Consider the following 121,896-nt stretch of genomic DNA (forward strand, 5'->3'; position numbering starts at 1 on the left):
TTAGCTTACTAAAGAGGAACGAACATTTATTTACGCAAGGCGCAGTCTTACGAGAGGCTAAATTTTTAATAAATGCTCTCCCATCGTTGAGAGAATGTCCGCTGAGCTCTCGTAAAGCTTTAAAAAATGGTCGATGAGCATTATTAAATGTATACGCTACCCTTTGTCAACCGTTTGATGATTGTTTTTAAATGTCCGACACTTTTTTGAACGAAAATATTTTACCGCCGAAGTGAACACAGCAAACATTCATTCTAGTCCTTATAATAGCGGAGTGTCACAGTTGTGTCGAACTATTTTCTGTGTTTTTGTCGCGACAATACAAAAAACAAAATTTTGTTTTTGCATCGAGTAGAAAGTGTTTTAGTGTTTAAATATGCCTTGGGGACCTAAAGAGACGGTGCACGAATACAATGGAAACCATCATGGGCGAGTTTCTTTGAATCTTTTCGGTGAATTTTTGTGATAAAATTTTCCATACATTTTCGGGAAACTGTCCTGTCATTTCCCAATGCCTTAACAACAATTTTATTAATATTTCGAAGTTCAACATCTTGGCAAATTTTGAAGCTGCAGTAACGTGTGATAGCTCGTTGAACTCGTATGGATACCTAGATTCCAAATTTCTATGTTTGAGGGCCGTTGGAGTTAAGGGGGAGAATTCAAAAAGTTGCTGTAAATATGCTCCGCCGTCCTCAAAATTTTTTTAAAAACATTTTTGGTAGGGGACTTGCGTCACGCCCGCTTACTAACGTGCGGGCATGATAGTTATTTGTGTATCTGTTTTGGACGATTGTTTTTAGGCAATTTCGCGAGCTGTTACATGCGAAAGTGCCTAAAATCAATCGTCCAAAACAGATACTCAAAAAAAATTTCATGTTAGGGGTCGAAAACCAGAGAAAAATCTCAAAACTCCCTCATTTTCGGCCCCGATACATGAAAATAACTATTATATGCTTCCTACTGCGGGACGAAAGAAAAAAATGTAGACCCACGGGCCGAGAGTGACAGAAAAATGTAGGCCAAAAGGGGTTGAAGCGAAGCCGTGTGAGCTTACATATCTGTCACTTTCGTTCGGCCCATGGGTTTACATTTTTTTCTTATATATTTTCCGATATGTAACTTAATACGTAACTCTTTCGGCCTCCTCAATCGAGGTTCTAAGTTGTGTATTTGATAAGTGAGGTGTTACTGTATTCCCCACTTGTCAAATAACAACTTGGAACCTCGTAAGTACAATGCTTTACGTGATTAGGCAATGTAAATGAAAATGATGAAACATGCCGTAACACGTAAATAACTATTAAACATGGTTGTTGCAGCTGCTGAAAAAAAACTCTGTTCGACTCAAAATACATATTTTCACACGTAGTCATTTTCTCACCTCAGCTAAAAGCTCGAGGATCTTTGTTGTGAAAAACGTTGTGTTGACCTATGGAAAATAGTAGGAAATTTCATTTTATCCGATGACTCGTGACTTTCGGTACGCTCTGGCGACAACACCCTCGAAATAAAATTTCCAACTTTTGTTTCCTCGATGAACAAATAACTATTAAATGAGAAATTTTATGATTTTTTGTGGATTAGCTCTCAAATATTAGTCCATGTGTGCATATTTAAGAAGATAGTGAACCAAAACCTATCGATGCTTTGCCTGATGACTGAATTTTAGTTTACTTTTGATGATATCTATCCGCCAGAATTCATTTTCAACAGAAAATAGATTTGGTTGTAGCAGTATGACCAGCTCTGAGATCGTCAAAAGACTGCAACCAAAACTAATTTTTATTTAAAGCTAACACATTAGTCGTTATTGCGGTCTTACATTTTTCGAAAATGATTCTGATGAAAACATATCATCAAAAATGAAGATCGAGACACGTAAATGTAGGCTACAATTTTCAGGCCTCTCACACCTCCTTATTTCCTGATTTTTCCTTATTTTTATAAAAACCTCCTTATTCCGCCTTATTTTATTAAAAAATCCTTCTTTTCCTTATTTTTCGCAAATTTCATCGACGGAAATTAAAATTGAATACTATGTGTAACATGCAAATATGGTCACGATCGTAGTTAATTTATTTAACACAGATACCAAATGTCATGTGGAATGCGTGGAACGCGAGTGCTTGGAGAAACAGCGACTGCTACGCAATTGACATCTGATTGATTTTTTTGTTGATTTGTTGGTTTTGTCGAGTGCTTTTCAATTTTAACATTTTCTTTCGGTTTGGTGTAACAAGGACTGAAACAGCTTCTACTTTTGTGGTAAAATTGTTTCAAAATATTCTAAATTTTATAGGTTTCAGATGTGTTCGTATATAATAAGCCCTAATTAGGCCGTTAAATCGTGAATTTTGCTTTGTGTTTGAGTGATTTGTTTCCGTACAGAACTCATTCTGTTCTTGTCTTTTTTTAAAGAAAAATTTAATTAATTTGATAATACAGTAGGCAAAGTATCTAAATTAATAATTTTCCATTAATTCGTCAGAACTTTTAATTCATAATTCAATCCTGAAAATTCGTCAATCTAAAAATACACTGCTCGTACGCATTCACATCCGCAATCAACAAACGTCAAACGGTTTTCATTATCTCATTAGATTTTTTTGTGAAAATGTTTTTTGAGTACCTATTAAACCAGAGCTCTCAATATTTCCGAAATTGTTTCATTTATTCGATTCAATAAATTGTTTACAAGATGCTTCAATTGATAATTTTTATAAATTTCGAATAAGGAAAGTGCTCTTAAAATCAACAAATCGAAAACAAAAAATAATGTTTTTATTCTTGGAGTTATTTTCAGGAAATTTATGCTACGCAAGCCTTTGAATCGTCAATTCAATCGACTGTTGTATTTAATCGATGATGCGAAGATCTTTACAGCAAATTGGAATGCATTTTGGGATCGGCAAAAGATTTAGGCAAAGTTTCAGAAAACTATGTAGTTTATGTGGAAAATCAAATAGGAAAAGATTTCTTTTGAAGGTTGTTTTGAAGATTGTACTTAAAAAGGAGAGACAACCATGCTGTTTTCGGTCAGTGAATTAGCTTGGCCACACTACAAACCACTTATGCCTCGGAATAGGTAGGTTTTTGACATGAAAATCAAAAACCTGATCTGACCTGACATGTTTTAAATTTAACCTGAAATAACCTGATTCATTTGCATATTTCTTGTTAGTTTCCTTTGCCGCTGAGTTCTAAAATCGTAATTTTCGTTTCGTAGTTTCACGGAGGATATTTGCATAATAGAAGTAACAAATTTCTCAAGATATTGTTAAAATAATTTGCGAAATAGGTCTGATAGAATTCACTTCAGGTCAGTGTCTGTATTTTCAGGTTCAACTCAAATCAGGTCAAGTCAAAATCTATCAGATCTGATCCAGATCATATCAGGTTTAAGGCTATTCCTATTTCAATGATTTTCGATTACACTCGTGGTGTCCTTCAAATTACTAACGAAAATACAATGAAGATGCGTCTGATGTTTATTGACACATGTTGGATTTTGTTTCTTCGCCGTTGGCTAAATTAAAGTCAAAGCTACAAAACATTTGTAATATGCATGTGGAGAGGAGTTAGTAGTCTTAGCTTCATATTTTTGTTGATTTTCAGTAATGTAATTAGTAGTCTGATGAAGAGCAAAGCCGAAGCTCGAAATATTGCGTAAACTAACGTCTTTTATTTACAAACCACCGCTATAGTCCAAGAAATCAACCAACTTTAGTTTATTGTCACATAGCACATCCTTCTGACAGAAAAACCAAAGAATATATTTAAAACGAAAAAAAGTTGAGCTACGGTTAGAGCTTAGAATTTTATTAAGATTTGAGATAAGCCTACGAGGTGTAGTAGTCAAGCCATTTTCTACACTCACATTTTCTGATATTTTTCAATTGTCCAAATTTGTTAATGTTCGACATTTACGCAGCATTTCGGAGATAGAAATATGAGATTTATTACATAATGCCATAGGTGAGGGATATTATTCCCCACTGGATTAATAAATTATCAAGCAGCACTGCAAGGTATTTTTCTAAAAAAAGCAACGAAAAACCAAATGAAGAATGAATTAACTGAAGTAACGTACTTATTTCAAGAAGTTCAATACAAAAACCAGCGCTAAGAGTGCAATAAATTTATCAGATTTATCTTTTCGACTAATGGATTTTTTAAATCTTATTAAGAAGGGGTTGCTGAAATAATTCCTCCAAAGTGACTTGATAAGAATTTCTGTAGATACTTAAAAAGAGATTAGGTCAAAATTCAAAGATATTCAGTGAGCCCGGCTAATAGAACCCTTCTATTATTCAATATTAAAATAAAGATCCATTGAAATAGAGGAAAAAAACTTTTGAATCGAAAACATCTGCTACTTATTAGGAATTCCTGATATTTCTTTATTTTCGAGTAGATAAGTAGTGAAAACACATTTTAAATGAGAATGAATTAAAAACAGTATCGAACAAGCGAAGAACAATTTATATAAGTTCTTTAACTGTTTTTGATCAATAAATCTAAGTTTTATTAAAAAAAATCGATATCCGACACTTGCGGAGCATAACTTTTCTGAAAATAACTCCAAGAATAAAAAACATTGTTTTTTGTTTTCGATTTGTTGATTTTAAGAGCACTTTCCTTATTCGAAATGAAACAATTTCGGAAATATTGAGAGCTCTGGTTTAATAGGTACTCAAAAAACATTTTCACAAAAAAATCTAATGAGACAATGAGAACCATTTGACGTTTGTTGATTGCGGATGTGAATGCGAACGAGCAGTGTATTTTTAGATTGACGAATTTTCAGGATTGAATTATGAATTAAAAGTTGTGACGAATTAATGGAAAATTATTAATTTAGATACTTTGCCTACTGTATTATCAAATTAATTAAATTTTTCTTTTAAAAAAGAAAAGAACAGAATGAGTTCTGTACGGAAACAAATCACTCAAACACAAAGCAAAATTCACGATTTAACGGCCTAATTAGGGCTTATTATATACGAACACATCTGAAACCTATAAAATTTAGAAGACTTTGAAACAATTTTAACACAAAACTAGAAGCTGTTTCAGTCCTTGTTACACCAAACCGAAAGAAAATGTTAAAATTGAAAAGCACTCGACAAAACCAACAAATCAACAAAAAAATCAATCAGATGTCAATTGCGTAGCAGTCGCTGTTTCTCCAAGCACTCGCGTTCCACGCATTCCACATGACATTTGGTATCTGTGTTAAATAAATTAACTACGATCGTGACCATATTTGCATATTACACATAGTAGCTAAATGGTGTAGTTGTTGATAAGGACCAATTTTAGCAGAATAGGGCTACCTCCCTAAAGTTTAATTTTCAGGCTTTTTTTGGTCACAGACTTTCAAACAAAAGTCTAAAGAATGATTTTAGGATTGTTTTACTGTCCAAAATATATTCTGGGGAACGAGAAAATTTTCTTTTCTAAAGGTTCTCAAAAAAATGGTCCTTATCAACTAAAACGAAATTTTTAACGAGTTTCTTTTTTATGCTGAAACTTTGAAAAACCTGTGAATCCATCCACCACACCAAAATTAAATTGAGTCTCTGTTTCAATGGTTGTTCTCTTTGCTCAAAAGTTTTACATACACACAACCTCTAAAACAAGACAGTACTTTCTTAGAGTTTGTATAAATAAGATTTAAACTAAGAATCAACGAAAATTTAACCGCTTTCCACTATATCAGTATAAGTATATCAGAGTAATTATATAATACCACAAATTTCCATTCTACGTATAATTACTCTTAGACATAAACTATCACTTTTTTATTATATAAAATTTTCGTAAAGCACCAGTGAACCTTATAGAACTTTCAACACTTTCAGAATTAAATTTTGCGTTAACTTACTTGTCTGTGAAATATTGGATCCAGTAACAAAGAAATTTAAAAGTAGCAAGTAGAATATACGAAATAGATCCATATTGTTGGCCTGAGGCAGACGATGATCAACTAAATTCTTTTAAGATTTTTCAACCTCTTAAATAATATTTTGCAATAAGTGACAAGATATCCGATGACTTAATTAATTTGCGTCCGATGACTTAATTAATTTGCGATAGCCCTATGACATTGTCGCTGGGAAACCACAGACATCAATGATTACTTTTACGATCTACGTTATCTTTACCAAAAGAAACCACGAGAAAAACAGCGCTCCTAAATGATATGCCTCAAACAAAATTTCTTTTGAGTTCTTAAAATTGGGAATTTTGTCAACTTATTTTGAAGTCTCAGACGTTTGAGTTGCCTCTTCCATTTTTCTATTTAATATTTAATAAATAAGAGACAGTTTTTTCTCACGTTGTTTCCTATTCAATAAAAAAAAGTGTGGGCGATAACAGTACCATAATGTCATCAAAGTTATACAATGTCTGCCGAATATTTTGCATTCTAAACTAAACCACTGGCATCACGCGAAAAAATCGCTTATTTCAAAGAGATATGACTCATCTTCATCAACAAATTTCTGACCTCTTTCCTGTTAGAAAGATAATTTTATGTTGACTTCTTTTGATCGTGTGTCAAAGGTATCATAAACTTTGCGATTAGAATGGATTTCTGAAAAATTATTAATTTTGGCGTGGTAAAGATTGTATGTTTGGGAAAGTATGGATATATATAATAAGCCAAAGTTAAAATAAAATTAGAATCGAAAATTCCTTATTTGCAAATTTTTTTCAGCTTCCTATAGAAGACAACTATTCATCCATTAGCGACAGAAACTAAATAATATATTTTGCATCTTCTGTCTCATTGCAAATACCTCACTTTCGTAACTTATTCCGAGGGAAAACAACTATAGAGGAAATGATGGGAGATGGGACAGTCTGTAGATATAAATAGGTCCCTTCATTTGGTCAAATAGCAAACAGATTTGAATAAAATTCGTCGATAATAGATTACGTATCTATGGGAGATTATTATTTTTTCTGCTGCTTCCTCTTGCGGTACTCCTATGTTATAATCATTGATGTTGTACAACAGCTGTAGTTATCAAGAAGACTTCGAAATTTCATTCCGTTTATTATATTCAAAACCTCCCGCTTCGAACGTAATAAAAATGACTCATTTCAACGACATGACTTATCTGTTATTTAGAAAAAGCATTTAACAAAAACAAATTCACGTATCAGTATTAGTCTCACGATATTGGGTCTCGGATTTGTTACTGCGGATAATTTTTAACAAATTTCAAGTATATCGCTAAAAGACTAAGCGACGGTATATGGTTGATAAGGTCTTTTTAAACATTTGTTTAAACCACAAAGTAACAGATTTTGCATCAATCCCTTTAAATCATAAATAGATTTCTAACTTATCATACTGATGAGTATAGACTCCTTCTCATCTGTTACACAATAGGAAACTTGAACGTAGAGGGAGACAGAATATTCCTAGGATTGTAATTACCCAATGGAATATCCTGAGGTGTAACTTAATTTAACTTTAACTTAAAGGTGAACTGTGTCACCTTATGACCGCATATTGCTTTTACAAAAAACAACTTAAATACGAATTCTCATAAATCGTGTGTGCACCAAGTGAACTTTTGTTTATTAAAATATGGTACCATTTTGGAGTTCTTTGGAGTAGACACATCTTTTACTATTTGAACGCTCAAGGTGTCACCATTCGTAACAATTCTGTTCGTAAACAAGGATGCAGCGAGAATTAGTAAAATGATAACTCTGCCAAATTTCAATCATTTATGTACAATGTGTATACTCAATACTTGTTGCAATATTTCATGGCAAATTGACCATTGAATTGCAATTAATTTAACCAAAAAAAAATCAAAAGTATTTCTTAAAGACACAGTATATATACGGCCGAAAACTGTGTATGCATTTTTCCACTTTTCTTTAATTTATTTCGTTTTGCTATAATTTGCAAATGCTTAACGTATATCAAACCATTGAAATTGTTTTTTTTTCTTTTATACAAAAGAGAGCGATTTCTTATTGTGTTTATAAAGCATAATATTACGCTTAAAGGTAAGTTATAGTTGAAAATAGAGAGCATAAACAACTTAAAACTAAAAGTTAATATTCTTTTCTTATTATGATTTTTAGATACAAAAACGATTTTTTTTGTTCGTTCGTTGTTATATAATCCGAGAAGTAGGTCTATCAACATATTGTTGGCTAATAATTTCATGTTTTTATCTTTTCAAAAGATTTTTAGAGCATATTGTAAAAAAGTGACGAAATACACCACACATATTATACATCAAGCAATGAACTGAAGTAGTTTTCCGGATTGGTATGAGCTTTTTGAGTTGCACTAAGAAAGCTATATGGGATTACAGATGCATGTAAATTGCCGCAAATTGATTGTATAGTTGATGATTCATTTGTTATGTGGATGACCGGTTTTTCGTTTCTTTAATTCAATTTAATTTTAGCAGAACAACCAGACCTTCAGGCATGTTATCAGTCATTTTTCAAATTTACCTAGGAATGATAGAATTTTTTCATACCTAGGACCCGAAAAGTGCGACTTCGTCACACATTTTCTCCGTCCAATATGAAAAATACTATTCATGCCTCGGACTAAAAGTCTTTTTTAGCGAATTCGATTCCAAACCTCGTCTTCGGCTCTGTCTGGAAACTTCTCACACTCAAAAAAAGATTTTTAGTCCTAGGTACGCAATGTAACATTTCTCGCTACTTTTCTTTTTTACGATTTTTTTTCCATTTCTGAGACAATTATTGCATCTGAAGATGAAATGAAAAAGTAAAATTACCTTAGTTCAGAAAGGATTTTGCTTCCAAAGAGGGTGATTTGACTGTTTGTTGAAGTCGATTGATGGTGGTGTTTGTTGAGTCTTACTGGTGACGTTTCAGTAATTCATAATGGGATCTTCCCGCGTATGATTTACGATTCGGTCTTTGAATCGTCTTCCAAATTGATCTGGCTGACACACAGTCTTACAATATACCTCGGTTGAAACAACACATTACTGGTTATGAAGAAGAATTCACTGTTTATTCAACCTTTTAAATCTGTTGTGTCTATTGTTTAACGAACGCTTGTTGTTGGATGGGAAATATTTTACTTTTGTTTACTATAAATTTTGCTATATGGGTCATTCCAGCTAATTTCAGACTTTTCGAAATATTTTCACCGAATGAAATCCGATTTCAGTAAACTTTTTTCTTGAAAGCTGTTGACCAGACACCAATGTGAGGTCATTGGCATAACGTCTCAGGAAGATATGACCAAAAAGTGTTTGTTTGTATTCGACTTTCCAATATATTTTCAATAAATCTCAAATGATTTCTGTAAACTTGTTTCCCTGTAGAAACGAACGCTATAATTCCACAACTGCACCAAATGACACGAAAATAAATTTTTACAATATTTTTGGTTCATTCTGCTTCGACGTAAGGTGAAATCACCTCGTTGCTAAAATTACATTTTTTCATATAAAACTGAAGATCGGTGTCACTCGAATTTTGACCATTTTTTGAAACGGTTTTGAGCCAAAGGAACATTTTCTGTGGGGCAACAACCACCAATTTCGAAAAAATATATTTCTGGCTATTAATGACCACCGAAAAATATCACTTTTATAGACATACCTCCCACAAATTTTGGGCTACCAACCTCATATTGGACTTAAACTGCGCGTTTTGACCATATCTTTCAGGAAAAGAAAAGTTTACAGAAATCAGTTTACATTTGGTGAACATATTTCGAAAAGTCACAAACATGTAAGGCAACTAATCGCCGACTTTTTCGATCACACAAGTCACACTTCGCAGGCTAAAAATTCCAATTCTTGTTGGCATGAAAGCACTGAGTATAAGAAAATTTATTGACTGATTTGTTACCGCAAAACATAGCCAACACAGCTCACTTTATGCCTCAGAAATGACGAAATTTGTAACACAACTAACCCTGGAGTTACCCATATAGAGAACACTATCGCGAACTAATCTGTGTTCTCAAAATTAACAGCAAGCAGATCAGATCTATGCTGATTATGTTCCTCGGAGATATAGACAGTAAAGCCATCTGTTATTCATAGCAGCGACAAATCGTCTCATATAGTAAAATATGAAAATTATTCACAAATTCCGAATGCCTAAAATCAGTTTAAAATCTGGAAAGCTAAGTTATAGGGTTTATGAATTTATACGCAAAATAAATCACCTACAATTAAAATATTGATTTACAATTACAACAACGTGGGATTATACAATCAAATTCTGTTTGTTTACTTGATTTGTCGCTAACAACATCAATAAATATGCACATACTTACCTGCCTCCTTATTTTAATTAGTCGCACGATTCATTCATTCACTCGAGAAACTAACATTTTTCATCAATTTTCAATTTTCATTAGAGAACCAATTAAATACCTTGCAAAAGAAATGAGCGTATTGTAGGTGGTATACCAATAAATGTTGGTTTGAGTGTCATCTGTGTTCAAATAGTGCAACTGAACTGAACTTATGTATATCACCGCTTTTCTGTTTTCGTATGCTCTGAATGAGCTTTCATACAATTTCGTAAGCATCAATGATACAGTAGAACTATCGGCATAATGGTAAAATTACATTAGAAAGTTTCCGATCTCCGACGTGATATTTAAGTAAAAAGGTTCTCATTTGGCTTGTATTTTCATCCAATTTGCTGTGTTTTCTGTCTCGATTTGTCATAGTTGTGTGTTATGAGTGTTTCTTAAGTCAGTTGCTAATTCTCAACTTTACAGATATGTCCTATGTCCTATACAATCACGGCATAGTCAAGTCGCATCAGTAAAATTATTTCTTGACTATTTTATCTGTTATCAACAGTGATGACAAAAGTAAGATCCAGATATTGAGCTCTTTTAGCAAAATTGATGTTAAAACAGTACATGAAGTGAAGTATAAGTAGCGAGTGGGTAACCACTGTGGAATTCTTGGGACTGGCCAATGGAATTTTTAGAATTAAATGGAAATTTTGTGGAAAAATTGCATTTTAAATGGAAATTAAATTGGAAATTAATGAAATTTATGGAATTAAACTGGAACGTTGCTAGTGGTTGTACCCTCGATAATATGTTTCATAAAACGCCATTTCAAACAAAACTGAATGAGACTAATTTTGTTTTTAAAAAAACGTTCATTCCTACTGTATGAAGTAAGAGATTTCGCAGCTGATAATTACTCAAAATTAGTATTTTAAGGCAGATATGCAAACGGTCATTACGGTAGTCTATGGGGGAGATTGAGGCACAGGTTTTTGTAGAGAACAAAATAAATTGATGGATCAATAAAACGTATGGAAAGCAGTGCCAAGTAAGAGGAAAATCTATTTGTTAAACTGTTACAGGCGGCAAGCATTTGACCAGTATTGTTATCGGGTATATTACTTCCGTCGATCAAAGTATTTTTAATGGGTTGATTTCAAATTTTGTACTTCAATTTTTTTAACATGCATTTTACTATATGAAGGGCCATATTACCCAGAGCTTGTCATTATTTTTGTCGTCATTATCGAAAACAGATGAATAGCTGTATGTGACAGGTTTATTATATTCATTTTTGAAATAATTGGATACGTGGTTTATATTTTAGAAATTTTAATTTCCAAGCTTTCAATTACAAACAGTAATCTTCTTCAGGGAATAGATTGTGGATTTGAGCACTATTTCACAGGAATCTCAATGATTGACGCTGTCGGCAAGTCGGTCACTTCTGTCACTTCATCGAACAATATTTTCATGGACAATGTGATCGAAAATTTAATTTCCTAACAAATGACTTTGATTTTTAAATTTCGTATCTCAAAAGACCGACTCGAAGGCAGTGCCATCGCTGATTTTTGCGGTAGTGACGATAACAATTTCCACAATCTATTTAATTTGTGATATAATTATGTATCGTTTGCTATGTTTGTGTTTGTTTTATTTGTATGTGTGCGTGTTACTTTGTTTATTGTAATATTTGTATTGGTTTTTGTTTAAATTCTGATATTTATGGTATTATTGACCAATTGACCAGGATGTTGTTGAATCGTCAAACCTTCTTTTATTTTCCGTAGATGGTGATTATTTTCTCTCATGATTAATTTCGAATTATTCCAATTGATCATATGTCCTTTATTAGGATCTAATAAGTTATTAAATCTTTTGTATTGCTTCGATTAGACCAAAATGCGTTGAAAAATTCCTTTTCAACATGAAAAATGAAACGTTTAACAGTTTACATTTATAACGACGAATACAAGAACGACGCGAGACATGCTGATTTCGGCGCATCACGCTTCATCAGTACACCTATGTCTTGCCAGGACCGTGTGTATATCAGCACAACACAAACTTGAGTGAGCAATCACATCAAATGGAATGGCTTATGTACACTTTTTCGTCAACTGTTTTGAATTTGTTTTAGTTTTTTGTGTCGCTATATCTCTCACATTTAGCAAACATTGTTGGATCTCTCACATCCGAACAATTGTGAAGTTTTTTAACGGTGAACTGTATAGATTTCGGGTTACAATGGACTAGCATTGACCATTTTTTGCTTTATCTCTCACATAAAGCATTTTGTTGGATCTCTCACTTCCAACACGTGTTCCGTCTAACTGTTTACTGTTTCGGACTTCGGGTTACAATAAACGAATATTATAACTAAAAGAGTTTTGCAGCTATTATTAAAAATGATAGCTGCGGTGTTTTATTTCGAAAAACACCAGTACAATTTATTGGAATTGTTGGCAACAATTTGTTGTATTGCTTGGCCTGTAATAATAAATTATTAGGATCTAATAAGTTATTAAATCTTTTGTATTGCTTCGATTAGACCAAAATGCGTTGAAAAATTCCTTTTCAACATGAAAAATGAAACGTTTAACAGTTTACATTTATAACGACGAATACAAGAACGACGCGAGACATGCTGATTTCGGCGCATCACGCTTCATCAGTACACCTATGTCTTGCCAGGACCGTGTGTATATCAGCACAACACAAACTTGAGTGAGCAATCACATCAAATGGAATGGCTTATGTACACTTTTTCGTCAACTGTTTTGAATTTGTTTTAGTTTTTTGTGTCGCTATATCTCTCACATTTAGCAAACATTGTTGGATCTCTCACATCCGAACAATTGTGAAGTTTTTTAACGGTGAACTGTATAGATTTCGGGTTACAATGGACTAGCATTGACCATTTTTTGCTTTATCTCTCACATAAAGCATTTTGTTGGATCTCTCACTTCCAACACGTGTTCCGTCTAACTGTTTACTGTTTCGGACTTCGGGTTACAATAAACGAATATTATAACTAAAAGAGTTTTGCAGCTATTATTAAAAATGATAGCTGCGGTGTTTTATTTCGAAAAACACCAGTACAATTTATTGGAATTGTTGGCAACAATTTGTTGTATTGCTTGGCCTGTAATAATAAATTATTAGGATCTAATAAGTTATTAAATCTTTTGTATTGCTTCGATTAGACCAAAATGCGTTGAAAAATTCCTTTTCAACATGAAAAATGAAACGTTTAACAGTTTACATTTATAACGACGAATACAAGAACGACGCGAGACATGCTGATTTCGGCGCATCACGCTTCATCAGTACACCTATGTCTTGCCAGGACCGTGTGTATATCAGCACAACACAAACTTGAGTGAGCAATCACATCAAATGGAATGGCTTATGTACACTTTTTCGTCAACTGTTTTGAATTTGTTTTAGTTTTTTGTGTCGCTATATCTCTCACATTTAGCAAACATTGTTGGATCTCTCACATCCGAACAATTGTGAAGTTTTTTAACGGTGAACTGTATAGATTTCGGGTTACAATGGACTAGCATTGACCATTTTTTGCTTTATCTCTCACATAAAGCATTTTGTTGGATCTCTCACTTCCAACACGTGTTCCGTCTAACTGTTTACTGTTTCGGACTTCGGGTTACAATAAACGAATATTATAACTAAAAGAGTTTTGCAGCTATTATTAAAAATGATAGCTGCGGTGTTTTATTTCGAAAAACACCAGTACAATTTATTGGAATTGTTGGCAACAATTTGTTGTATTGCTTGGCCTGTAATAATAAATTATTAGGATCTAATAAGTTATTAAATCTTTTGTATTGCTTCGATTAGACCAAAATGCGTTGAAAAATTCCTTTTCAACATGAAAAATGAAACGTTTAACAGTTTACATTTATAACGACGAATACAAGAACGACGCGAGACATGCTGATTTCGGCGCATCACGCTTCATCAGTACACCTATGTCTTGCCAGGACCGTGTGTATATCAGCACAACACAAACTTGAGTGAGCAATCACATCAAATGGAATGGCTTATGTACACTTTTTCGTCAACTGTTTTGAATTTGTTTTAGTTTTTTGTGTCGCTATATCTCTCACATTTAGCAAACATTGTTGGATCTCTCACATCCGAACAATTGTGAAGTTTTTTAACGGTGAACTGTATAGATTTCGGGTTACAATGGACTAGCATTGACCATTTTTTTGCTTTATCTCTCACATAAAGCATTTTGTTGGATCTCTCACTTCCAACACGTGTTCCGTCTAACTGTTTACTGTTTCGGACTTCGGGTTACAATAAACGAATATTATAACTAAAAGAGTTTTGCAGCTATTATTAAAAATGATAGCTGCGGTGTTTTATTTCGAAAAACACCAGTACAATTTATTGGAATTGTTGGCAACAATTTGTTGTATTGCTTGGCCTGTAATAATAAATTATTAGGATCTAATAAGTTATTAAATCTTTTGTATTGCTTCGATTAGACCAAAATGCGTTGAAAAATTCCTTTTCAACATGAAAAATGAAACGTTTAACAGTTTACATTTATAACGACGAATACAAGAACGACGCGAGACATGCTGATTTCGGCGCATCACGCTTCATCAGTACACCTATGTCTTGCCAGGACCGTGTGTATATCAGCACAACACAAACTTGAGTGAGCAATCACATCAAATGGAATGGCTTATGTACACTTTTTCGTCAACTGTTTTGAATTTGTTTTAGTTTTTTGTGTCGCTATATCTCTCACATTTAGCAAACATTGTTGGATCTCTCACATCCGAACAATTGTGAAGTTTTTTAACGGTGAACTGTATAGATTTCGGGTTACAATGGACTAGCATTGACCATTTTTTGCTTTATCTCTCACATAAAGCATTTTGTTGGATCTCTCACTTCCAACACGTGTTCCGTCTAACTGTTTACTGTTTCGGACTTCGGGTTACAATAAACGAATATTATAACTAAAAGAGTTTTGCAGCTATTATTAAAAATGATAGCTGCGGTGTTTTATTTCGAAAAACACCAGTACAATTTATTGGAATTGTTGGCAACAATTTGTTGTATTGCTTGGCCTGTAATAATAAATTATTAGGATCTAATAAGTTATTAAATCTTTTGTATTGCTTCGATTAGACCAAAATGCGTTGAAAAATTCCTTTTCAACATGAAAAATGAAACGTTTAACAGTTTACATTTATAACGACGAATACAAGAACGACGCGAGACATGCTGATTTCGGCGCATCACGCTTCATCAGTACACCTATGTCTTGCCAGGACCGTGTGTATATCAGCACAACACAAACTTGAGTGAGCAATCACATCAAATGGAATGGCTTATGTACACTTTTTCGTCAACTGTTTTGAATTTGTTTTAGTTTTTTGTGTCGCTATATCTCTCACATTTAGCAAACATTGTTGGATCTCTCACATCCGAACAATTGTGAAGTTTTTTAACGGTGAACTGTATAGATTTCGGGTTACAATGGACTAGCATTGACCATTTTTTGCTTTATCTCTCACATAAAGCATTTTGTTGGATCTCTCACTTCCAACACGTGTTCCGTCTAACTGTTTACTGTTTCGGACTTCGGGTTACAATAAACGAATATTATAACTAAAAGAGTTTTGCAGCTATTATTAAAAATGATGTGTTGTGCTGATATACACACGGTCCTGGCAAGACATAGGTGTACTGATGAAGCGTGATGCGCCGAAATCAGCATGTCTCGCGTCGTTCTTGTATTCGTCGTTATAAATGTAAACTGTTAAACGTTTCATTTTTCATGTTGAAAAGGAATTTTTCAACGCATTTTGGTCTAATCGAAGCAATACAAAAGATTTAATAACTTATTAGATCCTAATAATTTATTATTACAGGCCAAGCAATACAACAAATTGTTGCCAACAATTCCAATAAATTGTACTGGTGTTTTTCGAAATAAAACACCGCAGCTATCATTTTTAATAATAGCTGCAAAACTCTTTTAGTTATAATATTCGTTTATTGTAACCCGAAGTCCGAAACAGTAAACAGTTAGACGGAACACGTGTTGGAAGTGAGAGATCCAACAAAATGCTTTATGTGAGAGATAAAGCAAAAAATGGTCAATGCTAGTCCATTGTAACCCGAAATCTATACAGTTCACCGTTAAAAAACTTCACAATTGTTCGGATGTGAGAGATCCAACAATGTTTGCTAAATGTGAGAGATATAGCGACACAAAAAACTAAAACAAATTCAAAACAGTTGACGAAAAAGTGTACATAAGCCATTCCATTTGATGTGATTGCTCACTCAAGTTTGTGTTGTGCTGATATACACACGGTCCTGGCAAGACATAGGTGTACTGATGAAGCGTGATGCGCCGAAATCAGCATGTCTCGCGTCGTTCTTGTATTCGTCGTTATAAATGTAAACTGTTAAACGTTTCATTTTTCATGTTGAAAAGGAATTTTTCAACGCATTTTGGTCTAATCGAAGCAATACAAAAGATTTAATAACTTATTAGATCCTAATAATTTATTATTACAGGCCAAGCAATACAACAAATTGTTGCCAACAATTCCAATAAATATGTCCTTTGTTCCGTATGGTGTGTCTTGCTACAGCCGATTTATTCTATTCGCGTCTTCTAACATTGCCTTCGTGGTCTTCTAGTCTTTCTGTGACTCTCTTTGTTTCTCCAATGCAATTTTGGTTGCATGAATTACATGGTATGTTGTATATGCCAGCAAGTTCGTTGACCTCTTTGTCTTTTATACCATTTAGTATATTTTGAATTTTGATACCAGGTGTAAATGTCACTTTCCATTTCAATTTGTTTCTTAGGAACCCTCCTACTTTATTCGAAATATTTCCTATGTATGGTAAGGGAACCCAATGTTCTTTTCCTTCATCTTCATCGTCTTCTTTGGGATCATTGATTGTTAAATTTTGGTTTAGATTTAGATTCATATCATTGTTCAAAAAGTTTCTGTTTTCTTCATTAATTTGTTCTAGAATTGTTACGGAAGTAACCGACGTGTTATTTTGGAATTTTGTTGTCATTCTGGACATTCGTTTGTTAATGAAATCCAGCGGGTAATTAGTTTGCATCAATATGTTCGTAATGTGTTTTAATTCTTCTTCGAGATGGATTTGACTGCAAATTTTGAAAGCTCGAAATACCAGGGAATCAACAACTGAAATTTTTTGTGATTTATGATGGAATGAATTGTAATTTAAATATCTGTTTGTATGAGTGTCTTTTCGGTGGACTTTTGTTTCAATATTTCCCATTGAGTTTCGTTTGATGAGAATGTCTAAGAATGGTATTTCTTCATTAATCTCTTTCTATATTGTAAATTGAATTTCGTTGTGGTATGTGTTGAGCGTTTGTCTGATTTCTTCTGCATCATTTTTGTCACCATTGATTATAGCAAAAACGCCATCGACATATCATTTCCAAAAGATAATTTTTGGACATTTTGGTAATATTGCTTTTTCTAGTTTCTGCAGATATATGTCAGCCACCGTTCCAGATATTATTGTGGTGCATACCTCAATCTTTCTGCTGTATAATATTGGTTCGTAGTGTTGAAAAGAATTGTGACACTTATCATGGCCCTACGTTAGTGAAGGGCCGTGACGCAAGTCCGTTCACACTGAAAAATTTGGCAAAATTTTTTTCCGGAGGACTGAGGAACATATGCACTAATTTTTTGACTTTTACCCCTTCACCCCTACTACTCCCCACTTAATTTATTCGTAATCTAGGAGTCCATACGAGTTCAACGAGCTATCACACGCTTAATAATGTTTTGATTTGGCCGATATATTAATTTTCAAAACTTGGACTTTTGTATGAAAAAATGTTTTTAAATGCGTTTTGAAATTGATGAATTTTACCAACCTTTGTCCCTTTGTCACTGTGTTATACTTTGTTACAACGAAACATTTTAATTTACCGGTGGATTTGGCTGAAATTTTCAGGGTATGTTAAGGACGTAATTCTAAGAAACTAATTTGAAGGAATTTTTTTAAAAGCTTATAATTTCGGAGCTATGAGCGTTTTGAGCCATTGAGCTATGAGACCTATAACTCGGAAAATACTGCAGATAGAAAGTTCGTTTGAAGGACAAAGTTTACTGCAGATAGAAAGTTCGTTTGAAGGACAAAGTTTTAGAGTTTCAAATTCTAGTCGACACGTGTTTCATGGTTTTCCCGAAAAATCTCCCATTTGGAAGCTATGAGCATTTTAAGTGCGAGCTATGTCAGTCATAACTCGGAAAATACGGCAGATAGAAACTTCGTTTAAAGACAAATTTTTCTATTCGACAGGTGTTTCATGGTTTTCCTAAAAAGTCTCGTATTTGGGAGCTATGAGCGTTTTAGGAGATAGCATATAGAAAGTTCGTTCAAAAGACAAATTTATAGAGTTTGAGATTCTATTCGATATGTGTTTCAGGGTTTTACCCAAAAATCACCTATTTGGGAGCTACGAACGTTTTATTTGTTTATAAGACAAAGTTACAGAGTTTTCTATATATGCTATTTGTCTCACAAATTTTTGTAAAAACTATCAAATATATCAAATGTACATAAACAAAATATATGAAGCAAACATTTTGTTTGATAAGAAACCGTAAGATGACCAATTGTAGTTACATAGTTACATACAGCTGTATGTAGATGGTACTGGTACAGTCATTTATGACATTCGACTTCGTCAAAATTGCTTAAAGTAATGTTATCGAGCGATACATAGTATAAAGAGTAGAAACATAAAGATTATATGTATCGATATGAAACGCATCCTAGCCAAAAAAATGCGTAAGTAGTACATTGATAAGAAGCATAAGTTGCACGCACATATAAATAATATGACAACAGCCGCATTCATATGTTGCGTTTTTCCACGGCAGAGTAAAAGTAAACCTGGCAGGAGCGGTTCATTATGGAAACGTCAAATGAGGGACCTAATCCTTTGTATGAAAATGAACTCAAATGAACACTGACATAAGTTGAAAAATTTAATTCGCAAAAAACATAGGCCTACTAGATTATTCAGGTCCCTAGTCAAACAAGCGCTCCTGCCTGGGTTACTTTTACTCTGCCGTGGTTTTTCATTAAATGTTATTCATACGACAAACCTTAAGATGGGACAAACGAAGAAAGGTTTATGCACATCACTGTATAGACACAGTCATCATTTTTACATTAGAATATTAGAAAATGCTATATCGTACAACAATGTTTTGGGTCATCTCTTACTATAACGAAAAGGGGGAACTTATTGCTGTCTTATCAAAATAAACAATTGTAGATGGAATGTACCAAAACTATTCATGAATGGGCTGACCTTTCTTAGAATATTTTTTCTTATTGTACGTATTAGTCTTTCAATGAAAATTGTTGAATGAATGCGAAATATCCAAATTGATCATGGCCCTACGTCAGTGAAGGGCCGTGACGCAAGTCCGTTCACACTGAAAAATTTGTCAAAAAAAATTTTCCGTAGGACTGAGGAACATATACACAACTTTTTTGACTTTTCCCCTCCGCTCCTACTTCCCCCACTTATTTTATTCGTAATCTAGGCGTCCATACGAGTTCAACGAGCTATCACACGCCTCATAAGGTTAAGATTTGGCCGAGATATTAATTTTCAAAAGTTGAAAATTTGTATGAAGAAATTGATTTCCGTACATTTTGAAAGAGATGAATTTTGCCAACCTTTGTCCCTTTGTCACTTTGTTACAACGAAACTTTTGAATTTACCGGTGGATTTGGCTGAAATTTTCATGGTATGTCAAGGACGTAATTCTAAGAAACTAATTTGAAGGAATTTTCATAAAAGCTTATAATTTCGGAGCTATGAGCGTTTTAAGCTATTGAGCTATAGGACCCATAACTCAGAAAATATGACAGATAGAAAGTTCGTTTAAAAGACAAATTTATAGAGTTTTAAATTTCAGTTGACACGTGTTTCAGTGTTTTCAACAAAAATCTACCATTTGAGAGCTATAGAGTTATAATTTTCTTTCTAAAATTTTTCGGGTAAAATTTTGGTTGATCAAACTTTCACTTGCTTTCCCCATCAGCTGCCATTTGTGACGCATATCTTTTTGCGTGTCGAATCTGTAAGCGTCACCTACACCGATATCAGTTCTTTTGTAAGTGGCTAACAGGACTTTCGTCACACCTCCACTGTAAGTGGTTTTGGGCGATAAAATATATCATACTGTATACCAGTGTTCTGACCAATACGAAATAGTAATTTATGCAACTAGTTGCGAAAAGTTGTAGTTTCTGTCACTAAATGTGATATGATGTGATGTGAGCGAAGCGAGTTTGATAATTACATCTTATGACAAAAACTACCACTTTTCGCAACGTGTTGCATACAACGTTTTCTGCAACCAGCTGCGAAAAATGAACTTTTGAAATGCGAAACATAACTCTACCCCTTTAACATACATTCTACTGTATGAACTAAATATGGTATGAACGATCAAGTAGACTGCATTTATGCACGCTTCAAAAATTGGTTCACTGCGATTATATATCTCAATAGCCGAATGGGTAGAGGTAGAGGTGCTCGATGTGGTTCAGATGTTGCTCGATATGGTTCAGATGTCCAGAAGGAGTGGTGAAAAGTAAATCCATTTCACCACTAGTGACGAAAAGCATATATGAAAATCCATTTCACTAGTGGTGAAAAGTAAAACATAGAAAACCAGAGAAAAAAAGACCCTTCGATCGCATCAATTTCGCATCAACCGTACCAAATGAAGACGAGGAAGTCAACGAAGAATTCTGGGTACCCCTTCCTTATGTTGGAAATGCTTCCAATGAAGTTGCGGGATATCTACGGAATCAGCTCAATGGGAGAGTAACATAAAAGTACAAAATTATTTAAACATCAAAGACAAAGAAGAGAGAGAACCAGCAGGAATCACTACGTTTCGCTGAAAGAATAAATGATCACAAAGGAAATGTAAGGCGACGCGAATACAAGAAATCTGCCGTAGCGAGATATGTGATACGGAACGGAAATCACAAAATCAATTGAGAAAATTCAAAAATAATAATAAAAGAAAGTAATTACCACCTACGAAGCATTAAAGAAGGTTTGGCAATTCAGCAATACAACGGCAATTTAATGAACGTGGACAAAGGTTTAGTTTTGGGTCGAGCATGGGCTCCAATAATTCCAAAAATATCAGATTTCACTGATTACACTTAGCAAGCTTTTCATTCGTATTTCATTCCCTGACGACGAAAACTGTTTGTTTTGCGAAAGCTCGGAAAAAATAAAAAATATTTCAAACAATAACCACAACCACGCATCCAATTATTAACAATGAATACTTCGATCGCCACCCAAATCACACATGAAAAAGTTCAGTTTTCGCAGCGCAGTTGCAGAAATCATTTGTTCTACGACTTTCATGTTTAAGCCATAGAAGAACGCTATCGATATTAATTCTAGTATAAATCTCTGCCTCCACCTTCCCGAAGAAAACTCAAATCGGTGTCAAAATAAGCGTACTGGTAACGTCATCTAGGACAAATACAATTTGAATTAAAAATGTTTATGTAAATCGGCCGGTCGTGCAAGCCCTTCTAGGGCTTAAACATGACATTCGTGCAACAACTATTTTTTTGTGTTTCGTAATAATATGATTCATATGGCATACTATACAAGGCATAGATTTGAAACCTTGGTCTTATGAGAAACCCAACATACGCGTGGCACTCGCAAACAACGTATTGTATTGTGAACTTTACATGAAGATAAGCAAATTTCTGGAGTTATAAAAAAATTTGTGAAGGGTTGTAGGCAGTCGCAAACCCATTTTAGGATTTCTGTACCTTCCAGATATTTTGTGACGTCCGTAAAATTCCTCTGCAAACTTTTTTTTCGATAATTTTAGTGCATAGTGTAGCACTGGTGGTGCGAACCGTATCCCATTGTGATCCGGCAAAGTGATGGGTGTTAGCGAGAGTACAAAGAAAAACGATTTCGGTTAACTTTTTTTAATTAAACATTTTTTTTTATTCTTGGCAAATTTCAATAAAAAAAAATTTATGCAAAAAAACTTTTCTTTTTTCAATAAGCCTAGATAAGCAAATTACAACACATTTTAATGCAGAGCAAATTGGTCCGAATTCCACTCGATTTATGAAAAATATTTGAAAATATATTTCCCTTTCGTCGACAACAATATCCCATAAATATGAGTTTAAGCTAAGAGCCCTTCCTCTTTTCTACATACAGAAAACACATTTTTGTTTTTCTCTTCTTCGTTTTAGATATTTTGTTTCTTTTAAAAAATAAATTATTGAGAACGAGAAATTATATTATTCGATTGGCGTTCTTATAGAACTGATACGAACGTTACACATAAAAATGGAATTTTATTGCAGACAAACTTTTTTTTTTTGGTTAAAATTATATCTTATTTCCTTGGTAGTTAACTGCTATTGTATCAAAATAGTCTGAGCGGCAGTGAAAATGAATAAAAAAAGAAAGTTTTTTTTAGTGTTCGAGATGTTGACGTGTGCAATTTAGTTTTCGTCGACTTCAGCTTCCTGTTCTTCATCGAATTCGGCGTCTTCGTCGGCGGTGGCATCTTGATATTGTTGATATTCGGACACCAAATCGTTCATGTTGCTTTCGGCTTCAGTGAATTCCATTTCGTCCATACCCTCACCAGTGTACCAATGCAAGAAAGCCTTGCGACGGAACATAGCGGTAAATTGTTCAGAGATTCGTTTGAATAGTTCTTGGATGGCGGTCGAATTGCCGATGAATGTGGCGGACATTTTCAAGCCTCTTGGTGGAATGTCACAGACGGCTGTTTTAACATTGTTCGGGATCCATTCGACGAAGTAGCTGCTGTTCTTATTTTGAATGTTCAGCATCTGTTCGTCCACTTCCTTCATGGACATACGGCCACGGAAAATGGCAGCAACTGTCAAGTAGCGTCCATGTCGTGGATCACAAGCAGCCATCATGTTCTTGGCATCGAACATTTGTTGGGTCAATTCTGGTACGGTGAGTGCTCTGTATTGTTGAGATCCACGGGACGTGAGTGGGGCGAAACCAGGCATGAAGAAATGTAGACGCGGGAATGGGACCATGTTGACGGCCAATTTACGAAGATCGGCATTCAATTGACCGGGGAAACGTAGACAGGTTGTGACTCCAGACATTGTAAGTGATACCAAATGGTTCAAATCACCATAAGTTGGTGTCGTCAATTTCAATGTGCGGAAACAGATGTCGTACAGAGCCTCGTTATCAATGCAGTACGTTTCGTCTGTGTTTTCGACCAGTTGATGAACCGACACTAAGAAAACGAAAAAGAAAGGTTCAGTTAGCAGCTGGCAACGAGGACGAGAATTAATTTCACTTACGTGTGGCATTGTACGGTTCGACAACGGTGTCGGATACTTTTGGTGATGGTACAACCGAGTATGTGTTCATGATTCTGTCGGGATATTCTTCACGGATCTTTGAGATGAGTAGTGTTCCCATACCGGATCCAGTACCGCCACCAAGTGAATGAGTTAGTTGAAAACCTTGCAGACAATCGCACGATTCGGCTTCTTTGCGCACCACATCCAATACCGAATCGACCAATTCAGCGCCTTCGGTGTAATGTCCCTTGGCCCAGTTGTTACCGGCACCAGATTGACCGAAAACAAAGTTATCGGGTCGGAAAATTTGACCGAATGGTCCCGATCGAACGGAATCCATGGTTCCCGGTTCCAAATCGACCAAAACGGCACGGGGGACATACTTTCCACCGGATGCCTCATTGTAGTAAACGTTGATGCGTTCCAATTGGAGATCGCTGTCGCCGTGATAGGCACCAGTAGCATCGATACCATGCTCATCGGAAATGATTTCCCAGAACTGGAAAAAATGAAAGAAAATTTGTTATCTTTTGTTGATTCGGTATTGGTATGGATGAAAAGTGACATTAATATCGATTTAACTAAACAAAATTGCAGTGTGTTGCATGAATACGAATGCTCTAAATTTTTTCTCTATCTATCTCTCCCTTCTCTGAAGCTTAACGTCTTAGACATCGTAGATCCATTAATTTCTATTGTAATATCGTCGAATAATCAAAATAATCAGTTCGCATCGCAACAGACGATTCGTTACAGTTCAATAACTTTTTTCATTCGCATTAGCCTCTATCATGAAACATTGTAAGCTTCTGTTAATGATCAAGATCAATCATCAACCGTGAGCAGTTTGAAAACGATTTTTACTGTTAACTCTTCTCTCTCGCACAGAGTATATAATAGCCAAACGAAGCTGAATACTTCATTAAATTAAATTTCAAACCAACCAAGCATTAATAATTTGTAATTTTCATTCCGAACTAATGTACTTAGACGAAAAATCGGATGGTTAAATACAGATAATGTATTTTGCTTCCTTTTCCACTTTACGGTTGCGACAATGGAACCGATTTTTATACGACAAAAAAATATGCCGTTTAATAGTTTCGGCATGAAGGAGAAAAGGAGAGTTTCTCAATTACGAAAGACTTTTTTTTACACAATCCAAGAATGGATAACAGGGTCGGTTGTCGATGCTTAATAGGGTTGAGATGGTCACAGAAAGAACAACTCAAGAGTGGAATTAGAAAGTCAGACATGCGAGATTAGTAAACACGAATCATTCTACATTCAACTAGAATCTTTAAAGAATAGGAACTACTTCGAGTATTACTCTTGTGGTGTTTTTTTCTGAAAGATTGAGACTTATGTAATCCATGGAGGAAGAATCAAAGATTGCAATGCTATACAAAAAATTTAATAAATTACTAAATTACTTAGTTTTCAAATGAAAACCCTGAACTTACAACACAAGATCAATTTCTTCAAATGGTAAATTATCATTCCTGACTAGAAAGATACTTCTCTCGAACACATTCATTAAATAACAACAAATTTAAACCGCATACACATCTCACAGAATGTTTACATGCAAGGTATGAGAGGTAGGGTATGACTGTTGTTTACGTTAGAAAGCAATTCGTCTCAATTAACGTTCCGTTTGTGCCGTTAAAGAATGCACTTGATGTACCTACCGTCTGTGTACTTCTTTTTGGATTAACAATTTAATGAACTGAAGTTCGGAATTGTATGAACAGCTTGGGGCTTATTGTAAATAATCCCAGAGTTCTTCAAATTTATACAATTTTAACATCAAGATCCAACTTTCATGATCCATAAACAATACGTACAGACTCTCAATAGGAAAACATCGATTTTATTTTTGGTAAAAGATCTTCGTTCATATATCAACATCAGTGAGATTATGAAAGTTTTTTTTTGTGTTACTCGCTTCGAACAAACAACAATATTTAAGCCTTCTCGGATAAATTATATTGAGTTGTTCATGGTGTACATAGCAGAGAATTTTTGGTTGGTTATATACACATTTTCAAGTATATTATTCCCAAAATAGGTAAGTTAATATCGATCAAACGAGTTTTTGACTTTCGGTTATTTATTTAAAACAAAAAAACAAAAAGAAATATGAACCGATGATGACGTCGAAGCCATTCACAATATTTATGTGTACCGTTTATAGAAAAATGTAAGCCAGAAAAGGAAATGGAAATGTCGATTGATCATGTTACCAACAGGTACAACATGCAAAACTTCGACAAGTTAATTCAATATTTGTTTGATCATCTGAATCGACGAACAGCTGAACATTATACACACACCGATTTTCCGACCCCAAATTAGCATGTTTTTTGATCAAATGTAACTAACCGGTGAGTGCATTAAATTATCCAATTTTTACCCCCTGCACGACTAGCCATCAAGGGAAATGAAGGAAGAAAAAAGAATCATGTGAAACCCTAATTATTTCTGGCATAAACGGCGTGTGTGCCAGCTCTTTCGTTTTTTGTTGATGTATATTTGTAGCATGACTCATCGTGTCACATAAAAACGCTAAGGAAACATTATCCTTACATTGCCTATAAGTATACACAACGGCATGAGTCATATGATAGTCCTGTTTTTATTCAAAACATATTCGCTTGCGATGCGCATGATCGCATTTTTTCTATATCGATTTATGTAATGGGGAGGGCGTTAGGTGTGACTGGCAATATCCCAAAACAACCTCTAAACGCTCTAAATGACACGACATGTTGTACAATTTTTTTTATAATAATTTAAAATTCACGCAAAATGTCTATTTTTGGACTTGGTTGTTTCGTTCAGCATGAAACACTATTAACAAACTGAACGACTTGGTTAATTAAATTACGAATTGACGGGAATATGTCTTACAATGAAGCCAATTGTCTGGGTCTCATAAGTATATTGCTTTGTCACTTTTTTTGTGCTTAAATGAAATTATGTCATCAGAAGCGAAATTGTGCCAAAAATAGAGCGGAGCCAAATGACTTTGATAATAATGTAATTTAAGATAACAAAGACTAATGCATCCGAAATTTGAATTGAACTGAAGTCAGGGCTGGACTATTTGTTAGATTTTAAAGAAAATCTCTTCACGATATTCGGTGTGGATTAAACTTATCGAAATATATCGATGTCATCATATAGCTCGCTTGTATTTATCGATGTTAGATTAACACAAAGCTGATACCTGCCTATTTCGAAGAGAATTGAAAGAGATTCTGGGTATGTGCAAGATGTCGTTGGAAATATTGATCATCATTGAACCATGGACAAAATTAAATCAAAAAATCATGCTGGCAATCAGATATTTAATTTTCTAATTTAAAAGGAAGGATTTAAGGGCAGCTGCTAGGTATAGATATCAAACAAATGAAATGAAAGACTGTCAGATAATCGCAATTAAAGTCTTTATCCACTAGAATTGAAATCTTTACTGTTGCATAATTTGATTCAACTTTTTTTTAGATAACCCTTGATGGTAAATACGATGGTTTAACAGCCATAAACAATACAACAATCAATTTCAATAAATAAAATGAAAAATATGTTGTAGCCGCACACCATATGGTTGCGGAAAATTAAACATTTGTGGAGTAATAAATTCACGACCTGACGTCAGTGTGTATCGAATTTATTAAAGACTTGTACACTTCATTAAAACTGTACAATTCCGACAGTGTAGTGGGTTGACAATACTCCTTTTATGGCGAACACTTTTAATTGGATGGAATAAATGCTCTGAAAGTCCACCGAAAAATGACATAATTGCACAATTAAACAATAAAAAGAAGTTTCTTTGGTAAACGAGAAAATGTTTTTTCTTTAATTTGGCTCTGCAAATAATTTTTCTTCTTCATCTTTGTCAGTAAACATCTGAGATCTCTTGAAAACATTTTTTTTTCTTATTTATTTAAATGAGTCACGTATACTGAAACGACTATTATGCGAATGTGATCTGCTTATTAAACCGAACAGGTATAATACCTATTAAGATCCATAGTGAAAAATTTGTGAATTTTTTTCGACCAAAAATAGCAATTTTTTCACCGAAAATCGCTTAAATGCTAATCGATCACCGAATGGATGGATAGTTTTTGTGCTAGTTGAAAATTTGCTACCATTTGCGATCACCATTTAAGTCAATGACATCATTTCTTTTCGTTTCATTGCACAATCCATGCCCGCATCGACATTTTCTTGAAGAACAACATCAAATACGAATTTGTTGTGTATTTTGCGTGTGGTGGTAAGTACATAATATTTCCAAGGTATTTAATAAATCGTTCAATTAAATTTCAATTTCTGAGAAAGAGACAGAGAGAGAAAAAAAGACTCAACTCACGACAAGTCATAGGGACGAATGAACATAACATTTATATATTATGTGGATGTGCGTAGGATTGAATTTTTGATTCCGACTTAACTTGAAAGTTTAACCCACGTAATCGTTCCGCTTAAATTCAATGTCTTTCGGTTTCTCATTTATTTGTTTGTGGTGCAACGGAAATGAAACATAATTTCTGATTTTATTCCGAACCAATCAAACCGTTTTCGATAAACCAACAAGATTTATTTCGAACAGAGCTAAAAGACAGGAGCCAAGAAAACAAAAATCTCATCGATTAATCTTCCAGTTCATGTTTATTTGTACAGTTAATTACTCCATAACATACCGCAAGATACCTTCATTGCACCTCTTGACTTTTCGAATTAAAACTTGAACGAAAATAGCAGTCGAAAAATGTGAAAGAAGGGACCACAGATGGTAAATTTTTGGTCGTTCTTGGGCTATAATGTTTAATCATTCACTTGGTCTAATTACGCATCGGATTGAACATTTTAACGCTATACCAATTTACAGACACACTCGGCCTGTTATTGCCTCCATTTGAATCTAATAGTATCTGGCGGTAATTTATTTAATGGAAGTAACTGTACAATTGAATATGTACCGCCGAAGATATTATATACAATACACGTAGCACACATCAATAATATTGATTTGATTCATACGATAGGCATACATACACGACACACCCATTTAACAAACTCCATAAATAAATGATCCTAGACCATCGATTCAATGACTTCTCCCACGGTTGAAGGTCCCGTAGTTAAAGAGGACATACAAATTGTATGTGGAAGTATTTAACCGACAAATTGCTGGATTGTGCAATATTCCATCAAACTTAACGAAAGTTGGCCATCTGCTGATTCAATTTCAACTATGACTGCCATCTTTTTATGGTATAACAGTCGGTTTATGGAACGAATGAAATTAATGGAAAATTGTATCACACAAATGTGAAACTTTAATCGGACTTTTTATTTAATTAATTAGATTTGGCTGGGCAAACCATTCATCCGAAGAAATGGTTCGGAAAATTTCTAAATATAAAAATTTTCTTTGTTTTCGTTCATATTTTCAACTAGCCGGTAAATGGTTGAGTACACAGATATTTTTTCGTTTAATACAATTCGAACACTTAATATATTCAGAGTAAAAATTTTCTTAAAGTGAGGCTCACCTTGGCTCCAATTTGGTTACCGCATTGGCCAGCTTGAATATGTACGATTTCTCTCATTTTTATGTTTTTTTAAAAAAAGAATTTTCTTCACAAATTTATTCAAAGAACACTGAACACTGAACACGACTGTATTCAACGAATGATGCAAGTGAATTGTACAATTGAAAAGCGTATTCGAATTATGAAGAGCTCGGATAGGTATATAACAACACCGACGAATAGGTACCGACAATTTGTTCGGCAGACGAATGGGATCGTTCTGTTGTTTTTTTTTCTGTTCGTAAAAATGACGATATGTTTTCGTGCTGCAGGATGTCCAACATTACAATAAAATTGTTATACGAGTTTTCAGTTTGTTTATGGGATTTGAATAAAATGTCGTTATCTTACACCTAAATCTTAATTAAATTGTCCAATAAGAGTTTATATGAAAGAAGCGTTATGTACAACCGTACATACCTTTCCTTGTTATGTTATCTATTGATAACATTTATTGGCTAGGTAAATAATTGATTTATAGCAGAGGAATGGTTTGATTTTATTTGTAGGACGCCACAGTTCAAAGAGCTAGTAAAGTTAGGAATATGAAAAATGTTCTTGAAATCCCACTAGCTCTGTTACCTCTAAAGGCAATTTAAGAAACCACGCAAAATGATTCATATAAATATTATAAAATAGGGTGAATCGATCCGATAAATTTCTGCATAACCTAGGCCACCGGCTCTTCATAAAACAAAATAGAATTATTTGTACCAAGCACAGAAACGAAGTAATTTATTCTAACTTATATAGCCGCGCTGGTAACGGCAGGTGATTCACCTCATATATTTCGGTTGCACACAAATCGCCTTCTATAGATATATTTCCCATTAAACTCATTCGTGACGCTACCTAAATAAATGCACCAAAAACAAGCAGCGGGTTTTCCTTTTGTGTTGGTTCTCTTAAAAATCCATGACAACGGTTAATTTGAATTGCAGTGGGTATTATACTACAAAAAATGACTACAATCGAATTGGCTACATGCTGAAAACTATATGGGACGTAAAATTAATAGGTCTGCAAAAAGACCGGTAGTTGTAGCCACTTTCCTTTTAAACACCTTTATGGGGTTTTATGCTTTAATTCTGAAACAGTAATAGCTTTACGTATTCTGAAACATCCAAAATGAAATTCATTTCCTTTTATGAACGTAACCGCTGCAATGCAACGAGAAATTTGTTAATTTGCAGTTTTCTACTTCATTTTTCATTTAATGATCCATTCTCTACACCCTGAATTCGATTATCGAGTAGCTATAGCTACACATAAATAAAGTCTGGCGAAGTAACAAATCGATTTCCTGTCGAGATAATTTTTCTTTTTTCTATATTTTGTGAGAAAATCGTGGTCGAAAGGTGCAAATGTGGTGCCACTAATTTGAACGAGAAATTAGTGATCTCTTGTTTACGTTTGGTCCTTAAATATTTTGACGAAGATTTAAACCGAAGAGCGATCATTGTGATTTTTGCAGTTGTTCAGATCCTTAAATACAACTCGATAAGACGGAGCTTTTGATATGGCGGTGAAATGCCACCCATTTCTCTTCGACCAGAAAACCAGAAATCAAAATGCCAGAATTCATTCAACTTGAATGTTTGATTTTATTTTTCGGAATGTTCTTCAATGAACGAGATTTTCAGTAAAAAAAATTTACAAAACGGACAATTAGTCCAAAGCTGCTAAAAACTACCTGCTGCCTTAGAGAACATTAACAATTAAAACGTAAATTTTATTAGGCAGACTATTCATTGAAACATATGAGTGGAAATGTTCTTTTCTGATGCATTCCAAAAATTAAACATTCAAAGGATCTAGTTTTCGTCGACCTCAGCCTCCTGTTCTTCGTCGAATTCGGCGTCCTCATCGGCGGTGGCATCTTGATATTGTTGATATTCGGACACCAAATCGTTCATGTTGCTTTCGGCTTCAGTGAATTCCATTTCGTCCATACCCTCGCCAGTGTACCAATGCAAGAAAGCCTTGCGACGGAACATAGCGGTAAATTGTTCAGAGATTCGTTTGAATAGTTCTTGGATGGCGGTCGAATTGCCGATGAATGTGGCGGACATTTTCAAGCCTCTTGGTGGAATGTCACAGACGGCTGTTTTAACATTGTTCGGGATCCATTCGACGAAGTAGCTGCTGTTCTTATTTTGAATGTTCAGCATCTGTTCGTCCACTTCCTTCATGGACATACGGCCACGGAAAATGGCAGCAACTGTCAAGTAGCGTCCATGTCGTGGATCACAGGCAGCCATCATGTTCTTGGCATCGAACATTTGTTGGGTCAATTCTGGTACGGTGAGTGCTCTGTATTGTTGAGATCCACGGGACGTGAGTGGGGCGAAACCAGGCATGAAGAAATGTAGACGCGGGAATGGGACCATGTTGACGGCCAATTTACGAAGATCGGCATTCAATTGACCGGGGAAACGTAGACAGGTTGTGACTCCAGACATTGTTAGTGATACCAAATGGTTCAAATCACCATAAGTTGGTGTTGTCAATTTCAATGTGCGGAAACAGATGTCGTACAGAGCCTCGTTATCAATGCAGTACGTTTCGTCTGTGTTTTCGACCAGTTGATGAACCGACACTAAGAAAACGAAAAAGAAAGGTTCAGTTAGCAGCTGGCAACGAGGACGAGAATTAATTTTACTTACGTGTGGCATTGTACGGTTCGACAACGGTGTCGGATACTTTTGGTGATGGTACAACCGAGTATGTGTTCATGATTCTGTCGGGGTATTCTTCCCGGATCTTTGAGATGAGTAGTGTTCCCATACCGGATCCAGTACCGCCACCAAGTGAATGAGTTAGTTGAAAACCTTGCAGACAATCGCACGATTCGGCTTCTTTGCGCACCACATCCAATACCGAATCGACCAATTCAGCGCCTTCGGTGTAATGTCCCTTGGCCCAGTTGTTACCGGCACCAGATTGACCGAAAACAAAGTTATCGGGTCGGAAAATTTGACCGAATGGTCCCGATCGAACGGAATCCATGGTTCCCGGTTCCAAATCGACCAAAACGGCACGGGGAACATACTTTCCACCGGATGCCTCATTGTAGTAAACGTTGATGCGTTCCAATTGGAGATCGCTGTCGCCGTGATAGGCACCAGTAGCATCGATACCATGCTCATCGGAAATGATTTCCCAGAACTGGAAAAAATGAAAGAAAATTTGTTATTTTCTATGTGGATCGATATGAAAAGAGAGGTACAGTCAAATATTTTTCAATTCAATTAAGTTTACTAAAATTTAAAATGCAACAACGATTGGTTCAACGACTGGAACCAGTCGCTGGCGCTGGTACGTTGCCTCAGAACCTACACAAAATATTTAGTTACAAAAAGTTGTACATTTCTTCGCATCATAATTTGATGACATCACTCTAAAGTTGATGCTTAACCAACCCGACCGTGAGAATCGCCATCATACTTTCTCTTTGATGGTCATTCAGTGCCAAAAACTTTTCTCATTTTTTTCCTTTGCCAAAAAATGCTCAAGAAATCCATTAATGTTCCAAGGTGTGTATTGTACGTACAAGAACATAAATGAGACCATATGGTGCATTGCAGAAAAACAATGCAAAAAAATATAAATTTGTGCGCTGACATCATAACTACAAAAAAATCAGTGGGCTGATCAACTTCCTTTATATGGGTATATGAATACTATACGCGGCGCTGAAAAAACAAATTTACATTCGGTTGGATAAGCTGCTCAAGCTCATAAAACTATTCATATTCATATGGATGGAATATATGGAGGTAGTTGTAAGAAACAAATAGCCGTCGTGTAGTATCAGAAATTCTTAGAACTATATCGCGGTTGCGACAAAACGAAAAACGAGTTTTTACGTAAGAAATATTAAATATTCTAATTGAAGAGAGGCAGGCAGGCAGGTTGTTGGCTTAATATACCTCATATGAAACCTCGCGACGAGCTAAGAAAATTGAGAGCAAAAAAGTCTCAATTTTGAATTTTTATTTTGTGTCGAGTGTCAGTTAGAAATAGGAATAGGAATGACTAATTATTTGAATCGAAATGTACCGATGTGTGATGTGATGCGTTACGTGTGTGTGAGCGCTTTTGTCGGTTTTCTAAGGTAAAAAAATTATAAAAACAAAAACAATTTTTATATAGCGACAATTTAGTCATTCGCTGTCTGAATAATTAACAATATTCATACTATATGCAGTATGATGATACAATGACTGTTGTAGTGTAGAGTTAGAGAAGGAAATACGGTTAAGAGAATAAAAGGAAATAATTCCCGACGATTTATTCTATTACTCATACTCAAGATCTCAACATTTTCAGTAGCAATCAAATGAAGTGAAAAAAAAAAACGAAAATAATTGAAGAAAAAAAATGCATGGCACACGAACTCAGGGACCAAATAATGGAAACACTGACCATACAAGGTTTTAATGCGTAGGATTGATTGAAATAACACAAAAATGATTTAACTTTGAATGAGACCCACGTTCAATATTATTGCGTTCAATGTCTATTTTATTGGTAAATTTTGTGCAACGGAAATGAATAACAAAATTTCCGATCTATTGAGTCGGAGAAAACGACAAAAAAACCTACAGACCAAATTCATAAAATATCACGGTCTACAGTCGACGCGCCGGACTATTTCTTGTATCGAAATACAGTTCGACTGTCATATGGTATACGAGAAAATGGAATAGCCCCGGCTGCCGTATGCCACAATGGATAATAGTCAAACAATACAAAAAGAGCAAGGAACGACAAGCGAAAATTTATTCCATTCAGAGGCGATTTTTCTACATTTTCTAATCAAACCAATTCAATAAAAAATAAAGTCATTCCTACCAAGATCAGTTAACGCTGCCGGTTAACTTTGGCATCGTTTTTCGTTCGAACAGTGCAAATGCACTGAAGATATTCTGGGTTATCGCCCATCAGTACAACACTACTAAAATGCAATGGAAAGTTGGTTAAAATAAGAAGAAATAAAACCAGTCCGGTATGTGTACCATCTTCTCTCTGCTGGTCTTATTTTGTATTTTACGTTTAAATATATTTAAACCCGAGATGCATTTACTGTTGGAAATGATGTTATGCGGCGACGTATGTTAATCGTTAATCGTATAGTTAAAATGATGAGTTGCATACACCCATAAAAATATACAATGTCTTTTTATAGACACAAAAAGACGAACAATCCGGCGATATTGATTCAGAATTAATGTAGAAAAACGAATATAACAGTAAAATCATGCTATCCAACCAAATGGTTTTTGTGTGCCACAGACACGTAGCACAATTTTAATGAGTAGATTTTTCTTTTTCTTCTTTTTATTATGTTCCAAGCTATAAATGGCATCATATTCGACACACCCCGTTTAATAATAAATAAAATAGTTTATAGGAGACCTCAATAAACCAAAATGTACTTGAACATTTAAATTTCGTTCCTACCACTACCATCAACGGATATTTCCTTACATAGGCAATTTTGTAATAAGGACATACACACTGTAGACTGTTAAACCATCCGGCCAACCGACAAAATTTTTTGTGTTGTGCAACTTTCCAACAAATGAACGAACGTTATATATACTATAATATATGTGTATCTAACGATCTACCGATCAAAGAGCTGCCATTTTTTCTGATTTTATTTCCGAATGCGAATAGAAAATTCATCACAACTTTCCCAAGAAATTGGAAAGATAAAACTACTCATTTCAATGTGTTACAATAGTGACGAAATGTGAATGATAAATTGAGAAGGTGCCGGACATATTTTCCTATTAAAATTGTAATTTTTCGCTTCAATTACACTGCCAACCGGCACTTATTCGTCGGGAACAATAATGTCATTCAACCTAATTATTTCACTTCTTAATTATTTAAATGGAATGGAAAGAGGCTCACCTTAGCTCCGATTTGGTTACCACATTGGCCAGCTTGAATATGTACGATTTCTCTCATTTTGATATTTTTTTTCTAAATCAAACAACGTTTCCACAAAATATTTAAAAAATTAACTTATTGCGCAACACAATGGTCCACACTCAACGAAGTCTGCAAGCAAATTGAATCCGAACTGGATCGAAATGAAATTTAAATTGAAAGTGACGCCCAGCAATCGGGTGGTAATCGGATAATTTCCCGAAGCAATTTCATTGGACAAGATGACGATTTTTTTTGTGTGTTAAATCATCTGCAGGTTAAAAAACACTGCAGAGAGAAAAGCGGTAGCAACACTTTTTTATACCAGTTACGACGTGATTTTAGCTGCATAAAGTAGCGGTCTTTTTTGAAAAACAATTCATTCGATTAACAAGGGCTACATTAAACATTTTTTCGTTATTCAAATTCATCGTAGATTCATCTTAGACCTCGTAGACATGTCCATGGATAAAAATGTATCTCGGGCCATATCATCTCTCTTATATGTTACGAGGGCTTAAACATTCGATTCTAGGACGAAATTGACGATGTCTATATTGCCTGTCCCATGTGAAAACTGTTCATTAATTACATAACAGCTAATGCGAAAATGATCTATAACGTGAAGAATATTTTCGGTTAAATTTACGTACATTTCTTTATGATGATCAACTTTCGCATGAAGCAGGCAATAAATCAGATGCTGTTACGTAATTCATTAACTCGGAAACAACCTTGTGATAGAGGCAAACTCGCAAGTGTGGTTTTTGAGCAACAAGATTCGATAGTTGTTTTTCGACAGCGTATACACTTGCTTTTATCACAAAATTATTGCCTAATGTAATGAACTACTTTCGCAGCATCCAAAATGTAATGTACTCTATTACGCAGTGTTCAAGATTAGTCGCTAGTTTGTTATTAGTCGCTCGTACAAAATCTGCAGTTGTATGCATCGTGAAAGCGTTTTTGCAAATCTTCATGAATATTCGTAAATTTGTTCACGACCGGCTAGTCTTCATGAATTTTTGATTTTTAATTTCTCCAAGCCTTTCAAGCTTAAAATGACTGTGGTACCAATATATGTTACATGCATTGTAAACCGCCCAATTTCGATTTTATGACTTCAAAGGGATCATTCAATTCAAATTTCATAATCGTAATCCGTGATTGGTTGCGAGCAACGTGTTCTGTATTTTCTATCGAATTCTATTTGTTCTTTTCGTTTTTTTCAATTGTTAAGTTTTTGCATTAAAAATGCCACCAAAAAAAGCTGCGCCTCTGCCAAAACCGAATGAAAAGAAGAAAAGAGGTAGGCAATTCAAAATCAACTAAAATTATTCGGTTCGCAATTTAGCAAATTTTCGATGGTTGATTGATTCACACAAAAGTGGGTATTCTACGGAACAATAACATACTTTGTGTCATATCAACGCACTTCAAGCAAAAGTGCTTCGAGTGACAGCTACCAAATAGAATACTATTTTGTATGAAAATTTTATTCAGATTTTTTACAGTGCAAAAATTTGTTTGATACACTGTCCAGTTTCAATACTCTATTTAGAGTAGCTCTCATGCGTGAAGTGCGTTGGTCATTTTTAAATTATCGAAATTGTTATTTGAGAAGTGGTGTAGCTTTTGTTTGAAGTTTTTTTTTGAAATTTAAATTCGGTAATTCAATGAGGGATGTGACCTTAGGGGTGTTTAAATGTGTTATTATAAAGCTCATGAAAAATAACCCGACTACACAACTCTCAACCAATTTCTCTTCTTCTCATTTTTCAGTTACCAAGTCGTCGAAGGCGGGCCTCTTGATGCCGGTAACGCGCATCCGAAATAAAATGAAGGAAGGACGATACGCTAAAATCATCGGTACCGGCGGTGCCGTTTTCATGGCAGGTGTATTGGAATACGTAGCAGCGGAAATCCTGGAATGTGCCGGTACTGTCGCTCGCGACAATCAAAAACAACGAATCAATCCGCGCCATATCAATGTGGCGGTTCGAAGCGATTCCGAATTGGACAAATTGTTCAAGGATATAACGATTCCAGGAGGAGGAGTCTTACCCTTCATTCATGAGGTATTGTTGCCGAAGGCTAAAACTGCGAATACAGAAATGGAAGCGGAAACGGATGACGGCGATTAATTATAAGCTTTCGACTGCATTTTATTGAATGCAGTAAACGAAAAGCTGAATGATTTAGCTTATTAAGGAAAATATTCTAGGAAAAATGTTTTTGCCTCTTTTGTACAAAGAGAACTTTTGCTGACATTAAATGTAATTATTTTCTTTTGCTTGAATAAAATATCGAGCATGGAAATGATGGAAGCCGCTGAACCTTTTTTGATCTATCTTGGTTATTTGATTAGCCTACCCTATGTGACGCGTCCAGCATTAATCTTTTTTTCTATTTGACATCTGGAGATTTGACTAGATTCACATAACTCTAAATTATCAAAAACCTAATCGTCTCTGCTAGTTCAACTATAGCTATCGCACGTCCCAATCGATGATCATTTGGCCGTCTCTGAATTTAGTGAATTTACATGAGAATTGGAAACTCTTATACAAGTGAAATGTGACGCAAGTCCTTGTGCATACTTCCAACTATGTTTCAAGCCGAAATTATTTTCTTGATAAAAGTTTTAGCAATGATCGTTTCAGATAATACCTAACGGGAGTTATCCGAAAGGTACTGCCGTAATTTGCATGAGGGACTTGGTGAAACATTTAAACATAAGGATTCGTCTGTGTAAAATTTTCAATAAGTCTCTTATGCAAATTACGGCGAAGGAAGAAGGCCGAATCATGTGCCACTTTTTGACGAGAATTTTTTGTAGTCACTCGACTCAGTTGTTCTGGAAGTATGCATGGGAACTCCAAATATTTTGTTGAGTTGAGTCAGTTTCAATGGTACCTCTATAGTGGAATCTTTACTTGGTAAAGGCCGTCTAGAAATCGGGATTTTATCTATTTTGGGTTATAAAGACATAACAGAAAACTAAGTTGAAGTGTGAAAGATAGAACCTAGTTATGCAGCCAAGTAACAGTTTCTTTCGAACAAGTGTAAACCATGTAAAATCTCATGAATTGAAGTAAAAAAAGAAGTATAGAAAATGTCTTTTGTGCATAAGTAACCCTTTATCATACTGAATAACTGAATTAAAACATAGCTAACGCCGACCCGTACGAAACACCTATTCGTGTCAAAAGCCTTTAAAATCACTTACATTATCCACTCTTTGCCTTGTTATCATATACAAATAAATTGCCGGAGGCAATATAGACAGCCCCGTACGAAGTCAAATTTCATAAATTCCAATTTAAACAGCTATATACCGCTATATTTACCTATATTTCACTGTAAATAAACATTTCACAGAGGAATATGCTATTATATAGCTCTATATGCCTGTATATAGCTCAATATAGCTGTATATAGGTATATATAGATGTCCATATATGGAATCCCTGAAACCCCACACACATAACAAATTATTTCCATGTTAACAGAAACTCTCTAAGTACCATTTTTCCCAATATATATCACTTTTAATAAAATCCAATATGGCCGCCGGTAGCCATTTTGTTAGGAGACCGGAAATAGTACCGATGCTTTACATTCGTTAATACCTTTCAAACAAAAAAAAATTCATGAAATTCGGTCAAAATTTACTCGAGATATTGTCAAAATACACCACGTTCACTGTACTTCCGAGTAGCCAGATAAGAGCTCACTTCAAGAGACCTAGCTCACGCTCCGGAGAACATAATTTCATGAACTTTTTTTTCCCTGATTGGTTCGGTCAATACCTATCTAATAAAGCTAAAACAGACGAAATATGTTCAAATGTGGCCGACCTACAAGCAAAAACTGCTTGCCGCCCTGTGCCTGTTTCACACCAAGGGGTCTAACTCACGAGTCGGTCATCCGATTTCCATAAACTTTTTTTTTGTCGATCGGTATTGTAAGTACCTTTTATTTGACGTATCACTTACAAGTTTAACGTTTAAATGTCCGGAGATATCTTCGAAAAACCGTAAAGCACTTATTGGGCCACAGCTCGGGAGGGGTCGATCCAAAATCACTCATCTTCGAACTTAGCCTGTCTTTTGACATTACCAAACGGGAAAAAAAAGAATTTTCAAAATCGGATGCGTTTTACTCAAGTTATCGTGCAGACAGACAGACGGACAGACGGACAGACAGACGGACATTTTTTTTTTTCGCGGATTTGGCATCTCTAGACAACCACAATAGGTTTCCCCTTACTCAGGGAGTCCAATTCGACGTGTTACAAACGTATGCGTAAACCTATAAGACCCCAGTACTTCGTACGGGTCTAAAAACACTTTCCGAAAAGCCATAAAATCGAAAGTGGTCAAATACAGTGCCAAAATCCCCGATCCGTAGAATACGTTTGACGAAAACACGAGCAGGTAGAAAACACGCCGACATTTAATCAAACCCGCCCACTAGGGGGGTCCAAAAAATCAAAGTGTCGAGGAAGTTGTCGGACCCCGAGGAAAACAAACCTTTATGGCCTCCTGATAAAAATTGTATATGGGGCCGATGCGATCCGAGTTGGTTTATGGGTAGCTCAAGGACGAAATATGTGAAAAAACGCTGTGATTTTCCATACATTTTTTCCATTACTTTCTATGGAAAAATTTTTTTAGCGACAATATCAAACTTTTTTGGTCCAGACAACTTAGATTAGATGCAAGAGCAACAAAAATGCGTTGTTTTCATTTTTTGGAATTTTTATATCGTCTGGGCACACCTAACAATATTGATATATACAAAAATCGACAGATAATTTCCAAGTAATACAAAGTCAAGCGAAGTCACTCTGAAAACTAAGTGTTAGGTGTCGTTGTAAAGGTAATGACAGTGGCTTTCTAACGAGCCCACACACAATAATTTTTGCACCAAAATCGATTTCTATATAGCTTCAAAAAATTGTTTTCAAAAAAATTTCTTTTTGCGATGAAAGCTTATGCCATAAGCTCTCGTTAGATATGAATATATCCGATGCACATCCCATAAATGTTTTGGAAGAACCCAAAGACTGGGTGAACAGATTGGGAAACTTTGACTGACTTGGGAGATGCGAATGCACTTACAAATCATTAAATCGGTCTCTTTGGATTATTCTGAAGTGAAACAATCCAACTCACCTTAAGAAGTGACCTCAGCATCTGTTAGTTACGTTCAATTTTTCTTTAACCCTCATTTTCGTGGTTTTTCACATATTTCGTCCTTGAGCGACCCATAAATCAACTCGGATCACATCGGCCCCATATACATTTTTTATCAGTGGGTCATATAGGTTCGTTTTCCCCGGGGTCCGCCAACTTTCTCGAAACTTTTATTTTCCCATACGATTCTGGACCCCCCTACCGCCCACCTTCAAATATGCTAATTTATGTGATCGGAAATTTTCAAGAACATTTTTTCACTGGATTTGGATTATCTAAACATATTCTGCGAGAAGCCTGTTTTCAATATTCAATGCATTTCTTAAGAATGCTCGCTGAATTACAAACGAGCAACAATTGCAAACTATTTTTAGACCGACTTCGTATAAGTTCGTATATAAGATGTTCAACACTCAAATATACGCATCAATGCGAATCGAATAAAATTCAACCAAACATTCATCGTTCAGCAGCGTATCGCAAACGGAGAGTTCGGTGAGTAACAACTTGGTTCATTTATCAAAAAACAAACGGGAAGTCATTTGAAATGATTAAATTAAGTTTCGCATTCGAATATCGTTAGCGTAGAAGTTTCTACAGTTTATTGATCCTTATCCGTTCAATGCAATATTTACTTTTCCTTATTTTTGTTCTCATTTCTACTTGTAGCGATAGGAATTGAATTGCAAAAGGAAAAACAAAACGCTTGCGCATTGTCACCAGAATCAAACAACCCTAATAAATATAAAGGCAAAACGAAAGGTGATAGGGTAGTCAATCATCAGTGAAAAACAAGTGTTGAAAAAGTGAAAACGACGAATCGATATCGCTCGCAAACAAACAAAAGAAAGCAAAGAAAAGATAACAAAAAATTTAAGAAAAATGGGTGGCTTCAAGGATTTCTTATTCCGCGGAAATTTGATTCAACTTGCCGTTGCTGTTATCATCGGAGCGTCGTTCGCTAATTTAGTAACCGCATTTACAAGCGGTTTGATCACTCCATTACTGGGAATATTCGGTAGTCAACCAACGTTCAAAGAATCAACATTCACAGTGAATGGAAGCGAATTCCGATACGGTGCTGTTGTGGACGCCTGTATAACCTTTTTCATCACGGCTTGTGTATTATACTACATCGTTGTGGTACCATCAACATGGGTTATGGACAAATTCAAGAAAGTAGAAGAGTCCAGTCTAACTACGTGCGCCTATTGTTGCAGTAAAATTGATAAAAAAGCGACTAAATGTGCCTACTGTACGTCCGATGTGGAACCGGTGCCTGAAGTCGAAGTTGTAGCCGAACCGGAAGTGGTTAACGGCGACGCCAAAGGGAAGAAAGTGGATAAAAATCATGTTACGCCAGAGGAAGTTTAGAAAATTTTCTGTCCGAACGGAAAACGTTTTATGGCAGTTTGTTGTTTGCAGCGGGCTTTTGGCGTGATATGATTCACGAAATTTAAGTATTTGAATGCTTTAAATGTGCAGGACCTATAAACATTCTTATATGTGTATGTGGAACGCTTGACAAAGTTTTTTGTTTTATTTATGTAAAGATACAACTAATTGACTAAACCATTTAACAAAGAGCAACGGAAGCATCCTTCATTGATTTTACCTGATGATTAACTGTAACGTACAAAATCGTTTTCTTTTTAAATGAAATATTTTATCTCAAAGATCAAAAGCCGGATTTTTATAGCTTTTAAGTATTTAAGGTGCGCAGTAATGTTAAGTAGAGTTTAAAAATTTAAATTGTTAATTGATGTGTGTAGTAGAGGCCAAAATGTAATGACCGAAAAGCTATTGAAACATTGCACTGAATGAATTATGTGGAAGTATCTCATGTGGTCACAATTTTCGTGCACAGTAGAATGGAGCGACAAATCAAATTGCAATTTTTGATCATATTGATACAGGGAAGAACAACAAAATTTCAGACGAAATTCGGTTGCCCTTTCTTAAGATTTGAAGAAATTTTCTTTTTTACGCTTCTCGAAGATTGTTTTGTAACTATGGCAAAGTACCAAGCATAGTAATGGAATAGTAGAGTAGTAAGTCACAACAGTGTAATTTCGGTAATTTCACATTTTTACACTGTAATCAAGGTCATGTGAGGAACTACTATATTTGACATAGGCAATATTCTACCGCTATGCTAATGCTTTGGCCTTGTGAGTTTACCTTCGGACGGGAAGTGAGCTGTCGATATTATATACAACAAAAATATTTTTTACCATTTTTTAATGATAAGCATACCATCAGCTGTAGATATTCTTAAAAATTGTGACCATTTTCATTTTAAATATTTTTCTATTCACCACAAATGTTCAGAACCGAAACAGAAATATATTTCAATGACAAAGACCAAAATCGAATCGAAGAATTTAACTAACTTTTTAGAATATTTTCAACTGACTATTATACAAAATGATTTTATATAAATACATTCATGCATAAAATACATATCTTTTGATAAGGAATAAGTTTTACGAAAATAGAACGAAAATGAAAAGATTGTCTTAAAAAATGGGCGAGACAAGTTTTACCTAAACAGAAATTTTTAATGAAAGAAAAACTTTTTATTCACTCCTTTGGGTGATATTTACACTATAATGTACCTACCATTTACCATTATACTAACATGTAATTATTTACATTGAATAAAGCCATCCGTACGTCGCTAAATTGCTTTGTGGTTTTAATATTGTACGTGACATCCTCTGTTGCCATTATTCATAGAGGTTAATTGACTGGACAATCGAGTAAATACTTCTTATTGGCCAATCAGTTTGAAATTTTCGTAGATTATGTCCTTGAGTGGACATTTTTATATTGATGAGTTGGATGGCGGCTCAAAAGCTCTAATCAACGGATCTCAAGCATGATGGTGCTCTAAATAGAGTACAAAAACTGTTAAATATATTGTACAAATTAGCAATCTATTTGTCAGCCACGATCACACACGCTTGCAGTACGTAACTTCGACATTAGAATGTCCAAACAATAAGGGAGGGACTTATCGATTTTATTCGCGATTTCTTGTCAAATATCAATAGAAATACGAAAAATAAGAAACTCGTACATCGGGCATCCTCAAAATATTGTCTCATTTAAAAGATTTTACAAAAAGAAAATCTATGAAAATAGCACTTCCCACTCAATTTCACACCCAAATCACATCCACCTTGAACTTAGTCAAATATGGTTTAACGAAGAAAATCATCGTAAAAGTCGTTCATCGGAACATGATTATAGTTTTTCAAACGTCAAATCGCCAACACAAAAATGTAGTGTTTGTTGTGAAAATGTCATAATTTCGGTGATTTCGGTGTGATTTAATTCAGATTTTGTGAGGAAATGTGCTTCTTGTGTTGTTTTTAACAGTTCACTTATCGGTTGACTTAAAATATTCGTCGAAGCAACCAAAATTATGAAAAAAAATTTATGACCAATCATGTAAACAAACAACAATATTGTCGTTTGGTGGGACGTGAGTTGCAGAAGAGATGACCCAGTAGAAATAAAATGACGGCGGTAATCTTAAAAATTACGTTTTAGCGGAAACGTTTTGCTTTAAATGTGTATCCGTTTCCGGTAAAATAAATTAGTGCGAAAGCAACTACTTTTCATGAGCTTTATAATAACACCTTTAGTTAGGGGTGGGTCACATCCCTTATTACGTAAGTTGTTTTATACCCAACAACCTGATTAAATCTGAAGTTTCGATATCATAGGAATCAAGGATGTTACTTAAAGAAAATCTGAATTACTCAACACAGAATTATCGTTGAAAGACTCATTCGTCATAGAGCCGTATAGTCATCAAATATCGAGTCTGTTACTTCTGTTGATCTAAGTGTTTTCAACAAACTGTGTAACATTGCATTTTCAAATTGGGAAAATTGTAGCAAGAAAATGTCTTGGTTTACCAATGCAATTTTTCCTTTTAGAAGTATTGAGCACTTTACCGTTATTTAACTCAATTTTGATCAATATCGGGAAAATATAACTACATTTCAAATGCGGCACTATTTATTGCGGTAGCGCGACACCTTCGATATTTATATTTTGTTCACTCTGAAAGGTAATACAATATATAGATTTGAGTTCCTTAATAACGGTGAAGTTTGAACTAAAAAACAAAACGATCAAAAATCTGTTCCATGTACAAAATATTACTTTCGGTTGAATCCTAGTTTCGATGCATTTTGTGTAAGGTAATGGTTATTTGTATACCTGTTTTGGACGATTGATTTTAGGCAATTTCGCGGATTGTAGGCCGAACGAAGTGAGGCTTACAAGCGAAAGTGCCTTAAATCAACCGTCCCAAACAGGTGCACATGTAAGTTTTCATGCAGAGGGCTGGAAACCCGAGAAAATTCGAAAAATTGCCCTCATTTTCGGCCCCGAAACATGAAAATACACTTTTGTGTAAGGAAAATATTTTTGGTCGTTATGTTTTTAGTAGTTGCTTTTCAACTTTCTGTGTTATCTTTCAAATATACATGGACATTTACATGGACGTTAATTACATGGGCTATTCTCAATCGTCTGCTTATTTGAAGCATAGCACTAAACCAAACGCGAGATTAGAATCTTCAAGACGAGCCTGCTCGACGCAGTAATCAAAATTTCAAATCCGTGCCATTAGTCATATACGTCAGAGAGAGTTTTTTTTCCTTTGTTACGATCTGTCATTTTTTTTATTTTGCAATTTAGTATGGAAATGAAAACTAAAATTGAGATATCTTTGCTATTTCAAGTGGTTTTTCATATTTTTTTGGACCAAAATATTTTAAAATGTGTTTGGAATCGATTGACATTAACAAAATAATAAAATAAAAAAATATTTTGACACAATCTGTTAATGCCAATCGATTCCAAACACATTTTAAAATATATTGGTTCAAAAAAATATGAAAAACCACTTGAAACAGCAAAGATATCTAAATTTTAGTTTTCATTTTCATACTAAATTGCAAAATAAAAAAACTGACAGATCGTAACAAAGGAAAAAAATCTCTCTCTGACGTATAAATTTATACGACTAATGGCGTGGATTCTTGATGTGCTGAATGGGGGATTGAAGTTTTGACCAATTCGACGCAGAACGTTATTCTAAGCAAAAAATTGTTTTACGGTGTGCCTCTAAAATGCACAGATTTTTTTATAAAATTAATTTTGTTATCAAAGTACGACCCTAAATCGACCCAATTTTGTCAGCCGCCTAAAATGTGCCAGCCGTTTCCGGTCTCGATAAAAATAAGTATATGTAAGGTGTTCTGCAGCAAGAACTAAATGGGTATTGACGATTCTGATAAAAAAAATTGCTAGAAACAGTGTAAAATCAAAAATATAGGGCCGCCATTTTGTAATTCTCTTACAGGCGGCTGTAAGTTTCGAAGTTTAGACGAACTTATAAAAAGAGCAGTGCATTTTAGAGACATACCTTTGAACAATTTTTTGTTGATAATAATGTTTTACGTCAATTAAAAATAACTTTTCAAAACTTCAATCTCCAATTTCTGAATTGATGCGAAAGTGACAACTCAACTGATTTTATGAATGAAATTAGAGTTGCCATAACAGAAAAATTTGGCATTTTATGTTGTTGTGACGAATATTTTCACGTACATCGTTGTTTGTAGGCACAGTTGTACAGAAAGAGGGGGCGAGATTCTGTTAGAAAGATCTGTTCTAGTTCTTGCTTCAGTCAATGCACCTCAAACAGGTGCCAGAACATATTAGATTGGCAATAAGGGGCCTACTCAACGCAGTAGTCAGAATCTTTCTTACAAATCTAGTTTTTGATGTTGGTATAATACCACTGTGGGGTCCAAAATAGACTGTTTTTTGACCGTTAAAAAAATTGGTTTGGGTGCCTGTTTACAGTACCTTGGTTCAGTGCTTTGCTTGATATGCAATTCGAGATTTTATATGACAAAAACATACATTTTGAGGTGGACTATGAAAGTGGAAGATAAAGAAAACTGATTTTATTCACCACGAAATCAAACAACCATTTTTCTTCCTCTCTTTATTGACAAAAAGCACCATTTTATTCATAAGGATTTGGTTTGTGTATTTAAACTAAAAACATTTTTGAATTTCAATAAAAATTTGTGACAATTCCGTCATTTGATTTAACTTCTCAAGTTAATGAATCAAAAAAACAGCAAGAATTTTCTTGCAAAAACTTGGAAACTTTGATCTGGTTTTGATTATCTTTTTTGAACTCCGAAAACTTACAAAATTGAACAGAAAACTTTTTTTTTAAATAAATTCACAGTAACAAGATGTTTTTCCTAGTTATTCCGTTCACGTAGTGACACACATTCCATCATTTCGTTAGTTTGAGAAGGGAATGATAAAAGACTTTTTGTTAGATTTTACTCTGGCAGCAAAGCAAAACAGCCATTAAACCGGGAAATTATGAGATTCTTCACAATTCATTTACAGCATCAATCGTTTTCTTGATACTTTGCGGCTGTAATTGCGTGCGTTATTGCCAGGGCACCTGTAATCGACATGAGCATTAGAAAAACCACAAAAAAAACGAAATTCATTATCAACTTACCGCCCGGTATGAATCGCACAAAATTATCTCCAACTAATGGTCCGACACAATAAAGTCCCTTCGGTGCACGCACGGCTTCGTTGGTAAATTTATTGATGTAAATGGGATTCGATTTGCAATTGACCGGCTTGGTTGGATCTTCCCCAAGACCCATTGTTTTCTCGCTCAACAAATTCGTTTGTTTGATCGTCGAACCATTATTATTCTCAAATTGAGCAAAATTTGTCCACTTTTTCACTGTGTTTTGACCGCATACACTTTTGTACTCCTTTTGTCGTCCCCATTGGCACAGATTCAAGTGACGACACTTTTCACTTATATTCTTCAGCCAATTGATTTGTCGGGCCGCCAACTTTCCACTATCGTTCAACGGATAATCATCACAATACGTTTCACAGCTGCTTTGCATTGATATGTTGGACAGCAGTCGAAGATCGGGACGAGATCCAATTAGGACGGTACAGAATGAAACTGTGGAGTGTAAAGTGAACGGTTGACAACTTCGATCGTGTGTGACATAAACATTTTCTCACCTTCGATCTGACGTGTTTCGCCAGTTTTCAAGTGTTGTACTGTTACCAGAGGTTCGCCGTGTGTACTAACATCAACTATTGTATGTTCGGGCAACGGGGTGTAGTTATCGTACGTTCCACTTTTATCTTTCATCATCTTGTGCACCTGGAATTTCGAAACGGAAAACTTTATTGAACGAGGTCTACAGTCTTCATTGACAATAATGTCAGTGTCTCCAAGACTAACAGTTGATTGACTTTACTTTAAGTTACTGTCGGTAAGTCCAGGCTGCAAATTGCACTTACCGAATGATACTCAGGATACACTTTTTCGGGTAACATTTTGTCCAGACCAGCCGTCCTGTTACGATAAACATGAATGACTGGAATGTTTAACGATCTACAAATTGTCACACAATCGGCGGCGCTTAGACCGGCTCCGACTATTATCACTGGTTTAAGATCTGATGGTAAGGGAAATGTGTGTAAGTTAAATTATCTTCGATTGTAATGGCGACATCTCTTACTTGCTCGCTCTTGAGCAGTCAACTCTTCCAAAGACTTTTCAAGTTGTGGAAGTTCGTGTTTGATCCATGGAATTTCCATATTTTCTGCCCGTAAGCCAAGTCGATTGGGTAGGTCAGAAACGCCATTCGCAAGTACCACATTCTTGCAACAGTAGGAAAATGTCTTTCCGGATGAAACTTTTTTGCTAAAAGAGAAATTTTATGAGCTAAGCTGTAAAATTGTGATATCAACAAGGCAAAATGTACCCGATAACTATCCATCTGGCTCCTTTGCACTTTGGATCCTTCCAATGTACTGGCACGATACTCGTTACGATGACATCATTCACAAAATATTTTTGCAAATTCATGCGGGTAACGTAGTTCTCGTAATACTTTGCCACCTTTGACACCAACGCTCTGGATTGCGTCTCCTTCTGTCTTCCGCGACTTTGAGCAACTGAATTCCTATTTGTTCCCTTCGACTTAACCTCGTTTACCGTTAACCGTTTGTCGTCTGTTAAATTGAATTTAAGTGAAACATTGGTGCAATTACAGACGCTCGGACTAACTTCGTTATTATTAATAATATTTCTAGGCAAAACGGTGCTACTACGATCACTCAGCGTAAATCGACCGAAACTCTTCTCCCTCACATTCTGACATTTTGTACACGATTTTTTTGACTTTTTGCTGCTATTAATACTCGACGCTTGTTGGATCAATCCAACCTGATGGACCGGATGATTTTCGTCCAATGATTCGTCTTTGTTCAGAGATTCCCATGCTGCGAAATCGAAATTCGGTAGCGACATCCAGGCGGCTAGTGATAAGGTTTTTAGATTGGGATCCATACGATGCCATGAACCTCCCGGTTTTCCTTTGCCGAGGACAACATGATCGATCTACGGGAGAAAAAAAATTTGTTAAAAAACATAATTTGAATTGACTGCTAAAGGAGCTTGAAAGTAAACTGAATAAAAACTGGGGACTCATTCTTAACATTAGTTTAATCTTTGCAAGTCATCTAAAGATATGGAAGTGATAAACCACTCTTTTAACTAAACGACAATGACGTCATCAACCAAAAATCAAACTAAATTGGAGAGTAAAATTCTCACCTGATTTTCCGGATTATATTCGTATCGCAACATTGACGGCAGATCCATTCCAAGGTCGGCACATGGATTCTGTAAACTATCCAGTAATAACGACACCGGATTTGTACAACCTGAAGACGATAAGCACAGATTTATAACGTAAAGAAATTCTACTTTTTTTTCGTTAAATAGAAAAATTACTCACGCCCTTCTAATCCATCGGCCAATACTTTCAGCTCTTGTTCCACAAGACTCTTTGTATGGTCAGCATAGCTGAGTCGAGCCCTTAGCAGTTCGTCCGGATGATATGTTATCTTTTCCGGATCCCAATATGGCCAATTGCCCGATAGCATGTAAGATAATGTAATGCCGCTGGGACCATTACCTGATAATGGAGTGAAAAGGAAAGAAATAATTATCAATTTTGATAAAATATTTATTAACGATTTGTGTGTACTTAGCAAATGACGTGTCTTTAATCTTATCAGCAAGTGATAAGAGTTTGCTGGATTTTTGAATTAATTTTATGGAATGATGACTCGGAGAAAAATGGAACAATTCTAATTTTTTTTTCCTTCTTTCTAACTGATAATGAACTGTGGCTTATTGCATAAAAATAAATCGCAATATTCAAATGAAATGTTCCAGAAGTTGTACACACACATAAGTTTTTCGATGATAAGAAGTGAGTATGACTGATGTGATGTGACTGAGGCTAAAAGCATTTTTCGATTATGAAAGGTATTATACTATTTCGAAACAAGTGGCAACTCAACCAATTATTTTTACTGCGTTAATTTCTTGGTTAAACAAATTACACAAATTCTAAGTGACAACGATGAATATTTCGTCTTTCTATTCAATCATTCTTTTTCAATGAACCTGACCGTATCTACTGAGTCTAATTTAATCACGAACTTCGTTCAGTTACTCATAGCAACTCACCTGTTTAAACATTTAAAAAAAAAACTTCAGATTAATCTACTCGCTAGTATATGAAGATGAGTCGTTTGCTTACTTAAGAGGCATGCTTCGAAAAATTAATATTGGCGCAACCCGCCACACACATCTATTAACACATTCGTGGTCGTTTTTGCGGTCGTACATTTTTGAAAAAGAATTATTGTGAAAACGTATTTATAATCAAAAATAAAATACGAATACACTAAGCTAAGCTTCCATGACCTTAAGAGGTTCCGAGCGTACGCTGAAATTGTAGCCTACATTTCTGCGTTTCGAAATTTTTGATCGCTGATATCTTTTTACGAGAGCCCTTTTTGAAAAATGTACGACCACATTTTCGAGTAAAAATCAGCTTTGAATAAAAAATAAAATTGTCTGTGAAAGTTTCATATGCTTTGAGAAAACTGTACCGATGCCCCAAATTTGCATCAAAGGTACACTTTTGTCAAAGCACATGGAACTTTCACAGACAATTTTATTTTTTATTCAAAGCTGACATATTTTTACTCGAAAATGTGGTCGTACATTTTTCAAAAAGGGCTCTCGTAAAAAGATATCAGCGATCAAAAATTTCGAAACGCAGAAATGTAGGCTACAATTTCAGCGTACGCTTGGAAGCTCTTAACATGCTTAAAAGCATTGGACCATTTAAAAATTCGCAGCCTACATTTAGGCGGAAAATATTCTTTTTTTGAGTACAATTTTTTTTTTTCAAAGTAAAACCATTACAGCACGCAAAAATGTGTTAATTTCAAAGGAAAATTGGTTTGTGAGTCATAACTTCGTACTCAAGTCCTTTCTGGAAAAGTGGGAATATCGTTTCATGTCAAGAAGTGCTGGCTTTCAGTAACAATGATAAAGTGGTAGGCCTACTATGAGAAAACTCAGAATTTGGGCCAATTTTAGTGAACTATTGCGTTTTCTCAACACAAACATTCATTATTTTCACTCAAAGCCAACACATTTTAACACAAAAAAATGGTCCTACTTTTTCCAGAAAGGACGCTAGTACGAAGTTATCATCGAAAATATATTATTCATTCTTTCGCACAAATTTAGGCTTGTGCCGATTAGTTTTAAACCACTTGGAGAAACCTTGGCAGGATACATAAATTTACACAATCTGCAAAGGTTTCTCCAAGTGGGATAAATTATCACCCACAAACCAATTTTCCTTTAAAAGTAACACATTTTTGGGTGCTTTATTGGTTTTACTTTTAAAAAAAATATTTAATCAAAAAACGAAAATTTTCCGCCAAAGTGTAGATTAATGGTCCATTTCTCTTAATTTTAGACTGATTTTTGTTGTTAGAAGTTCGCATAATTTCAGATAAATTGAGATAGTGTCAGTTGTATCAACATAGTACTATACTAAGTACTGAATGTATAGAATTTTCTTCTGATAACTCATTCAACGCATAGGAAAAATGTGACTCGATATGTGTAGAAGATTCAAACACAAACGTAAAGACACTTGATATTTCTGATTATTATTTACATCGACTGAAGAATAATGGGCACAAAGATAAGATTTTTTTTGTGTAAAATTAAATTGTTTAACATCTGAAACTGTTTCCAATTTAGTTGATAACTAATTCAACTAGTAGATCATTGTGCTCAGAGATGTGACTAAGTTTAAAAAAAAAGTTTTGACAAAAGATTAGTACAATGGATAATTGTGTGCGGCGTGATACACTGTTTGTAAATGCTTCCACTTGACTTTTTATCGGTAATTAATTTTGTTTTAAAGAAATTGATAAAAAAACAAAATTTATCTTTTTAGAAGCTATAGTTATAATTGGAGTCAAGTGTTGAGCCCGTAAATTGCAAAATCCCATTTCAATCGTCTAATTGATTTTATTTAACGATCTAGCCTGGAAGCAACTTCAAAAACCAATGTTTTAACGAATGAAATAACACAACTTTACTACCGCACTAAACCGAAAGCAACAAAAAAGATTCATGTCAATAAAACTGATCGTAAATTACATTGAAGCATTGTATCATTCATCATTCATTATGGTACAGCAACATTGGCACTTTCAGTATTTTGATAATCTAGAGAGTTTATTGAAATTAAATTCTGATTGCGACTTTGTCGATGAACTATGACTAAATTTGGTGTTGTTTGAGATGAAGTAAAAGCTTTTCTATCTAGTTAAAAAAACTTATTTCAAAAAAAGTAATAGACTCGATAACTGTACTTGTGATAAACTTTTCGTCCTCGAAGAAAAGGCATTTTATGGGATTTTCTGAAATCCGGTTATTTTTTGATCTAACAATTTTCAGGGCAATGATTGCTACTGGTCGTTTTTTTGTCGATCTGATAGGAATTTCTGTTCGTAAAAGATTAATGGATGACTAAGATTACTCATAAAAAAATGTTGTACGAGAAAGACCTTACCATTCAAACTAGTTTCATATGAATCATATAAATCAAAAGCATCGCTACGAGCACATTACAAATGAGACATACCATAAATTATACGATCAATTTGTATCTCATCTACATAATCCCAATTGACATATTATCCCCTGACTATAAAACAACGCTATAACCTTGTGCAAAACTAGTTTTCTTAATAAGCAATGCAAATACAATTACTGGATTATTACAAACGTTTGTTGACCGCACGAGGAAACGTGATTTTATATATTAATCATCCGCGAAAAAAAAACCGTATTTGGGTAATTATACACTTCCGATTTTTCGTGCTTTCAGAATAAAACATTTGGCCCAGCGTATTTACAATTAACTTACGTTTGGGTCCGGCACTAATGCTAATAGCTAATAAATCGATAACAAACAGAGTAGAGAGAGTTAACTCTATAACACAATTTGCTTCCGCTGATACATAGCATGGAATAATCTTTAGTGGAACCTACTACTGCTATTCATTTAGGAACTCAATTGACTCAGAAATCACAGCCCTTTCGCAATTAGTAAAAACTTCTACAATAACGGAAAAAGACATAGAGACGACGAGCATCTATAACAAAATGTTAGAAGAAATCCGTCTAGAATACTTTTACAATCGGCTTAGATCGAAAGTTAGCATCCACTTTGTATTCGTACCACAGCTGTGGGATATAATAAACAAAGACAGCAACATTGACCGACGATAAGAAAAAAAAGTTATGAAAGCAAGAAAAGCCAACGATTAAAAGCTATGTTCTGAAGATTGATTTTTGCAAACGCTAATTTTCCTCTTCGATTGATAAGCTGTATATTAGCTAATGGATGTGATAAAACGCTCAAAGTATAAAGAATAAAAATTTTTGCCGGTTAGAAACAAACATTTAGTAGAAGTCAACAAACGTACATGACATTGATAGATGTTCATTGTTTCGATATACGCTTTATGTATATCAAAAAAAGTTATGTCTAATGTGTCTGGCTGTTGAAAGTAATTTCAAGTGGGAGTATCAGTTTATGAATAAGTTAACCAATTTTTTTTGGCTTTAACGCGTAGACGCTAGAAGTTTGTTCTGGACTTTGGCTCCTAACATTAGTTATTGATCAAGATTTTCGGAGGGTTATCGAAGGTATACGTATAAAGCACACTCGTTGGCGCCTAGATAATTTTTATTTGTAGCGGCGGCGCAATGTTTTTTTTTAAATGAAGTAATCAGATTATAGGGGTCATCTAAGGTAAAATAAACTTGTTCATTGCAATTTTACATATTTTTTTTAAATTACCATGATTTAACATTTAGTTGGAGTGGCCGGTGTCGATTATATAACTACGTAGAAATTATTTTCATGTCGATGATTAGTCAGTTTCTTTATGTAACCATTTTTTTGCAATAAATTCTTTAGCGTTAAATTATATGCATATAGTTGGTTAAGTATTAAATTTAAGTAAATAAACAGCGAAAATCTGCTTCTGAGTCAATTTATTTGCTCGCTTTTTTTATTGACACAGCATTCTTATTAGAATTGGTAATTTTATTCAATAATGCGACGACTAATTTTCTGTTTTATAATGTGACGTCGTTACTTCTGTCCCCATTGTAATTTAATGTAAATTTAAGCGATTGCGTTATGACTACCACATTGAATAAATTAGTAGGTTTCGGTCGGGGAATCCAGAAGAATAACAGAATCTACTACAATCTATGACGTAATACCTATATCTATAATACGTCATAGATGATGGTATGGTTCTGTTATTTTCTTCTTTATTCCCCGAAACCTAACTTAATTATTCAATGTGGTGGTTTTCTCATTAAGTATAAAAAAAGAATGTTTTTGATTAGTAAGATAACGCAATAATATCCAAATCGATAGCGTGGTTGACGTGAAAAAAAAACAATTCTTGCTGAGTCACTGCTCATAATTTCAATCGATCGTCGAGAGCTTCATTAAAATTCAATTGAAGTTAAATTATGAAATAATAGTGCTTCAGAGACCAACAATTTCGTACAATTAATCAGTAAATATAGTTCTGTACGGTCATTATAATTAACTAAACATACCATGGCTCGGTACGCTACATACAACCAAAAATACAAATAAATAGTCACCTTGACGTTCACACGATATTAATTTATTATTTTTTTGAAAAGAGCAAAGTTTTCGGTACAGAAAAAGACCGTTTTTAGTACTAAAAATGGTTTTACATATGTTAACCTTTGACAGACGTCTAAGACATCAGTTATCGCCAGCGATAAAAAACAACGATGAACTCTTACTAGCGTTCACTTCCATACCGAAATGAATGGTAAATAACTATTTTGGATGAAGAAACAAATCCTTACAGTCTGTGCAGAGCAAGGTACACCCACACACAAAACCAAATCGTGTCATAAATATGCCAGTAAAAGCGGGATTTTATTTTGTAAAGATTTGAGTACAGGAATATTTTTGGCCTAGGCGTAAAAGCATAGTGTTTCTGATATTGAATTAACAAACAAAAGAGAACTGAATTAAGCTCTGCTTTTTATTGTAAATTGATGTATTGAAAATCCAAGTGTTTAATCTTTCCTTAATTTATCCCGTTAAGACTGCCATTCCATTTATGTACGAATCGAATCCACACACAGCACATACACTGCCACTAAATGTATCAGTAATTTCGTCTACAAATCGTCCACTCAGAAACAGTATTTTGTCCACTTTCTAAAACATATTTGATCATCAATAATTAAACTGAGATGATAACAGATCATTTCCTGCTATTGTACCTTATTAAGAAAGGTGCCGTGGTCGGTAATGATTTGGACTCTATCACCCTTTTTCAACTTTCCAGACAATATCCTGCCAAACGCGTATCTGCGACCGTAATCATTCGTCTGCAGTGTTTTGGTGATTTGCATGACTAATTTTCCCTGTTCGTGACCCTCTTTCGTCGCACTAATAATTCTCTGATCACTGCCCCGATAAATAACATCAAATCGATATGACTGTGCTGCTGGTGGAGACGGAAAATGGGGTACAACCAATGGTAACAGGCAACTTGCAACTGGGCACCACTTTTTCATTATTTTACGAAGCAAAGTGGTACCGCATCTTTCTTTCTCATGATCTTCGAGGTGGATTGGTAGCTTCGATATAATGTTTTCGATTTCTTTTCTGTTATTTTGTGCTATTGCTTCGTAGAGTTTATGAATCGGTTTAAGGATGAACTGGACAAAAGATCGCTCATATGTGTCGTCTCTTTTCACTTTTGACCACTTTTTTTCCTGTTGACAAATTGGTGAGTGACTTGAAAAAAACTAAGGAAAACAGAAAAGAAACTAACCGCGAAAGAGTAGAAGTGGTCTCCCCATAGCTTCTCGGCCAGTGTTGTCGATTCTAATTTATTGAATGATTTCGCATAAATTTCAGCAAAACTATGCAAATTGAACGCCCAACCTTGACCTATACATCCAAAGACAATACTTGACATAACATCGATGGAATACAAATTGTCATTCGAATGCTGCTGAATTAAATGCTTCATTGCGTGTATTGTATCGTAAAGTTCGCTGTATAAAAATTCTAGATTCGCTTCAGTTATCGTTGACAAATTGGCATCGACATTATTCATATTCACGAATAGAATTATTTTCAATTTTTCATTAATTGCGTTCTGAATTAATGTTTCCATGTTGGCATTTACATTTAGATCCGAATCAACGACGATAATTACTCCATCGGCAATTACCACTTCATGCATACCGTTTTCATTAGCTCTCTTAATTACATTAACTACGTATTGATTATGAAGCTCATCAGCGTCGTCGCTTTTGTCACCTACTGTTGTGTGCAGACTTGCACATACGGGATCGACACTCACTTCTCTTGGATTGCACTCAACCCAAGGTGCATAGGGTGGAAAATTCTAAATGATTAAGAGAAGGTGTTGCATTCAATTTTCATAATGGCAAAACAAAGATTTGAGCAAATTCCGTACATCAGCAACCGTAATACCTGATGCAGCCAAGAGACTATCAGTCAGAGTCTCGGAATCATCATCAGACAATCCTATGATTGATATATTCCTGACATTGGAACGATTGTTTAGCAGTTTTGTAATGTCTGTCATTAACAGGCGGACCTAGAAGAATTTTTTAATCTTTTTGGGAAACGGATCGGTTTTGTAAAGAATCTGAAAAACTCACCATTTCTTTGTGAATTTTATGACACTCCCGAAATATAAACGGTATCGACCTTCACGAATCATCTGTAAAACAGTTACGGTATAGAATATTGTAGTGTGGTGCAGCACCATCTGTATAAATATATTGTACAGACGCACATAAAGTAAAATGTTACACACGACGTCAAAATTTTCACATTTTATTTGCTGAAAAGTCTGCTAATGAAACTGTGAATTTCTTGGTTTATAATAAAAATCGAAGTTAGAAGGTGTGCGGAGTGTACCCGAAATAAATATAATTTCGAATGACGTCAAAGAATATTCACATAAATAACATTTTGAATGTACACAGACAGCTTGAACGAACTATGCTCGGACAGTAGCAATCTCGGTAGCAAGATTTCTTTAAGAAATAATTTTTTTTATTAACATTGCCTCAGCAGAAAATATTTCAATTGCATTTTTAATAGCAAGTTATTATGGCTGTCGATTCGGGCGTCGGAAATTGGATTGGGAATATCAAAGCAGTTCGGAAGCACAGAGCGTGTATATTGATGTGTAGGAAAACATTTGACATTTAAAGTATTTTAAGGTAAAAATTCATTCAAATAACACTCCATTACCCCAATCCTGCTTTTCGAAAGGGCAAATGTATTATGGGTGGAATTTTGTGAACAAAATTTGTTTCTTCTATTTTTACAACATTTTTCCTGTCGTTTAAATGCGACATAACAATGTTATGATTCAAAGTATTGCCAATTGTTTGATCAAAGAATTTTGTAATTCATTCGATTATTGACAAAGCTTAACGTTTTGCACTATTTGAGAGAACACTAGTCAGAGCTTAACATTTCTTTTCGTCTATAACAAATGACGAACAGTTTCTAAAAGGTTTTCATTGTACTGCCACATTCAATTTATTGCCATTGACTACACGTGTAGTATTTGAACAAGTAAAATAAAATGTAAAATATTTGCTCAATTGGAATAAGACTGTTCCGGTAAACTAAAGTATTTTTTATGTCATTGTTGTCAGTTAATTTATCTGATCAAACCTAATTATTTAATGTGTACAATAGACATCAATGGGTGGGTATAATTACTACCTGTTCATAACGAACGCTGAATTTTTCATTATTGTTGATTCAGTAGAATCTACAATTTTAATGCAATTGAGTAATTAGAAACAGCTAAGTAACCCCCGTTATAGATAAAGTTTGAAATTCCCCACCATTCAAATCCAATTCCGTTTGTCTATAACGGTCATACGAGTGACATAAGACAACTTTATCACAAATCGCCTGTGTGTATTTAATTCACTTATCAGTAAAAACATAGTTTGTAGATTCGAGCTATGATTAGTTGACAATTTGACATACGTTATGTGTAACGCGATACGAATTAATATCAGAGGAATGTGAGAAATGATTTTTTAATGTGAAACAAAGAGTCCGATTAAAGTCAATTTCGTCAATGGTTTTCGAATTTTTTATGTTTGACAGTTAGACAAAGGTAGCGCAATGAAAGGCATAATAATATTCCGCGACACTAGGTCCCACCTTTTGGGCGGGTCAGGTCCCTTGACTGACAATTTTTTCAATATATTTTTTATCGATTTCATTGTTGAACTTCCGAAGCATCACTGATACAAATGCCTACATTTGATCCCAATTTATTTTTACATATTCCTAAAAAATTGTCAAATTTAGAACATTTAGAACAATATCGATTACTCTATACACTGAGCGAAATTTCCCACGTGCTATGCGTATATTATTCGTGCCCCCTGTTAAAAAGTGCGGGCTCGAATATAATACGTCCAAGACGTATTTGGCTTTGACAGAGATTTAAAAATATGAATATGGTGTATTATTAACAGTTTACAGTAGTTATTATACATTTTAGCAATTATTGGTAACAAATGCTTCAAATTTAAAATTGGCTTCTTCGGGAATTGAACCGGGGACCTCTCGATCATGAGCCAACGATCTTTCTAATGTTGCAGTATAATATTGTTGGTTGACATTTCTTATTGTTGAACCGTACTTTGAAAGCCATAAACGTGTGTGGCGTATAAGTTACGCAGAGCATGTTATAACGTAATGCACACAAAAACTACTTCATAAAAAATGAAAGTATTTTGACGAGTATTTTTCTAATTTACATTTTCTTCGTGTTAAGAAATATAAATATGATCCAAATTCAATGTTTAGGACCAGCATCCACTATATACGTTTATCATACGTGATGTGCGTTTAACTTCCATCCCACTCGTAAGTTATTCTCATTCCACGTACATCATCACCACAATACGTAACACATGAATATTCAAATCTGACAATCGAAATACGCTACTACGTTTTCAACGTGTTCCACGTATAGAAAACATTGTCCATGTATCATATACGTCAATGATGTATATCATACCGTTCCGACGAATTTTACAACAAAATTTGACAGAAAAAGTTCTTCAAATAAACCTTCGAACGTAAGACCGAATGATCTTTGAGTTCTCATTTTTCTAATAAATTTGCAGCAAGATTTTCAATCAACCATAAGTCGTAAATAAAATGCGACTCGTGTGAATTACGGCCCTCGCTCCGCTCTGGCCGCAAACTTCCCACTCGTATGAGCTATCTATTATTCTGTTTGATTGCCATTTTGTCTTTAATCAGAGTAGATGCGAAGTTTTTCGAATGTGGAACGATGAGAGGACTCTTTCACTTTGGTAATAGTTATTTATACTACAAGAACTTTAAAGGGTGTTTTATGTTCGAGGAATGGTAAATGGTTCGAGACGAAGTCGAGAACCTATTTGCCATTTCGAGAACATAAACACCCTTACAGTTCTTGTAGCATAAAATTTTTTATATATTGAGCGCTTAAACGCACTTTATTTGACCAAAAACAAAACACACATTCTGTGTGCATATAAACGCGTCATCTATGTGCCTTTACAGTTCAACTATAAAACTTATATACTCGACTATAAAGCTTATGTATTGGCTTATGTATTTGATGTTTATACGCGAATCGCAAAGCCTTCTTTATATCGAGGTTTGCGGTCAGATAAAGTGCGTTTTTAGCCCCGTACGAAGTACTGGGGGCTTATAAGATTAATATGCCGTTTGTAACATGTTGAATTGGGAGCAGACGGTAAGGGCAAAGCGTTTGTCTATGTTCATAGATAACGAATCCACAATAAAAACAATGTCCGTCTGTCCGTCTGTCTGTCTGTCTGTCTGTCTGTGACCCCTATAACTTGAGTAAATCACAACCTTTTTTGAAAATTCTTTTTTTCCCAGTTTGGTAATGTCAAAAGAAAGGCTAAGTTCGAAGATGGGCGATTTCGGGTCGACCCCTCCCGAGCTGGGGCCCAATAAGCGAATTAAGGCTTTTCGATGATATCTCCGGAAATTTAAACGCTACACTTGTAAGTAATGAAAGGTATTTACAATACCAATCGACAAAAAAAAAGTTCATGGAAATTGGATGATCGACTCGTGAGCCCATGATGTGAACCAGGTACAGGGCGGGAAGCAGTTTTTGCTTGTAGGTCGGCAAAATTTGAACGAATTTTGCTTTATTAGATAGGTATTGAACGTACCAATCAGGGAAAAAAAAGTTTATGAAATTTGGTTGACCAGAGCGTGAGCTAGGTCCCTTGGAGTGAGCTCATATCCGGCTACTCGGCAGTAAAGTGAACGTGGCAATATCTCGAGTAAATTTTGACCGAATTTCATGATTTTTTTTTGTTTGATTGGTATTGACGAATGCAAAGCGTTACTACTATTTCCGGTTTCCTAACAAAATGGCTGCCGACGGCCATATTGGATTTTATTAAAATCGATATAAATCGGTAAAAATGAAGTGAAATTCATCCGTTTTCGCCAATTTTTGTAAAATCTGAGATGTACTTGCACACCAAATAGCGTGTTGTGGAAAAATTTCTAGAATTAGGTCCTTGGACTGAGGCCGCTAGTCGGCCCTAAGTGTTTTTTGCACATAAATCGAGTAAATCTCAACCGATTTTGCTAGTTTTTGTTTCATTTGAGAGATAATTGAATACCGAATGGAAAGTTAGCAAAAAATTTTGGATTTCTAAAATAATGTCGTAAATTGTTGGTTTTATTTGAGAGGTACTTCGTACGGGCTTTCGTAATTGCGCTATGCGCAATTTTAAAAATGAACACTTTCAGTAAATTTGACCATGCCCAACTTCGGCTAGGTGGGCAATAATGTCAAGGACACAATCGGGTTGCGGAAGCATTTTGGTAACAGACGCATAAGAGTGTTGTAGACGTATTAGGGTTACGAGCGTATTAGGGCTACGGACGTATTATGGTTACGGACGAAATAGAATTACAGGATTGTACGGGGCTCAGTCGCAGCAAACGCTCCGACTGTTCTGATGCCTTGTTTAAGCGAGAAATATATAAAAAAAATTAAAAAAACGCGACGTCACTTACTAAATTTGCAAAACCTTCACTCGTGAATAAAATATGGTAATATTTACTGCATTTTAAATGAAACGACTAATAAACGACCGATAAATTAATTTAAATTTTTTTGGCGTTTCTTCACTTATGTCATTTTTTTCGTCGAACGAACAGAACGCCTTCTCATTACATTTCTTAGAAGGATGAATTCCTTAGGAACGATCAAAATGCCTTCTCGTTACATTTTGTAAAAGGATGAATTCCCTAGGAACGGACAAAACGCCTTCTAATTGCAAAACGCCTTCTCGTTACATTTTGTAAAAGGATGAATTCACAAGGAACGAACAAAACGCCTTCTCGTTACATTTTGTAAAAGGATGAATTCCCTAGGAACGAACAAAATGCCTTCTCGTTACATTTTGTAAAAGGATGAATTCCCTAGGAACGGACAAAACGCCTTCTCGTTACATTTTGTAAAAGGATGAATTCCCTAGGAACGAACAAAACGCCTTCTCGTTAAATTTCGTAAAAGAATGAATTCCCTAGGAACGGACAAAACGCCTTCTCATTACATTTCGTTGAAGGATGAATTTTCTAAGAACCTTTGCTTTATATTACCAAAATCGACAAAACGTGAAAGAAAGACGATTTTTTATCTTTTACTGATTTACTGAAGAGGTGCCAGCGACATGTAAAACATTTCTATCGGTATTTTATTATTTTTTATCGGTAAAGTTGAATTTTTCTATCGGTCGAATGTAATATCCCATACAATATCACGACTCGTGAGACTTCACAACTCGTATGGGAGTTGTAAAATATTTTGTTTGATTGTTGGAATAATGAATTTAAAAAAATATTGAGAAATTCATTGAGAATGACTTATCTTATATTGCCTACAAAAAATGATAGTTACATTTAACGTTTTTCATAAAATTTCCTACACTTTTCAATCATAGTGTGCTCATTTGATAGCAGGTATTTTTCTGCCGTAAAAATAGCTATTTTGCTAACTTGTTAGTAAATGGGATGTTTTGCGCAATAGATGTGAGATTGCCAATACGAGCCGAAGGCGAGTTTGGCAACACATCGTGTGCGCAAAACCCCCATTTACTAACATGTTAGCAACAAGATTTTATGCACAGGAGTGGGATCTTCATTTTTTATAAACGTCAATTACCGTCCTTGTGCGCAAATATATATATGAAAATCCATTGACGCACTGCTTTGATCGCACTACTGTGCATAAACATCATTCTTTGGTATTAGTAGACGCATTAAGTTTGTTAGTCAACTATCAGATTTGTTAGTCAACTATCAAGTTGTTAGTCAACTATTAGATTTGTTAGTCAACTATCAGATTTGTTAGTCAACTATCAGATTTGTTAGTCAACTATCAGATTTGTTAGTCAACTATCAAGTTGTTAGTCAACTATCAGATTTGTTAGTCAACTATCAGATTTGTTAGCCAACTATCAAGTTGTTAGTCAACGATCAGATTTGTTAGTCAACTATCAGATTTGTTAGTCAACTATCAAGTTGTTAGCAGTTCACTAACAAGAGATGTTTACCGGTTAGAGGCTGGACATGTACTGACGAAATTTTTCTTACTACTCATTTCATGCACATTATCGAAAACATACTTATACGATTTACACACACTACGCAACAAAATCAAATTTCATCAAAGTAATCTTTTTCGATTGAGGCTATAATCAACAGTGTAAAATCAGGTTTTTCTGGAATAACTTCCAGATTCTTAATCCCACATGGCTCATCTTCGAACTTAGCCTAGAGAATTTAATTCCACATCGATTAAAAAATTTTTTGTTGAAATTGGTTAAGAATTACTCGAGTTATCCTGCCCACAAGAAAAAACGGTTACAGACATTTAACGTTTTTCATAACATTTCATAAATTTTCAATCAAAGTGTACATGTATGGTTACAGACATTTTTCGCTATTTTCTGGCGTAAGACCCTGACTTTCAGTCAAGGGAATAAATAATAATTGCAAATTGAAATCAGTGCAAAAATATCACAATTTCTTTTGCCAACGTAGGTCTATTCGTTCGATACAAACAATCTGACAAAAAACTGCGTTGCCTGCAAGCAAATATTTTATCAGGGTCAGTACTCGCTGTAAAAGTAGTTTTTCAGTCTTTTCGTAACAGTTTGTCTTAAAGAGCGAGACATATGTTTAAATTGTTGAAGTAAAAGACTTTAGATCAAACACTGTGAAACATTTATGCTAATAGTATATTACTTCCGAGGTTCCAAGTTGTGTATTTGATAAGTGGGGTGTTACAGCAAAGAAACTAGGTCTAATTTTAAACTTTCCCAATTAAAATTTTCCCTTCGTTCCTTTCATATCTAATGTTGCACTATCATTTATATTAGAGATAGTGGGTTTTCCACAAAACTGACGTAACTATTAGTACGAACTCCAATCGCATACGTTCAAAAAGAACTAACTTATTGGTGATTAATAACTTATAAAAGTTTTTCATATCTTTGCTACTCGGTTATATATCTGATGATTACTTCTAATTGGGGCCTGTAAGTGTATATCAATAAATAAATAAATAAGTGCAACTTAGGTATCATTATGCAGGTCAGTTTATATGGAAAAACCACTTCAGCGACTGTTATTGTTATGCAGTGTGGTAATAATAATAGTTTAAAGCTCCATGTAATAAAATAGTACATTTCGTACCTAGAACTAAAAGTCTTTTTTAGCGTGTGAGAATCGAATACGCTAAAAAAGACTTTTAGTCCGTGGTACGAATAGTATTTCTCAAATTGGACGGAGAAAAAATGCGACGAAGTCGCACTTTTCGGGTCCTAGGTATGCAAACTTACATTACATATCGAAACATACGTTTCAAACATCAACCGGTCTATCAACGCTCAATCAAATCTGATTTCAATTAAGACTTTGCGCGTGTGTAAATTCTGCAAAGTTTTTAACTGGTGACACTATATGCAATAAAATGATGACTCATCTTCACAGATTTCTAATGTCATGTTTCCCCTTAAAAACCGATTTTCAATTAACACTGATTGACCTTAGCTCTCCACAAGCATGAAACAACAATTTTTTTTTTACAAACAGAACATAGAAACAGGAATCGATACATGTTAAACGAATTGAATTACCAAGCGCATAGCAGAATAACTCTCTTTCAAGTACATAACAATTCAGCCGGCTTTACATTGTTTCGATTTGTTCAATCGATACCATCGATACACATTGCTTTCAATAATTAATTCTGTTGTGACCACTTGATTTCGAATGAAATTAAATTGTTCTACTGGCAGATATAGCAAGTTTTATGATAATAATGAATCGGAATGAATTAAAGTGTGTCTGTTCTAATGCTAGAAGAAACTTACCGATAATAACAACTTCTTTGTAAATCATGTCCTTTAATCCGTGGGTATCCTTCATAATTTGATCAACAAAAATATTCGATTAAATCTCAGCCTCTAACGTGATGTCAAACCGATAAATTATGCATTCACACAGACGAAAATCGAAAACGTTTTTGCCGAAAATAGTCACTCTCACAATTCACACATTTACAATTTTAACAAGTACGAAGGAGGAATTTACTATTTTTTTTAAAGAAAAAACTGTTATCAATTACAACGAAATACGAATTATCACAGAAATATTAATTCACATTGGAAAATATAGTAATTCACCGCACGGAACCAGTTTGTCGACTAAATGAGCCAACTCTTCGTGTCTTTATTTTATATTATATTCCCACCGTGTAACTTTAGCGGAGAGGCAACAACACTCGCGATGTCGGTATATAAACGCGATTCATCGTGATCGGTCAAATTTCATTAATAATTTTTCTTCTTTAGTCATACGTCACACAGTTGAAGTATAGATGTAGGAGTTCCTTTTTTTGAAAACGAACGAACAAAAAAAAACTTTTTTTATTTCACTTTTAGTCGAAATTCGATGAATAAAAAATGATGATCGAACGAAGGATGGTTTTTGATGGAGCTGGGTTGGTTGTTAAATTGCTGTTACGATTTATTTCTGAAATTAAATTGAGATTATTTTTAGTAAGTCGTAAGTTGTTAAGTAACAGGTAGACGAAAAGAATGAATAACAAATTGTTAAGCTGAAGAATATGAAGCGTCTGGACTCTTAAATGTTTCATTATAATAAAAGTTTAATTTTGATTTGCGCTTAATTTAGATTGTACCAGACTCAGTAATAGGGTGGATCATCAATTCTTGAATCAGATTTTTTCATCTTACTGAATTTGCGATGATTTGTGACATATTTTAGTTGAAGGTATTTTGTTCAGGTGAAGTAAAAAAAGCAAAATTGTTTTCCTGAGTTCCTATTTCACCAACTCACATATATGCAAAAAAAAAATCAATTCTCAATATAAGTGGATATAGTGCCTAGATGCAATGTATCGAGAAATTCAAATTTCTATAATTCACGTATTTTGGTTAGACAGAATTGATATAATAGGAAGATCCTTTTCGGGTAGATCGGGAAAACAATTGTGAGATCGATTTACTATTTTCAAATAATTGATGAGGTAAAAGTTGGGAATTTTGGTTCGTTTCGTCAGTCAGTCCTCTACAAAAACAATTCTATGAGACATCTTCTGGCTGTATGAAGTTAGTTTTACTGACTATTATCTCGTAAGCCTATAAATAATAAAATTCGCTTGAAAAAAACGTTATTTGGGGAACTTTAAAGTTCGATGATTCTCCAAAATTTGATGGGTTGAGATACATTGTGGAAAATCAACTCCATTTCTATCTGAAATGGTGGATATGGTCGAGTGGGGTGTCAATGGATAGAGCTTGGGGTTAGAGTTTCCTGCTACTAGCTTTCACAGCCGTCCTTCAAAATTTTCGGTTTTTTTTAGGTTTTTCACTTTTTGCGGCGGCTGGGTGGGCTAAACATCGGCGTTTGTTGGTGAATAATATTCAGCTCATTGACCTTCATAAACGTGCACAATTTGACATTATTCACATCTCGCATGTTGGAGTAATTGATAAAAAAATTATTTTCGCGACCCGATCCCGACTGTTCGAAGTTTTGGCAACTCTTAAAGTTCACGATATCGCAAAGACTCGGTCGAACAACTGAGCGGTACTTTTAACTTATCCGTAACGAAATCAATAATGCAGAGAGATTAGTTTTAGCAAGCTACGCATTAATCTGGGTGTGGCTTTTTAATTTGGTAAAATCTAACCACCCTACTCACCCAAACAAATAAAATCTAACTATTTCACTTTACGCCTAGAAACATACATTTTACAAGACTTCATATCAATTTGGAAAAATTCTTGAGGTTATCTTTCAAACCGAGGAAACATTTTTCGGTGTTCACCTTCATAAAATTGATTGATAACGTTCACCAGACGAGGGACCACTTTTTCTTTCGCTTTTAATTTTTAAGGTTCATTGGTCTACTACATTTTGATTTTTAGAATTATTTTTGAGAAACATTTGAAAACATTTAGAAACATTTGGAAACATGGCTCGGAAAACTCGAGAAAATGTGAGAAAATATTTTCCAAAAATAGTCTCCACTCAAAAATCTACAATCACGTTTATATGCTCCTGACATAATAAGCTTTACGTATTTAAACTTAAAAGCTCTAAGAGATAAAATTAATTTTTGGGCTAAATCGAGGGACAGATCGTGTGTTTTGAATACAAATTTTTTTCTGAACTTAGTAAATTTGTGTTAGTAATTGGATTTTTACTAGATTTATCGATCAATGAGGAGTAACAGGCAAACATAGCTTGAGAGAAATTTTAATGGAATTAATTTTGTCATTGAAATGAAGTTTTACCGAAGACTGTTCATATAGAACTTACAACTTTCGGTTCAGTACCCATATCTACATATCAAGTTGAATGACTTGACTGACGATTGGCACGATATGCCGAAATATTGATGCTTCAATAATATGTTCAAGAACACAACTGTTCATACTGAGCGTCATTTCAATGACAAAATAATTCCATTAAAATTTCTCTCAAGCTATGTTTGCCTGTTACAGTTACACCTCATTGATCGATAAATCTAGTAAAAATCCAATTTCTTCATTTGAATTGTTCACGATCAAGAAAAATCGAGATTACGTTAGGTACTCTCACCCATAATTTGTGTTAGTATTTTGGCTAAGACAATCATTTAATCTATTTATTTTACCGTGAAGCAACGAAGCACTGAGTCACGAGTGGAAGCCCTGAAATCAATGCAACCCCAGTGTTATTACTCAATAAGTGCACCAAACAGATTTATTTATAAATCTTTTGTCCCACACGATTTCCTCTACTATTGGAAGTAGGTATCGGTGTCAGTGATGTGATTGTGAAATAATATCCTTTTCAATTATTTATTTATGTGATGGAATCGTTATTATTGAATGTTATCAGCTAATATGCAACTGGTTGTAGGTGGTACGGAATGGATTCCTTTACAAATTTTGGTATCACTTTTGGCAAAAGTAAATAAATAAATTGATTGAAATTATACAAGTGTACGTGTACCCTTGGATATGTCAAATGTGGTTTCACGGTCTCCAATGATGTTTTAAGAAAAACCTTGGACATTAACCCTGGTCATTGGACGCGTAGAATGCAATTTTGTTTTTACTTTTTCTTTTTCTTAATTTTTAAGCGCGCATGCAAGAGTAAATAATTATCAAAGACAAAACATAAATTTCGGAAGAACAACATTTTGAAAGAAATAAAACGAAAATCTTAGGGTTATTTAACTCGTTTCAGTGACCTGTGTCATTCAATAGATAGTATGTCGATTTTTTCATCATATAGAATCGATTTACACATTGTCTTTAAAATTCATATATATTATTACACGATGCTATACTGAACAAAACTTTGAGAACTTTGGTGTCCAGAACACAAGGGCATATTTTTTTGAATTGGAACTTTAGAGCCTCGGCAACTCTCCGCTATCAAAATTTTTTCTCCGCCAATAACGGATTTGTTCTACAGTTTTTCCAGCTCTTTCTATCCCCGAAAGTTTTGGTTGTCTCCCCACATAACTCGGCGGTTCGCTGATGGTAAATTTTCAGAATCTGTAAAATCGTCTATCAGCAGACGCCTGAGTTTCAATGGTAAACGAATAAAACTTGCTGGAGACGATAGAGCGTGAAAAACTATGGAACAAATCCGTTATTGGCGGAGAAAAATTTTTGATAGCGGAGATCGCCGTAGAACATGGGTTTGAAAACGCAGACCTCCGCCAATTACAATAATTTTGTATGACCAGTTACCTCAGATTAAATTTTTAACACTTTAAGGCAATAGAGGAAGGATCAGTCCAATGCATGTAACTACGATTTTTTCTTGAAACTACACGGAAAAAAAAGATTTGGAAACAATTGTTTGCTAGAAATATATTTATAGTTGTGACAAATATATTTATATTTGTCACAAAATTTCAGGTAATTTGCTTGTCACAATTATATTTAATTATTTGTGACAAATTATTTCAAAATATATTCGTTACAAATATATAAATATTTGTAGCAAATATGTAAATATTTGTTACAAATATATTTAATTATTTATGACGAATTATTAAAAAATATTTGTGGCAAATAATTAAATATATTTCGGACAAATATTTATATATTTGTAACGAATATAGTTAATTATTTGCTACAAATGTTTATCTAATATATTCGCCACAAATATTTATATATTCGATACCAATTTTTTACATTAAATTGGTATTGAATATTTCTTTTTTTCCGTGTAGAGTTTTCAGTCTTAAAAATTGTAACGCAACAGACCGTTATTGGCAAAATCTGCCCTTGAGCATTCTGTTTAAACTTTAAAGAATGGTCAGGTCCCTAGTATTTTCTAGGCAAATCTTTTACTTCGATACTTTCAACAGTTAATGTAACACAGACAAGAGCTGGCTATTTTTTGTCGATAAAAGACGAATAATGGGGAGCTGGTAATTATGTAATTTTGAAGATGAGAAATATTTTGCGAATATATCGGGACCATCATGGCACGTACACGTGCAGAGTCTGTTAAACCACTGAACCCACGTCCCTGAAGTATAGTAGATCAATTATAAAGTACGAACAGTGAGAATTGTTTAACTTGCAAAAATTGTTATCTTTGATATTACCAAACACTAAATCAACCGCTCTGATTCATTGCTCAGGAAGTTCCAAAAACAATACGTACAGCTAATTTTTCACGCTGCACGCGAGCAATATTACCAGCAACACTTTTTTTTTCAACTTAACATAAACTTGTCATTTTTTGTAAGCAAATGAAATAAGTAAACAAAATCAATCAACACAACACGGTGTAAGTTAAAGTCTCGTTTGCGAAATAAGGCACAGGTTACGGTGTACGGTTAAAAATAGAATTTACGAAAATAAATCGGCCATTCATGAATACTGTACGTATGTTGATATCATGGGATGTCTCGATGGAGGGTGAAAATTTTCAGAAATTCTTTTTTTCTATTTAAATTCTGTCGCAATTCTGACATAATGCTACTTCGTGTCGCGTGTAGTGGAAATTGCGATAAGAGTTACCATAGCCCTGAGTGCTTTGGAGTTACCTAACAGTCACGTAACCGCAGTGCATCACTGTTTTATATGAATGCTATAATAGCTGTAACGTTTTTTTTTAAGTTTAAGCCTTATTTTGTTAGACCCGACTATCATCCATTCTGAATTCAAATTAAAATCAAGTTTTCTTTTAATTACATAATTTATGCTTGCGAAAAGAAAATCAATTTAACGTTGAAATGTGATGGCTTATTTCATTCGAACTGTTCTAAATGTTACACGTCGACGTCGTGTTTAATTAATCGTACGAAATAAAGTGCTTCGAACGTAAATTGTAAATTTTACTTAAACTAATTTATATTTGGCGACTAGTAAATCATGAAGCCAAAATATTAAAATCGCCTAAACAGTAGAAGAAAATTGTTACGAGGCTTTGAGTCGAAATTGACCAATGCTTGCGTAGTTGCAATTTTATCTTTCATTTTCACAAATTAATCCTAAGTTCATCTTTTGTTTGAATAATAAATATGTTGCAATTGGCAGACACCTTTGTTTATGTGGAAACCATACGAATTTATCGGACCTGAAGTGAAATTAATTTAAAAAAGAAATGCGTACGCGTAGGTATAGAGTATAAACGATGTTAATCTAAATTTTAGTTTGGACGGTACACAATTTCTACTAGTGTCAGCTTTTTATTTTTAGAATTTCAATTAAATTTTGTTTTAAAGAAACGCTTTCGCCAACGACTGTGTTGTGTATCAAAAAATTTAATTTACCATCACAAGTCCTATTGTTTTTTCGCTTGTTTTTTTGAAAACTCATTAAGATACAAATTTTAAAAAAGCGACCATGAACAAAATATAACAGACACAATAGAGAGTGAGAGAAGAGTTAAGAGGTTCCGAGCGTACGCTGAAATTGTAGCCTAAATTTCTGCGTTTCGAAATTTTTGATCGCTGATATCTTTTTATGAGAGACCCTTTTAAAAAATGTACGACCACATTTTCGAGTAAAAATATGTCAGCTTTAAATAAAAATTAAAATTGTCTGTGAAAGTTTCATGTGCTTTGAGAAAACTGTACCGATGCCCCAAATTTGCATCAAAGGTACACTTTTCTCACCACTAAAAAAAACGTCAACTTTAGTATTCTTTAGACATTTTGAGTCCCTTTACTTTTGACATTAGTAGTCCCTTTTACTGTCTGTACACGAAGCTGTCACACACACATTTAAATATATGATTTTACATTTTAACAGTTTGTCAGTTTGTTCTATTGAAAGGGATCGATTTTCCTGTTTCTTCGAAAAATTCTCTGCAACTTCATTGAACACTAGAACTTTCCATCTTAGGAAGTGATGATAGGAGCGATTTTCCACAGCGACTCGAAACTTCTACGTGACAAATTTTCGATTTTGTAAGAATGTTGATTAGAAAAAGAATAACAGATGGCGTTGCCGTCGACGCCATCTGTTATCAACTCTCTGGTTATACGTCACTATAAGATCTACCACCAAAACTGCGACCTCTTTAGGAATTTCTAATAACTTCTTATGGAATGACAGACTTATCTAATGCAGGAGGATCTAATTTATGATATTTAGATAATCTACAGAAAAAAAAAACCATGTCCGAATCAGTACAGACTACAGAATACAATCAAGTCAGACATTCTTAAGTGAGAAACAATGGAAACAATGATTAGCCGATAATCAATTAAAAAAATTCTGCTAACAGAAGCCGTGGGCAGTTACGTCGCGATTCCGGTAAACAGAATTATGGTTACCACACACATCATTAGACAGACTGGACGAGCAGACTGATAGGCGGCCAAATAAACATCAGTCTCTGACAGTTGAATAGACAAATACAAATTGTATTTCATAATAAATATCGTAACCGAATTCATCTGGCATGTGGACGTTTTTTTTGGTGTGTTCTGTTTTGTGTTGCGGTATTGACGACAGAAATAAAATGAAAAAAAAAATACAATGTCAACAACACCCGGAGTGTTATATTTTTGTATTAAAGCTCTACTGTACCTTAGTTTACGTCATTACACTTCTAAATCACTTAGACAACAGAGGTTCGTTCTTATTAGCCTTAGAAAGGGAACTAGGTCATCTGAGCGTCTAAATTTTCTGACATGACGACGTTGAGTGCCTAAAATATCGTTTAAATCGTAATCTTCAAAGTCGATGGAATGTTCGATTACGAAAAGTTTATTCAGGGACATAAACGTGTTCCCGTAACGTAATTATTTACACTAAAAACTAAATCACCTTTTCACTTACATTTTTTATTGCTGTTCCATGTGCTCTTTCGAAACGAAAAATCAATTCTAATTGACAGATTTCATAAACAGAGTATACAGCCAATGCTATTCACATGGTTTATTTTGCAATTGCACACGTTTCGTAGATTATAAAATATATCCCGCACATTTGTTATCGATGCTATGTTATTCTAACACCCGACGCTTGAGTTTTTTTTACACAAACGAAAGAGACTTACGAAAAATTGATGAAACTAAAAAGAAAAATGTTTGGAAACTTTAAAGCCACTAGTATTTACACTGTACTGAATTTATTTGCACTAAAATAAACACTGAACGCCGGACTCCGTGTGTATCGCAACACGAATATCGTTGATGTAAGTTAAGTAACACACAATATATTTTCTAAATGATAGACGTATTGTAGGGTGACCCTTTGTTTTTTTTTTTTTGCTCATGCCTACGTGAAACGAGTCAGGTAGAGCAGCGCATCTTGTCAAGTGCAGTAGAATATCTGTGCAAAAATAAATGGAATTTTTCCTTCAGATTAGCATGCATTTTACGGTCGTTTAATATATAGGCAATTCCAATATAGGGTTTTTCTGCATAAAAATTAAATGCAGACATTGCCGAGGAGGATACAATTGTGTTGTTAACCAGAAAAGAGAAGAAAAATTGAACGAAACTGGCAGTCCTACGAAAAATAAAAATTATTTCGTTCAACATCGGCGCATCCTAATAATAGAAAGCGAATCGAAATAATACTCATGTAAATGCCGTAGATAGCTGAGCTTCCAAGGGGAAATGTTCGTATGTATGTAATTCGGTTTTTCGTACAGAAAATTGTTGGGAAATCGGAAGGGTATATTTGGTCTCTTTTCGCCTGAATGTCTTTGTCTAATTGTATGAAAAAAGACGTTGTCAAATGGAATTGTTTACAACTTGATTGACACGGAAAAACGCGCCGAGAAAAATGAATGAAAGTTTTTCGCACAACCAGATAATTTGATATTTTATAGTCGTGAAGGTCACATTATTTATGTATAGTTTCCGTCTGGTGATGTTTGTTTTGTATAGTCAGTCGGGGTATTCTTATAATATTATTGATGCGATCAGACGTAAAGTTGCCAAAAGTATGAACAATACGTCTATACACTCATTTGCAGACGGCTATGTCTAAAATAATGAAGGAATAGATGACTTATCAATGGGTCAAATAATGGAAAAATGGTACTTCTTGTGTGAAATATTCCGAACCGATCCGATGCTGAGTCTAGTAAAATGTCACTTTACCTCATGTTATTGTGCGAATTATGGCGGTATCTGAGTCGAAGGCGAGTAAGTTTGAAATCGTGGGCTGTACATTCACATTCCAATATTTAAATAACCAATTAAATATTCGAATCAGCTGGCTACGTCGCTTCGTTCGAATATAGCAAGAGTGATGCTAAAACACTAATGAAACAAAACGTTTCGGATGAATCTTTTGCCTGTTAAAAGGCAGAACAATTTGAATGTATTGTTCTGTTGATTCTACAGGCAGGGCCCAACTGGCTCGAAAAAGTGCTTCGGATGTAAGAAGAACATCTGTGAAAAGCAAAGCCCTGCAAAAGTGGAGAAACAGAAAAACGAAGACTTTAGAAGGCTTTACGATGACCAAGGCTGTAAACTTTGGTGAGATCAAGTAAATCGCCATTTTATTTGATACGCAGGAACACAAATTTTCTGTGCAAAGAAATCCACAAAAGTCAAGTTGATATGGCGCAGAGAATTTTTGGTATGGAAAGTGGCGTTTCACTCGCGTATCATAATCACCTTGACAAAGTTTGCACCCGTGAAAGACGGCCTGTATCTCTAAAACCAACAAAACACATTGATGCCATTCAAATGAACAAATATCGATTCTTTATTTTTATTGATCGCGTGTTGTAAATTGATTTTACAAATATTTTTCATCCAAATCATTTTTCATCGTAGGTGCTCGGACCACATTTTTTCGTACGAAATTCCGGTCTCAGTATATAATTGATCATGCCGCACATGATGTAAATCAACGACATTGTACCAGTAGACCACCCTAGGCAGAAATTGGTGGTATGGAACGACTCGAGCCGAAGCATTTCCCTGAAATAACAAATAATTTTTTTGTTAAGAAACTGACTGAATGTGAGTTAAATCGAATTGTTCTTGGTATCTTTAAAAGTTAGATCAGATAAATAAGCTTCGTTAAATCACAACGATTCATAAGAGATGTCAGAAAGTTAAGAATGCATAATGTTCATCACGTTGTAACTTTTTTAAGATTCTTGGAATGATGTCGGAATAAAAAGCAATTTGATACTCACATTGATTACTATTTCAGCCCATCGTGCGCACACCACCGTGTTATATCAGCACCCGATTACGGTAAAATATTGCTCCGAATCGTCCATATCGGATCGGCTATACGTGTCCTGTAAAAGACGAAAACATTTTTAATTAAAGAATAATGATTTTACGACTTTTCGTGATCTTGATCTCTGATGTTTGCTGTTCAAAGTCAGTTAGAGCTAATACATGAAAACGGGTTTTATAATCACTGGATTTTCATTACGTTCTTTCATCATAGGAACATTCAATTGTGTTTGCAAAAAAGATTTTGATAGAGGATCGTCACTTACCTCGTCTGCACAACGGTGAACAGCCAACTATTCATTTATATCGATCCTCTTGTGTTACCTGGAAAGATTTTTAATTGTTAATTTCGATTAAAACATTTTCCGGTCATTTACAATCGGCTCTGGGGCCATTTAAAGTAAGGTAGAGCATTATTCGAAGATCTGGAGACCGATTCAACAATTTCGTTGAACGGCACTATGACTCAAAACGATGGTTTTTAGTCTTGGCACTATTGGAGTATCACAGACTTTATCGGAAAGAATGTTCATTAACCAAATGTATGCCGCAAAGGCAGCTATGACAAAATCATTACTTACCACGCGGTTTCACATTATCGAGCTGAGTAACATGCCTTCCACACCGACGAATGCAACACATTTCGATCCTGGAATGAATAATAAAACGTTTTGATTAATGGTCCGAATTGTGCAAGAGGAGATTGCATTCAACATTCCACGTGTGTTTAGAGTATTTGTTCTATCAAAAAAAGTTTGGCGGAATTGCTTGACGTCCGTCAATTGAATAATTTTTTGGTAGAATTACTTTGGCATTCGTTAACTAGAATAATAATCGTAAGGTATAATTATTCTCCAGATGAATGCGAAATTTTTGATTTTTCCAAAAAGAGGTTATGTTGAGCTCGGAAATATATTCAGCTAAAATATTACCTCCACCATGCTTGCGCTGCGGTTGTTTATTCACGAAATACTTTCTCATCAAATATAAAGATCTAATTCAAAACTCAATTCGATTTGCTTTTAATTCACGTGGTTTTTTAAAGAATGTTCACTGAGGACTGGTACCATATATATGGTCTTCACCATCTAACTTTATAAAATTCCGGATGCACGCCAGAATCCAATAGAAATGTCAATCGAGAATCCATCTCCAAACCTGCTTCTCGAAAATCGAAATCCCACTAAAAATAATTTTAAGAAAAAGTGTATATAGACCATATAGACTGTTATGATCAGAGCGAGAAAACCGAAGACTAGTTATTATCAAGGTAAATATAGTGTAGAGGTAATGCCATTCAGACGCGCGACCTAGCACATAAGTTCGATGCCAGTGACATCTTTTTTTAAAATGGTTGACTACGATTTACTTGTATTTCACAAAAATATTTTCACTATCTCACAACAGATGGCCCGATTTTCTATTCCATTTTTTGCTTTCAACGAAGGGATGAGATGGCGTTTGTATCGAACTTTCGTGACACCGCACATCTGATTCGATTATGTATGGCATTACCTCCTCACTATATTTACCTTGGTTATTATTATATAACTTGCATTGGGGTACTTGTCAAAGAATACAGTGTTTAAGGAGAGCGAAAACCAGTTAAATTTAATTGGTCTCGGGGACAGCTGTCAAATATTCATCAATGAAAAAAGAAATTGAGAGTTGAGCCCAGTTTAAATTTGTATGTGTGACTTTGACGTGTGACCCCGAAACCAGTTTAAACAAAGTGGTCAAAAATCGCTCTCCTTAAACACTGTATTCGCTTCTGTATTCGTGTTACGTTGAGAGCGAGAGGACAGAAGACCAGTTTATCATAACTTGCCTTGGGGTCCTTGTCAAAATATCTCTTTCTCTTTCATCATAACACTCTATTCTAACCATCCCAACTGACGTAACATTTTTGGTACAGGTCAAAGTATATAAAACACTGAAGGCATGTACTGCAGACCCTCAAAAATTTCTTTTTCGTTCATCATAATACTATATATACCTTTATGATCAGAGCGAGAGTTCCGAAGACCAGTTAATTATAACTTGTCTTACGTTACTTTTTGTTACAAATTTTTATATAAATGTTTGACACATCCCCCAAGGCAAGTTAAAAGAACTGGTCCAAATATCCTTCTCTTTCCATCATAGCATTTGGGTCATATGAAATTGCTGCAAGTAATAGATATTTACATCCCACGGCGCGAACACATGAATTTTCATTATGTGTGTAAGTTCATTATAACAATGCTTCGAAATACGTCAAAATGAAAAAAATCGCACTAGGACAGTACCGTATTTTGTTTGTTTGCGTCCAAAAAATACAAAAATCAGTTTGAGCGAGACGGTATTGAGTCGTTTTCTAACCTCAAGCAAACAAAAACTTTTTCGTTTTGAGAACCTCCTAGACAACTCTTAAAAAATAAATTAAAATATTCACTGGGATTACAGTGTTATTTCATGTGGGTCGCTTAAATATTTTGACATAAGTTTGATGACGTTTTCGGGACGTGTAGAATTTAATTTCACCGTACAAGTGTTGGAATAAGACCGACGTGTCAGCTAGCTTGAAGTAAAATCTCATTACTGCTTCGATTCAAGTCTCTTGCAAGCACATAAATAAAACAGTTGCGCTATTTCGTCCAAAAGTCTGAATTCTAATTTAAAATGGTTAGTTTTGCTCATTTGTTATTTTATTTTGTGACTAAAAAATCGAGCAGCATTCCTATTGTGCGACAATGGAATGGAAACCTATAATTTACCCAAATTGTGTTCTAAATGTTGCTTCAATTTTTACAGCCTGTGCCAGCAAGTTCAACAACTGTCGGAAGTGGGACTCGATCACCCAGCAAACTAACAGCTCCTCGTGCAAGTGCCGGTGGAAGTAATCTGAAGCAACGGAAGACCACAACCACTACAGCAGCCAGAAATCGTACAACTGGCACTGGTTCTGGTGGTATGTGGAGATTCTACACAGACGACTCACCCGGAATTAAAGTGTAAGTGGTTAACAGTTTAAAGGATCTGAACAGGCTCGTTTATAATTCAAATTTTGGTCAATTTACAGAGGTCCAGTCCCAGTTCTTGTGATGTCGCTCGTCTTTATTGCTTCCGTATTTATGCTACACATTTGGGGCAAATACACTCGCGCTTAAAAACAACAACTTTTTTTTCGTTTGTATCTATCGCATAGAATATTATTCCAATCAATCATTCTCCTTGGTTTCTAATTACGTTTTTCTTTTTGTATTTTTCATTCGGAAGTGTATGATGAGTAAATGAATTGTTGTCCGGCTACGTACAATGAACAAGATATTTATCATTAAATAAGGAAAAAAATTGAAAAAGAGTGCATTTTCTGTGTTAACACTGTGACCAGTTGACTGATGGATTAGACTGCCACGCAATAAGATTTCACATCATGCTGTGTTAGCCCTTTATGTTTACCTGTGACAAGCTATTAAACTTCGTGACTAGAATGTTCCAAATGAACGAAAATAAGCGAAGAACACTGGTCAATGCCGCCTTATTATAGGAAATTCGAATATTTCATATCCAATGAATTGATTAGAACATTCGATCATTATGTTGATTTCCAACTGTGACGGAACAGGGATGATGAGACTGTAATATTTTGGTTGTCGAGATTCATTGCACTGAAAAAATGACAACACAGCGAAACACAGAAACAGCGAGTTTCGGAAGAAGCGGTGAGTAGTCGCCGATTCGCCATGAACATACCTTTTCATCAGGAGATTGTCGTTTTTTAACATTTTGTAGAAAGGAATATTTCTTGGACGAAAGGTTAAAAGGGCGAGAAGACGACCTCTTGAAGTAAAGGTGAGCTAATGAAGAATCGTCTACTACTATCCTCTTTTTCAGGAATTCTCCGTTTCTTCAAAAAGTTATCGTTTCTCGTGTCGTCGATTTTTCAGTGCAATTCAAGGTACACGAACGACTTGGTTCTATTAGTTGACAATTCTTTTTCGGAGTAATTTCAACTTGAGTCTCGATCTTAACTTAAGATCCTTCATCCTTAGAGCTTCCAAATCACTTTTAAGGTGAAATAAGCGAATCACGGTCGTGAAATTGAATATTCAAGAGATGCACTTGAAACACATAAAGGGAATGCTGCAATTAACGTCTATGTTGCGTTGCCCTTGGCATGAAAAGATTCGTTATTGCCTGTCAATCATTGGCGAACCCATTATATATCAAAAATAAGTACCACACGCAGTGTGCCTGGAATAAAACGTTATTTTTTTATTGCTCAATATCAGCTCCATATATTTTCATTATTCATAGAGATTCATAGAGATCACAAATACACAGCGAAATAATCGACAATCGACACACTCAATTCTTTTGATAGATTTGAAGTCAACGATTGAGTATTATTTTAATGGCCAATTTAATTGCCACAAATACTTATTTAAACGAACAAAATACAAAATAAATACAGAAAAATTGGCTAACAACGAACCATCATTACACAAAAGAGAGCTACATATACACAAAACACTACATTATACGGAAATTGGATCTATCTAATCGGCTTTCTTGTCTTTATCGGATTTAACGGCTTCTTCTGCTGATGCTTCACGGCCGGCTTCTTCTGCTGATGCATCACGGTCAGCTTCTTCTTCTGATGCATCGCGACCGGCTGCTTCTGCTGATGCATCACGATCAGCTTCCTCTGCTGATGCATCACGATCGGCTTCTTCAGCTGATGCATCACGATCGACTTCTTCTGCTGATGTATCACGATCGGCTGGTGGCGGTAGGATTGCCACTGTTTTGGTAGCCTCGTCTTCCATCTCCTTGGAGAAACCAAATTCGTTGACACGCTTGTGATCGACCTTGTAGATCCAGCGCTGGTACAAAAAGATGAAAAAGACGATGTCTGTAACAAAACGAATGAAAGGGAAATCATCGACCCATTTCGCTTATTTAACAAAAAAAAAAATATTTACCATCTCGGAAGCAACCCAGACGATACAACGTGGGCATTTTGATGACAAATGCGAATATGTCATCGATGAATGTGTTCAGAAATTTGTAGCTCATCATTCTCCATGGCAAATGTGCCACAGATTTCATTTTGTAGTTGATGAACAGCTGGGGTGTCATCATTATGAATCCGAATGTCAACAGGAAACCGTACAACATATTCAAGACGAACGAATACCAGCCTTTGTGCTCATTGAAATAAACCGAGTAAACGCCATACCCAATCAGTAGCGGAAAACATAACCAGCCAAGATATTTAAAGGCCAGATTGTCATACACTTTCGTACTGGAGTCTACGTACGAACCTTTGTCTGTGAATGAGATACGTGGCAAGATACCGAACAGACGATCCTCTTTATTCAGTTTAACGTCGACGACTTTTTGAATTTTCCAAACTTCGATGCCCAAGCCAATGAAACAGCTCACACGAATCATGTAATTAGTTTCACTGTCCAACACATACAACAGCACGATCAACGATTGAAAAACGCCGAAAAATACCGAACGCACTGACAGTCCTTCCAGAGATTTGCGATTGTTCCAGAATTGGATGTCATTTTTGAATGCCAGCAACTCGAAAACACTATGCAGAATGGATATCATGATCGTCATGCCGAGCAGGTACGGATTTGTTTCCAGCAGTGTCTCTTTGATAGAATCTTGATCTTCTTCTGGTTCTTCGCCAGTACTGAACGTATCGCCTAGAATATTTCCTGCCCATTTACCCTTCATTGCTTGCGCCGCATACAGTTGCCACTTGAACATTGACAACGGCTGGAATGTCACATACAGACTCAGGGTTTTGACGGTGGAATTAATTGGCTGATAATCGCGCAACATATTCCAGTAATCGTTGGCAAACAGAATGGGATAGTATGTCTTTCCACTCGCATCGAACGTGACATACTCGTCGAGTGGTTGTGGCACCGATCCTCGCACCCAATTCGTTTCATCCGTGACCAAATTTAGCGTTAAGTTCGGATGCCAGTGAGATGTTATCTCGTTGGACATGATCTGTGACTTACGAATCTCCTCCTCTGTTCTGCTTGTTTCTCCGGTCAACAAATTGTGTGTCTTCGTGAACCGAATCTTTTTGAATTTGTTCAATTGCCGTCGAATGTAACCCATCTTCTTTCCAGCAAATGAGCTGCCCGTTTTCGGGTCTGGACTCATGCCGAATTTCGTTACGTACGCGTGCATGTACACGGTGCCGTTGTTTTGCAGCTTTGGTGATGCACGGATTTTGCACTCATGTGTGTAGGATCCATCACCGTTGCTGCCACTCCACCAATCGCCGAAAACTGAAGAAAAACATTTCGTTTACGTGAAGAAAAAAACAACGACGACGATGCTATTTACCTAAATGCTCCTGGAACCAGCACAAGCTTTGCGGATCATCAAAGTTCACGACGTCAAAGTCTTCCGATATGTAAACGTGCAAATCGAATATTGTGCCATTGTCGAAAAGATTCCATGCTGGTGTTCGTGGATCCAACGAAACAGCGCTACCGTCTTTGGTATTTGGAACTGGTGTGGTAGCTGGTCGACGGAAAAACGCTGATATGGCGAAGACGACTACTATTCGAATGACAACCGATTTGATAATCGCAAAGATTGATTCCCCCTCCGTTGGCTTCTGATTCGGCTGTGGATTTTGAGTTGCCACTTCCTAGAGACGACGACGAAAAAAAAAAACTTAACTCTTCGATAAAGTCGTTTTTGAAATGAAAGACTTCAAGGAATTCACTCGGCCGTAACTAAGAAAAAATCATTGTGATATTGCTAACTGATGTGGGTCAAGGCTCTTCAGACCACTTTAAAAGTTCTTGTCGAACATATCAGGTGACTTTGAATTTTAAGGATGAAAATTGAAAATACTTCTTACACCATTTGCAGCTTGAGACGGTACCAAACTAGATGATTCACTATAAACGGTTTCATTTTGGCCGGTACTCATTTTTAATGTTTTTATGTCGTCACTCTGATGTTTTCTTCATACAAATCTCTTTTCGCATAGTTTGAAGATAGTAAGGAAAATTCAAAATAAAATAGTTTTTGATCACTGACAACAAAACTGTTAATTCTTTCATTCACTTTCTATCTTTTCTATTTCAAAGCTTATCCTTTGAACTCGACTTTATTTTAACTTCTGCATTAAATAAAAGTGTTTACAAAGAATATGCGAATGGAGTTTGCAGTTTTTTTTTTCGACATTGATATGGTAGCGTTCACATTCTTGGCAAAGGTCAATCAGCTGATCTCAGACGCGGTAAATTTAAATTTCTTTTTTTACATCTGGAATGTATGGATTGAATGATTCGATTCAATGTCGACCACTCGCTTTAATTTCTAAAAAAAATGTATTTCTAATTTCAACTCTTCCATAATTTATTGATTAGTCAATTCAATTGTTTGGTTTTGCGATTATTTCTTTCTTGACGAAACGGTTGAAATTCAGGCGCGGTTAGTGCATCAGGAAAGTCTAAATCATTATTTATAATCACTGAACGTCTGTCTCTCATGAGTTTATAATGATTTAGACTTTCATAATGAACCAAGCCTGAATTTCAACCATCTTGTCAAGAAAGAGCTTGAAGAACAATAGTAAATTACGTCCTTGTTTGGATTTTTAATTTTGCCGAGCAGAGGTAGGTTTGATGAATTATTGTGAAGTCGCCATGACTCCTACCATAGCTACATATAGCTCAAATCAAAGAGGAAAGTCCAAAGTTTTTTTTGAACACTTTAGTTTTCCGAATTTTCCATTTTCATGTGACTTTTCCGAGCTTTTCACCAATGTTAGAAAGAAAGTTGAGTTTCAAAATGAGATAACTCGTGAAATATAATTTTACAAGGAAACGATGTTGCGAGGATTTGTTCGCCATGAAATTCTCTACGGAAATATTTTTTTTCAAATTTTTTAGTGAGCGGACCTGCGCCACGGCACATGACTAACGTAGGGCCATGATCTGCAGTCCTACAGATTTTTTGTTTTTTATTTTTTAGTGTGCACGGACCTGCGACACGACACTTCACTGACGTAGGACCATGATACATTAACTCATACAATGAAAATAAGTCATCTATCTTCTTAACAAAAGAAACATACTGTGATCTCATCAGCCTCCGAATATTTTCTGTGTAAATGCTAGAAGTAGTGCTATGCCATTTTTGTTGAATTAACTTCCAAAAGGATTGTTTTCGTCGTTTTACGATTCAGTTTAAATTAAAAACATGTTAAAAATCGTCTTCAGAATTAATAATTATCATTTTATCGTTATCACATATATTTTAATCAGTTAACAAAGCTTTCCTAAATTTTCTGCTCCAGTGTTTTGTACTGACATTGATATGATGCTGAGGTTGTTCGGGTCAGACTGATTTAACGCAGTAAATTTTTTAGTATTTATTTAATTTAATTTTAGTTTCAACCACGAAAAGTTCACTTATGTACATCCCTGCACACTCAAAGAAAATTCGTTGGTTCTGAATGAAAAAAACCTGGAAAATAAAATGCATTTATTTCGCTCATTACTTTAATAGTTACATAAAACTTTCTAATTTTTTCTTGTGTAGAAGTGGCCAAAATAACATCTACATGGTAAAGTGGAGTAAATAAAAAGCCAGCAATTCTACTACACACACATGTATGTAGAACTCTGAGTGATTGACTGGTTTGGTCAGAGAGCTGACGTTTGAGACACGGAATTTTGAAAACCGACACATTTTCTGTTTCTGTGTGTTACTTGAGTTTCTGAGTTTCTCCATATAAAAATGCATGCAAAATTCACAAAAAAAACAGTAAACCACGAAACAGAAAATGTGTCGGTTTTCAAAATTCCGTGAGTGTAATACTAAAAACATCACATACACCAACGCTCTAGAACTTTAATTGCAATGAACTCTTCAATACTGCCATTCCGAAAAATATTACGAAACACAACGAGCATCCGGTTGATACTGATGCTCTAGTTGAAGAACTTGAGGAGGAAACAATCGCCATCTGCTGACTATGTGCCAAATACACAGTCGAATTTCGATCTTCATTTTTATTCTGATGCAAGTCAGTCATATCACGTGGATCCGCGAATTTTTCTGGTGTAATTTGCTTCGCTTGTGGCATCGGTGGTGGCGATGGAGGCGGTGGTAATGTTATGCCATCAAAGTATTCCTTGGATATAGTTCGGTTTAAGCACGGGTATCGCCACTCTTGAGGACATTGGGAAATCTCTGAACAGTTCATGGCACAGTCCAGATTGGTAATTTTCTCGTTTATAGCTAGCGCTGGTGGTGGTGGAGTAACCAAAGCATTTGCGGGGTCTGCTGAATTGTTATTTGCAAGAGGAATGCCAGCCTGACCAGACATTGCTGCAAGCGATGTTTGATCTACGTTCGCTTCTGGCATCGGTGGCGGTGGTGGTAATGTTATACTATCATAGTATTTCTTGGATATAGTTCGGTTTAAGCAAGACGGGTGCAGCCACTCTTGAGGACATTGAGAAATCTCTGAGCAGTTCAAAATTTTCATGGCATAGACACAGTCCAGATCGGTAATGATGTCGTTTGGAGCCAGCATTGGTGGTAGTGGAGTAACCAAAGCATTTGTGGGGTCTGCTGAATTGTTATTTGCAAGAGGAATGCTAGCCTGATTAGGCATTGGTGCAAGATTAGATGGTGTTGCTTGAGCTTGCGCAGGAGATTGTATTGGGGCCTGTGCAGAATTTGGATTGGATCTCGGAGCTTGATTGTTGTAGTAATGATTGTGAACAGTCGAACCACCACCATATCTTCTATAATATGAACGATGTGGTCGAATAGCATTGTAGAAACGAAGTCTAACATTTTCAGCTAGTAACGAATTTGTCAGACTGCTACCCGAACCGGAGCGTTCATTGTTACCAGATACTATGCCGACAGGATAGCCACTAGCAAAATAACCATTCGGAGCTGCTGGACTATAACCCGAATAGCCGGTATATGTGCCACCACCATAATTCATTCCAGAATAATGTCCACCTTGATTGGGATAGTGTCCACCTTGATAAGCACCGCCAGGATATCCAGACTGCTGTTGTCCCGTGTTCTTTGGATAATTTATTTCTGGATATTGACCCTGCACATTCGACAGTACCGGATAGCCAGCCGACTTTTGTGCTGTATTTCTTGGATAATTTAAGCCTTGATTTTGATTCGGACTGTTGTTAGATTGAATGGTCTGATGTCCAGGCGGCCTGTTTTTCGAATACGGTGGTGCATTTTGCAAACTAGGATTCGACAAATCCTTAGTGTGGGTATTTGAATATGGTGGCGGCGCACCTGGATTATTGTTAACGCCTTGCACATTCCATCCGATATGTTTTGTCTCTTCGTATCGCGGTGCACTCGGTATGGGCTTCTTTTGCGTTGCAGATGAACTGACCTTGGACGATGATGAACTCGATCCACCGCCAGTATTTGACTGTACTAGATTGCCAGCCGACTGTTGTGCTGTATTTCTTGGATAATTTAAGCCTTGATTCGGATTGTTGTTCGATTGAATGGTCTGATGTCCAGGCGGACTGTTTTTCGAATGCGGTGGTGCATTTTGCAAACTAGGATTCGACAGAACCTTAGTATGAGTATTTGTATATGGTGGCGGTGCACCTGGATTATTGTTAACGCCTTGCACATTCCATCCGATAGGTTTTGTCTCTTCGTATAGCGGTGCACTCGGTACGGGCTTCTTTTGCGTTGCAGATGAACTGAATTTGGACGATGATGAACTCGATCCACCGCCAGTATTCGAGTGTTCTCGATTGCCAGCCGACTGTTGTGCTGTATTTCTTGGATAACTTAAGCCTTGATTCGGATTGTTGTTCGATTGAATGGTCTGATGTCCAGGCGGACTGTTTTTCGAATGCGGTGGTGTATTTTGCAAACTAGGATTCGACTGACCCTTAGTGTGGGTATTTGAATGTGGTGGCGGCGCACCTGGATTATTGTTACCGCCTTGCACCTTCCATCCGATATGTTTCTTCTCTTCGTATCGCGGTGCACTCGGTACGGGCTTCTTTTTCGTTGCAGATGAACTGATCTTGGAAGATGATGAACTGACCTTTGAAAATGATGGACTGACCTTGGACGATGATGAACTGACCTTGGACGATGATGAACTGACCTTGGACGATGATGAACGCGATCGGCCAGTTAATGTTGACAACCAACTGCCACGATTTCCACTTTTACCCGTTGATGTTCTACGTCCCGATGTCGATCCACGACCAGACGATGACTTCCTAGAACCACTCCTGCTTCTTGATGCGTCACAGTTTTGCATAATTAAAAGGACAATTATGGAAATCGTACACACGATCAACAGTTTTTGTTTCACTATCATTTTGTTTGTCGTTCGTCGTACAGATTATATAGATGAATGTCACGAATAGACGAATGTCTTCCTTAAATTGAAAAATTTTTCAACAAAATTACTGGTTCGTCTTTTATTTTTCACTTGATGTCAGCTCGATCAAGAACTAAACTTAATTATTGTCAATTGGAGAATAACTTGGAGTTTGCGTCGATCGAGGCCTCGCCCGTATAACAGAGATCAGCGAATGTTATTTTTAGTACACATGCGGAGAAAATAGTATATTTGGTTACGAGTGATGAAAATTCAACTTTCATCACGAGTCACAAACGACGATTTTTGAGCTTGAAAACTGAAATGAGACGAAACCACAACAAGATTAACAAAGAAATCACTCTACAGCCAATTCAACAGCAAAGCATGCACACTTGATCGCGGCCGAAAAAAATATATATGAAATTCCATAGACCTTTTAAGTTCGAAAGAAGACTAGATGGTCTGGAGGGATGAATTGACAGGCGACAGCTGTAATCGGTTCGCTTTTGATCACTTTCGTTCACTTTTCACTTTTTATTCAACTAAAGTGAACGAAAGTAATCAAAAGTGAACCGATTACACCTGTCAGCTGTCAATTCATCCCTCCAGACCATCTAGTCTTTTTCGAACTTGAAAGGTCTATTATCGGCCAGAGAGAGCGTACTAGAATAGTATATTATGTTAAAAAGATGCGTTTTTGACTCAGGTGGTCAAAAACAAGCACCTTTTAGTTCCGTGTGACATATACTATTTTGCATTCAGGCTGACCAAAAAGTCGAACAAACCTGAACAACAAACTTGAATTGAACATATTGTTTACTACAGTGAATGTCTCACTGTCAAATTTTTCTTAGAATTTTATTGTGTCATTGCAAATTCACAATGACATTCTCTGAAAAAAATGACACTGAGACATTTGAGATGTCGTTCACTGTAGGTTACACACTGCGATCACTGTGCTATCACTCATATTTCGAAGTAAGAGATCAATCAAAGTAATCTAATCAATGTTTCGCATGTTAACTCAATTTTTCATAATGAAATCCGAAATTGTTTCAACGTAATATGTATTACGTACAGAAATAAAATAAAATTTAGCAAATTCCTAAATGAAGTTAACATAACTGGAAAGGAAAGGAAATACGACGGATTTCTATACCGATAACTTGATTGAAAAATCGAAAATTTCTGAACTAAGTGTTGTAATGAAATTTGCATTGGTCATTACAGCACTGAAAATTTCAAGGCAGTGTTGATATGGAATTTGTGTGAGTTATTACTGAAATAAAATGCAACTCCTTCGACTCAAGTTACAATATTTATTTGCTCCTATCTTACATCTACTGGATGCTATAACAGAATGAAACTTAAAACTAATTGTAACCTATATACATAACACTATACATAATAGTCATTCGCGCTCATATGTACGTTCAGAAAGTTACACAAAGTTAATGTCAGATGGCTCTCCTATCAGTTAGTTCTCGTTAGTATAACACTTATCTATTTGAATGTTCGCAACGGTTTCCGAACCAATTACAACATTCGCTTTAGAAAATGCGAAGCAATGTAATCCATCAAGAAGAGTGATTGTTTACAATGAAAATTATGATTTTTTCTGCATTTGTCTATTTCAATTCACGGTTGGCACATAGCATAATGTGATCGCTCCGCTTGTATGGAAAACTTGGGTCTAGTGCTGAAAAAATCAACATTATACAATACTTGTAACACAACATACTATTCACGGCCGAAAATACGTCTCTTTGAGAAGTACTGAAAAATTGAATTTTTTGATCGAAGGTGCAGTGACGAAAAACGTCGAATTATGATTCTAAGGCACAAAAATGTTTTCTGATGCAGATAATTCAAGTCATTTTGTTACGACGGAATATTTTCAAAAAAAATTCTTGATAAAAGTCAGTTAAAAACATCATCCAAAATTAACTGAACCGAAAATATTGATTTGTTTGCAGTTGGCACGACACTCACTTAATCTCTGTTTTTGTATTAAGGTAAAGTATCGCGGTTCGACATGTCAAAATCGGTTCGTTTTCCGACACTTCGCGTGTTTAGTATATGAAAAAGTGAATCAAAATAAAATAATTTAGTGGAAAATCTAATTTTTCTAATTAATTTAAATATTTTTCGAAGTGAATCAGTAAAATCTAATCAGAATTGAATCTGTTTTCATATTTCAAATAGCCCGAAATGTTGACACGAAAAACAGTGACTTTTTCGGATGAACTTTCATGATTTTTGGCTGAAGATTGTTCAACAACTAATTAACATAATACCTTTAGAATTACATTAACTAGCATTTTTAATGTTTACTTTTATGAATTCAATCTAAAACAAGTGTAGAAAGTGATTATTTATATGAAATTATGTGTTCGCGATTCGACACGGAAAATATCGCGGTTCGACACTGATTGTTGTGGCCCAACTTCTACGATCTCTTGAGAAAATAAGAGTCGATATTAGTCAAATTATTGATTTTGTACAGTTTAATCAAGGAAAATTTGGTTTGTGCATACAAAATTCATCGAAAAAAGATATTCTTTAAATTTTGCAAGGAAAGCTGGTTTTTGATGAAAATAAGCGATTTAAGAAAGTTTGAAGCCTATAAAACGCAATACTAAATGTTTTTGAGTCCAAACTAGTGATAACTACCAATTTCGATTGGACGTTTCGAACCGCGATTTTTGCTATACTGCCGAACCGCGATCCGAAACGTCGAGGCCGAAATTCGATTAAAACCTTAATAGATCTTCAAGATACGGTACTTTCGGACATAGCCTTAAGTTTCGTTAAATGTTTCCTTCATTCATTCATTTGTATGAGATTTTTTTTAACGTGGATGGCATTTCAAACGGCTTTGAATATGATCTATAATTAACTGAAATTAACATTAAAATTTACATATTGGGCTAGTTTCGTAGAAAATTAATCGTCCCTATGATCCAAAATAATTTCCGCATATAGATCTTCCAAAAACCGGAAACAATCGAGTTGAAACTTAGCTTTGCAAAATTCTGTCGAACCGTGATTTTTTACCTTAATTAAAAGTCTTGTTTTGAACAAAAATTCCTGAGATTTTTTTTTTCTGTGTAATGAATATTATGTTTTTTCTGCACATGTCACTGCATTTATATAACACTTGATTGGTTGGAACGGACCATTCAACAATATTTTTTACATGCTACATGCGTCGAAAACCGTACTTTTCATGTTTCAAGCACTTCTTTGGACGCCCTTAGCATGTAAAATCCATTACATAACTCGGTATAAAAAGTGAAAAGTCTCGTTTTCGTGTGTTTATTTACCTCGGCTTCGGGATAAAACGATGAAAAAAAGACTTTTCGTGTAAACTTTGTTGATCCGAGGCGTAGCCGATGTCATTAAACACACGAAAACGAGACTTTTCATGTGTCTAATAGAATTGCTTGTAACGATGAATATAGCGTTGTATTATATTGAGATGAAGTCACATTAAACACACACAGTAATATCATGTGATGTGCGCAGTGGTTTCGAAAATGACAAAGAGAAAATAGCTATTTTCATAATAAGGTAGTAAATGGGAGATTCGTGTGCGCAAAACCCCCATTTACTACAATGTTAGGAACAAGGTTTTATCTACTGTAATGTCATAATCACTATTAAAAAAGTCGAACTGAGACATCAACACGCCATGACACCGTCAAATATTCACAAAAAAATCTCAGATCTATTACACTGTCAAGAACCTGCCAATTTTCATTGAATAAATATAAAATTATTGAAGTTCGCCGTGAATAAATGAGAAATTATCGAAGTTGTTAGCCGCGCGAAAATGAAACATTATCGAAATTTTCAGTTTAAAAATTGACGTTCTGAGAATGACGTGTTTAAGTCTAGCTCGTTTTGATTCTAAAAGTGTCACCAAATTGTGAATATTATGACATTACAGTAGATAAATGACTTTCAACGCGTGAAAATATTTGTGAAAATTGGATAATTTATTTTTGGTGCTTAAAGGCTCTAGTAGGGAGAATTTCTTTTTACGCATGAAAACATTTTGTCACTAAAATAATCTCGAGCAAAGTCGGGTAGTAGTAATTTCCATAAATCTTCTCGCGGAGTGAAATGCTCCCAGTATTAGCTGAAATAAGTGCTGAAAAGTAAACATGATAAGTGAGTGTAATTAGTGTTGAAATATCTAAGGAAATAGCTGTTGTTTCTTCGCTGAATGTTTTGTTGTCCCTGCAGCTAGTATAGGAATTATATTAGAAACAAGAGGAGATTGACGCGGCAGGCGCGTTAGCAATAGACTCACACGTTCCTAAACTACATTTTTCGCAATATTTCCACTCATTTCGTAGTTGAGTGTAATTGCTATTACAATTGCCACAATCGCAGTCCTTATTACATAAATTCAATTACGAAATTTATGGTAAAATTGTGAAATCACATAATACATAGTCAACTGTCAAATGTCGAACAATGTAGGGTTAGCGGATCATACATTTTAATCAGTCAAGTCGTGACGCTCGTCTAGTTAACATCTCTGCTAAAACATTCTCTCCGCTAGCTACTAGATTGTTCGACATTTGATGGTCAACTATTGAAAGTTAACTATCACACCAATTTCGCAATATTTCGCATGATTTCGCAATATTTCCACACATTGCGATTGCGTAATTGAATTTATTACAGAAATTTACAGCAATTTACGCAGCCCTCGTCTGGCATCTTCGTTGAAGCATACTGCTGGCCACTTTCAGATACTAATATTTGAGTTCTCATCGAAAAGGCTCACCCTCTATCACATATCAGACATACGTGAGAATGGTAGTTGGGCAGAGTGAATTCGATCTGGACTAAAAATCTGAATGGAGTGATGTGTGTCGTTGCGTGAGACGCTGTGACCTATAAAATTTTCAGTTCTGATCGAAAATGCTCGCTCACCCTCTATCAATTTACCAGACTCAAGTGATAATTGTAGATGGGCAGAGTCAATTAGATCGGGACCAAAAGTTTGGATAGTTTGAGTGTGTCGCTTCAACCGTCCTTTCATCATATTTTTCTAAAGTAACGACACACGGACAGACAGACAGACGGACGGACGGACGGACGGACGGACGGTCGGTCGGACGGACGGACGGACATGGCTCAATCGTCTTATAATATCATACTGATAATAATTGCCCACTACGATATAGGCCGTTTTCGATTATTTCACTTACTTACACGATGGTGGGCAAAACATATAAACTCTCACGATTTACTTCGTATCGTGCGAGTCTAATGAGCTGTGAACATTCAAACTCGTTCATAATTTCTCATAATTTTACTGGCTCATAACATAGCACTGCTACTAGCATATTAACAGTGAATGGCTTCCAATTTGGAGGCTTTAGTGTTAAAAGATTGTTTGTAAATTGTATGCGTTAACTCATACAATTAAAACAAGTCATCTATCTTAACAAAAGAAACATATTGGGATTTCATCGGCCTCCGAATATTTTCTATGTAAATGCTAGTAGTGCTATGACATTTTTGTATAAATGAAATTAATAGGAACTTCCAAAAAGATGTTTTAGTAGTTTCACGATTCAGTTTAAATTAAAAACGTGTTTAAAATCGTCTTCGGAATTAATAATTATCATTTTGACGTCATCATAAATATTTTGATCAGCTAACGAAATTCTCCTAAATTTTCTGCTACAGTGTTTTCTACTGACATTGATATGATGCTGAGGTTGTTCGGGTCAGAATGATTAAACGCAGTAAATTTTTCAGTATACGTATTCCCTTAACTGTAAGTCAGGGTCTTATGCCAGAAAATACCCTAAAATGTTTGTCTCAAAGGTTGTACGAAATGTTATGAAAAACGGAATTGATTGTTCCAATATTTTGCTTTTAAACACGATAACTTGAGTAATTATCAACCAATTACTTATTTATTTATTTTTAATCGACGCAGAATTCAATTCCTGAGGTTATGTTCGAAGATGGGTTATGTGGGATTGTAAGTATCTGGAAGTTATTCCAGAAAAACAGTATTTTACACCGTTGGAAATTGAATCAATCGACAAAGATTACTTTGGTGAAATTTGATTTTGTCGGTTAGTTAAGAGCTTCCGAGCATACACTGAAATTGTAGCCTACATTTCTGGGTTTCGAAATTTTTGATCGCTGATATCTTTTTACGATAGCCCTTTTTGAAAAATGTACGACCACATTTTCGAGTAAAAATATGTCAGCTTTGAATGCAAAATAAAATTGTCTGTGAAATTTCCATGTGCTTTGAGAAACGTGTACCTTTGATGCAAATTTGGGGCATTGGTACAGTTTTCTCAAAGCACATGAAACTTTCACAGACAATTTTATTTTTTATTCAAAGCTGACATATTTTTACTCGAAAATGTGGTCGTACATTTTTCAAAAAGGGCTATCGTAAAAAGATATCAGCGATCAAAAATTTCGAAACGCACAAATGTAGGCTACAATTTCAGCGTACGCTCGGAACCTCTTAAATCCAGCTAAAAACAATTTCTTAAGCGTTATTCAAATGAATGGAATGACATTAAAAACAATCAAACAGAAAACTTTAGGACTCGCACGAATGATTGATATTTACTATTATTTATTTATGATTGAAGGTTTTGTCGTTTTGTGAACACCTATACATTAGGGTGTAGCGTTTTGCAGCCTTTTTTTAATTTTTTAAGGCCTGCGGGTAGGTTCGATGCAGAATGGTCCACTGAACACGAAAATACGAAAAAAAAAATTGAAGTTCGAAGCTCCCATGCGCACCTCTGAAAACCGACTTTTTTGGTCCCAAAGCCATAGTGAGATTAGTTCTGCCGGCTGTGCGGAAAAATATATCTTAAGTGTATATGATAATTAATCGTAGAGACCGTAACTTCAATTTGGCATACTTTAAAATTTAAAAAAATTTGAGTCACCGTTAAACAATTACAAAAAGTGCTCCCGACCATGACTTTTTCAGATTTTTTTTTGGATTTAAAGCTTTCTAACATATGTGACTGGAAAGGAATATAGGCGTGTCGTAGCTCATTTTAAGAGGTTCCGAGCGTACGCTGAAATTGTAGCATACATTTCTGCGTTTCGAAATTTTTGATCGTTGATATCTTTTTACGAGAGCCCCTTTTAAAAAATGTACGACCACATTTTCGAGTAAAAATATTTCAGCTTTGAATAAAAAATAAAATTGTCTGTGAAAGTTTCATGTGCGTTGAGAAAACTGTACCAATGCCCCAAATTTGCATCAAAGGTACACTTTTCCCAAAGCACATGGAACTTTCACAGACAATTTTATTTTTTATTCAAAGCTGACATATTTTTACTCGAAAATGTGGTCGTACATTTTTTAAAAGGGGCTCTCGTAAAACGATATCAACGATCAAAAATTTCGAAACGCAGAAATGTAGGCTACAATTTCAGCCTACGCTCGGAAGCTCCTAAAGGGAATTTCAAGAGGTTTCAAACGAATATAGACTCGACGTAAAGATTCACCGGGTTGCAGATTCGATGACCTTCTAGTGTGTAGAAAATGGTACGAGAAAAACCATATTTTTCTAATTTTTCACAGAATTTATACAAAAACGGTTTCAGATGGTTCTTAGTATTGCTGGCGTTAATAATGCAGCAATCCTGGGACGAAATGGGCGATGTAAGGTGTAATTTCAAAAAAAAATTGTCGGTTTGATGATTTTTCGATTATCTTAAAGATAGTAGTTAAAGCTACCCCAAAAGTCGGCTATTTCTTCCCAGAATTGCTGCATTCTTAACGCCAGCAATAATAAGAACAATTTGGAACCGTTTTTGTATAAATTCTGTGAAAAATTAGAAAAATATGTTTTCTCGTACCATTTTCTACACACTAGAAGGTCATTGAATCTGCAATCCGGTGAATCTTTACGTCGAGTCTATATTCGTTTGAAAGCTCTTAAAATTCCCTTTAAAATGAGAGACGACACGACTATATTCCTTCCCAGTCACATATTTTAGAAAGCTTAAATCCAAAAAAAATCTGAAAAAGTCATGGTCGGGAGCACTTTTTGTAATTGTTCAACGGTGACTCAAATTTTTTTAAATTTTAAAGTATGCCAAATTGAAGTTACGGTCTCTACGATTAAAATTTATCATATACACTTAAGATATATTTTTCCGCACAGCCGGCAGAACTAATCTCACTATGGCTTTGGGACCAAAAAAGTCGGTTTTCAGAGGTGCGCATGGGAGCTTCGAACTTCAAATTTTTTTTTTTCGTATTTTCGTGTTCAGTGGACCATTCTGCATCGAACCTTCCCGCAGGCCTTAAAAAATTAAAAAAAGGTTGCAAAACGCTACACCCTACTATATATAGATAGCTATCGTACTTTTTTATTTTTTAACAAAGTTCCACACTCGCCCGACCCGCCCAAAAGATGGGCCTAGTTTAATTTAATTTTGTTGATAGTTTCAACCACGAAAAGTACAGCCCTGCACAGAGATTCCTCATTACCGAAAATTTGTTGTTTCTGAATGAATAAAACCAGGAAAATAAAATTATTGAAAAATAAAATCCATTTATTCCATCCATTTCTTTAATAGTTACATAAAATTTTCTAATTTTTTCTTGTGTAGAAGTGGCCAAAATAACCTCAAAAATTGTTAAAGTGGAGTACATAAAAAGCCAGGAATCCTACTACACACACACATGTATACTGTAGGTGTAGAAGTCTGAGTGATTTACTTGTTTGATTTGGTGGATTTGATGGTTAATACACAAAAAGGGTGTGAATCAAAATTGATTTGATCAGAGAGCTAACGTTTGAGACTAATACTAAAAATATCACATGCACCAATCCTCTAGAACTTTAATTGCAATGCACTCTTCAATGCTGCCATTCCGAAAAATATTACGAAACACAACGAGCATCCGGTGGCTGATGCTCTACTTGAAGAACTTGAGGGGGAAACAATCGGCATCTGTTGACTATTTGCCGAATACACATTCGAATTTCGATCTTCATTTTTATTTTGACGCAAGTCGGTCATATCACGTGGATCAGCTAATTTTTCTGGTGGAATTTGACTCGCTTCTGGCATCGGTGGCGGCGATGGAGGCGGTGGTAATGTTATACTATCAAAGTATTCCTTGGATATAGTTCGGTTTAAGCACGACGGGTGCAGCCACTCTTGAGGACATTGAGGAATCTCTGAGCAGTTCAAAATTTTCATGGCATAGACACAGTCCAGATCGGTAATTTTCTCGTTTGGAGCTAGCGTTGGTGGTGGGGGAGTAACCAAAGCATTTGTGGGGTCTCCTGAATTGTTATTTGCAAGCGGAATGCCAACCTGACCAGGCATCGGTGCAAGCGGTGTTTGATCTACGTTCGTATTCTGATTAGATGGTGTTGCTTGAGCTGGAGCTTGCGCAGGAGCTTGTACTGGGGCCTGTGCAGAATTTGGATTGGATCCCGGAGCTTGATTGTTGTAGTAATGATTGTGAATAGTCGAACCACCACCAGCACCACCACCATAACCTCCATAATTGCTACCCGAATATGACGGATATGGTCGAATAGCATTGTAGAGACCAAGTCCAACAGTTCCAGCTAGTAACGCATTTGTCAGAGTGCTCCCCGAACCGGAGCGTCCACTGTTACCAGATACTATGCCGACAGGATACCCACTAGCAAAATAACCATTCGGAGCTGCTGGACTATACCCCGAATAGCCGGGATAAGCACCACCACCATAATTCATTCCAGAATAATGTCCACCTTGATTGGGATGATATCCTCCTTGATTCGGGTAATATCCTCCTTGATTAGGATAATGTCCTCCTTGATTTGGATAGTGTCCACCTTGATAAGCACCGCCAGGATATCCGGACTGTTGTTGTCCCGCATTCTTTGGATAATTTATTCCTGGATATTGACCCTGCACATTCGACTGTACCGGATAGCCAGCCGACTGTTGCCCTGTATTTCTTGGATAATTTAAGCCTTGATATTGATTCGGATTATTGTTCGATTGAATAGTCTGATGTCCAGGCGGACTGTTTTTCGAATACGGTGGTGCATTTTGCAAACTAGGATTCGACAAACCCTTAGTGTGAGTATTGGAATATGGTGGCGGTGCACCTGGATTATTGTTAACGCCTTGCACATTCCATCCGATAGGTTTCTTCTCTTCGTATCGCGGTGCACTCGGTTCGGGTTTCTTTTGCGTTGCAGATGAACTGACCTTGGACGATGATGAACTCGATCCACCGCCAGTTACTCGTGACCACCAACTGCCACTGCTACCACTATTTCCACTATTACCCGTTGATGTTCCACGACCCGATGTCGATCCACGACCAGACGATGACTTTCTAGAACCACTGCTCCTTGCTGCGTCACAATGTTGTACAATTAAAAGGAAAATTATAGAAATCGTACACACGATCAACCGTCTTTGTTTCACTATCATTTTGTTTGTCGTTCGTCGTACAGATTATGTAGATGAATGTCACGAATAGACGAATGTCTTCCTTAAATTGAAACAATTTTCACTAAAATTACTGCTTTCCTGGTTCGTTTTTTATTTTTCACTTGATGTCAGCTCTATACCAAGAACTAAACTAAATTATTGTCAATTGGAGAATAACATGGAGTTTGCGTCGACCGTATAGTAGAGATCAGCGAATGTTATTTTTAACACACACACGGAGAAAAAAAACGTTTTACTTTTAAATTTAATGAAAATATGTTTTAAAGTCCGAACATTTGGTTCTTGTTAAATTTGACTCGTGTTTACCTAGTCCATTTAAATGTTTTTCGATGTAAACGATGAAAGTCATTTTATTGGATTACTACAAGCAGACTCAATATTTTCGAAAAACTTCGTCGATGAAAGTCAATCAAAATACGCATTAAGTTACATCACCCAAAATCAACTGAACCGTAAATCTTTACTTGTTTGCTGGCGACGTGACACCCACTTAATCTCTGTTTTTGGATTAATCAAGAGTCTAGTTTTAAATACGAATTCCTGATATCTTCTTTTTTCTCTGTGTATTTATGAATATTATGTTTCTTCTGCACATGTCACTGCATTAATAAAACACTTGATTAGTATTGGAACTGACCATTCAACAATATTTTTATAGAATTGCCTTGTAATGATGGATATAGCGTTGTATTATTATTGAGATGAAGTCACATTACACGCACACAGTAATAAATAATGTGATGTGCGCAGTGGTTTCGAAAATGACAAAGAGAAAAACGACTTTGAGGAAATTCGAGAGAGAATAAGATGTATGAAAATCCCAGTTGAAAATTACAACTTTTGCCGATGACTCAGACGTTTTCTTTTGTTCTTGTAGGAGCGGCGTGTCAAAATTTATGTTTTCTTTAATTGCTACAGATTGAATATTTCAGAGAGATAAATTATTATTTTTTTAAGTTGTTTAACTGACTTTTAAATGACCTTAAGGGTAACTTGTCTTGGTTCGTTCTAACTTCTAAGCAACATCACAAAAACACATACTTCGTGCTACATAAGTATAATTTACACAGTTTTTCAAGAAATCGTTGATTGAATCGTTAATTAATTATGAAAACTTCAGTTTAATCTATTTTCTTTTTTGCTCCGAGTTTCTCCTCAAAGTCCAAATTAACGTTATTACACCACTAGGGTAACCAAAGACGTTATTTGGAGCGTGCGCGTGTAAAATACGTCAAAAAATTGAAAAATCAAGTTTCGTGTCATTGACCTGAGCTTCGCCTCTTATCATCAAACTTTACACGAAAACAGGACTTTTAGACTTTTTATCACTTGTTATGTAAACAAATAATCACGAAATAATCACCAAATAATCCAAATAATCCTTCGAAAAAAATATTGGTTCACCCTCAAAATGTTGTCAATTATCACGAACTACGATAAGTTACCTTATTCAACATGAAATAAATTCAAAGAAAAGTCCATAGTATTTGGTTTGGACTATGTCGTCTGTTATCGACTGCGACGATATGCCATTTGAGAATGATAAGGGCTCGTACACAAATGACATCACGCCATCAGAACGAGAGGTGCTCGAGAAAATATGACGGCTCTAACAAATCTAAGCTAATATTGACCCTTTTGAGTGATGAAGGACTGGATGGGGAGCCAAAGCATTTAAGAAAAAATATATCGTGACGTGTATACGGCCTCTTAAATTCTTCTACTCATAAGGCTAATAATATACTTTTCTTGTCTAGAGTATTGCCTAATGACTCATTAGTAATGAGCATCCTTCAAAAATATTAGTTGGGTATCCAGATATCAGCGCTCACCTCTTTGGGATAAAACACTTGGTGCAATACGAGATTTATGTGCAGTAGTGGGTTAATACAGTTCTCATTGAGGTTTCATAGTTTTAAACTAATTCTATAATTTTCTTTTTCACAACACTGGAGACGTCAATGAAATTTAGACATGAGTTTGCTGAAGCTGTTTTGCAGCTGGTTAACTCATATCTCTGCATGGTTTTACCAATGCAACGCGAAAGAGTGTAATTATTTCACCCCGTTGAACAAGTGTAAACCAATTTCGTTTGTAGTAATGGACCAGCTGAAAAACAACTGCAGTAAATTCATGTGTGTATTTTACTGACATCGACGTTAATGACGGACAAAGACCTAAAAGAATTTGATAACGTTTTTGGAAACCTACATGTTCAGAATCATATTCAAGGTCTTGTTCAATTTTTTAGATTAGTTCCATACGCTGTAGGCTGTAGTGATACCCACCAAACATCATACTATACCATTACTTCTGGACAGTTCCCAATCCGTTCACTTCCCATCTTTAAAACGATTTTTTTTTTCATTTGACTGTTTAATTTCAACAAATATTCCATATTTATAGAGATCACACAAAATAATCAACACACTCGATTCAATTGATCCATTAAAAGTCCCTGACTTCTTGTCCGATTTTACGACAGATGTACGCATTCACCGAACACGAAATTCAAAAACGAACAAAATAGAAATTAAAACAAAAAATTGGCTAACAGAAAATCACCATTACACAGCAGAGGGCTGCAGATATACGCAAACACTACATAATACGTCAATTGGATCTAACTAATCGGCTTTCTTATCTTTATCGGATTTAACGGCGGCTTCTGCTGGTGCATCACGATCGGCTGGTGGAGATGGGATTGCCACTTTTTTGGTAGCCTCATCTTCCATCTCTTTGGAGAAACCGAATTCATTGACACGCTTGTGATCGACCTTGTAGATCCAGCGCTGGTACAAAAAGATGAAAAAGACGATGTCTGTAACAAAACGAATGAAAGGGAAATTATCGACCCATTTCGCTTATTTAACAAAAATTCAAAATTATTTACCGTCTCGGAAGCAGCCCAGGCGGTACATGGTGGGCATTTTGATGACAAACGCGAATATGTCATCGATGAATGTGTTCAGGAATTTGTAGGTCATCATTCTCCATGGCAAATGGGCCACGGATTTCATTTTGTAATTGATAAACAGCTGAGGTGTCATCATTATAAATCCGAATGTCAAGAGGAAACCGTACAGCATATTCAAGACGAATGAATACCAGCCTTTGTGTTCATTAAAGTAAACCGAGTAAACGCCATACCCAATCAGTAGCGGGAAACATAACCAGCCAAGATATTTAAAGGCCAGATTGTCATACACTTTCGTACTGGAGTCTACGTACGAACCTTTGTCTGTGAAAGAGATACGTGGCAAGATACCGAACAGTCGATCCTCTTTATTCAGTTTAACGTCGACGACTTTTTGAATTTTCCAAACTTCGATGCCCAAGCCAATGAAACAGCTCACACGAATCATGAAATTAGTTTCGTTGTCCAACACATACAGCAGCACGATCAGCGATTGAAAAACACCGAAAAATACCGAACGCACCGACAGTCCTTCCAGTGATTTGCGATTGTTCCAGAATTGGATGTCATTTTTGAATGCCAGCAACTCGAAAACGCTATGCAGAATGGATATCATGATCGTCATGCCGAGCAGGTACGGATTTGTTTCCAGCAGTGTCTCTTTGATAGAATCTTGATCTTCTTCTGGTTCTTCGCCGGTACTGAACGTATCGCCTAGAATATTTCCCGCCCATTTACCCTTCATTGCTTGCGCCGCATACAGTTGCCACTTGAACATTGACAACGGCTGGAATGTCAAATACAGACTCAGGGTTTTGACGGTGGAATTAATTGGTTGATAATCGCGCAACATATTCCAGTAATCGTTGGCAAACAGAATGGGATAGTATGTCTTTCCACTCGCATCGAACGTGACATACTCGTCCAGTGGTTGTGGCACCGATCCTCGCACCCAATTCGTTTCATCGGTGACCAAATTTAGCGTTAAGTTCGGATGCCAGTGAGATGTTATCTCGTTGGACATGATCTGTGACTTTCGAATCTCCTCCTCCGTTCTGCTCGTTTCTCCGGTCAACAAATTGTGTGTCTTCGTGAACCGAATCTTTTTGAATTTGTTCAATTGCCGTCGAATGTAACCCATTTCCTTTCCAGCGAATGAGCTGCCCGTTTTCGGGTCTGGACTCATGCCAAATTTCGTTACGTACGCGTGCATGTACACGGTGCCGTTGTTTTGCAGCTTTGGTGAGGCACGGATTTTGCACTCATGTGTGTAGGATCCATCACCGTTGCTGCCACTCCACCAATCGCCGAAAACTGAAGAAAAACATTTCGTTTACGTGAAGAAAAAAAAACAACAACGACGATGCTATTTACCTAAATGCTCCTGGAACCAGCACAAGCTTTGCGGATCATCAAAGTTCACGACGTCAAAGTCTTCCGATATGTAAACGTGCAAATCGAATATTGTGCCATTGTCGAAAAGATTCCATGCTGGTGTTCGTGGATCCAACGAAACAGCGCTACCGTCTTTGGTATTTGGAACTGGTGTGGTAGCTGGTCGACGGAAAAACGATGATATGAAGTAGATGACTAGCGCTCGAATGATCAACGATTTGGTAACGGCAAAGAATGATTCCAGCTGCGTCGGCTGTCGATTGAGGTGTGGATTTTGCTCGGCCACTTCCTATAGAGATGAGAGATGAGAAAAAAAGATAGTTCCTTTTAATCGTATGAATATTATTCACTTTTCGGATGAACGGAATTCCTTTCTTTTTGAAAATAGTTTTCTTTTTTGCCATGACTTCTCTTTCGCGCAACCAAACAAATGAATAGAAAATTTTATTGGCAAAAAGTTTACATCTATTTTTGAAGTGATCCTCCTCTCACCAACTTTTGTTGACGGGTTATGTGAGTAATATTGTACGCATGCGACGCAAACAGAATGTGGTTTACAGGTAAAATATGTTTTTCATAGCCCGGCTCAAGTTGAGTCACTTATTAGCATTGAAAGAACTGTGTAAAATGCAGAAGATAAGAGAAATGTGCATGCGTCGTTGTATGCAATTTGTTTGAATTTGGACTGACATGTAGATTGAATGATAATTTCGATAGATACGTGGATTCATTGTGGATGATTAATGTTTGACCTTTGATGTGTGACTGAGTGGCACAAATTTTTGTGCAATATAGTAGAAGGGGTTGAAATGAGGCCTTACGTGGAATGTACTTTTGGTTGAACGATTTCCATATAATCGATGCAATGAACATGCTGAGTGCGGGCAGATACTTCTTAATATAAAAGGGATGTACAAAATTGTGGTGTAGTAACAGCCAAACTACTAAATGTAGTTTTCATGCTTCGGGGAAGAAAATAAGGGTGATTTTGGGTATTTTCTCGGATTTTCGGCCCTGTACATGCGTACCTGTTTTGGTCGATTGACTTTTTGGACTTCCGCTTGCAACTTGCAAAATTACCTAAAATCAATCGTCTAAGCCACATATAAGTAAATAACTATTAGATTTTCACGGAAATAAGAAAAAAAAAAATTTGACACGACATGGATGTTCGAATTTTAGTTTTCTTTGTAGAATTGGAAAATTAAGACATTCGCTAAAGTTGACTGTCCCTTTATGTGACGTGTACTCCGACTAAGAGCAAAATTTTTGTTAGTAAAAATTTGTCACATAGCATCGGAGAATACAAAGTTCTGGATTGCAGGTGGGTAATCATTTTGAGAGGAAAATAAAAAATAAAAAAACTTACAGCGCCTGCCTCTTGTGGCACTAATAAATTATCCGCTTCATTATTTACGGTTTCGTTTTGGCGGTCACTCATTTTGTGTTGGCTCTTTAATTCACTTAATGTCTTTGTAAAATTCACTTATCATGGTCCGCTTAGACAATCATTGAGTCAACACGAAAAATCCAAATCATGGAAAATATGATGAGAACTTGTTACTTTATGGAAACTGGGTTATGTGTTTACCTCGTTGACATTGACATTAAGTGCGAATTGAAAAAGAATGGAGATGTTCGAAAGAAAAGTAGCGTTGCAGATTATGTCCGAATTTATCAAGCGGCATTAGGTTTGAATCATGAATTTTTAAATAATGTGTAGTGACTCCAATTTGACGCCGTAACTGTGGATTTACATAGCAACGTAAAAGTGACAGATGCAAAAATTTTCTCATACGGCAACTCGAAATTTCATTCATAATTTTAATTTTATGAATGAAATTTCGGGTTGCAGTATTTAAAAAACATTGCATCTGTCAAACAACAAAACAATATTTAATGTGAATATCTGCAATGTGAATAACGTGAAATTAACAATAAATTATGATTTTATTTCGATTGTAGATTACGCTAATTTAACAGCTGTCATAGCACTACTACCAGCATAACAATAGAAACTATTCGGAGGCCAATGATATTACAGTAGACTCTAGAGATAACTGTCGTTGCATAGATATCTGTGGTTTGCGAAACTAATGACAGTAACGCACAGTGCAGTGGATTACTTTGACGATTTTGAGAGCAAACTCATCATAGCCAACCTCACAAAAAGCGGAATATTAATTAAATTCCTGCAAATGCAGCAACAAATTTTAGACGTTTTTTCGAGCAATTCATTGCTTCTATTTTCCAATGAAAGTAAATAAATTTCCACTAGAAATGAGTTCGTTTGAGGTGGCGCCATGCAAATCCGTATGTGCTCCGACTTGTATGGACTGGCCATACCTACTTATCTACTTTCATTGTTATTTTCCTTGCCTTCAAATATAAAGTGAAGTTTGCTTGTGCTTAGTTTGCACACAAATTTTGGCGATCACACTGCCATTGATCAAAAAATAAACGGTCTTAAGCGGTAGCTCTCACCAAATTTGACGATTGTTAATTCAATGTTAGTGCGATATTACGATTTACCGGTTTTGAAAGAAGTGCGGTTTTTGCAATACTTATAGATCTCTTCGGTTGACGACTGGCTTTTTTAGGAAAACATAGAAAATGCAAATGGAAAACTGAATAAAACATTTTTAGTAACCGTGAAATGTTTATATTTGAAGTCAAGGAAACTAAAAAATGTCTAAAATTTGTTGCTGCATTTGCAGGAATTTAAATAATTTTTCATGCTTCGGGGCCGAAAATGAGGGCAATTTTTCGAATTTTCTCGGGTTTCGCTTTTGCGATGTTGCCTATGACGCACGTATCTTCTGTCTCGTTTTTCCACACAGCTGTCAAATTTGAAAATGAAACAAAAAATGTATGTGGTTCACACCATTATATCAGAATATCGTTCGTTTGCACACAAAATCGTCAAAGTAATCCACTGCACTAAGCAGTGCTGTCATCAGATTCGCAAACCGATGAGATCTATCGGCAACATTCTATTTTATTTGGGGGAATACCCCAATTATCTGACGTGTCATTTAATTTTATTCAACAAAGGAGATACGATTTCATGTTCAATATTTTCAATGATAAGCTAGTACGAAACGTGACTATTCGGTTTTCGAAATCACTCTCCCCATATCTTGTTCGACCGATTTATACCGTTTATACCTCAAGAGTGTGTCGAACATCAGTGAACGAATTGTGTGAATTGTCAAATAAAAATAATAAAATTTTATTGTTCGTGTTGAAACATGGGAAAAAGTAAGTTATTAAACAAAAGAAAGATGTGAATACTAAAACGTTGGATAAACAAAATATTGTTCCATAAGCTTTATGCCTATAAATGATATTGCGGAATTAAAATAAAATGAAAGGTCCCAATAACTTTGTCTTTACATATTATTATGCACAGGGGATATTGAATTGTAAGATTAGTGTATTGTATGGGAAAATTTGCTTGGAATTTTTCTCGTAATCTAGGCCCTCAGCATGAACATTTGTATACGCATCTGTTGTGGACGATATATTTTAGGCAAATTCGCGAGTTGTAGCCCGAACGAAGTCTACACAGATGCGTAAATAAACTATGTACACATCGTTTGGAATGGAAAAGTAATCCAGCAACTCAACATTTCTAAAGGTTTTAATGAGATTTAGATGATGGTATTTGGACTCGAAAGTGTAATAGTTATTTATGCCATTTAGCATCACTAAGTCCCACCTTTTGGGCGGGTCGGGTCCCTTGACTGATAATTTTCCCAAAATAATGTTGTCTTTTGCTGGTTGGTAATGTTGGTAAACTTCTTAGTCAATCAGATTAGACTTTTATAGATATCTTAATTTATTTTTACTGATTTTTTCATCTGGTTAAGAATGGACAATTTCTGTAGTCCAAGCAAATGACAATATTTTGACCTTAAACAATTTGTTTGAACCATCACGTCATACTTAGGATCTAAAATAATTTAGAAAACAAAAAATCTCAAATTACGCCTAAATTTATTTCTTTTGTAATAAGCAAAATATCACGACTCGCTGTCTAATTTTGCAATAAATAACCGCAACTCGTGTGAATTACAACTTTACCCTCGTCTGAGTTGTCTAATGTTCGATTTGCTTTGGCCGCAAACTTCTCGCAACTCGTGTGAATTACGACCCTCTCTTCGCTCGGGCCGCTAACATCACACTCGTCAGAGTTGTCTAATATTAGGTTAGCTCTGATCGCAAACTTTTTTGGAATAGTTTCCAGAACCTTATCCCGACATAGACCATCTCCGAACTTAGCCTCAGGAATCCCATTCCTCATTTAAAAAAAAATCATCCAAATCGGTTAAGAATTACTCAAGTTATCGTGATGACAAAAAAAAATGGTTACAAACAATTACGTTTTTGATAACATTTCATACATTGTGTGGTAACAAACATTCTAGGGTATTTTCTGGCGTAAGACCCTTGACTTTCAGTCAAGGGAATAATATGCAAAATTTGCAAACTGTAGATTTCGGTGGCATAAAACGTTACTTTATGAGGCTCACGATGTGTATTACCACGGCAGAGTAAAAGTAAACCTGACGGCAGGAGCGGTTCATTATTGAAAAGTCAAATGAGGGACCTAATGCACTGTATGAAAATGAACTCAAATGAACACTGACATAAATAAGACTACTAGGTAATTCAGGTCCCTAGTCAAACAAGCGCTCATGCCTGGGTTACTTTTACTCTGCCGTGGTATTACAATTACACAACTAGAGCCTAATAAAGTAATTTGTACTGGATGTCATAAATAACTATTTCAGCACACGCCCCAATTGTCAAATTGGGTCTAATGCTATAAAAATAAACATTACTGTAATATAACATACTAAGTTAATGTCACATCCTAAATACAATCGAAATTGCAGATATCTAAATTGCAAGACAGTACACATTCAGATACAGAACATTGATTGTAGCGATTTGTAGATTTTTCTAAGAGTAGGTACCAAAACAGTCCTATCTCCTATGAAAATTGTTTCGGTCTTATGCTAGACTTTGGTATCTAAAGGTACACACCGTGAAAACATTTTTCCCAGACTGTGTCACATGACTCATGTGTGTTTGCTCAAATATATTTCTTCGCAGCTAATATTAAATTTACGTTTTCTTTCATTTTCAGAGAAAGGAAAGTCGAACCCTTCGACAGGTTTGTTAAATATTTTAATTCAATTCAAAACAAAATATTCTAATTTCCATTACATTTTTTAGAAGGTCAGTCTCAAGGATCGTCTCAGCAGCAAGCTCCGTCTCAGCAGCAACGACCTCAGCCACAGCAACAAGCTCCGACTCAGCAGCAACGACCTCAGTCACAGCAGCAAGGTCAGACTCAGCAGCAGCGACCTCAATCTCAGCAGCAAGCTCAGACTCAGCAGCAGCACCCTCGGTCACAGCAGCAAGGTCAGGCTCAGCAGCAGCGACCTCAATCTCAGCAGCAAGCTCAAACTCAGCAGCAGCGACCTCAATCACAGCAACAAGCTCCCAATCAGCAGCAGCGACCTCAGTCACAGCAACAAGCTCCGAATCAGCAGCAACGAGCTCAGTCACAGCAACAAGCTCCGAATCAGCAGCAACGAGCTCAGTCACAGCAGCAAGCTCCGAACCAGCAGCAGCAAGGTCGTTCTCAGCCCCAACAACAATCTACTCAAAGAAGACCACGTCCTAAAACCACCGAAGATAAACCGAAAAACGACGACGCAAAAACATCTTCAACACGACAAGAGAAACCCGCGGCATGGACACCCGAATATCCTAATTTAGGTCAACAAACCCAACCGCAATCGTCTCAGTCGACGCAGTCAACAAATCAAACAGCACCGTTTGCATGGGGTGCGACGCAACAAGCGCAACAAATGACTACACCATTTATGCAGAGTGTTGCCCAATCGCAGGCTTCATTGACAGCTCAACAAAGATCTGTTAGAAGCAAACCAAGGCCGAAAACTGAAGAACAACCAACGCATATCGACACGAAGGCATCATCATCACAATCCCAAGCATGGGTTCCGGAATATGCATTTCCTGCGTCTGACACTTCGAATAATCAACCGACAGATAAACCGCCTAGTCAACCACCAGCAAAGTCTCGGCCAACTCAACCGCCCAGACAACAAGCGCGAGGCGGTGCTTCATCGACGAGTACCCTCGATGAATCCATGGACAAGCTGTCCTTATCAAACGTTTCAACTGCTTCTTCTTCAAGTGTATCGTCGAAACATTCCTCAGCGGCTGCCATTCCAACATCTGCTCTCATACCTCTTACCCCGTACAAGGGATGTGGAACAAGAGGTCAAAAAGTGAATGTCGATGTAAATTTTTTACCGTTATTGATCGACAAGTTACTTTCGACCGTTTATCAGTACGATGTTACCATTGAACCAAATTTACCGAAACGCATGCTGCCGTACATTTTCGAAACATTTCGTAAGAACAATTTCCCGAACATTTTCGTTGCATTTGACGGGCAGAAAATCGCAGTTTCACCGAAAATTCTACCGACCAGTACTAAGCGAGAGACTAAAGTGGTTGACGAAAATGGTAGAGATCGGGTTTATATGGTCGCAATAAAGGAAGCTAATGACAGCAAAATCGATTTTCAATCGCTGAAAATGTAAGTTTTGCAATGTCGACGTTTCGTAGTGATTAACGCTGATCATTCAATATTGTTTTTCTTCAGTTACACTAATATGCGACAATTTGATGCTCCACTACGGGCAATGCAGATGTTGGAAATTGTGCTGAAGTCACCGTTCTGGAATAAAAATGGGGTTCAGGTACGTAACGATTTAAAAAACATTGTTTTCGAAAAAATGAAAAAATTTGAAAAAAAAATCTTCAAAATCTTAGGCGGGTCGATCATTTTATATGTGTCCATCCAAGCGATTCGATCTTGGTGATAATTATGAATTGTGGACAGGACTGTACCAAGCGACAGTGCTTGGCTCGCGACCCTATCTCAACGTTGACATAGCCCACAAGGCATTTCCAAGCGCAATGTATGTCATAGATTTATTGGACGAGAGAACTAATTTGCAACGGGATCTGGAATATCGTGATAAGAATTCACTTCAGTCGCACTTGAACGGATTGATGATACGATATGCAATGCCGGGTAATGAAGCATCGGCTCGAAACTACAAATTTCTTGGACTGAGTGCCAATTCCAGGACGCATAAGTTTAAGAGCGACCAAGACAAAAAGGAGTATACAATCGAGCAGTACTTCCGAACACGTAACGTCACCATCAAATATCCGCTGTTGCCAACGTTGAAATTGGGAAATGCAATCAAAAATATTACGGTGCCGATGGAATTTTGCTCAGTTGCTGGAAATCAGGTAAAATTAACTATTTAAATCGGCAAATACTTTCGCAGAAAGTGCTGTGATGGATACAAAATCTATTACTTCATTATTGTTAACTCTGCTATGTGGTGGAGTGGAAGTGTGGCTAAAAAGGTATAATGGCTGTGTCCAAATCACAAAAAACGTTGGGGTAGTACTTTCCTCTGATTTCAAATCTCAGAATGTTCTCTGCAACTCGCTTTTAAATCCCAACAAGCGACTCGTATTCGATATTTTGAGAATTGGACACAAAGGCAGTTTGTGTTTATATCCCAAAAAGCGACTCGGTATCAGATATTTTGAGATTTGAAATCACAGGGAGAGAATCCCACAACGGCATTTGTTGTTTGGTCACACCCACTATACCTTTTTAGCCACACCTCTTCATAGTGGCAATACTTACATGTGCAGGTGGATGATTACTAGACAACTAGGTTAACTCGTCTGTTTTACGAACGGCCTAGTGTTGTTGAGGCGGTCAGAAATTCGTCTACATACTTTCAACGTACTACCGTCCAAATCACCCCTTGCTTACAACTTTCACGTTTCCATTTTTGAATTGAATTGACTCTTTCAATGAAATTTTCCTTCCCTTCCAGGCAGTAAATAAAAAATGCACCGAAAATCAGACGAGAAACATGATAAAAGTGGCAGCAACTAGCACTGATGTCCGCAAAGATAAAATAATGGAAATGTTACAACGAATTGCTCACAATCAATCACCGACACTGAAAGAATTCGGAATAGAAGTGGGTAATGGCTTTACAAATGTTCCAGCTAGAATTTTACCGGCCCCCACTTTGGAATACAAAGACAATAGAACTATTGTGCCGGCCAAGGGACAATGGCGCATCGATGGTTTGCAGTTTTTGACACCCATGTCAATGACTAGATATGCTGTGTTGGTTATGGACAGATATGTGCAAGACAATTCCGTTCGTTCGTTCTGTGAGTGTGTAAGTATAGTGTAGGTCCAAAGATGGTTTCATTCAAAAGTCAATTCATTTTGCTTTCCTCACACAGATAAATCGAATCGGTCGTTTCCAAGGCATGAACATTGACACGCAATACCAGATCTATCGTTTGGATTCAAATTCCAGAACCATTAGAGAGGAACTATGTCGCGAAATGTCCAAGATGATCGAAAAGAATATCGAGTTATTGTTTTGCGTTATTCCCGATCGGGGTGGTTCCTATGCACTAGTTAAACAGTGCGCTGAACTTGAGTGTGGCATTCTTACGCAATGCATCAAGCAGTTTACAATAACACGCAAAGGAACAGACCAGAGTACGGTGTCAAACATTCTACTGAAAGTGAATGCTAAACTAAATGGCACAAATCACAAATTAGCCCCGGTTTCTCGCACACCGATAATGGCAAGACCATTTATGCTAATCGGTGCAGATGTAACACATCCATCACCTGGCCAAGAGAATATTCCCAGTGTAGTTGGTGTTGTTTCATCGCACGATACTCAAGGCTTTAAATATAACAAATGCTGGAGGCTTCAAGATCCCAAGCAGGAAATGATCAGTGACTTTGACCAAATACTGATGGAACATTTGGAGTACTTTGAAAGGCAACATAAACGTTTACCCGATGTTATTCTATACTTCCGGGATGGAGTCTCTGAAGGACAGTTCCAACAGGTGCTGACCATTGAACTAAATGCTATGTACCGCGGCTGCCAACAGTACAAGCAGGGATATAAACCGAAAATTACGTTCATCGTTGTACAAAAACGGCATCACACTCGATTCTTTCCGCCTCCCAAGTCGAACTTGGGACGGGAAGACCGTAAGAATAACAACGTCCCAGCCGGCACCATTGTCGACAAGGAAATAACACACCCAACCGAAAATCAGTTCTATCTCGTCTCGCACCAGAGCATACAGGGCGTGGCTAGGCCGACCAAATATTGTTTGCTGAGAGACGATTCGGATTTTCCGATCGATGAATTGCAAGCAATAACGTACAATTTATGCCACTTTTTTGCAAGGTGCACACGGTCGGTTTCGTATCCAGGTAATAATTCAACTCAATGCAACAGTCCGGCTGAACTGTTTTATTGACATTTTTTTGATCTATCAGCTCCAACTTACTACGCTCATTTGGCTGCTGCACGGGGTCGTGTTTACATTGAAGGGTAAGATAATTTTTTTGTCGATTTATGCGTTACTGGTGTTGATGTGATGATTCGTCCGTTATAACAGGAAAAATATCAACATGAGCCGACTAGACAAAGAGTTTAAGAACTGTACTGTCAAACAGCAGATCAGTAAGAATCATCCGATGTACTTCATTTAAATCGGTCAAGTAGTGTAACCAAGCTGTATGATACGGATTATTGTTCATAGGATGTTAAATTAATTCATTTTCATTACAACAGCTTTCTTCGGACACTGAGGAGCTTCTACCTTATATTGTTCATTTTAATTGTTTCTTTTCAGCTTGTTGCAAGTTGTACATAATTAATTATAGCTGGACACTGTATCGCCAACATAATGAAACAATGTCCAGTTCATTTCTAACAAATAAATTTTCAATTTTTTTCCAACTTAATTTACGTGAACTTTCATTTAGATTTTAAGTTGTGCGGAAAAAAAGATTTTGTGATTTTTCCGTGTTGTGTCGCTGGTCGGGATGCAGGTTCAAAATTATCAAAATTCTCTAAAGTCTCAAAAAATTACAATCGCTTTTTGGAATTGTATGTGACCAGCTGGTGCAAAATAACGTATGCACACCAGTTCGGTTTAGCGATTGTATCAAAAATTTTACAAAAAATCTAAAAATTTTCTCCACATTTTGAATTTATAACTGAAGCCACTGAAATTGAGCAAAAAACTAAAGATGGGACAAAAATTGATGATATTGATTTTTTATCTATAAATTTCGATAAAATTATTAATGTTAAGATACATTCGCTCTTGTGGGTAACGTTTTTCAATCGCTTTATGTTACACATTCGCGGATTCCTGAAGACCCACACGAAACAAATAAATGAGATATGTATTTGTGACAAATAGTTCAAAGTATTCGTTACAAATATATGCATATTTGCTACAAATCATATACAGATGCGTTTATTTACAATACTACAAATAAATTTTTAAATAAGTAAATTATCTGAATAATTTGTGGCAAATATATAAATTTATTTGTCGCAACTCTTAAATAAATTTGCAGTAAACTATTTTTTCCCTGCAGTAATGAACACATTTGTTTCACATTATTCGTCAGAAGTTGGAGCGCCATAAGTACATACTCGCTTGCCTCTTCTATCTAATAATGTAAAACCCAAGTGGTTTGCATGAAGAGATGTATGGGTTTTACCCGAACTTGGTAAAAAAAAACCAACCCGACCCGATATATTTGTAAGGGGTTATCAGGTTTCGAAAATCCTCGATCCGCTCCGAGTTCCGAGATGCAAAATCTTTCAGTTAAAAAACATTTGAGAATAGAATTTTAAGACTTTGTGCTGTAAATTCTAGTGAGGGTTTAACAGTACCCTATGGTTCAAATTCAAGTTGTAACGTCTATTGAAAAATATGGAGAAAGTTGGAATTCTGGAAATTCTCGGAAATTTAAATAAAACAAGGCATCAGAACAGTCGGAGCGTTTGCTACGACTTAGCCCCGTACGACCCGTAATCCTATTTCGTCCGTAACCATAATATGTCCGTAGCCGAAATACTCCCGCAACCCTAATACGTCTACAACCCTCTAATGCGTCTGTTACCAAAATGCAAGTCAAGTTGGGCATGGTCAAATTTACTGAAAGTGTTCATTTTTAAAATTGCGCATAGCGCAATTACGAAAGCCCGTACGAAGTACCTCTCAAATAAAACCAACAATTTACGACATTATTTTAGAAACCCAAACTTTTTTGCCAACTTTCCATTGCCTTAGTCCAAGGGCCCAAATCCGTCCGTCCGTCCATCCGTCTGTGACCCCTCTAGCTTTTTCACACAACCTTTTTTGAAAATTCTTTTTTTCCCCGATTGGTATCGACAAAAGTAAGGTCAAGTTCGATGGGCAATGGGCATGGTAGGGTCGGCCCTTCAAGAGCTAGGGCCCTATAGATGTTTTTCAGTCTTTCGACAATATCTACCGAAATACGCATGCAATGACTGCTTGTGATATATCAAATGAAATGTATTGACGAGTAGAACAAAGTTGCTGAACATTGTTTTTGGGTAAGATGCAGCGTGGGCTTGTTGAGAGGGCTCAAAGGTCGGTACTCGGCCCTAAGTGTTTTTTGCACATAAATCGAGTAAATCTCATCCGATTTTGCTAGATTTAGTTTTTTTATGGAAGGTAATTGAATACCGAAAAGAACGTGGCGAAAAAAGTTTCAAATTTGGGCCCTTGGACTAAGGCCGCTACTCGGCCCTAAGTGTTTTTTGCACATAAATCGAGTAAATATCATCCGATTTTGCTAGTTTTTGTTTCATTTGAGAGATAATTGAATGCCGAATAGAATGATGGCAAAAAAAGTTTTAAATTTGGGCCCTTGGACTAAGGCCGCTACTCGGCCCTAAGTGTTTTTTGCACATAAATCGAGTAAATATCATCCGATTTTGCTAGTTTTTGTTTCGTTTGAGAGATAATTGAATACCGAAAAGAACGTGGCGAAAAAAGTTTCAAATTTGGGCCCTTGGACTAAGGCCGCTACTCGGCCCTAAGTGTTTTTTGTACATAAATCGAATAAATCTCATCCGATTTTGCTAGATTTAGTTTATTATGGAAGTTAATTGAATGCCGAATAGAATGATGGCGAAAAAAGTTTCAAATTTGGTCCTTTGGACTAAGGCCGCTACTCGGCCCTAAGTGTTTTTTGTACATAAATCGAGTAAATATCATCCGATTTTGCTAATTTTTGTTTTATTTGAGAGGTAATTGAATACCCAATGGAAAGTTGGCAAAAAATTTTGGGTTTCTAAAATAATGTCGTAAATTGTTGGTTTTATTTGAGAGGTACTTCGTACGGGCTTTCGTAATTGCGCTCTGCGCAATTTTAAAAATGAACACTTTCAGTAAATTTGACCATGCCCAACTTGACTTGCATTTTGGTAACAGACGCATTAGAGGGTTGTAGACGTATTAGGGTTCCGGGCGTATTACGGCTACGGACGTATTATGGTTACGGACGAAATAGGATTACGGGTCGTACGGGGCTAAGTCGCAGCAAACGCTCCGACTGTTCTGATGCCTTGTTTTTATTGCGGATTCGTCATCTATGAACATAACCAAATGCTTTGCCCTTACTGTCTGCTTCCAATTCGACGTGTTACAAACGGCATATTAATCTTATAAGCCCCCAGTACTTCGTACGGGGCTAAAAAACTAAAATTCAGTGAGGTTAAAACTTCGACAGATTGGTATTAGTGGAACTATAAAAAATTAGGGGAGATGCGGGAAAACAGGAAAAGTCCGAAAAAAATCGGTTTTGCTTGCTTTTTCGCCTATACCTGCTGTTTGATAGGCTCTGTTTCGTCTCGTCAATACCTTTCATTTGATGTATCGCACTTGATTTTTATGCAAAAACATCCAGAGATATGCTGGAAAGCTGGTGAAGAACAAGCAAAACAATTAGCTGCTTTTCCTTCTTTCTCACCAATAGTTACTGATCGACAATTCTTATTTTTCTAAACATTACGTATTAAGATTCGTCTCGTCAAAACCTTTCATTTGACATATCACACACTATTATTGAGCAAAAATATCCAGAGATATGCTGTAAAAACTAGTGAAAAACAGGCAAAACAAGCTGTTTTGCTCGCTTTCTCGCCTCTGACTACTTTTAGACAAACTTGATTTTTCTAAAAAGTTGATATGCAGATTCGTCTCGTCAATACCTTTCATTTAACATATCACACACGATTTTTGAGCAAAAACATCCTGAGATATGCTGGAAAAACTAGTGAAAAACATACAAAACAAGCAAAACGCGCTGTTTTGCTTGCTTTCTCGCCAGTAGCTACTGATCCACAAACTTGATTTTTCTAAAAATATTCAGATTCGTCTCGTCAATACCTTTCATTTGACGTATCGCACTCGATTTTTGAGCAAAAACATCTTGAGAAATGCTTCGAAAACTATGTAAAAATCAGGCAAAACAAAACAAAACAAATGTTCCGCGAACTTGACTTCAAACTGCCTTCGCTGTTTTGAAGCACTTCCCATTGAGTCCCGACAACGTGATTAGGCTAGAAATTTTCGTGGGCACGCAAAACAAAGGTAAACAACGAATATTCTTTTTGAATTCAAAATTTTTAGAATTAAATGAAAATATTGGAATCAATTTAATTTCTTAACATTTTATTTGCATTTTGTTTTGATATTATCTCGAAATTTTTGGAATTAAATGAATAGGCAACGATGCTTTGCTGAAAACTTTTCAGTGAAAAGTATACATTTGGGCGTTTTTTAAATACTAGATTTTAGTTTATTTTTATTTATTTATTTTTATTTATTTATTTATCTGATATCTTTCCTTTCAAAAATGTACGACCGCATAAACGACCACAAATGTGTTAGCTTTCAAAAGAAAATAGATTTAGAGTGTTGAGTCTTCAACATCGCTAGCTACCAGCTAGCTTTTAACCTGTGGTTTTTTGGGGTTGCTCGGCTGAGAAATAAAAGACTTCAATTCGGGCGTGTTGCCCTTTCAACGTTATCTTTTTTTTCTGACATAATTTCTTACTACTAGTAATCGATCGGTTTTATTTAAACCGCAAACTGCGATCGACATACTATCGGAGTTTCAACATCATCCCACGAATTATTTTCCCGAAATAATTTCAACAATTTTTGCTCCTTGCTCCTACCGTTTAAAATAACTTATTTACTGAAGAATAAGCTCCTCACATTGACGAGTTGCTATTTGTCCCATTGACCATTGTTGTCCCATTGACGAGCGCCCTTTTCGCCATTGACGACTGCCTTTTTCGTCCCATTGAGAGACGCCTTTTTTCGTTCCATTGACAAACGCCTTTCTTCGTCCCATTGACGACTGATTGTGCCTCCCATTGACGGCTGTCCCAATGACTATTTGACTTTGTCTCCCATTGACCATAAACGTTTGTTCGCCCCAATGACGATTTCTCTACGTCCCATTGACGGTCTCTTGATTGCCTTCCATTGACGAATTTCGGTTTGCGTCCCATTAAACGACTTTCGGTTTGCGTCCCTTTGATGACTTTCTGTTTGCGTCCCATCGACGACTTTCGTTTTTTCGTCCCATTGACGGCTTCTTGTGCGTCCCCTTGACGACGTTTGTACCATTGTTGAATTCCATCTTTTCATCCCATTGACGGTTTTTGTTTCCTACACAAACATTCGACATTGACCAAATACCATTGCCGTTCTATTAACCGATTTGTATGTCCCAATGACAAAAAACACAGCAACGGTTTTCCAATTTCTTCCACCCCAAAAGTCACCACAAGGCGCCAAATGTTGAGTCTTCAACATCGCTAGCTACCAGCTAGCATTTAACCTGTGATTTTTTGGGATTTCTCGGCTGAGAAATAAAGGACTTTAATTCGATCGTGTTGCCCTTTAAACCGCAAACTTCGATCGACATACTATGGGAGTTTCAACAACGAGACACGCAATGGTAGGCTAAAATTTTGGGTAAGTACCGGTGGATTTTTAGCCCCGTACGAAGTACTGGGGGCTTATAAGATTAATATGCCGTTTGTAACACGTCGAATTGGAAGCAGACAGTAAGGGCAAAGCATTTGGTTATGTTCATAGATGACGAATCCGCAATAAAAAAAATGTCCGTCCGTCCGTCCGTCCGTGACCCCTCTAGCTTGATCAAATCACAACATTTTTTCAAAATTCTTTTTTTCCCCGATTGGTATCGACAAAAGTAAGGTCAAGTTCGAAAATGGGCATGATAGGGTCGGCCCTTCCAGAGCTAGGGCCCTATAGGTGTTTTTCAGTCTTTCGACGATATCTACCGAAATACGCACGCAATAGCTGCTTGTGATATATCAAATGAAAGGTATTAACGAGTAGAACAAAGTTGCTGAACATTGTTTTTGGGTAAGATGCAACGCGGGCTTGTTGGGAGGGCTCAAAGGTCGTTACTCGGCCCTAATTGTTTTTTGCACATAAATCGAGTAAATCTCATTCGATTTTGCTAGTTTTTGTTTCATTTGAGAGACAATTGAATGCCGAATAGAATGATGGCAAAAAAAGTTTTAAATTTGGGCCCTTGGACTAAGGCCGCTACTCGGCCCTAAGTGTTTTTTGCACATAAATCGAGTAAATCTCATCCGATTTTGCTAGTTTTTGTTTCATTTGAGAGATAATTGAATGCCGAATAGAATGATGGCAAAAAAAAGTTTAAAATTTGGGCCCTTGGACTAAGGCCACTACTCAGCCCTAAGTGTTTTTTGCACATAAATCGAGTAAATCTCATCCGATTTTGCTAGATTTAGTTTTTTATGGAAGGTAATTGAATACCGAAAAGAACGTGGCGAAAAAAGTTTCAAATTTGGGCCCTTGGACTAAGTCAGCTACTCGGCCCTAAGTGTTTTTTGCACATAAATCGAGTAAATCTCATCCGATTTTGCTAGTTTTTGTTTCATTTGAGAGGTAATTGAATACCCAATGGAAAGTTGGCAAAAAATTTTGGGTTTCTAAAATAATGTCGTAAATAGTTGGTTTTATTTGAGAGGTACTTCGTACGGGCTTTCGTAATTGCGCTATGCGCAATTTTAAAAATGAACACTTTCAGTAAATTTGACCATGCCCAACTTGACTTGCATTTTGGTAACAGACGCATTAGAGGGTTGTAGACGAATTAGGGTTCCGGGCGTATTACGTATTATGGTTACGGACGAAATAGGATTACGGGTCGTACGGGGCTAAGTCGCAGCAAACGCTCCGACTGTTCTGATGCCTTGTTTTTAGTGAAATTAGAATTTTTCGCCAGTGGTTACCCACCCCCTCTCAATCGTCTCAAAATTCTAGAATGTCTTCAGAGGCTTTTCTTTGGCGTTATTTCGTTTTGCGTTCGTTTGCTCTTTGCTTTAATTTTCACAATTCCTCTTGAAGAAAAACGCACCGGGATATAGTTTTGAACAAGCAATTCTTTATTAAAAACATTTATACACACGACAATGAAACGATTTAAATTTTGTTTCTGCTTGTCATTACGTCCTTAAGGCCTTATCATTATATTTAAAAATAAAAATCGTTGCGAAGAATTAAGATAAAAAATATTCCTAAAATTGCGTAAAAACTTAAATGGAATGCGAATGAATTGAATTAAACAAAAAGAGTCTCTCAAAAAGAGAATTAAGAAGTTTGATAGAAATCGATTTTTTTTAAACAATGATGACTGTTATTTGTTAATCTGGAGAGGTTACATTTCAATAAGGTACCATCTACGAACATTGCGATATCACGACTTAAACTACTAAAGGGAATCCAAGTGATTTCAAAATTAAAAACAAATGTGTAGGTTTTTGTCATGTTAATTTCAACGAAATCAATAAACCGGAAGTACCAGCAATTGTCGTCCTCCGATAATAATTTTTCATAATTCAGTTTTACATTTAGTTCATTTAACATGATTGAAAACTCCAAATCTTCAACGCTCTTCGGAAGAAAAGTGTAAACATGTGTAACGAATATACTACCCCTTGATTTGAATACTACACTGAGCTCCGATAAACATTGTTTCGACGGGTAATAGTCCTTGGCCGAATGTTTCTTACAAAAAGCACTTTTCAACTCTAGTTTTTCTCTTGCAGTATGGCACTCAATTGTAAAGTTCGTTATGTTCAAGAGATATAAGAGCAGTGAGCTAAGCTCATCATTGGACAACAGATCCTTGATTGGATTAAACTTTCTCAACTGATCGAATGTTATTTTAGAAAATCTGATCAAATTCTTGATAGGCTCGAAAACCTTCCGCTTGTTCGTTACATTTGATTGTGAATTCTGTCTTTCAGTCTCTTCGGCAACCCACAGAGCACACGATTTTAACACATCGATTTCATTTATGGTCAGAGCGTCCATGCTCAACAAATCCACTAGGGTGGCCTCGCTGATATCGACGAAGTGCCTGTTCTTGAATGCCAATACACTATTGTAACGAATTAAAGTTTTCACTTGATCAAGAGGCACGCACACATAGTCACTTGGAAATTGCATCAATTGATCGTAAATGATGCAACAATTGGATGTATTCAGAGCGTTCTTGATAAACGAGAGTATTGTGTCGTTCATGTTGTACACTTGGTACTTATCACCGGCCATAAAAGTCTCAAACAGCTCTGACAAATCCAATTCTTTCAATACGTTAGTGTAAATGTACCTGTGTGGACGTCGAAATTTGTAAATGTTTGTTCCTTGGACAATTTAAGCCGAATCACTGTATCGACGGTGTACAATATTTCAGGACCACAACAATCCATTTTGATGTTACTTACTTCAACATATTAATGAATCCGGTTGCTGTTAAATCCGGTATTTCAATAGGCTTCGATCCAGTCATTTGAAGGTTATGATTCGCAAAAAACATTTGCTCGAAAACTGGACTACCTGTTGAATGTATAAGCATGAGGATTTGTTGCAAAAAAATTGTTTACCAGAGGCCATCGCAAGGAAGACGATTCCCACTGACCTGAAGCGATTATAATTTTGTGAGCATAAACCATTTCTTTCTGTTCACCAACAATGAATGATACATCTGCAAAACGATTATTGTTTACAAACCATTCCATTCGTGGCTCGATTTCTAATGGAATAGCATCAGCATCATTATTTGGTACATTCATTTTTTGGTAGGAAGTCGAATTTCAGTTTAGTAACAATCGGATAAGGTTAAATAAATAAATAAATAAAAGGTTGATCAAAGCTTGTAAAGTCACAGTTTGGTCTGCAGCTTTTGCGGTCACAATCTGTCATTGGTATGAAATCGGCTATAATCTTGCACACACGTCTGTGAAATTGTTTAACTGTGATCCTTCAATGCAATTTATCCAAGTATATATGCTTATGCACGGTAAAGTGCACTTTACATCACTGCTTGTGACAGGGAAAATGCACTTACCGTCCTCAAACATGTAAAATGTGTTATGCCACTGCTTGTATTTACAGTGAGATTACACCACTCGCCTTCGGCTCGTTCCGCAGATCTCAAACTTGCCTAAACAAATATTTACAAAGAGTGACGTAACATACTAAAAAACAACGGTTTTTGGGGTTTTTTTATTTGGTTTTTTACACACATTACCATTACCTCGAAGGGTCCCAAGTAGCATTTCAGAAAAAATAACTTATTCGTTAAAATAACGTTGTAGCAACGTTGCCACAACGGTTGTGCAACCGTTGTTGCCCGGTTATAGTTTAACCTACGTCAATTAACCGTTGGATAACCGTTAAACAACGAAAAAGTTAAAAATTATAGTTGCTCTACCTTAAATTTTTAACTTTTTCGTTGTTTAACTGTTATCCAACGGTTAATTGACCTAGGTTAAATTATAACCGGGCAACAACGGTTGCAAAACCGTTGTGACAACGTTGCTACAACGTTATTCTAACGAATAAGTTATTTTTTCTGAAATGCTACTTGGGGTAGCCTACTGATTCTACTGCACAAACTTTTTGATTTTTGGCATTATAGATTGTGGACGTTAAGGGGAAATAGCGTAAAGTTCTTCTTTTTTTAATTCTTACGTTACAGTGTAACCCAGGGCCGGACTGGCTGTACAAGGTACACTATCAGTGTAGAAAGATGGTACACTATCAGTGTAGAAAGAGGGTACATTATCAGTGTAGAAAGAGGGTGCACTATCAGTACTTTCTGATTAAATGATGCTAAAGGTTAAAAACGCGAGCAAAGCGAGCAAGAATGTTTTTCTTTCTACGCTTTAATGGATGAAAAATTATAAATAATAGCAGCTAATGAACGTTGTGAAACCAAAGTTTTATTCTTGGAATATTTGTATCGCGAGTGAAGCGAGTGGAACTTTTTTCATTGAATCAGTTGATGTAATTAGCTGAAAACGCGAGCATAGCAAACGAGAAATTTTGTTGATTTAAAGTTTCACAAACTGAGTAAATCAGGTGCTTCACACTTCTGACAGAAGTCTTCTGTGCTTTAGTAGAATTTCGGAAATAATTATAGAGCTCCACACTTTCCGACGAGCTAGAGCTGGATTCCGGTTAACTTTAAGAATTCTAGAAGTTATTACAACGCCAGTTCTGCTCTGTGGCAAAAACACCAGATTTTGAGTATACAGTCACAGAATAGTCATTTGTGTACCTGATTTGCACGATTGATTTTAGGCAATTTCGCGAGTGCCTAAAATCAATCGTGCAAATCAGGTACACATGTGAGTTTTCATGCAAAGGGCCGAAAACTCCAGAAAAAATCAAAAATTCAAAAATTGCCCTCATTTTCAATAAACGTCAACGGTTTATACTTTCATTGCTCATTTTCGGCCCGAAGCATGAAAATGACTATTTCATTACAACGACTACGAAATACTCAATTTGTGTACCTGAATTGAACGATTGATTTTATTTTAGTCAATTTCGCGAGCTGTAGGCCGAACAGAGTGGAGGCTTACAAGCGAAAGTGCCTAAAATCAATCGTCCAAAGCAGGTACACATGTGAGTTCTCATGCAAAGGGCCGAAAACCCGAGAAAAAAAATTGCATGAAAACACGGCAGAGTAAAGTTAACCAGGCAGGAGTGGACGTTTGACAAGAGACCTGAACAATCTAGTAGCCCTATATTTTTTGCAAATAAAACTTTTCAGTTTATGTCAGTGTTCGTTTGAGTTAATTTTCATCCAGTGTATTAGGTCCTTTATTTGACGTTTCGAAAATGAACCGCTCCTGCCTGGTTTATTTTACTCTGCCGTGATGAAAAGCATGAAAATTGTAATTGACACAAATGACTATTGGTTCTGACCCACTAGAACAGAATTTTCAAGAGGGGCCTCCTCGACGCGGTAGTCCAAATTTCTAATATAAAAATAAATTGATTGGAACACAGTAGCATTTTTCAAAAATGAAGGGCCAAATGACAGGAAATCATTCAGAAAATCTGTTCTAGTGCTTGGTTCAGAGCTATGTTCTGACACATTATTTGAAATTGACATGAAAATTTATCGTTCGGCAAGCCTCAATGCTTACCCTCATATGTCAATAATCTACTATAACTGGTGTTCGTCGGTCCCTACAATCCATATTTTAAACAACAAGAAGGCACATAAAGGATTATAATCGCGATCCCTTTGTTGTTGAAATGGCCAAACTATCCTTGAACTTGATACGAATTAAAACTAATAATCTGAAAAAATGTCATTGTATAAAAAATTGAATAAACGGACGCTGGCTGTAGTGTAGGAATTTAATTTGTTTATTATATACCATAACATATTTAAATAAAAGGTTGTCTAAGCATTTACTTGTATATCTGAAAAAAATACGTCGCGCGTAGTAATGAAATACGAACTTCCGTTCAACATTAATTTGTATAAATTATATAATTCTTTATATTGATTGTAAAATTCGAAGAGGCATGGTCAAAAATCATTTAGTCTATAATCAGTTAGAAACGATTTCGCACAACTGTTTTTAATCGATTACCCAGATCGGAACAGTCTGCGTTTTCCTTCGCGATCGACTTGAACTATAAAATTTTGTGTGCGCAATAATTTTCAGTGTTGAAAAATTCACAAACAAAAATTACATCCCAAGATGTCAATGGTTTTGTATGACAATGAAGATTGGTTGGATTTTAAACGGCGAACCGAAATTATGCCCTGTGACTTATGGCCAACCCCGTTCTTATGGTCTGTTTATCGATCCCTTTGCGAAACGAACGGATACGTCCGACCTTGGGTGGATGTCTACTGGCGAAAATATTGGAACGAAATCAATTGC

The 121,896-nt window shown here is 35.8% G+C and overlaps 10 protein-coding genes, 3 long non-coding RNA genes and 1 other non-coding gene across 19 annotated transcripts; 6 read left to right on the forward strand and 8 right to left on the reverse strand.

Annotated features, from left to right (window-relative positions):
* Positions 1 to 18,317: 18,317 nt before the first annotated feature.
* LOC119082352 lies at positions 18,318 to 18,630 on the forward strand. Its single transcript, XR_005088628.1, has 2 exons — positions 18,318 to 18,454; positions 18,492 to 18,630. It is a non-coding gene; the product is annotated as an uncharacterized LOC119082352 (long non-coding RNA).
* A 3,714-nt stretch (positions 18,631 to 22,344) lies between these two features.
* Positions 22,345 to 29,541, reverse strand: LOC119082354 (tubulin beta-1 chain). The gene is made up of 3 exons (XM_037191871.1): positions 29,314 to 29,541; positions 23,738 to 24,239; positions 22,345 to 23,670 (listed from the first exon to the last, which is right to left on the reverse strand). The coding sequence occupies exons 1-3, from the start codon at positions 29,368 to 29,370 to the stop codon at positions 22,886 to 22,888; spliced, it is 1,344 nt and encodes a 447-aa protein (XP_037047766.1). The 5' UTR covers positions 29,371 to 29,541; the 3' UTR covers positions 22,345 to 22,885.
* A 1,399-nt stretch (positions 29,542 to 30,940) lies between these two features.
* Positions 30,941 to 35,587, reverse strand: LOC119082353 (tubulin beta-1 chain). Its single transcript, XM_037191870.1, has 3 exons — positions 35,278 to 35,587; positions 32,019 to 32,520; positions 30,941 to 31,951 (listed from the first exon to the last, which is right to left on the reverse strand). The coding sequence occupies exons 1-3, from the start codon at positions 35,332 to 35,334 to the stop codon at positions 31,167 to 31,169; spliced, it is 1,344 nt and encodes a 447-aa protein (XP_037047765.1). The 5' UTR covers positions 35,335 to 35,587; the 3' UTR covers positions 30,941 to 31,166.
* Positions 35,588 to 36,412: 825 nt separating this feature from the next.
* On the forward strand, positions 36,413 to 37,622 carry LOC119082355 (histone H2A-beta, sperm-like). The gene is made up of 2 exons (XM_037191872.1): positions 36,413 to 36,604; positions 37,078 to 37,622. Exons 1-2 carry the CDS (start codon positions 36,550 to 36,552, stop codon positions 37,437 to 37,439), a joined length of 417 nt encoding a protein of 138 aa, XP_037047767.1. The 5' UTR covers positions 36,413 to 36,549; the 3' UTR covers positions 37,440 to 37,622.
* A 3,265-nt stretch (positions 37,623 to 40,887) lies between these two features.
* On the forward strand, positions 40,888 to 43,181 carry LOC119082356 (large-conductance mechanosensitive channel-like). The gene is made up of 2 exons (XM_037191873.1): positions 40,888 to 40,991; positions 41,166 to 43,181. Exon 2 carries the CDS (start codon positions 41,379 to 41,381, stop codon positions 41,868 to 41,870), a length of 492 nt encoding a protein of 163 aa, XP_037047768.1. The 5' UTR covers positions 40,888 to 40,991; positions 41,166 to 41,378; the 3' UTR covers positions 41,871 to 43,181.
* Positions 43,182 to 46,518: 3,337 nt separating this feature from the next.
* On the reverse strand, positions 46,519 to 72,389 carry LOC119082357. 2 transcript variants are annotated; one of them, XM_037191874.1, is made up of 10 exons: positions 72,034 to 72,389; positions 64,573 to 65,233; positions 49,397 to 49,576; positions 49,213 to 49,322; positions 48,359 to 48,996; positions 48,113 to 48,297; positions 47,892 to 48,049; positions 47,607 to 47,751; positions 47,074 to 47,544; positions 46,519 to 47,013 (listed from the first exon to the last, which is right to left on the reverse strand). In XM_037191874.1, exons 2-10 carry the CDS (start codon positions 64,625 to 64,627, stop codon positions 46,958 to 46,960), a joined length of 1,998 nt encoding a protein of 665 aa, XP_037047769.1. In that variant the 5' UTR covers positions 64,628 to 65,233; positions 72,034 to 72,389; the 3' UTR covers positions 46,519 to 46,957. The 2 variants fall into 2 exon arrangements, with proteins under 2 accessions (XP_037047769.1, XP_037047770.1); XM_037191875.1 differs by lacking the exons at positions 64,573 to 65,233; positions 72,034 to 72,389 and adding an exon at positions 49,649 to 49,734.
* Positions 51,628 to 52,144, forward strand: LOC119082358. Its single transcript, XR_005088629.1, has 2 exons — positions 51,628 to 51,883; positions 51,938 to 52,144. It is a non-coding gene; the product is annotated as an uncharacterized LOC119082358 (long non-coding RNA).
* A 1,502-nt stretch (positions 72,390 to 73,891) lies between the features above and the next one.
* LOC119082359 lies at positions 73,892 to 75,550 on the reverse strand. The gene is made up of 5 exons (XR_005088630.1): positions 75,341 to 75,550; positions 74,990 to 75,057; positions 74,675 to 74,732; positions 74,360 to 74,467; positions 73,892 to 74,138 (listed from the first exon to the last, which is right to left on the reverse strand). It is a non-coding gene; the product is annotated as an uncharacterized LOC119082359 (long non-coding RNA).
* Positions 74,219 to 74,296, reverse strand: LOC119082412. Its single transcript, XR_005088637.1, has one exon. It is a non-coding gene; the product is annotated as a small nucleolar RNA Me28S-Gm3255 (small nucleolar RNA).
* Positions 75,551 to 76,906: 1,356 nt separating the features above from the next.
* Positions 76,907 to 77,749, forward strand: LOC119082360 (protein transport protein Sec61 subunit beta). Its single transcript, XM_037191877.1, has 3 exons — positions 76,907 to 77,072; positions 77,202 to 77,401; positions 77,470 to 77,749. Exons 1-3 carry the CDS (start codon positions 77,070 to 77,072, stop codon positions 77,555 to 77,557), a joined length of 291 nt encoding a protein of 96 aa, XP_037047772.1. The 5' UTR covers positions 76,907 to 77,069; the 3' UTR covers positions 77,558 to 77,749.
* Positions 77,750 to 78,667: 918 nt separating this feature from the next.
* On the reverse strand, positions 78,668 to 102,216 carry LOC119082361 (cleft lip and palate transmembrane protein 1 homolog). 3 transcript variants are annotated; one of them, XM_037191878.1, is made up of 5 exons: positions 101,970 to 102,216; positions 100,742 to 100,889; positions 80,772 to 80,933; positions 79,376 to 80,713; positions 78,668 to 79,305 (listed from the first exon to the last, which is right to left on the reverse strand). In XM_037191878.1, exons 1-5 carry the CDS (start codon positions 102,039 to 102,041, stop codon positions 78,950 to 78,952), a joined length of 2,076 nt encoding a protein of 691 aa, XP_037047773.1. In that variant the 5' UTR covers positions 102,042 to 102,216; the 3' UTR covers positions 78,668 to 78,949. The 3 variants fall into 3 exon arrangements, with proteins under 3 accessions (XP_037047773.1, XP_037047774.1, XP_037047775.1); XM_037191879.1 differs by lacking the exons at positions 100,742 to 100,889; positions 101,970 to 102,216 and adding an exon at positions 81,298 to 81,592 and having other exon boundaries at positions 80,772 to 81,081; XM_037191880.1 differs by lacking the exons at positions 78,668 to 79,305; positions 79,376 to 80,713; positions 80,772 to 80,933 and adding exons at positions 98,634 to 99,109; positions 99,182 to 100,519 and having other exon boundaries at positions 100,580 to 100,889; positions 101,970 to 102,213.
* On the reverse strand, positions 83,222 to 96,933 carry LOC119082362 (uncharacterized transmembrane protein DDB_G0289901-like). 2 transcript variants are annotated; one of them, XM_037191882.1, is made up of 2 exons: positions 95,146 to 96,933; positions 83,222 to 83,766 (listed from the first exon to the last, which is right to left on the reverse strand). In XM_037191882.1, the coding sequence occupies exons 1-2, from the start codon at positions 96,265 to 96,267 to the stop codon at positions 83,293 to 83,295; spliced, it is 1,596 nt and encodes a 531-aa protein (XP_037047777.1). In that variant the 5' UTR covers positions 96,268 to 96,933; the 3' UTR covers positions 83,222 to 83,292. The 2 variants fall into 2 exon arrangements, with proteins under 2 accessions (XP_037047777.1, XP_037047776.1); XM_037191881.1 differs by lacking the exon at positions 83,222 to 83,766 and having other exon boundaries at positions 94,349 to 96,931.
* A 1,530-nt stretch (positions 102,217 to 103,746) lies between the features above and the next one.
* LOC119082363 (protein argonaute-2) lies at positions 103,747 to 110,527 on the forward strand. 2 transcript variants are annotated; one of them, XM_037191884.1, is made up of 10 exons: positions 103,747 to 103,861; positions 105,756 to 105,782; positions 105,845 to 106,203; positions 106,279 to 107,243; positions 107,310 to 107,406; positions 107,480 to 107,968; positions 108,574 to 108,930; positions 108,998 to 110,000; positions 110,067 to 110,121; positions 110,189 to 110,527. In XM_037191884.1, the coding sequence occupies exons 1-10, from the start codon at positions 103,852 to 103,854 to the stop codon at positions 110,280 to 110,282; spliced, it is 3,456 nt and encodes a 1,151-aa protein (XP_037047779.1). In that variant the 5' UTR covers positions 103,747 to 103,851; the 3' UTR covers positions 110,283 to 110,527. The 2 variants fall into 2 exon arrangements, with proteins under 2 accessions (XP_037047779.1, XP_037047778.1); XM_037191883.1 differs by having other exon boundaries at positions 105,845 to 107,243.
* A 6,747-nt stretch (positions 110,528 to 117,274) lies between these two features.
* On the reverse strand, positions 117,275 to 118,952 carry LOC119082365 (BTB/POZ domain-containing protein 3-like). The gene is made up of 3 exons (XM_037191885.1): positions 118,623 to 118,952; positions 118,429 to 118,540; positions 117,275 to 118,313 (listed from the first exon to the last, which is right to left on the reverse strand). The coding sequence occupies exons 1-3, from the start codon at positions 118,774 to 118,776 to the stop codon at positions 117,290 to 117,292; spliced, it is 1,290 nt and encodes a 429-aa protein (XP_037047780.1). The 5' UTR covers positions 118,777 to 118,952; the 3' UTR covers positions 117,275 to 117,289.
* Between the last annotated feature and the right edge of the window lie 2,944 nt (positions 118,953 to 121,896).

The sequence above is a fragment of the Bradysia coprophila genome, unplaced genomic scaffold (genome assembly GCF_014529535.1).
Source record: "Bradysia coprophila strain Holo2 unplaced genomic scaffold, BU_Bcop_v1 contig_415, whole genome shotgun sequence".
Taxonomy (NCBI): Eukaryota; Metazoa; Arthropoda; class Insecta; order Diptera; family Sciaridae; genus Bradysia; species Bradysia coprophila.

Bases quoted from the DNA above. Each gene is read 5' to 3' on its own strand.
- LOC119082354 (XM_037191871.1), bottom strand. From the start codon at position 29,370: ATGAGAGAAATCGTACATATTCAAGCTGGCCAATGCGGTAACCAAATT. The intron at 24,240-29,313 runs GTGAGCCTCACT...CATTTTTTCCAG, and splicing joins GTAACCAAATTGGAGCCAAG to TTCTGGGAAATCATTTCCGA. The intron at 23,671-23,737 runs GTAAGTGAAATT...TCGTTTTCTTAG, and splicing joins CGAACCGTACAATGCCACAC to TGTCGGTTCATCAACTGGTC.
- LOC119082353 (XM_037191870.1), bottom strand. From the start codon at position 35,334: ATGAGAGAAATCGTACATATTCAAGCTGGCCAATGTGGTAACCAAATC. The intron at 32,521-35,277 runs GTGAGCCTCTTT...CATTTTTTCCAG, and splicing joins GTAACCAAATCGGAGCTAAG to TTCTGGGAAATCATTTCCGA. The intron at 31,952-32,018 runs GTAAGTAAAATT...TCGTTTTCTTAG, and splicing joins CGAACCGTACAATGCCACAC to TGTCGGTTCATCAACTGGTC.
- LOC119082355 (XM_037191872.1), top strand. From the start codon at position 36,550: ATGCCACCAAAAAAAGCTGCGCCTCTGCCAAAACCGAATGAAAAGAAG. The intron at 36,605-37,077 runs GTAGGCAATTCA...CTCATTTTTCAG, and splicing joins GAATGAAAAGAAGAAAAGAG to TTACCAAGTCGTCGAAGGCG.
- LOC119082356 (XM_037191873.1), top strand. From the start codon at position 41,379: ATGGGTGGCTTCAAGGATTTCTTATTCCGCGGAAATTTGATTCAACTT.
- LOC119082357 (XM_037191874.1), bottom strand. From the start codon at position 64,627: ATGAAGGATACCCACGGATTAAAGGACATGATTTACAAAGAAGTTGTT. The intron at 49,577-64,572 runs GTAAGTTTCTTC...CTCCATTATCAG, and splicing joins CAAAGAAGTTGTTATTATCG to GTAATGGTCCCAGCGGCATT. The intron at 47,752-47,891 runs GTAAGTGCAATT...TCGAAATTCCAG, and splicing joins TGTATCCTGAGTATCATTCG to GTGCACAAGATGATGAAAGA.
- LOC119082360 (XM_037191877.1), top strand. The intron at 77,402-77,469 runs GTAAGTGGTTAA...GTCAATTTACAG, and splicing joins GACTCACCCGGAATTAAAGT to AGGTCCAGTCCCAGTTCTTG.
- LOC119082362 (XM_037191881.1), bottom strand. From the start codon at position 96,267: ATGATAGTGAAACAAAGACGGTTGATCGTGTGTACGATTTCTATAATT.
- LOC119082361 (XM_037191878.1), bottom strand. From the start codon at position 102,041: ATGAGTGACCGCCAAAACGAAACCGTAAATAATGAAGCGGATAATTTA. The intron at 80,934-100,741 runs ATACCAAAGACG...CACCAGTTCCAA, and splicing joins AGCTACCACACCAGTTCCAA to ATACCAAAGACGGTAGCGCT. The intron at 80,714-80,771 runs GTAAATAGCATC...GTTTTTCTTCAG, and splicing joins CTGGTTCCAGGAGCATTTAG to TTTTCGGCGATTGGTGGAGT.
- LOC119082363 (XM_037191883.1), top strand. The intron at 107,969-108,573 runs GTAAAATTAACT...CTTCCCTTCCAG, and splicing joins GCTCAGTTGCTGGAAATCAG to GCAGTAAATAAAAAATGCAC. The intron at 110,122-110,188 runs GTAAGATAATTT...CCGTTATAACAG, and splicing joins GGTCGTGTTTACATTGAAGG to GAAAAATATCAACATGAGCC.
- LOC119082365 (XM_037191885.1), bottom strand. From the start codon at position 118,776: ATGAATGTACCAAATAATGATGCTGATGCTATTCCATTAGAAATCGAG. The intron at 118,541-118,622 runs GTCAGTGGGAAT...TACATTCAACAG, and splicing joins CAAAATTATAATCGCTTCAG to GTAGTCCAGTTTTCGAGCAA. The intron at 118,314-118,428 runs GTAAGTAACATC...ACGTCCACACAG, and splicing joins GGATTCATTAATATGTTGAA to GTACATTTACACTAACGTAT.